Source organism: Oncorhynchus clarkii, chromosome 18, assembly GCF_045791955.1.
Source record: "Oncorhynchus clarkii lewisi isolate Uvic-CL-2024 chromosome 18, UVic_Ocla_1.0, whole genome shotgun sequence".
NCBI lineage: Eukaryota > Metazoa > Chordata > Actinopteri > Salmoniformes > Salmonidae > Oncorhynchus > Oncorhynchus clarkii.
The window spans coordinates 15,551,612-15,657,135 of record NC_092164.1 but is presented as its reverse complement, the minus strand read 5'-3'; the positions used below and the strand labels follow the sequence as shown (position 1 = coordinate 15,657,135).

At 44.1% G+C, this 105,524-nt stretch overlaps 6 protein-coding genes across 11 annotated transcripts; 3 read left to right on the top strand and 3 right to left on the bottom strand.

Annotated features, from left to right (window-relative positions):
* Positions 1–2,332: 2,332 nt before the first annotated feature.
* LOC139373076 (protein unc-50 homolog) lies at positions 2,333–6,917 on the bottom strand. Of its 2 annotated transcripts, none has more exons than XM_071113162.1 (6): positions 6,799–6,917; positions 5,879–6,147; positions 3,983–4,103; positions 3,656–3,795; positions 3,462–3,569; positions 2,333–2,772 (listed from the first exon to the last, which is right to left on the bottom strand). In XM_071113162.1, the coding sequence occupies exons 1-6, from the start codon at positions 6,915–6,917 to the stop codon at positions 2,636–2,638; spliced, it is 894 nt and encodes a 297-aa protein (XP_070969263.1). In that variant the 3' UTR covers positions 2,333–2,635. The 2 variants fall into 2 exon arrangements, with proteins under 2 accessions (XP_070969263.1, XP_070969264.1); XM_071113163.1 differs by having other exon boundaries at positions 2,449–2,772; positions 6,803–6,854.
* A 3,191-nt stretch (positions 6,918–10,108) lies between these two features.
* Positions 10,109–21,987, bottom strand: LOC139372467 (CRACD-like protein). Of its 2 annotated transcripts, XM_071112190.1 has the most exons (11): positions 21,907–21,987; positions 17,738–17,815; positions 17,370–17,526; positions 17,098–17,233; positions 16,839–17,000; positions 16,518–16,586; positions 16,196–16,390; positions 14,647–16,054; positions 14,316–14,360; positions 10,836–11,446; positions 10,490–10,672 (listed from the first exon to the last, which is right to left on the bottom strand). In XM_071112190.1, the coding sequence occupies exons 2-11, from the start codon at positions 17,784–17,786 to the stop codon at positions 10,514–10,516; spliced, it is 2,991 nt and encodes a 996-aa protein (XP_070968291.1). In that variant the 5' UTR covers positions 17,787–17,815; positions 21,907–21,987; the 3' UTR covers positions 10,490–10,513. The 2 variants fall into 2 exon arrangements, with proteins under 2 accessions (XP_070968292.1, XP_070968291.1); XM_071112191.1 differs by lacking the exon at positions 14,316–14,360 and having other exon boundaries at positions 10,109–10,672.
* Positions 21,988–27,682: 5,695 nt separating this feature from the next.
* Positions 27,683–36,388, bottom strand: LOC139372465 (testis-specific gene 10 protein-like). Of its 2 annotated transcripts, XM_071112189.1 has the most exons (20): positions 36,285–36,388; positions 36,110–36,175; positions 35,839–35,995; positions 35,540–35,748; positions 34,246–34,401; positions 33,940–34,125; positions 33,729–33,806; positions 33,448–33,599; positions 33,170–33,285; positions 32,909–33,063; positions 32,663–32,718; positions 32,337–32,505; positions 31,814–31,924; positions 31,494–31,523; positions 31,142–31,327; positions 30,753–30,920; positions 28,565–28,746; positions 28,245–28,349; positions 28,003–28,155; positions 27,683–27,892 (listed from the first exon to the last, which is right to left on the bottom strand). In XM_071112189.1, the coding sequence occupies exons 4-20, from the start codon at positions 35,618–35,620 to the stop codon at positions 27,862–27,864; spliced, it is 2,115 nt and encodes a 704-aa protein (XP_070968290.1). In that variant the 5' UTR covers positions 35,621–35,748; positions 35,839–35,995; positions 36,110–36,175; positions 36,285–36,388; the 3' UTR covers positions 27,683–27,861. The 2 variants fall into 2 exon arrangements, with proteins under 2 accessions (XP_070968290.1, XP_070968289.1); XM_071112188.1 differs by lacking the exon at positions 31,494–31,523 and having other exon boundaries at positions 35,839–36,388.
* A 1,416-nt stretch (positions 36,389–37,804) lies between these two features.
* LOC139373074 (lipoyl amidotransferase LIPT1, mitochondrial-like) lies at positions 37,805–39,097 on the top strand. Its single transcript, XM_071113147.1, has one exon. It carries the CDS (start codon positions 37,950–37,952, stop codon positions 39,087–39,089), a length of 1,140 nt encoding a protein of 379 aa, XP_070969248.1. The 5' UTR covers positions 37,805–37,949; the 3' UTR covers positions 39,090–39,097.
* A 1,184-nt stretch (positions 39,098–40,281) lies between these two features.
* On the top strand, positions 40,282–63,322 carry LOC139373073 (eukaryotic translation initiation factor 5B-like). 2 transcript variants are annotated; one of them, XM_071113145.1, is made up of 23 exons: positions 40,282–40,405; positions 44,044–44,166; positions 44,322–44,388; positions 48,305–49,052; positions 49,184–49,213; positions 49,552–49,772; positions 49,873–50,122; positions 50,224–50,310; positions 50,448–50,519; positions 50,617–50,918; positions 51,005–51,223; positions 51,872–51,939; positions 52,027–52,168; positions 52,412–52,543; positions 55,111–55,293; positions 55,479–55,640; positions 57,095–57,226; positions 57,891–58,022; positions 58,122–58,198; positions 58,328–58,492; positions 60,270–60,408; positions 60,523–60,684; positions 60,919–63,322. In XM_071113145.1, the coding sequence occupies exons 1-23, from the start codon at positions 40,371–40,373 to the stop codon at positions 61,024–61,026; spliced, it is 3,756 nt and encodes a 1,251-aa protein (XP_070969246.1). In that variant the 5' UTR covers positions 40,282–40,370; the 3' UTR covers positions 61,027–63,322. The 2 variants fall into 2 exon arrangements, with proteins under 2 accessions (XP_070969246.1, XP_070969247.1); XM_071113146.1 differs by lacking the exon at positions 49,184–49,213.
* A 1,249-nt stretch (positions 63,323–64,571) lies between these two features.
* LOC139373072 (rho guanine nucleotide exchange factor 7-like) lies at positions 64,572–93,240 on the top strand. 2 transcript variants are annotated; one of them, XM_071113143.1, is made up of 21 exons: positions 64,579–64,996; positions 67,315–67,398; positions 70,503–70,587; positions 71,116–71,249; positions 71,486–71,687; positions 73,265–73,353; positions 74,549–74,643; positions 74,793–74,888; positions 75,230–75,352; positions 76,230–76,368; positions 79,951–80,010; positions 81,140–81,286; positions 81,351–81,437; positions 84,758–84,836; positions 85,078–85,232; positions 87,353–87,574; positions 87,726–87,909; positions 88,446–88,631; positions 91,221–91,320; positions 91,474–91,528; positions 91,732–92,000. In XM_071113143.1, exons 1-21 carry the CDS (start codon positions 64,832–64,834, stop codon positions 91,852–91,854), a joined length of 2,610 nt encoding a protein of 869 aa, XP_070969244.1. In that variant the 5' UTR covers positions 64,579–64,831; the 3' UTR covers positions 91,855–92,000. The 2 variants fall into 2 exon arrangements, with proteins under 2 accessions (XP_070969245.1, XP_070969244.1); XM_071113144.1 differs by lacking the exon at positions 88,446–88,631 and having other exon boundaries at positions 64,572–64,996; positions 91,732–93,240.
* Positions 93,241–105,524: the final 12,284 nt, after the last annotated feature.

The window sequence follows — 105,524 nt, the reverse complement described above, 5'->3', positions numbered from 1 at the left end:
CTATGGAGATCAGCGTCTCGTTTCCAGAGGTGGAGGTAATTGGGTTTATTTTTCACTTCTCTTTTTACAAAGGAGTGCAGGGTCGAATTTCTTGGAGAACTGTGTCAGGCCCGTAGTGACGCACAGTGAATGCAAATCTACTCAGCCTTTAGCCCCATTTGTAACCCTGTATTATTTTTATTTAATCATTAATATTGGACGCACTTTATTTTGACTAAAACATCTCTGGAATATATACATATTTACCTCCACTGTTCAGGATATGTCCAAAGATTTGGTGTTTTAATACGTTTGACTGAGTTTGGAAAATGTTTTGGAGAACTACACAGTCTTCTACGAATACAGCCTTGGCATTCATGTGGTCTATTTCTCTCGATCACACTCCAGTCCAGACGGTGGCAGTAATGCACTCAACATCTGGTTTGCACACTGAAGAACGAACAAAAAGGGGGGAATAAGAAGAACTCTTATAGTAGTGGCTGCGGTTACGTGAACGGACGTCTTTATTTCGCGCAGAGCAATGGCTTCTCTTAATGTTGGGTCGACATACTCAAATTATACAGACTTTAATAATGCGCTCACCGCATTCGAAAATGAGAATTTTGTCCAGTTTTACCGCCGCGACGCAAGAACAATTGAAAAAGTCAAACGGCTGGACAATAATTAAGACTAGACAACTAGAGCCTGCAGAAATTGCATTTTGGAGTGGTGTCAAAAAAGCAGAGCATCTTTGTATTGCGGCTAGACCTCTCCCCATCTTTATAACTATTGAATCTATATTTTTGACCATGACAGTGTACAATCTAAGGTAACTCCAAGTAATTTAGTCTCAACTTGTTCAACAGCCACACCATTCATTACCAGATTCAGCTGAGGTCTAGCACTTAATGAATGGTTTGTACCAAATACAGTGCTCTTAGTTTGAGATATTCAGGACCAGTTTATAACGAGGTCTAGTGCTTTGTTGCCAAGGTGTTAAGGGCATTTTTGTCCCTTCATAGTAGATGTCTGGATTGACTCAGTGTTGTTTCTCTGTCTAGGTGTGCCTGGTAGCTATGGCCCGTTGACCAACCTGGCCCTTGCAGTGAAGATTGACCCCACCCTCCCTCAGAAACTCAAAGGTCTCTTCATCATGGGAGGCAACACTGACTGTAAGGGCTTTGTCTATAATGCAATTTACATAGGCCTAGGGACTTGTTATCAACATACTTTGTCATACAGTCAATTGACCTGGTAGGATGTTACGTTATTATTTATATAATTTCATATGTTTCTTGGATATTGTTATTTGTGTGTGCAAAGTTCAACTTTGCTGCCGACCCGGAGGCTGCTTACATCGTCCTGAACCGCTTCTTCTGTCCAACCTACATCGCTACCTGGGAGTTCTGCTGTGAGAACAAGCTACCATGGGTAAGACCACAGGTTCTGGTCATCTACCTTTTCAGACTAAGCATTGGTCCAGCTCTCACATCAGAGCAGATGGGAGGAAATGAGACAAGGAGAGGTGGCCACTTTTAATTATTGAGATGCAGCCACTGGCTTACTTAGACAATTCATTACTATCGAAATATCTCTTGCAGCCTTTTTACAAAGATATTACATTTTGTTTGAGCAAATTGATTAGTCTTTTCTCCAAACCCAATTATCCAATCCGTCTCTAATCTGCACCCTGCAGTCATTCTGTGACAACTGGCTGGCCCGGGACCCAGACAAGGCCCGGGACCCAGACAAGGCCCGCTTCGTGAAGAGCATCTTCAAACACACCGTGGCCACTTGTGCTCGCTACCAACGGGAGATGACTGCTGGCCCGGGTTTTGTGTCGTGCGACTCGTACGCCATGGCGGCAGCCATCAATGACGGTTTCGTGTGGGTGTCTGAGCCGGTGGAGCTTCAGGGGACCTACACCCGGGGCATGATGGTCCTGGACAAGCTGGGAGTCCTGGAGAAGGAGCACCAAGTTGTCATTATGAGGACAGTGGACCTGGAGAGCTTCAAGGAGATGTTGATGGACTCCCTGAAGTAATAAGGGAACTACACCTATACCGCTGTCCCATATTGCTTTCAATTGTTTATTTTTACAAAATTATAGGGGAGGGCTCAAATTCCACTCTTCGTAATGAGTTTTGTACAGATCTTGATAAGAGGGAGACAGTTTGAGGTGGTGGATGTGTCTGTTTTGACTTACCATTATGTTCTGAATCACCATTTTACTTTATCAGGAAATAAATATTCTACAGTTGTCTTATGATATATAGTGAGGTCAACAGCAAATGTCCATGAGTGATATCAGTTGTTTTAGATTGCATTTCTTTCCTGTTAATGAAAAGGGGGATGAAGTAAAGCCTCTTTATTGAAAGTGCCCAGGAATGTACTCAGAGAAACGCCCCTTAGTCCAATTGAAATACAAATTCACCACTTTTCATTATTTCTTTCTCTTCAATAAACAAGCTTTTCAGTATGTCATGTTTAAAATAAAAAATAAAAACAAACCACAATTTGTATCTTACAGCCAAAGTATTATTTACAAAGTATACAAAACTGCATCACCCCATCCAATCACATTCCAGAATGAAAACATTGTCCATGAGTCCTCAGAGCCACCTGACTGTCTGTGGGCTCTGGTCCTGACTAGTGTCTACTGGACGCGGTACTTGTAGAACCAGCAGAGGCCCTTGGTGAAGTTCCATCCCAGGGAGAGAGAGAGGATGTAGAGGAGAACTAGCAGGGCGAAGGGGTAGAGCAGAACCACTGTGTTCTGCAGTTGGGGCAATGCTGAGGAGGGACAGCGAGAGAGGAACTGGGGTAAATATACAGTTGGTAGACGTAACCATTGTTAGAGAGTCTGATGGTTTCACCCCCTTAAAGGTGAATAAAACCACAGAACAAATAAATGTGTAGCATCCGCTTGTCATTTCCACTCACTACCAAATATGGCAGTGAGAGGAAGCGGCAGGTAGCCTAGTGGTTAAGAGCATTGGGACAGTAACCGAAAGGGCCCTGGTTTGAATCCCTGAGCCGATTAGGTGGGGGAAATCTGTCTATGCCCTTGAGCAAGGCACTTAACCCTAATTGCCCCTGTAATAGCATCTGCTAAATGACTGGAATGTAAACTAAAGCCCAGTGGCCAGCAGAGGAAGGATGACTGACATTCTGCAAGTTTTTAAACATTTGATCTCAATACAGTTCTGTTCCCAAAACTAGAATCTTATGAACAGAGTGGACTAAGTCTTGTAGACTTTACCCTTTGCCAAAGGCGAATTGAGTTATAGCACATGGACACTTAAAAGTAGGTTTGCAAGAATGGGCCAATAGGATCTCGCTAGCTCGTGCTTGGCTATGCCCACCTCCTTGCTTGTTCTGCCCACTATGACTCATTTGTTCCCATTGGAAACGACAGGCTGTGGTCTATCTTGGTTAAGTTATAAAAACATCTCTGATAAAACTGTTATAGGGGGCCTCACCGTTGTATCCCAGGAATGTAATGTATAGATAGTAGCCGATTGCTGTCAACCACAGACTGTTCCCTACAAAGTACCCCAGGAACCAGTCTGAGTTTATCACTACGATATCTGAAACAAACAGCAGAGATCAGACACCGTTACAACAAATAACACCGTAACATGTTAGAAATGTGTAATAACAAGTCTGCACTCACGGTTTATAAAGAAGAGCTGTAGGAAGTGCAGGATGACAAGCAGGGGGTAGAAGGCATTGAGATGCACATCGAATGCGTAGCCCCACTCTACATCATAGTCCTTACTGGGCGGCTTCAGCAGGTACTTATTGGTGATGAACCTGGGGATACAGCACGGACAGGAAAGGGCCTTTAGAAGAGCATGGGGAAGGACCAACATTTAAACATTTGCACAGCCCGAAGACAACCTCTACCCTGTATCTGAAGGGACCAGATAGACATACACACAATATGATGCCTCAAGCTTCCAGCCATTCCATCTAGCTCTTTCTGTAAATCTCTACTCACCACATGAGTGTGGAGATGAGCAGGCCCACGCCGATGCAGTCTATGAACACCACCCACAGCAGCAGCTTCAGAGTCTCCACAAAGCCCATGTCCAGCACCAGCCCAAAGCCCACTGTGGACACTACACACAGAGGACGAGAGACCGGTGTCAACCACAGCCACAGGACAAAAGCAGAAAGATGATAATATTGTAATTTGTAATATATGTTATTTATTAGGATCCCAATTAGCTGCTGGAAAAGCATGAGCTCCTCTTCCTGGGGTCCACATAAAACATGGCATAATGCATAGTTAAGGACTGAAATACATGCATTTAAAATGACACAGCATACATATCAGTACATACAATATCTAGGTCTAATACATAGTACATTGCAAGTTGCAATACAAGATATATAAAATGGCTGTCTCTCTTCGCAGTAAGGTGTGCTATTATTATTTTAAACTGGTTTTATTTCTAGCTTGAGTTACATGGGGTGGCAGAGAGTTCCATGTCGTCATGGCTCTATTTAATACTGTGTGTTTCCCAGCCTCTGTTCTGGACCTGGGGACTGTGAAGAGACCTCTGTTTGCATGTCTTGTGTTGTACCGGTTAGTGTCCGAACTGTGTAACAACTGCTTGAACAGACAGTTTGGTACCTTCAACACATCAATATCTCACACAAAGACCAATAGTGATGCAGTCAATCTCTCCTCAACTTTGAGAAAGGAGAGACTGACATGCATGTTACTGACACTTTCCCTCCAAGTGAGATACGGGCTGCTTTGTTCTGGGCCAACTGCAATTTACCCATGTCCTTCTTTGCCACAACTGGGCAGTAGTCCAGGTGCTCCAAAACTAGAGCCTGTAGGACCAGTCTGGATGACAGATGTCAAAAGGCTGAGCAACGCCCTATCACGGACAGACCTCTTCCCATTTAAGCAACCATCTAGTCTATATGTTTTGACCATGACAGCTTGCTATCTAGGGTTACACCCGGCAGTTTCATATCCTCAACTTGCTCGATAGCCACATCATTCAATAATAGATCTAAACGAGGTTTAGCATTGAGCGAGTGATTTGTCCCAAAAATGATGCTCTTCGTTTGAGATATTTAGCATCAGCCTATTGCTAGTTACCCGTTGTAAAACTGTCTGGAGCTCTGTGTTAAGTGTCTGTTATTTATTTTACTGTATAAGTCTAACAAAAACAGCTCCCAATCTTCTTACTATCAATTTCTTTCAGTCATTCATCATTTAAAAAAATTTATTTTACCTTTATTTAACTAGGCAAGTCAGTTTAGAACAAATTCTTATTTTCAATGACGGACTAGGAACAGTGGGTTAACTGCCTTGTTCAGGGGCAGAACGACAGATTTTTACCTCGTCAGCTCGGGGATTCGATCTTGCAACCTTCCGGTTACTAGTCCAACCCTCTAACCACTAGGCTACCTGCCGAGCATTTGGAGTAACTGATCATCAAAACATTTCCTTGAGACTACACAGTCTCATCACAAACTCTTTATGTCTCTGATCTGTTTTAATCACATGTGAGATGAGACCAATGGAAAGAGGGTCCCATAACCAGGCATTAATACTCCAAATGATACATTCATTCCTGTCTGATTGGTGGTTACATCCTATACAAGAAAGCCTTATTGCATCCTATTTTGAGTTTGTTAATGATTTCCGTTGCTGCTTCATTTCTAGTCAAAGCTTTAATATGATGCTTTAAAGGTGCTTTGCTTTTTGTTGGGTTGTGCATATTTATACTTTCTCTAAATTGCAAAAAGTTATTTTAGTGGTCAAACTATTGCTACACAGTTCCCACTCCTTGTTTTTATAAAGCACACTTGTTCAGAAAGGGCAGGTGATTGTTAAAGATCGACTGCTGTGAAAAACACCCAAGATACTGACCACAGAGCCAGATGCTGAGTAACACCAGGAAGGCAGGGTCGTCTCTGGCCCACTGGTCCTTGGTCTGCTTCCTGTAGTGGAAGTTACGATAGACTCTCTGTGGGGAGGTGAACAGGTAGAGCATCTGCCACACGGCAAACTCAAAGTCCATGGCTTTGAAGTGCAGCAGCCTCCTCAGGTATTTGTAGCGCTTGGCGCCCGCTGTGTGGCGTGCCGCATCGCGGGCGCTCAGGCTTCCGTTCTGCGGCGAGGTGGTCGGTAACATAGTGCTGGGAAACACAGGAAGCATCACGATGACCAAATCAGAGCCATAGATATACAGAATTTGATTTACAGTGGAGGTGCAGTCTTCCCTTTCTCCCTGCATAGGCCTCACCTGGTGACACAGTACTGTCAGCTTATGTCAACATCCAAGAACCTGTACAATAATGACTTTTACCATGCAATTACATTAAGTCATTGCAACAGTCACATTGATTATTTCCTAAATGACCTTGTCCATCCTGTCAGTCTGTCTGCGGTAGTTTAGTTTGGACATCTTACTAGCTATCTGATATGTCTGTAACACACTCCAGCAGTCACGACAGATAGTGTGATATACTGTGCTCAGATTTTTTGTTGGCATGCCAGGCTAACAGACTAGTAGTAGCTAGCTAGATGGCTCTTGAAAGCTAACGTCAGCTGGCAAACTGTGGTTTTCCCTGCCAACAATATTGTTTAAACTAAAGTCAGTTGTGCCAGCGAGTATCAAAACGTAAGACTAAACAAAGTAGCTAGCTATGGCTAGCTGACGTTAGGTCGGTGGCATAGACCCTTTGATGGACATGGAATTGGCTGGCCTTAGTAGCACCTTAGACAAGACTACAACAGAATGTATGGTTTAGTTGCAAACAGAGATAAGATTGTTGGAATAAACGTACCTACTAAACCTCCTATTTTTAGAAGAAAGTTCCTTTTCCTCAGTAAAAAATAGCTCTTCCGGACAACTGAACACGTAGAAACTTCCGGTAAGTGACCAAGAGGCGCTTAGACATTGCATCTTGGGAATTGTAGTCAAAACGAAATTAAACAAGCTTTGTGGTAGTACAATCTATCATAACATATCACCACTCCCTCTGACATAGCCAAAATAAAATAATAGATATGGATTTTTGCATGTGTTTTTAAATTAAACGGACAGTATAATGAATATGCGTGTGAAAGCAGTATAGCATAGGTGATTCAGAGTGTTTATTAGTCACATGTACAGGGTTGCAGGTGTGAGTGAAAATCTTTGGCTTTGAGCTCCAACATGCAAGAAATGTCGATGGGTGGAGTACTGGGGGGCGGGGCGAATGTCCATAGATGGAGTAGCAGGGGGGAGCGGGGAGCGGGGTGCAGGTAGCTGACTAGTGGTGGCTATTCAGCAGTCTGATGGTCTGAGGGTAGAAACTATTGGCCAGTCTTTCAGTTTTTGCCATGATGCTCCTGTACTGCCCACTTCTGAGTGATTGAAGCAGGGAGAACAGGGCATGGCTTGGGTGGCTGGGCTCCCTGATGATCTTCTTGGCATTCCTGCGACACCTGGTCTTGTAAACTCAGCAAAAAAAGAAACGTCCCTTTTTCAGGACCCTGTCTTTCAAAGATAATTTGTATATAACTAACTTCACAGATCTTCATTGTAAAGGGTTTAAACACTGTTTGTCATGCTTGTTCAATGAACCATAAACAATTAATGAACATGCCCCTGTGGAACGGTCGTTAAGACACTAACAGCTTACAGACGGTAGGCAATTAAGGTCACAGTTATGAAAACTTAGGACGCTAAAGAGGCCTTTCTACTGACTCTGAAAAACACCAAAAGAAAGATGCCCAGGGTCCCTGCTCATCTGCGTGAACGTGCCTTAGGCATGCTGCAAGGAGGCATGAGGACTGCAAATGTGGCCAGGGCAATAAATTGCTATGTCCGTACTGTGAGACACCTAAGACAGCACTACAGGGAGACAGGACGGACAGCAGATCGTCCTCGCAGAGGCAGACCACGTGTAAGAACACCTGCACAGGATCGGTACATCTGAACATCACACCTGCGGGACAGGTACAGGATGGCAAAAACAGCTGCCCGAGGAACACACAGGAACACACAATCCTTCCATCAGTGCTCAGACTGTCCGCAATAGGCTGAGAGAGGCTGGACTGAGGGCTTGTAGGCCTGTTGTAAGGCAGATCCTCACAAGACATCACGGGCAACAACATCGCCTATGGGCAATAACCCACCATCGCCTATGGGCAATAACCCACCATCGCTGGACCAGACAGGACTGGCAAAAAGTGCTCTTCACTGATGAGTCGCAGTTTTGGCTCACCAGGGGTGATGATCGGATTTGCGTTTATCGTTGAAGGAATGAGCGTTACTCCGAGGCCTGTACTCTGGAGCGGGATCAATTTGGAGTTGGAGGGTCCGTCATCCGTTTTGTCACCAAAGCCGCATATACTACTCACCACTGCAACCTGTACGCTCTCGTTGGCTGGCCCTCGCTTCATACTCGTCGCCAAACCCACTGGCTCCAGGTCATCTACAAGACCCTGCTAGGTAAAGTCCCCCCTTATCTCAGCTCGCTGGTCACCATAGCAGCACCCACCTGTAGCACGCGCTCCAGCAGGTATATCTCTCTGGTCACCCCCAAAACCAATTCTTCCTTTGGCCGCCTCTCCTTCCAGTTCTCTGCTGCCAATGACTGGAACGAACTACAAAAATCTCTGAAACTGGAAACACTTATCTCCCTCACTAGCTTTAAGCACCAGCTGTCATCGCAGCTCACAGATTACTGCACCTGTACATAGCCCATCTATAATTTAGCCCAAACAACTACCTCTTTCCCTACTGTATTTATTTATTTATTTTGCTCCTTTGCACCCCATTATTTCTATCTCTACTTTGCACATTCTTCCACTGCAAATCAACCATTCCAGTGTTTTACTTGCTATATTGTATTTACTTTGCCACCATGGCCTTTTTTGCCTTTACCTCCTTTATCTCACCTCACTTGCTCACATTGTATATAGACTTATTTTTCTACTGTATTATTGACTGTATGTTTGTTTTACTCCATGTGTAACTCTGTGTTGTTGAATGTGTCGAACTGCTTTGCTTTATCTTGGCCAGGTCGCAATTGTAAAAGGAGAACTTGCCTACCTGGTTAAATAAAGGTGAAAAAAGTGGTCTGGGGGGAGTGTATCATAGCATCATCAGACTGAGCTTGTTGTCATTGCAGGCAATCTCAACGCTGTGCATTACGGGGAAGACATCCTCCTCCCTCATGTGGTACACTTCCTGCAGGCTCATCCTGACATGACCCTCCAGCATGACAATGCCACCACCAGAGTGTGATTTCCTGCAAGACAGGAATGTCAGTGTTCTGCCATGCCCAGCAAAGAGCGCGGATCTCAATCCCATTGAGCACGTCTGGGACCTGTTGGATCGGAGTGTGAGGGCTAGGGCCATTCCCCCCAGAAATGTCAGTCAACTTGCAGGTGCCTTGGTGGAAGAGTGGGGTAACATCTCACAGCAAGAACTGGCAAATCTGGTGCAGTCCATGAGGAGGAGATGCGCTGCAGCACTTAATGCAGCTGGTGGCCACACCAGGTACTGACTGTTACTTTTGATTTTGACCACCCCTTTGTTCAGGAACACATTATTCAATTTCTGTTAGTCACATGTCTGTGGAACTTGTTCAGTTTATGTCTCAGTTGTTGAATCTTGTTATGTTCATACAAATATTTGCACATGTTAAGTTTGCTGAAAATAAACGCAGTTGGCAGTGAGATGATGTTTATTTTTTGCTGAGTTTAGGTGCTCTGTAGAGCATACAGTGTGCACCCAATGGTGCGTTCGGCTGCACGTATCAACCTATGAAGAGTCTTGCGGTCCGCGGCGGTGGAGTTGCCGTACCAGGCTGTGATGCAGCCTGACAGTATGCTCTCGATGGTGCTCCTGTAGAACACTGTGAGGGCCCTCGAGGACAGGGCGAATTTCTTCAGCATACTGAAGTTGAAGAATCTCTGTCGTGCCTTCTTCACTATGGTGTTCGTGTGGTTAGACCATTTCAGATTCTCTGAGATATGTACGTCAAGGAATTTGCAGTTATTGACCATTTCCACGGTGGCCCCATTGATGAGGCAGCCCCATTGTGGTTGATAATAGCTTATTGATGGTTGATTGAGCCCACACAATTCAAACTAGTCAGAATACAATTTACAGTATATTTATTCCAGACAACAGGGATCAAGCATGGAGTGATATGTCAAAAGCAGTGAAAAAACTGAATCAGAGTTTGAACCAGCAACAAACAAGAGTATGCCCTCTTGCCATAAAATTCCAGACCTCTTGGTTTAGTGTTGTTATACGCAGTAGTTTAGCATCAGTCTGGCCGATGTGAAATATAAGTAATTTAAAAAATGTAATGGTTAGAAGAGTAAGGCATAGTAAAGGGAAAGAGGTTTTAAACTCTGAATCCAGTAGGTTCAAATAATACAGTCAGCAACAAATCATTATTTTATTTCAGTCTTCTTCTTACTCTCTTTAGGAACCTCTTTACCTCCCTCAAACACACACACACACACACACACACACACACACGCACGCGCGCATTTCTCTTAGTCCATAGTCTTGTCACTCCAGGCCAGAGATTTCCTCTTGGCAAGTTCCATCCAGGTTGGCTGACCCCGGTGTGACAATGAGGATGATGATGATGAAGAAGAAGGTATCTCAGGATTTGCGATGTGAATCTCAATTTGACCATTGCTAGATTCCTCCTAAGATAAAATACAGAGATGACATATTACTTACTAAACTGGCCACATTACATCTTAGTTACAAAATGAAGACTTACTCTGGTTGAGTCAGTTGTTTTTCCTCACCACTTGAACTGACCAGGAAAAATGTCTGACCCTAGTGGGGGCACAGTCAAATATTTACCATAGTCCCAGTCGGGAGCACTCTTTCTGTCCATTTCTCCACAGGCATCTTCTCAGCTCTCTTCAGAGACGTGGAGGATCTCTCAGATGCTCCTCGTAGAGTTGGTCTGGTTGGCGTGTGAGGTTGGGAGGACGGTTGTGTCAGCTGTTGAGCTGTTCCTTGTGGTGTCGGTTGTGATGCTGTTTGTGTGTTAGGCTGATCTGAAGGCAATGTTTTGAGTTTAGCTGTCAGATGCATTCCACGTAGGATTGGTCTACCGCTTGGTATTGGTTGAGATGGGGGTTGTACCACTGGGGGTGATGTTTGTTTTTGCGAGGCTGTTTTTGTGCTTGGCTGTGATTGTGATGGAGGTTGTGTTGATGGCTGAGCTGTTGGTTGTAATCTCGGCTGTGGGGCTGGGGTTGGAGCTGGCAGTGGTGATGGGGTGTACTGGGGCGTTGTTGTCCCCCCTGTCCCAGGCACTGTCTCTGGACTGAGATGCTGTTGGAGACTCCTGGTCTTTTCCCGGGCCATGGACATCCAGACAGGCTCCGATCCAGCTGACCCATTAGACCCAGGGGTCTCAGCCCATCTTGGGAGCCCCAGAGCAGGTCTGGAGGATGGGCCTTTGTCTGAGGAACAATGGGTGACATTGTTGAAATCAAGTCAAACTTTATTTAAAGTGTATTTAAAAGATACTGTGGTGTTTGATGACTGGAGTTGTGAATCCAATATTTAATCAGATCATCTTCATTTATTCTGTGGTTCATTTGGTTTGGTCGATATTGGCAATATTATGATTGAGGTGAAATAGAGATCGTATTACAAACAGTGCCCCTGTAATTATTTGGACAGTGAAGCATGTTTTCTTCTTTTGGCTCTATACTCCAAATTTTGGATTTGAAATTAAACAATGACTCTGAGGTTAAAGTACAGACTGTCAGCTTTAATTTGAGGGTATTTTCATTCATATCAGGTGAACCGTTTAGAAATTACAGCAGTTTTTGTTCATAGTCCCCCCATTTTAGGTGAGCGAAAGTATTGGGACAAATTCACTTATGCGTATTAAAGTAGTAAAAAGTTAAGTATTTGGTCCCATATTAATAGCACGCAATGACTACATCAAGCTTGTGACTGCACTTTTGTACATTTTCTGTTTGTTTTGGTTGTGTTTCAGATTATTTTGTGCCCAATAGAAATGAATGATAAAAAATGTATTGAGTCACGTTTATTGAAAATAAGAATAGAATATGTTTCTAAACACTTCTACGTGAATGTGGATGCTACCATGATATATGGATAATGCTGAATGAATCATCAATAGTGATGAGTGAGAAAGTTACAGATGCACAAATATTATACCCCCAAAAAATGTAATGGTGAGAGGTTAGCATGTCTTGGGGGTAGGATATTTGTGCATCTGGAACTTTCTTACTTATTCAAGATTCATTCAGGATTATCAGTAATCATGGAAGCATCCACTTTAATATAGAAGTGTTTAGAAACATATTATATTCTTATATACAATAAAAGTGACTCAAGAATGACACAATACATTATTTACCATTCAATTCTATTGGGCACAAAATTATCTGAAACACAAATGTAAGCATCCAGTAAATTTGTAGAGTCACAAGATGTATGTAGTCATTGAATGCTAGGAATATGGGACCAAATATATAGAGTATAGAGTCAAAGGAAGAAAAAATGCTTCACTGTCCCAATAATTACAGAGGGCACATATAGTATACATTATTGTACTGGATCCAGTTTTGACTGGAGGGGAAATTGCCCACTGATTCAGAAGTGCTCATTATACTGTAACTACTATTGTATGATTATTAGAGAAGTGTTCAGTGGTTCAGTGGATACAGTGCCTTGCGAAAGTATTCGGCCCACTTGAACTTTGCGACCTTTTGCCACATTTCAGGCTTCAAACATAAAGATATAAAACTGTATTTTTTTGTGAAGAATCAACAACAAGTGGGACACAATCATGAAGTGGAACGACATTTACTGGATATTTCAAACTTTTTTAACAAATCAAAAACTGAAAAATTGGGCGTGCAAAATTATTCAGCCCCCTTTAATTTCAGTGCAGCAAACTCTCTCCAGAAGTTCAGTGAGGATCTCTGAATGATCCAATGTTGACCTAAATGACTAATGATGATAAATACAATCCACCTGTGTGTAATCAAGTCTCCGTATAAATGCACCTGCACTGTGATAGTCTCAGAGGTCCGTTAAAAGCGCAGAGAGCATCATGAAGAACAAGGAACACACCAGGCAGGTCCGAGATACTGTTGTGAAGAAGTTTAAAGCCGGATTTGGATACAAAAAGATTTCCCAAGCTTTAAACATCCCAAGGAGCACTGTGCAAGCGATAATATTGAAATGGAAGGAGTATCAGACCACTGCAAATCTACCAAGACCTGGCCGTCCCTCTAAACTTTCAGCTCATACAAGGAGAAGACTGATCAGAGATGCAGCCAAGAGGCCCATGATCACTCTGGATGAACTGCAGAGATCTACAGCTGAGGTGGGAGACTCTGTCCATAGGACAACAATCAGTTGTATATTGCACAAATCTGGCCTTTATGGAAGAGTGGCAAGAAGAAAGCCATTTCTTAAAGATATCCATAAAAAGTGTCTTAAAGTTTGCCACAAGCCACCTGGGAGACACACCAAACATGTGGAAGAAGGTGCTCTGGTCAGATGAAACCAAAATTGAACTTTTTGGCAACAATGCAAAACGTTATGTTTGGCGTAAAAGCAACACAGCTGAACACACCATCCCCACTGTCAAACATGGTGGTGGCAGCATCATGGTTTGGGCCTGCTTTTCTTCAGCAGGGACAGGGAAGATGGTTAAAATTGATGGGAAGATGGATGGAGCCAAATACAGGACCATTCTGGAAGAAACCCTGATGGAGTCTGCAAAAGACCTGAGACTGGGACAGAGATTTGTCTTCCAACAAGACAATGATCCAAAACATAAAGCAAAATCTACAATGGAATGGTTCAAAAATAAACATATCCAGGTGTTAGAATGGCCAAGTCAAAGTCCAGACCTGAATCCAATCGAGAATCTGTGGAAAGAACTGAAAACTGCTGTTCACAAATGCTCTCCATCCAACCTCACTGAGCTCGAGCTGTTTTGCAAGGAGGAATGGGAAAAAATGTCAGTCTCTCGATGTGCAAAACTGATAGAGACATACCCCAACCGACTTACAGCTGTAATCGCAGCAAAAGGTGGCGCTACAAAGTATTAACTTAAGGGGGCTGAATAATTTTGCACGCCCAATTTTTCAGTTTTTGATTTGTTAAAAAAGTTTGAAATATCCAATAAATGTCGTTCCACTTCATGATTGTGTCCCACTTGTTGTTGATTCTTCACAAAATAATCCAGTTTTATATCTTTATGTTTGAAGCCTGAAATGTGGCAAAAGGTCGCAAAGTTCAAGGGGGCCGAATACTTTCGCAAGGCACTGTATATGTTACCTGGGTCTGAAAAGGCATCTACTACCAGGTCAGTATCATCATCATCTAAGGATAGAACCAAGACAGTGCCTAGAGGTGAGTACATGCTATTGAAACAGGGCCCTGAGTAGACTGACATAGCTGCAACCGTGTGAGCTAGAACACCTTGTTAGCGCAAAGTCAGCTAGTGCATAGTCCAAGTTAATAGTTATTCAATATAGATTCAGCGATATGACGCAGATTCAGAAAGTAAACAGCGTAGTGGGTCAATTTCCGCAACAACTCAGAGCGTTGAACGCGAGGCTCAATTTCTCTGCTGAACTATCGACGACGTTCTAGAGGACATACGTACCTTGGTTCTCGTTGAGTCTGTTTCTGTCAGGGGTGTATGGGGGGAGGCAGTCAGACACTTGTGACGGGCCCTTCCTCGAAGCCTTATTTGCCAAGTCATCCCTGGCCTTTGAACTTGTGCCAATTTCGCCTTTGACTGGTTCTGCAGTTGTTGAGACAATAGGACACTTAACCCTGAATTCTTGGTCCCTTTGCAAGCGATACTTCAGAGACTGAGAAGTGGTGCGCAGCTTCACTCCGAAGGCACTCCTCCTCTCCTGCTCCTGCTCCTTCTCCTCGTTTCCCTCACTCTGCCCATCCCTTTTCTCTCCTCCCTTCAGTCCTGTCTCCTCCACTACTTCTACCTCTGTTTGTACGTTTCTCTCCTGAGGTGAGGGTTGTGGTTGGTTTTCCTTCAGACCTTTAAATGTGACTTGCTCTGGTTTTACCTCTTGCCTTCTGACAGACTCCTGATGAGGGTTCTTGGCCACCAAACCCTCCCCTCCTTTTCCTTCTGCATTCATCTCCTCATTTCTTGTCCCTGTTTGGACTCTGCCAGTGGCGCTCTTGGAACGTTGTCTCAAGGAGGAGGTGGAGAAACTGTTTGCTCTAGGCAGTGTGTCTTCATGGCCAGTAGGTGGCGCTGTTGTCCTCTGCACCAGGTCCAATTTGGAGGTTTCTTCATTAACGCCCGACAGTGGGACTGCTGTAGTCTCTCTGACAGACTCTCTCTCAAAAGCAGGTCTCTGTGTTTGTCTTATAACGCGAGAGGCAGGGGTAGGTAGAGCAGAGTGGTGTGTAGAGCTGCTGGTGTCTGCTAGGCTCACACCCTGTGTGTTTCTGCTCAACCTGTCTCCCTTGTTAGAGGTGGCTGGGGTCATATTCTCCTCTGGCTTCTCTTTTGAGGGCAGTTGATTTGTGATGGAAGTGACATTATCTGATCCATAGACAGGACTGAGAGGCCTGGAGAGGGTCTTTTCCGATGTAGACCCAGGCCGACTTCCCCGGTCTGAATTATCCTGGATGAGAGTTCTTGGGCGTTTGACCCGGATAGGTTCCGGGGGCTTCTGTGGCTCCTCCACTGCTGCTGAAGGGGGAGTGGGCAGGCTCGGGGTCTCCAGGATGGAGGTCTTGGTCATGGGTTCTGGTAGAGGAGAGGTCATAGCCTGGAGGTAGAGAGGGTTGGTGGTGACGCGTCCCTCTGTCTCGGAGGACTCTTGTCTCTTTAATACCTCTTTCTGACCACCAGGGGGTACCGACTGCCAGGGCTTCTCCTCAGAGTCTTTTGGAGATGAAGAGAACAGTCGCTCCCTCTCCTCCTCTTCCTCTCTGTCCTCGTCCTCTGTTCCATCCTGCTCTTCCTCCCTCTCAGACAGGGGCTGGTCTGGGTCCAGGTCACTCAGGCTCTCTGAGCCAAGTCTGCTTGCTCTCTAGTAATGACACAGACAAGAAAAACAGCCCGTTAAACCATGGTCTTATATTTTCACTGTAATGAAGGTATTCGAGATTGAAATGCTGCCCAGTACCCACTATGTGGTGTTTTGATGTTACACTACACAGTGAGATCTTACCAGGGGACCTTTCCTTCCCTTGGCGCTGGCCCTCTGGTTCCTGGGTTTAACAGACATGCGGTGACGGGCGGCAGAGCTGTCCAGGCTAGGAGTGTACTGGGCTGGGCTGGTAAAGTCCACTGCAGGGGAGGGCTCTGGATCACAGGGGGAAGCAGGATTCGGGGAGAGAGGACGGGAGGAGGGCTGGGAGAGGCACTGAGAAAGTAGAAAAGCACATTAACAACTGAAATGGACCCAACAAACATGTTTTCGGTGAATGTTGTTAGGATGATCAGTATGTGAATGTGGGATGTGGTGTAACGCAGACAGGAAGTTGCATCACCTGCTCCTCCTCCTCACTTCCTGTCCCTGCTAAACTCAGAGAGCTATGGTGCCTGTGAGTGTCAGGGAACTGGGGATGGAATGGAGGAAGAGGTGTCAATCAGTCAGTCCCACAAGGTGGTGGAAGAGTAATGAGGAATGATGATGATAATGGTGATGATTACATTGTGTTTTGTTTGCAAGTTTACCAACAAACTCTACTGACTACAGCAAGGTTTGTTCTCTAAAAATAGATGTTATCTCAATGAGACTATCCTGGATAAATATAAGTTAGATCAATTGTATCTATGTGTGTGCAGTAAATGTGATCAGCCCCATTCACCTTGTAGGAAGGCCCCTGTGCTGTTCGGTCATGGAACAAGATCTCTGGAGGGCTCTGGGGTAAACCATCATCCTCAGAGGTAGCTCCGGAATCTTCCATTCTCTTTCCAGGGATCAGCAAGGGGGGAGGGCCCAGACACATGTTCTGCCGCTGCAGTTTCAGCTGCCCAATCAGAAACAGTGCATGTGTGATGAGCACACTCTGAGACCAATCACAACAGTAGATTAGACTATAAGGACCCTCCCACCTACGGATTCACCTGCAGTTCTCGTATCCTGCTGTGTACATTCTCCTGAGACAGAACCCTCGTCGGCTCAGAGGAGCTCTGTGATTGGTCAGCCAGGAAGATGCTGTCATGTGACAGAGCTCTGGACCCCAGTTTATTTGGACCGCCCCTGTAAGTGACACAGTTCAAAAATATGTTTACTACATACATACAGTATGTCCCAGTCGACGTGCTACTTAAACTTGATAACTTGATCAACTTGACATGCTACTATTTCCAGTGAGTGAAAGAGGTCAGATGCTTACAAACAGTCATCCTCTGAGTCGTCGTCCCTCTGAGCTATGACATCAGCAGTGACATCACTGGCGGACTGGCTCTGCTTCATCAGTCCTTCAGTCTCCTTCCTCTTCAGACGGCCAAACAGACGACTCTTCAGCAGCTTGAACCGAGACTTCTTCCTCCCTGAAACCACCACGAAGTTACTGTCCTACATTTGGTTTTGTTTGCAGAGTCAGACATGAGACTTTGCTGTGAAGTTCATTCCTGTTTGTATTGCATAATGCACTGTATATGAATGGTGCATTGGGAGTGAATGATTTGCCAGCTACGTATGTCTGTTTACATAGGTTTAGGCATGTCAATCATTTAAAGAGAAAGTAGACATGTGTTCTACCTGTAAGCTCTTCTCCTGAGTCCTCCACTTCCCCAGCGTTGGTATCCATGACAGGAGACTGGAGTTAGCTGCTCTTACCTAGGAAGAGAGACAGGGCAAGACAAAAACCAGTATTTAGCAACGCCTGAGGGTTCTGTTTGAACAATGGCTCTTCCTGTGAGCCATTCAGGAGCCAGTAGACTGCAGGTTACAGCTCACCTCTATCACACCACTCCCTCCCTGGACAAAGTGTGCTTTCAGGACTGTCCTCAGACTTACTGCCTGAGTATTGGTACTGTGCACACACTGCCAAATATACCTCTCTATACCCCCTTGGCGATGTGGGTTGGAGCCCTGTCTCAGCCACCCTCTGTCTATGCTCTTACTAGCTGTCTCCCTTTACATTTCCTGCACTACTGTCAAAAATACTAAAAACCATTAAAAAATATATCTACATATATTTTAATACATTGTCTCAACAGATTTTGGAGTTGTCGTATTTTAATAACATGTATTTATTTATTTAATAATTAATAATAGCACATTTGATTATCCAGCCGACATACCAGTACATCACTTCATTGATAATAAGTAGTTTCACACACTCTTTTCCTTGAACGAGCTGATAACACCTCAGAACTCAGCCAACGTTTATGAAACCTAACAAACCTGATAAATGGTCTACTTTTTGTCAGGCGTTAGATATTAGCTTTGCTATTGTCATTGTTCTAGCTATTTATAGTTAATAAATAAGCGCTTTTCATTTGATGTAACATTTTCTCAAGTCAAGTTTGTCAGTTCAGTGATTATTGTGTCAGCAGTTCCAATTAGTTTCAACAGTATTTCTCTTTCAGCAGATATCATGGAGCGTTTGATTAGAGCAAGCGGACCAGACAAGAGGCTTTCAGCTCCTGTGTTGACTTTGTGCCTGGTCCTGAATAGGAGTTGCCTAGCAGTCCACTGGTGACGTGATGTGACATTAAATAACAAGGAGACAAATTAAACACGACCTGAGTTCAACCTTTCCCAGACTCATAATGCTTACACACACGCACACGCACACACATGCACAGACACACACACGGACAGCTCTTTCACACAATGTCTGAAAGAAGACAACAAAAACCAGAGGTTCATCAGAGTTCTAAGCACCCCCAAACTCCCCCAATCCATCTTTCTCCAAGACGTATCCAAGCAGGGAGAACTCAGGGAGAAGACTGGGTTAGTGCACTGAACCCAGCCAGCAAACCACATGCAGCAACCCAGTCTAATACAGCAACCCTGTTTAATACAGCAACCCTGTCTAATACAGCAACCCAGTCTAATACAGCAACCCTGTTTAATACAGCAACCCTGTCTAATACAACAACCCTGTCTAATACAGCAACCCAATCTAATACAACAACTCAGTCTAATACAACAACCCAGTCTAATACAGCAACCCAATCTAATACAACAACTCAGTCTAATACAACAACCCTATCTAATACAGCAACCCAGTCTAATACAACAACCCTGTTTAATATAGCAACCCTGCTCTGCAACTAGCTGTCAACTGGAACATAATCTCCCAGCAGAGTAGAATACTTAAGGTCGGTGCAGCTCACTGAGCAACCCAACTACTGAACCACACACAGCAACCAGGCCTTGAACCCTGGTACCCAGCAGAATGGATATCTGCAGAGAACAAGCCCAACAATAGGGAACAGCAGGGGTACTGTCTCTGGTGAAATCCTATCCTGCAGCTACAGGATATTACTGAAGTTGGCTGGCCAGTCCTGATCCAGCTGGCTACAAACAGCACAGTACAGATGCCATATCTTAATTTGATCATCCTGTTGTTGAAGGAATTGTAATTTCCACTTTAAAATGTCAGACTCGATTTGCCCTAATGATAAATGTATCAACCCCTACAAAACATGTTCATTAATTATAATCCACATAACAATTCACATTTCCTGTTGCTGCAGGATTATATTCATGCTGTTTTAACTGGCTCAAATTAAGATACGGCATCTGTATACTACGTATGCACTCTGTGGTAGAAGAGCCTTTAAGCTAACTATCCTCCTTGTTGGCACCAAACGTTCCATGATTAAAACATTCTAATTTGCATTGTAACTAGAAGTGTCAATGTCTCAGGTGTAACTTTTAGTGTCAACATGGTGTCTATTGAGATTCTAAATCAAGCCAAGAGACTGTATATGATGGCTGGCTATCCATGGCTCTGTCTATCTGTGGATCTGGCGAGGATAAGCCTGTATATTACTGTTTAATGAGATGATGAACTTGTGTAACCTTTTAGACCTCACACACACACACCTGCGGCTGCGACACCTCAGGTCCTCGAGTGCCTGTAGTGACGTCCGCATAGCCGGTTGTTCCCCCAAGGCTATAATGGAACCCCACAGCTGAGCTACTGTATAGATAAGAGGAAACCATCTACTTTTTACAGCGCCATGCATACAATAAAATAATCAGATGAAATGTTTCCGGAGTGTAAATTAATCCATTTGAATAGAAATAGATTTATTAGACTGGAAATGGCTGTGAACAATAAACAAAGAATAAACAAAGAAATACATTGCTCAAAGTATAGAAGGTCTATTTTATTTATTTTTTTACACCCCTTTTTCGTGGTATCCAATTGTTAGTAGCTACTATCTTGTCTCATCTCTACAACTCCCGTACGGGCCCGGGAGAGACAAAGGTTGAAAGTCATGCGTCCTCCGATACACAACCCAACCAAGCAAACTGCTTCTTAACACAGTGCGCATCCAACCCGGAAGCCAGCCGCACCAATGTGTCGGAGGAAACACAGTGTACCTGGCCACCTTGGTTAGCGCGCACTGCACCCGGCCCGCCACAGGAGTCGCTGGTGCGCGATGAGTCAAGGATATATTGTGCGTCGCCCCACGGACCTCCCGGTCGCACCCGGTTGCGACAGAGCCTGGGCGCGAACACAATGAGTCTCTGGTGGTACAGCTGGCGCTGCAGTACAGCACCCTTAACCACTGCGCCACCCGGGAGGCCCAAAAGTATAGAAGATCTTAACATCGTTTGACCTGCTTACCACAGGAGGTTGGTGGCACCTTACCTGGGGAGGACAAGATTGTGGTAATGGCTGGAGTGGAATCGGTGGAATGGTATCAAATACACCAAACACATGGTTTCTATGTGTTTGATACCATTCCATTCGCTCTGTTCCAGCCATTATTATGAGCCATCCTCCCCTCAGCAGCCCCCACTGCTGCTTACTTACCATGGAAGTAAATAGAAACCAGGTCCCTCCCTGGAAAAAGCCTCTAAAAAGGAAGTGTGACTGATAAGTCCTACGTAACAGCACTGCACAATGAGAGCCAAGGGACTCCTCAGCGAGCCAAACAACACAAGCCCAGGGGACCTGACACTTTCAGTAAGTCTCCACACATCACAGCAGTGCAGTGAACATATGGGATAATACCTGTTGATAATGGAGGGACCAAGGTAGAGAGCTACCCCCTATGATCTATCCCTGGGTACTAGACTAAAGAAATATGAACCGGAACTCAATGGTTTTGTGCTCTCCCTTTAATTAAGGTATTTTAACCAAACAGCCATTATGAAATCTGATTGTCCAGTGAATGATCAGCGATTACTCTGGTCCTGTTCACAACCAGCATTATGCTTTATATACAGAGCAGTGTTGTTTACCAAAGGCAGTTTTATTAGATGACAATGAAGGATAACTTAGGAAAGACAAACACTGTAATGGCAGTCATCCTTCTTGCTGGATGAGTGCATAGTGTTGTTTTTACAGAAACAGGTTGAAGCCTATCTGTAGGCTTTTGTTTTGGCAGTGGAATAATCACACAGAATCTGGAGTTTTCAAAACCCTAGCACGTCCTCTTTTACCTGGAAAAAAACTCCAGAGATCATAACAGTTGTTATTGTTTAGGTCATCAGACACGATTTGATTCTTATCAGTTAATCCCATTTAGGAATGCAGAACTCGTGCTCAACACACTGTAGTTAGAAGTTCAAAGGTTATGGAACAAGAAACAGTTGAAATACTGTACAACACCCTGGAAGATCATATGTTGCAAATGATCTTATCAATTATCATTTTTATCAACAGATACAACTGTTTGTGGGTGGTTTCTAGTTCATTTACAGTAAGAGTCAAGTTCAGTCGGGTGGAATTGTCTTACCCTGTTACTGGAGAGCAGCTGCTTCTTCTTCCTCTCACTCTTTCTCTGTTTCTCTTTCTCTCCAAGGGGAGGATGTGTCCTTCCACGCACTCACACACATACTGGTCCTCAGCCACCTCACCACACTGCCATCTGCAAATGAAGGGAACGAGAGAAGGAGAAGTGATAGGAGAGAGGTGATAGGACAGAAAGGGAGAGAGGGAGTGGAGAGAGGGAGAGAGGGAGAGAGAGAGAGAGAGAGAGAGAGAGAGAGAGGCGCTGCAAGGGTAGTGTTCATCAGTGACAGGAGTGGAAAGCTGTCTTAAATGAACTGTGTACAGAGAACAAATGTGTTGTGTTGTCCTGCATCATTTATCCCCTCCATACCTTTTAGGGTCTTCGGCAAATGTCTACATTTAAAGACATTTCCTAAGTTCTCCCATTCAAAAGTATTTAAATGTCTGAATGCAGTTATGCATCTCAGTATGTGTTCATAAATAGTTAATAATTAGAGTGAATAAGTCACTTTTCTCACAAGTTGTAATTAGTGACCCGTTGTAGACATTGGGTTCTACCTGACAGCCTCCTGGGCCTACCTGACAGCCTCCTGGGCTTACCAGGTTTCTACAGGCTTGAAAGACAAGACCCTACAAACATGGATGTTTTCCCCTCTCTGTGTACTTCACTGTTTAATCCTGTGTCCTGTGTGTTATCTAACATTATTCTGACTACTCCAATTCAAGTACACTGTTACCTGAGTGAAACATTAGCCCCGGTCCTTACAAAAGCAGCCCAGGCAGTCCCACCCACCCAATCAACGGTTAGGCGTCAGACAGCTCACCTTTCTGACACCACTCCCTCCCAGGACAAAGTGTGCTTTCAGGACTGGCCTTCTGAAAATCATTGTGAAATACAAACATGTAATAATACTACCTCTATGAGAGTGGCCTTATGTTGCCTGTACAGGCAAAGGAGGAACCTGCACACCTCAGCCCAGAAAACATTGACTACCAGAGTTAGAAATGTCCAATGTCTTGTGTGTTGCTCCCCAACAAAGAAGGCTTGTGTAAACATTAACCTCGCTGTCATGGTTTCCAGAGGAATGGTGTGGCAAGGGAGAGGCGAGCATCTGTTCGATTATTAACTATCCTTTCTGAGACCCACTTCTTTCTTTCATATTTATGAAGAACATGGGGTGAATTCCAAATGAAGGTATTGCAAGGTACAATATCTTCCCATTTCAAAGCTTTTCACATTCATCTCTGAGTTCAGTGCATTTCTCAGTGTTCTTCACATACAGTGCCTTGCGAAAGTATTCGGCCCCCTTGAACTTTGCGACCTTTTGCCACATTTCAGGCTTCAAACATAAAGATATAAAACTGTATTTTTTTGTGAAGAATCAACAACAAGTGGGACACAATCATGAAGTGGAATGACATTTATTGGATATTTCAAACTTTTTTAACAAATCAAAAACTGAAAAATTGGGCGTGCAAAATTATTCAGTCCCTTTACTTTCAGTGCAGCAAACTCTCTGCAGAAGTTCAGTGAGGATCTCTGAATGATCCAATGTTGACCTAAATGACTAATGATGATAAATACAATCCACCTGTGTGTAATCAGGTCTCCGTATAAATGCACCTGCACTGTGATAGTCTCAGAGGTTCGTTAAAAGCGCAGAGAGCATCATGAAGAACAAGGAACACACCAGGCAGGTCCGAGATACTGTTGTGAAGAAGTTTAAAGCCGGATTTGGATACAAAAAGATTTCCCAAGCTTTAAACATTCCAAGGAGCACTGTGCAAGCGATAATATTGAAATGGAAGGAGTATCAGACCACTGCAAATCTACCAAGACCTGGCCGTCCCTCTAAACTTTCAGCTCATACAAGGAGAAGACTGATCAGAGATGCAGCCAAGAGGCCCATGATCACTCTGGATGAACTGCAGAGATCTACAGCTGAGGTGGGAGACTCTGTCCATAGGACAACAATCAGTCGTATATTGCACAAATCTGGCCTTTATGGAAGAGTGGCAAGAAGAAAGCCATTTCTTAAAGATATCCATAAAAAGTGTTGTTTAAAGTTTGCCACAAGCCACCTGGGAGACACACCAAACATGTGGAAGAAGGTGCTCTGTTCAGATGAAACCAAAATTGAACTTTTTGGCAAAAATTGAAAACGTTATGTTTGGCGTAAAGCAACACAGCTGAACACACCATCCCCACTGTCAAACATGGTGGTGGCAGCATCATGGTTTGGGCCTGCTTTTCTTCAGCAGGGACAGGGAAGATGGTTAAAATTGATGGGAAGATGGATGGAGCCAAATACAGGACCATTCTGGAAGAAAACCTGATGGAGTCTGCAAAAGACCTGAGACTGGGATGGAGATTTGTCTTCCAACAAGACAATGATCCAAAACATAAAGCAAAATCTACAATGGAATGGTTCAAAAATAAACATATCCAGGTGTTAGAATGGCCAAGTCAAAGTCCAGACCTGAATCCAATCGAGAATCTGTGGAAAGAACTGAAAACTGCTGTTCACAAATGCTCTCCATCCAACCTCACTGAGCTCGAGCTGTTTTGCAAGGAGGAATGGGAAAAAATGTTGGTCTCTCGATGTGCAAAACTGATAGAGACATACCCCAAGCGACTTACAGCTGTAATCGCAGCAAAAGGTGGCGCTACAAAGTATTAACTTAAGGGGGCTGAATAATTTTGCACGCCCAATTTTTCAGTTTTTGATTTGTTAAAAAAGTTTGAAATATCCAATAAATGTCGTTCCACTTCATGATTGTGTCCCACTTGTTGTTGATTCTTCACAAAAAAATACAGTTTTATATCTTTATGTTTGAAGCCTGAAATGTGGCAAAAGGTCGCAAAGTTCAAGGGGGCCGAATACTTTCGCAAGGCACTGTACATTGAACAAGACCCTACAAACATTGATGTTTTCACCCCTCTGTGTACTTGACTGTTTAAAGTAAATGGCAACTTCTGTTGATCCACTATAATGGGAACACCACTGTCATTTTTACATGTTACACTTGAATCATTTAGCAGACTCTCTTATCCAGAGCGACTTACAGTTAGTGCATTCATCTTAAGATAGCTAGGTGGGACAACCACACATCACAGTCATAGTATGTACATTTTCCCTCAATAAAGTAGCTATCAGCAAAGTCAGAGCTAGTAAGGGGGAAAAAGTAAAGTGTGAGTGTTAGTTCACGATGGGGTGTGATTATTTAAGATACTCCTTGAAGAGGTGTTTCGGCAGGGACTCTGCTGCCTTGGCTTCAGGGGGAAGCTGGTTCCACCATTGCTGTGCCAGGACAGAGAAGAGCATGGACTGGGCTGAGCGGGAGCTGCCCTCCTGTAGGTCTGGCAGAACGGAGTGCTTAGGTTGTGGTGTAGGGTGTTGAGCATAGCCTGACGGTAGAGAGGGGCATTTCCTCTTACTGCTCGGTAGGCCAGTACCATGGTCTTGTAGTGGAAAAAAAAATCCCATTGATATCCATTCTACTCTTTCTATTTCTATGTAGATGATTTCTGCCATTCTAGAGAACCGCTAGAACAGACATCATCAACCAGATTCGGCCTCGGGACGATTGTTTCTTGAGCGGATGGTCAGGGGGCCAGAACATAATTACAAATCATTTGTAGACTGTAGATTGACCGCAAGAAGCCCAAACATATCTAATATTTGACTAAAACATAATAATTTCAACCCTTGTTTACATTTCTAAAGGATCACATACAATGTGTATCTCTATCATGCATAGGATTTTTTTGTAACAGATTTCCAAATTAACAATAAAATGAAATACAGAAAACTTGGGGGGACTAGAAATTCTGCTCTCCTGCATCCTGTAGTCAGGCAGCAGCCTGGCAGCAACCTGGCAGCAACCTTTGGATAGTCATTACCTTGGGCAGGACGCAGACATTCAGCCTACCCAATCTACTTCTGAGACAGAACAGGAGTGTTATGACACACCTGGCACACTGCTAGTCACACCATGAAACTACACCCCTCCTCCCCCCCAATACTAATTTCTACAGAACGCCCTCCACGGGTAGGTGGTACCCCCCACTGTGTCTTCACTACTCTCTCTCTCTTTCCGTTCTCCTTCCCTCTTCAGGGCTTTCCTATTTTAGTGCTGAAGGTGACCTTGTTCTCACGTCTTTCCTGGTTATTAGTCTTATTATTGGTCTTATTTCATCTCTCCGAAGCACATCTTTCCACGCCCAATGAACCATATTATTACACAATGTCATAAAATAATGCTGGATAGAAACAGTGCAAGCTTCTTTTTTTATTGTTGATTGATGTGTGATGTGAGAGTATCGGTTTATGCCATAGAAACGGTATATTCAAATAGATTGCCGCTTGTGTTTCACAAACCCCTGTGACATTATCTTTCCTAATGATTGTAAATGCTGTTTCTCATGTTGGGTGTACTGTGCCTGTCCAATCTGTTTAGTTTATTGCAGGATTATCATGTGTCTGTCTAGTCATACAGTAAACATGGTGATTGGTCATAGCACGTATAACCTACTGTACCTGCCTTCTGTTGAGTTAGAGTAGGGAAGGGCGACTTTGATTGGGGTGGGTGCCGGGAAAAAACTGAACTCATCATGTAGCTAGCAGGTCTGCATACCGAACACATGCAGTCAGAGTCGGCCATAGCACTTTGGGGGCCCTTGTGAGCAAAACATTCTAGTGGCAGCAGAGAGAAAACATGTATGTTTCAGTTCATTTCCTGCAGTTTTCCACATTTTGCCTTTGGGCGTAGAGAAAATGTTGCAGTTTTAAAGCAAGATTGAGGCAATTATAAACATTTTTCCATTGGGCTGAGAGAATACTTAGAAATTGTATATTTTATGTACAAAAAATTTATTTAACCTTTATTTAACTAGGCAAGTCAGTTAAGAACAAATTCTTATTTACAATGAAGGCCTACTGGGAAACAGTGGGTTAACTGCCGTGTTTACCTCGTCAGCTCGGGGATTCGATCCAGCAACCTTTCGGTTACTGGCCCAACGCTCTAACCACTAGGCTAATTTCATGCAATTCTGCTCATTATGCAATGGCGCAGAGAAAAATGAGCAGTGTTACAGCTGATTTCCTGCAATTCTATTAATTTTGCCATAGGTTGGAGAGAAATAATTGCAGTTTTTAATATGATATCTGAGAGTGAATAACATTATCAATGGGGGCCCCCAGTCGGTAATTTCACCAAGATTACTATAAGTTAAGATGGCTCAACTAACTTACCAATCATAACTCAAATTTGCTGACGGGCTAATTGAGTGACCGGCAGTGACTGACATTACAAGAGAATAACTACTGATGCACAATTGCACCGTCTACTATTCTAACTCTCAACAGTAAGTTGAGACCCCAGCAACAATAAATCAAAATAACACATTTTGTAAATTGATCCGCGGGCCTACAAGAGGGGGGCTGTGCAGACCACCAGTTTCCCATCTATGACTTAGAGAACAAAGCATCCCAGGGGGAGAGACAGAGACTGAGTGGCCAGTTGAACATGTAGCCTACAGTACCATTCTGCAAGGTTCAACTGACTTATGAGTGAAAAGTAAACCAGAACAAAAAATATTATTTTTATTAAAGCCCTTCTCTCAGAAGTTTTACAACAAATAGAATACATTAATGAAAGACCCTCATTTCCCTCTTTTAGCTGTAGTTCATTTGAATCAAATCTTCATCAAAAATATACTGAATGGTCACTCATTTTACAGATCAATACACAACCAAACACAGTGATGTCAGTTTGTACAATGTAATAAAACATACATTTGAGATAATACTTGTTGAAACTATTTCCGGTCTAGGAGGGTTGTTCTGAACCTGAGGTCCTGATCATGACATCACAGGTTTGAGTTGAAGAATGACATCATAGCACAGTGAGGACTAGAGAGAAGGTTGGGGTATCTTTCCTCCAGAGAGAGATCTGTTCAGTCGTAGAGGTCCTTGAACCCCAGGCTCCTGTCACCACACACACACACACACACACACACACACACACACACACACAGTGAGATGTAGAAATATATGTGTGCTGTATTCAGTGTGAGGTGTTCAGGGAGGGGGCCCACCTCTCTGGGGATCTCTCTCTGGCCAGGTGGTCTGGGGTGGACCACAGGGGCCTGCTGGGGCTGAGGGAGCGACGCAGGTGAGGGGAGGAGGGATGCAGGCCAGAGGACGATGACGACAGACCCTGACGACGCAGCTCCTGTACTGCCCTCTCCCTACGAGAGAGAGAGAGAGAGAGAGAGAGTAAATCACAAGCCAAGCCTTTACAACAAGCAAGGAGAGACAGACAGACTGACAGACGGACCTCTCAAACCGCTCAGTAGATAGCTGTCTTTTGGTCATGTCCAGGTCAGCCTCTAGCTGTGCCGAACGAGTACTCAATGTAGCCACCTCTCTACGCTGAGAGCTCCTGAGAGAGAGAGTAGGAGAGAGAGAGAGAGGGAGAGAGAGAGAGAGAGAGAGATAGACCGAAATGTAGAGAGAGAGACAGAGAGAGAATTGAGTTGGAGGTGGATAGATGAAAAAAAGAGAGAGAAAGAGGGAGAGAAACAAAGAGGGAAGCTGTCAAAACAGGCAACCGAACAAATCAGAAACCCTTCCAACAGCGACCAAGTGTCTGCTCACGCCTTGCTGTCGGCCGCGGTGAGTTTGTCCCTGAGCAGCTGGATCTCGGTGTGTCTCTCCTGGGAGCTGAGCTGTCGGTGTAGCTCCTTCTCCCTGGTGGACACCAGCATGGATTCCAGGCTCTTCATGCTCAGACGCTCACTGGACAGCTGCTTCCTGAGCAGCTCCAGCTCACACTGCACCTACAAGCACACACACCGTGTACTGTTAACACACACACACACACACACACACGAACATGTTGACATACACTACCGATTAAAAGTTTTAGAACACCTACTCATTCAAAGGTTTTTCTTTATTTGTACTATTTTCTACATTGTAGAGTAATAGTGAAGACATCAAAACTATGAAATAACACATATGGAATAATGTAGTGACAAAAACAGTGTTAAACAAATCCAAATATATTTTAGATTCTTCAAATAGCCACCCATTGCCTTGATGACAGCTTTGCACACTCTTGGCATTCTATCAACCAGCTTCACCTGAAATGCTTTTCCAACAGTCTTGAAGGAGTTCCCTACATATGCTGAGCACTTGTTGGCTGCTTTTCCTTCAATCTGCGGTTCGACTCAGTCCAAACCATCTCAATTTGGTTGAGGTCGGTGGATTGTGGAGGTCAGCTCTCCTTCTTGGAAAAATAGCCCGTACACAGCCTGGAGGTGTGTTGGGTCATTGTCCTGTTGAAAAACAAATGATAGTCCCACTAAGCTCAAACCAGATGGGATGGCGTATCGCTGTAGAATGCTGTGGTAGCCATGCTGGTTAAGTGTGCCTTGAATTCTAAATAAATCACAGACAGTGTTACCAGAAAAGCACCCCCACACCATAACACCTCCTCCTCCATGCTTTATGGTGGGAAATACACATCCGGAGATCATCCGTTCACCCACACTGTGTCTCACAAAGACACTGCGGTTGGAACCAAAAATCTCCAATTTGGAATCATCATACCAAAGGACAGATTTCCACCGGTCTAATGTCCATTGCTCATGTTTCTGGGTCCAACCAAGTCTCTTCTTCTTAATGGTGTCCTTTAGTCATGGTTTCTTGGCAGAAATTTGACCATGAAGGTCTGATACTGTGTCTGGGAAGCATTTACTTGGGCTGCAATTTCTAAGGCTGGTATCTCTAATGAACTTATCCTCTGCAGCAGAGGTAACTCAGGGTCTTCCTTTCCTGTGGCGGTCCTCATGAGAGCCAGTTTCATCATAGGGCTTGATGGTTGATGGTTTTTGCGACTGCACTTGAAGTAACTTTCAACGTTCTTGACATTTTCCGGATTGACTGACCTTCATGTCTTAAAGTAATGATGGACTGTCGTTTCTCTTTGCTTATTTGAGCTGTTCTTGCCATAATATGGACTTGGTCTTTTACCAAATAGGGCTATTTTCTGTATACCACCCCTACCTTGTCACAACATAACTGATTGTCTCATATGCATTAAGGAGGTAATAAATTCCACAAATGAACTTTTAAGAAGGCACACCTGTTAAGTGAAATGCATTCCAGGTACCTCATGAAGCTGGTTGAGAGAATGCCAAGAGTGTGCAAAGCTGTCATCAAGGCAAAGGGTGGCTATTTGAAGAATCTCAAATATATGTCACGTTCTGACCTCAGTTCCTTTATTATGTCTTTGTGTTCATTTGGTCAGGGCGTGAGTTGGGGTGGGTAGTCTATGTTCCTTTTTCTATGTTGTTATATTTCTATGTGTTTGGCCTAGTATGGTTCTCAATCAGAGGCAGGTGTCGTTCGTTGTCTCTGATTGAGAATCATACTTAGGTAGCCTGTTTTCCCCATTTTGTTGTGGGTGGTTGTTTTCTGTCTAGTGTATGTCACCTTACAGAACTGTTTCATTCTCCCATTTCACTTTGTTCTTTTGTTTTGTGCGTTCAGTCAAATGAATGATGATGAACACTTACCACGCTGCATATTGGTCCGATCCTTCTTACTCCTCCTCAGACGAGGAGGAGATTCGTTACAATATAAAATATATTTAGATTTGTTTAACACTGTTTTGGTTACAACATGATTCCATATTATTCTACAATGTAGAAAATAGTGAAAATAAAGAAACCCTTGAATGAGTAGGTGTTCTAAAAATTTGACCGGTACTGTATGTGCGCGCACACACACACACACACGCACACACGCACACACACACACCATCCCCTCCATGACTCACAGCCTCCTTGCTGGAGTCCAGTTTGACACAGAGCTCCCTGGTCTTCTCCAGGTCAGTCTGAGTGGCGGTGTGTTCCCCCTGGGTCTGTCTCAACTGCTCCTCAGTGTGCAGCAGACTCCTGTTGAGCTGAGACACCTGGCTGCTGCAGCTCCGCTCTGCAGACAACGCCTAGGATACACACAACTATAGGAGTCCAGGGTCATCTTCATTATGCACAACATGGTAAAACGTCGCAAAACCTTTTATAATAGAAAACTAAAATGAGCTTTTGTTATTGGACAACTTCAGGTAGTCCCACCCTGTTTCAGTCCGTTTGGTGTCTAATGAATACGACCCAGTGTGTAACCAGTGATAATCCCTCATGATAGAGACAGTGAGGTTAGACAGACCTCCTGCAGACTGGCCTCCAGAGCCTCCACCTTCTCCTTGAGTCTGCGTCTCTCCATGTCTGAGGACATCAGCTCCAGCCTCAGCTCGCTGATGCTCCCCTCCACCTGCCGCGCCTGCCCCTCCCAGCTCTCGGCCTGGGCCGACGCACGCCGCCGAGCATCCTGGTGCTCCCTGCACTCCCGCTCCTGGTGAACACACACACACACACACACACACACACACACACACACACACACACACACACACACACACACACACACACACACACACACACACACACACATTTGGATTATTTGTTAAGTTCCCCAATGAATCAGTGCAAGTGAAAAGGTCTTGGCTATCAATCCCTACCCAACTCCAGTCTGAAAACGTTGATTGCCGCTTATAGTAAGCACAAGGAGGAAAGGAAAAAAACACATTTTCAAAAAGGAATTGATCTGGAACTCAAAGGCTGCGTTTACACAGAACCCCAATTCTGATCATTGTTCCACTAATAGGTATTTTGACCAATCAGATCAGCTCTTTTGACAATGTTTGGGCTAAATATCAGAACTGGGCTGCCTGTGTAATCGCAGCCATAGCTACTCTGGATGAGTGATAATTTGTTCGACAAGACATAACTAACAGATCACAGATTGAAATATCATCCATTCAGTTACAGCAGAGGGTACCTTGGTGGACAGCAGGTTCTCGATGCGGGAGATGTCAGCCACATAGTCCTGTACCTTCCTCTGCAGCTCATTCACCTCCTGGGCAGAGTCCTCCGAATTCAGCACCAGGGCCTGGACAGCAAAACAAACTAGACCTTACAAAGTGTTCGTGAGATTCTAAAGAGATGATGGCCATGAGGTTTGGTATATCATGAATAATATGGCATCCTAGTGTTTTCTACTACTGTTTGCCCTAACCAATCACCTGGGATGAAAAACTATTCTGGACCATGAGCCCATTGCATCTAGTCAAGTTCCAGTCTTTTTAGCTAACATTCCAATCCTTGCCACTCCTGTCACTTGGCAAATGACACATAGTACAATAGCTGAACAGATACAATAGCTGAGTACAATAGCTGAACAGAGACAAATACCAGGCTACATACCATCCTCCCTAAATAATATAAACCCTAAAAGGTTGATCATTTCAAAGTTAAAAAATAATAATTGTGCTCTGGTTTGGTCAGAACGTGCTGTATCTGACCTGGTTGTTGAGGCGGCTCATGTCCAGTTCCTCTTGGAGTTGAGCATTCTCCCTCAGGGTGGAATCCTTCACCTTGGCCAAAGCCCCCAGCTCCTCCTCCGCATCCCCCAGCCTCCTCCTCAAAGCCTCCAGCTCCCTCTCCCGCCCTGCCAGCTCCTCACGAACACTCCTGGGGAACAGAAAGGTCACAGCCAGGGGTCAGAGTTTCGAGGTTAACTTACACAGGTGGTGCAATCCGTATGCGTTTCTGAGTGAGCCTTAGTATGGTGACCTGGCATCTGATGCTGCTGTGTGAAGCTTTGTGGTACTGGACAACTCAGACTCACTCTGATGATGTCTCCAGATCCTCAATGGACAACCTGAGATTCCTGATGGTCTTCTCCTGAAGAAAAACACATAGAAACCAAAGAGACCATCACTCAATCACTGATACTAGACCAATGTGTCACATCTCATGAGGTGATATCCAAGTGGGCATTTCAACTTCCTAAAGTGGCTGGCAGGTAGGCTGGCAGGTAGGTAGGCTGGCAGGTACAATTGGCTGTGTGTGTAGTTAGTGTTCAGTTGATTACTTTGTCATCCAGCTGGTTGTGGGCTGAGTTAAGGAGGTCAGTCTTGTTCTCCAGCTGCTCCTGCAGGGAGTCTCTCCTCTGGTCCAGGTCAGTGATGGTGGACTGTAGACTGCTCACCTCCTCTCTTAGACCAGACATCTGCCTCAGTAGAGAGTCTGACACAACAGATAAGGCTCAGTTTGGTAAGGTTATCTGAAATAGTGTTATTACACACACACACACACACACACAGACACACAGAGGCAGACCTCGTCTCCTCACCGTTCTTCTCGTCCAGCAGTTTGTTCCTCTCCTGGGAGTTCTGTAGTTCTCCGATGCGGGAGGTCAGTCTGCGCTGGCTGTCACTCAGGGCGTTCTGTATCTCACTGTTGGACAGTCTGAACACACACGTGCGAGCACACACTTAAAAGGTTGATATTAAAGGGATTAAATGGACGCTATAGAAGTAACAGCTCCCACACATGTCCAGTATGTGGCTGATGCAGGAAGGGAATCCCCAACCACATGACTTCATACATCAGTGCTGGTTCCTTACTTACCTCAGCATGACACACTCGTTCCTGGTCCTGCTGTGTTCGTCCTCAGCAGCGGTCAGCTTCCTGCCCAGGGTGTGGACCTCCTCCTCCAGCCCCATCATGGACTCCCTCATCAGGGCAAGACGGCTCTTCTGGTCCCCCCGCTCATGCTCCAGCTACAGCAAAGAGAATCACCATGAAATACAATTAGCAGAACGAACATTCCATTCCAAACTTAGGACATTTAAAGAGTGTGTCTGTTCTAATCATTGTGTTTCTATGGAGGTTTTCACCTCCTCACTCACAGTGAGAATGGCTGTCTGCAGGTCCTCCACCCTCTGCTCCAGATGAGCCCTCTCACTGATGGCTGTCTCCTGAGAGATCTGACAACACGCAACACACACATAGACACTTTCTCTCAGCAGGATACACACACACACACATTCATTGGTAGTCAATAGATGGCCATGCTGGAACACTCAGAAGTAGATTGTCCAATCTGGTTAATATATTGACCTTGAGTCTCTCCCTCAGACTGTCCCTCTCTGTGCTCATACGGTGGAGGTCGACCTTGGCCTCGTCTCTCTCCGCCTCCACGCGCTTCAGGATGCTCTGAGCCGACACAGTGACACTGCTCTTAGCTGCGCGCGACGACTTGGATTTCAGTACCTCGCGACGCAGCGACGCTATCTCCTGCTGGGCCTGATGAAGAAAGGGATTGTTACCAGCAAAATGATTTCCCATTCATTTGGTCCTGAGCGAAGAAAAAGTCGGACAAAACGTGTTGTTGGAGTAAACTATTCCTTTAAGAATGGTACTGGCCTGCTGGTAGTGCATGCTGGTCTTGTCTCTGTCGGCAGTCAGAACTTTCACGTTGGCCTGGATCTCTGACAGGTGGCGCTCATACTTATCCAGCATGTTCTGCATCTCGTCCCGCTCTCTCAAGACCCTGATCAGCTCAGAATCATAGCTGCCCCCCTGCCAAAAACAGGGGAACAAGACATGATGTCAGATTTCAAAAGAGTACATCAGCTGTTACATTAGTATTATGACAAAGTGCTCACAGTCCAGGAGACATTGGTCAGAAATTAGATGTTTTTCTGATTCATATGGAAAAAGTCATATTTGAAGAGTTTATTTACAAAATGCTATGTCCACCAATTTTTCACATTTGTATTTTTTCATCAGAAATGATTGCTTATGGGTACCTTCATGTGTGTGTAAAATATTACTGTTCTCAGATGTTTAATTAATAGATGAAATGAAAATGTGTTTCTTTTGCTAAACGCTATATTGTTTCGCTGGAATGTGTCACGCCCTGGCCTTAGTTACCTTTGTTTTCTTTATTATTTTGGTTAGGTCAGGGTGTGACATGGGGGATTTATGTGTTTTGTCTAGTCTAGGGGTTTTGTATGTTTATGGGGTGTTCTCTAGTCTAGGTGATTATGTAAGTCTATGGTTGCCTAGATTGGTTCTCAATCAGAGGCAGGTGTTTATCGTTGTCTCTGATTGGGAACCATATTTAGGCAGCCATGTTCTTTGGGTATTTTGTGGGTGGTTGTCTTCTGTCTATGCACCAGATAGGACTGGTGTGTTGTTTAGTTTTTTTTCTCCCCCCACCCCACACATTTGTTGTTTTGTATTTTGTAGTGTTCACGTTTATTGTCCTTATTAAACATGTTGAACACTAACCACGCTGCATTTTGGTCCTCCTCTCCTTCAACGGAAGAAAACCGTTACAGAATGCAATGTTGGTATCCTGTATATTTGACTGTGAAATGTGGTTGTCGCACCTAGCTACCTTAAGATGAATGCACTTACTCTAAGTCGCTCTGGATGAGAGCATCTGCTAAATGACTAGAATGTCAAATGTAAATGTTTCACAGGTCTTATATTACTCAATTAATTTTTATTTAATTGTTTTATTTAATTGATGTCAAAAATGTATAATTTCTGACGCCTCCCGGGTGGCACAGTGGTCTAAGGCAGTGCTAGCTAATTTACCAACATTTCTGAAAATTGATATATAGCCTCATTTATACATTTATAACACTGAAGATGGTGTAACAAATCCATATTTACATTTCTAGTTAATATTAGACAGACATTCCTTTACCTTGACAGGGGACTGGCGGGTGGGGCTGTGGCTCTGGAGGTGCCCCCGACAGGGGCTACAGGAGCACCTGCCCCTCAGCATCCTCCTCAGGCTGTCTGCTTCCTGTCTGTAGTAGTCCCTCTCCTCCTCCACGCTCCGCAAGAAGCTGTCCAGACGAGAGCCACGTTTCCCCCTGCTGCCTGGCTCTGTGAACAGGACCTGCTCTCTCTCTGTAGGATAGCCAACAATGTTACATCACATTCTGGCATCTCGTTCTCCACTACCCCCTCTCCTCTCAGTCCAGCCCCAGAGTAACTCACCTGTGAGGCTGAGCTTCTGCACCAGTCTATTCAGACTGTCTCTCTCCTGGTGCAACTGGTCCAGTAAGGCCTGCAGGTCCTGCTCCTGATTCTGCTCTACTGTGGGGTTCAGCTGGGTCTCAAGTTCTATTGGTTCAGTGTCTGCCGACTCGCTATCCTGAGACATAGCCCAGAAGCCAGGGTGGATGGTAAATGTAGGCTATTGATTATACTATTTTATTTATGCCTGTTGAATTAGAATGCAATATAGTGGTATCAGTCGTGGTCTTACAGGTGTCACTTTGGTGATAGCGCCCTCTAGTGACGTGATCTTCCTCTGCAGGTTTTTGATGATGCTCTACAAAACCAGACCCCAAGAAATCTTGCATTGATTCAATCAGACATTCACTCATCCATTGTGTTCAGTATTCACATCGCATTCCCTCTTTGGCACACAGTAAGTCTACCTCTGCATGCTGTGTGTGGTCCTCTGTTGTCTCCAGTGTGGGGCCCTGCTGGTCCTGCTCTTCCTGCAGCTGAGCTGGTGTACTGATATGGCCTGGCTCCTGGTGGTTCTCCAAAGATAGCTCCTCCACCTCCTCCTCCCCCTCCCCTCACCCCCTGCTGAAGCTGCACCTCCTCAGCCTGCACACGAGCCACACTAACCTCTGCAGCCTGACACAGGAAGGGCAATGGGGATTAGGTGAAAATAATTCACATAAGAAAATGTCTGTATCAAGCTGATAGATAAAAACTAACAAGAAGTGCCTGATTTATGACACAGTTCTAAACAATTTACGTTGTCATGGTAACCAAGCATATTCAAATTTGACCTTGCAAACCAAAACATTGCATTAAAGTTCCTTATTTGGCGAACAGGTTATTTTAATCGAGCTATTGATTATGAATGTATTATAAACCGCACAGTATTGGTGTTCAAAAGGTTGCTAGTTTGCAAAGTAGTGTCTTCCAAATCACAGCAATCTTGCTAACGACGCTAGCCTTGAAATGTCGAAAGCGCTACTGATTTGATTATGGCAAGATTGCTCGCTAAACACTTAAATATAATTAGGCTAAATCTACTCTGCTTGTCTAAGTAAAACAGATGTAAACAAAAACGAATCATGGTTGAGAGAGAGATCTTCAACTTACTTTATGGAAGAAATAGTTATAGCTGTAGCTAGCAAATAGTTACGTGAGGTTATCTGGATAAATCACTGGGGTTTGCTGTTGTAAACCCTGAATGGCTCCTAAACCGCTTTTCATACGGATAAACGATCTGACCAATCAGATGTCAGGATTCGATCGGAATTCGCGATTTCGCAAGCTTGCAAGCCAATCAGCAAAGGCCCTTTCTTCACAGTGTGCGTCCATTACCTTGACAACGCAGTGACCCGGTACTCCACCACACACTGACAGCACGTGCTGATAATGTTAGCAGAAGATAATGTTAGCCTAGTGAAATTCCAAGTCTAAATGCAAAGTATTATTCATCAGAATGACTGATTTGACTGCATTGCAGTGTTCTATGCAATTTATGCTACCATTTTAAAATGAAAGGAATGCACCCCAGGCTTCAAATAAATCAAAGTTATTTTGCCTTCGTCAGGATTAAAAAGTAGGCTACTATAATAAATTGCACTGTCAATCTGTTTTGTGCGAGCCTAGCTGTTGTCCCTCTGTAGTACATGATACTTCCATATAGTGAGCCTTTTGTGGCTGCTTTTGCAGAGGGGCAAGTGTTACCCTGTTACTTTGTTGATTTTGAAAAATAAGCCAAAAATAATATTTTAAATCCAACCCAGCCAGCCCCTCAGGAACGAGTCATCCTTTTTGACTCAATATACGATTTATGCCACTGGGTGGCGTGGAAAAAGCAGCATCGAAAATCATTTGAGCAACATGGAGTCGATATCGCTCCAGCACAGCAGATGGCAGTGTTACAACAAGGGTAAATAAAGTGCCTTTAAGAAAATAAGAGGAAGAACAGCGGAAGTATCTGTGTAAAAACTAATTGGATCTGAAAACATATTCACTCTGAATGTTTCCATTCATGTATTTTGAAAAGTTTCTTTCCACAAAAGTGATAAACTATTTTCAGATGCACAGAAGAAACGACAGATAGAGGCGCGATGATTTTAAGAGCATTCTCGAATTTGTGCGCACAATCCCAAGCCTGTTTTCGATCGGCTCGAGCCAAGAGCACATTGTCAGCTGTCATTGACGAGACTGGTAAGTCAGGACTTATCCTCAAATCTTTGTCAACAGACATATTTGAAAACTTAGCATTGGAGGACTGGATACACAATCATGTTGACCTCCAAAACCGTAATATGCTCTTCTTATGGAGTAATGCTCCAGCGGTGGTGATAGGGAGACATCAGAACCCGTGGCAAGAGTGCAACCTTCAGGTCATGAGACAGAAAGGGATACCGCTCGCCAGGCGACGCAGTGGGGGCGGGACTGTATTCCACGATTTAGGAAATGTCAATTTGACTTTCTTCACCTCCAAGAAAAACTATGACCGTCACAGGAATCTCCAAGTTGTGACATGTGCTCTGAAAGGACTCAGGCCAGACATGGATGTACGTGCAACAGAGAGGTTTGACATCTTGCTGAATGGCCAACACAAGATTTCAGGAACCGCTGCTAAATTGGGAAGGACAGCAGCTTACCATCACTGCACTCTGCTGTGTTCGGCTGACAGGGCACTGCTGTCCACGGTGCTGAAACCCACCTGCCAGGGTATTAAGAGCAATGCAACTCAAAGCGTGCCATCCCCTGTGAAAAACCTGCTGGATGAGGACCCGACGTTGGACTGTGACACTATCATGGATTCAGTGGCATCCCAGTACAACACAGAGTTTGGTTTCAGCAGCCCTGTAACACTTGTGGACCCAAGTGATGAGCTGTCCTTGCCTGGTATCCAAAGAATGGCCCGTGAACTGTTGGCATGGGAGTGGACATTTGGAAGGACTCCTAAGTTCAGTATCTGTACGACTTTTGAGTTGAAAAATGACACATCTATCTGCAATGCAACTCTAAACATGGACATCAAAAATGGCATTATAGAAACTTGTGACATTGAGGTTCCCTCGGACTGGTTACCTGTGGAGTTGTCTCGAGAGTTCTCCTTACACCTGATAGGTGGGAAATTATGTCCCTATGAGACATCAGTAATCGCAGCAGAATTTCTGAGGGCAATCCCACAAAATAAAGAACTTAAAAGAAAGATGTATAATCTGTGCCGAAGAGTTGTCTTCATGATGTGAATAAAGCACTGCTGCATGACATACTGAGTTGTCCAGGGTTTTGTTATTGGGATGGTTTAATCACCGCTTCTCTGGACCAAGGGAAGGGGTACTCTCTGTATAGCCGTTCTAGAAAGTTATCTGTAGACCCTGGCTTTATATGCACACAAAGTATTTCCATAGCATTCTGCATAAACATCTAATTACGCTGGTAACCAGTTTAGAATAGCAATAAGGCACCTCGGGGGTTTGTGATATATGGCCAATATACCATGACTAAGGACTGTATCTAGGCACTCAGCATTGCCTTGTGCATAAGAACAGCCCTTAGCCGTGGTATATTGGCCATATGCCATACCCCCTCTGGCCTTATTTCTTAAATATACCCTTTAGAAAATAGGTTACATCCTTTTCCAGAGTGCAATAAATGCTGACTCTGTAATGGGGGTCAGTGTGCTGCTAACAACTTAGCTTCCCCCACATCCTTCAACTATCCTCTGCTTTGAAAAACAAGTGATGAGAAGAAGCCCAGTGGCGGGCAGTGGGGGAAGATGGAGCGATATGGATTTTGGCTGACATTCTGCAAATTTTTGTCATCGATGAAACATTAGATCCCAATACAGTTTTCTGTTCCCAAAACTAAAATCTGTTACGAACAGAGTGGACTAAGTTTAATAGATTTTACCCTTTGTCAAAGTTGTAAAAAATAGCTTTGTTTAGAAGGAGTGTAAGGGCGAAATGCCAATTGACTTATTTCACACGCACACTTCACAGAGTGGCGTTCCCTAACTGAAATATGCAAATACATGCTAGAAGGTGCCAATAGGATCTCGCTAGCTCGAACACAGTGCCCACTATGATTAATTTGCTCTCATTGAAAATGACATGCTGCTGTTTATCTTGAGTTGATTATAAAACTATTTGGCCTAGCGGTTAGTGTTGGACCAGTAACTGAAAGGTTATTAGTTTGAATACCTGAGCCGATAAGGTGAAAAATCTGTCGATGTACCCTTGAGCAAGGTACTTGTCCCTAATTTGCCCCTGGGATGCCGTACTACTGGCTGACCCTGTAAAACAACACATTTCTTTGCACCTGTCACAATAACAATACTATTAATAATGTGTTACTCCATTATACCTGCGCAATTTGCGCAGTGAAGATGCCCTTCACTTCAGTACAGGCAATAGAAAACGCTCTGCAACTGCGCAGGATGTGTGACCAACCCCCATTGGACCAACCATATGTGCTGTATCGGCGAACAACGAGGCTGAACATTGTGGATAAAATTAAAAACAAGGAGAATGGGGAAGAAACAGAAAAAGTCAGGCGATGACAGGTACACGATAGTGTGGCCCGTGTGTCATACGATTTGAAAAAGTTGTGATGTATGCAACAGACTTCTATGACTATAACGGTTAGCTAGCTAACGCTAGTCGTACAGGCTGAGCTGGCTAGCATTAGCATGATACTGAAGCCATGAGTTTCATGTGGCGGCAGATTGCCTTGGCTAGGCCTCCGTCTCGGGCTTATTCATAAGCTAACGTTATCCTCGCGCACTTGTTTTCTACCTTTCATATTGACAATGAATTAACCAATTTATATCTCGTATAAACATACTTGATGCTGAACAACAGAGACACGAAACCTATTATTCTCGCTATTAGCTAGCATATGTTATGCAGCTACATTGGCATCCTACTACCAGCTAGCTAGCCAGGCTCCATGCAGTCACATAATGAAGTTAATTTCCATTAGCTCGTGAGCTATCTAACTTAGCTACCTTGCTCGCCCACTAATAGGGAAACGCAGATAACTAGCTATATATGTTGCAATTCTAGGAGGACATTGTCAGCGAACTATTGCTGAATCTTTGAGTCACTGACAACACAAGTGAGGACCTCCAGCCTGGCTATGCCCCATGCCTGCAACATCATCCCTTTTCATTGTGCTGTCAGAAAGGGCCCTAATTCATTGTCCCAACTGTCGCCTCTATGGCTTGAGTATCCATTCAATGGCTGTGACCCCGTGTGAGTAAACATGGTCATTTGCGATTGATACCCCAGAGATTTGTTGTTGTCCTCAGTTTGGTGGGGCTTCAGAATAAAGCAGTATACTGATCTCTGGTTAAAATATATATACTATTTCCATTGCCAAGTATGATGCTTTACGACCAAAAGTCTTAACCAATGTTGTTGTTCATAAATTGATACATTCCTGAATAGAGATGTCAATTGACACTGACTCACGTCTCATTACGACATAGCCCTACAATGGCTGCTTGTCTGCCAAGTGCACAAATCTACACTAGCTCCTTGTAGTAGGCACTCTTATCCACCCTTTGTAAGTCATGACCAGGTGTCTGCTTTTGACTGTGGGAATGAGCCTTGACAGATAATAGACAGAGCGACAGTAGGCTAAGTGTCGTGCTGGCTTGGTGGCGGCGGCTGCCATTTAAGTTGAAAATGGAGGGATATATATTGACTGACCTGCCGTGATGGTGAGCTCTCACCCCTTGTACTGTATACTGCTGATCTGTAGCCTGTTCCAGTCAACTCTGTTGTGAGGTCAAGATGATACCAGGCCAGGGCTACAGATGGCGCTGAACAGCAATGGGGGAAGGATATTAAAGCTTGATTAACTATGGTCCTCTCTGTTCCCCATAACCAACAACTATTATAGGTCTGGTCCAGAAACAACCACTAGCCCCTAACCCTAAAGGCACTTGTATTTAAGCAATATTCATAGTAGTTATTACAGGTAAATAAGTGAAAGGAATAACATTGATAGACAGGATGTTGATGGAATTATCCTGTTCTATCAGCTGCTTCTTCATGATTTTATTACCCAGAGGCAAGAGTGTCTGCACTGTGCACCCTGTGTGTTTCACCCGGGGTTGGGCCCTTTTCATTCTAACTAAGAGGTATTTTCCACTGCTGATGCAACAGGCATGCAAGGAGGCTAGCCTCACCCTCTGTATAAAGTCTGAGGCTGAGCAGACGTAGGGCTTTTAGTCTCAAAGATCCATGTGCTGCTTCAGGTAAGGTTATTGTGGTTGGATTGTGGATGGTTAGTAGTTGAGATGATCATAATGGTCATTACAGGTTAGGGACTGAAGTTGTTTGTCTTTCATGTTTGGTTTTCATCTTCACCCGTCTGACATAAGACTGAAGGTCTAGAATTAGTTATTGCATTTTTTGGACTGAAAGCGTAACAGTGTCAAGTGTGCAGCTGCCATTCAGGTGGTGGTGTTGTTCTTGTTGGATGCACACTTCCCACTGTCAGGGTTGATTTGTGGCCACCAGCAAGTAATTTTAGGACCGCAGTAAAGCCTTCAAATCTGTCAACATTTTCTGTTGACAAGACTTTTTAGTGTCCTGTGACTGACTGGGTCTGACTGACTGACTGGGTCTGTCTTTGTCTGACTGACTGACTGGGTCTGTCTTTGTCTGACTGACTGACTGGGTCTGTCTTTGTCTGACTGACTGACTGGGTCTGTCTTTGTCTGACTGACTGACTGGGTCTGTCTTTGTCTGACTGACTGACTGGGTCTGTCTTTTGTCGGAATGACTGACTGGGTCTGTCTTTTGTCGGAATGACTGACTGGGTCTGTCTTTGTTGGACAGACTGACTGGGTCTGACTGACTGGGTCTGTCTTTTGTCGGACTGACTGACTGGGTCTGTCTTGTCGGACTGATTGACTGACTGGGTCTGTCTTTGTCGGACTGACTGACTGGGTCTGTCTTTGTCTGACTGACTGACTGGGTCTGTCTTTGTTGGACTGACTGACTGGGTCTGTCTTTTGTCGGAATGACTGACTGGGTCTGTCTTTGTTGGACAGACTGACTGGGTCTGACTGACTGGGTCTGTCTTTTGTCGGACTGACTGACTGGGTCTGTCTTGTCGGACTGATTGACTGACTGGGTCTGTCTTTTGTCGGACTGATTGACTGACTGGGTCTGTCTTTTGTCGGACTGATTGACTGACTGGGTCTGTCTTTTGTCGGACTGATTGACTGACTGGGTCTGTCTTTTGTCGGACTGACTGACTGACTGGGTCTGTCTTTTTGTCGGACTGACTGACTGGGTCTGTATTTTTGTTGGACTGGATATGAAAATCATATTTGCGTGAAATGTGCTAATTTGATCAAGGCTGCAAATATTTGAAATCCCACACATTCGTTGCTAGTTTGTATCATTTTGCTGCTAACACGGATCCCAAACCGACTACGCGCGTGCATAAATTTATTTTGTCCCCCCACACCAAATGCGATCACGACACAAAGGTTAAAATATCAAAACAAACTCTCAACCAATTATATTAATTTGGGGACAGGTCGAAAGCGTAAACATTTATGGCAATTTAGCTAGCTAGCTTGCACTTGCTATCTAATTTGTTCTTTTTAGCTAGCTTGCTGTTGCTAGCTAATTTTTCCTGGGATGAAAACATTGAGTTGTTATTTTACCTGAAATGCACAAGGTTCTCTACTCCGCCAAATAATCCACACATAAAACGGTCAACCAAATCGTTTCTAGTAATCTCTCCTCCTTCCAGGACTTTTCTTCTCTTGACTTTATATTGCGATTGGCAACTTTCATAAATTAGGTGCATTACCGCCACTGACCTCGTTCGTCTTTCAGTCACCCACGTGGGTATAACCAATGAGGAGATGGGAGAGGCAGGAGTTGCAGAGCGATCTGCGTCACAAATAGAACTTACTTATATTTTATCCCTTGACATCGCAGATGCTTGTTGGGGCCGTGTGAGCAGTGTTGGTGCAATAATTGAATAACATAGATTTCTACATTTATTTTGCATGCTCGCTCACGCGACGCAAGCGGTGTAGTCAGCCTGTAAGCCTGCATTTTTTGTAACATAGCATATGGCAGAAATCTGCATGGAGAAGATATGCTTGGTAATGCTGTCTTTTACCATGTGTAATGTTCATCATATGTGATTTGCATAACTTTGTTTCAGTGCCAAAGACGGTGGCATCGACCTTGACGCCCTAGCAGCAGAAATCGAAGGAGCGGGAGCCTCCAAGGAGCAAGGTAAAGGAAAGGCCAAGAAGAAGAAAGACAAAAAGAAAGACGATTTTGAGTAAGTCTTTATTTCTCTCTCTTCGACAGTAATGAACGCTCCATTTTAAAATAACTAAGGAAATAAGAACCAACTGCTGGACATAAATATTTCTACACTTGCCTTGGACTTTGCAGCCTACTGTGTATTGATCATAATGATTTGATCTTTAACAGTGAAGACGACATCCTGAAGGAGCTGGAGGAACTGTCTCTTGAAACCACAGGAGCTAAAGGCAGCAAGGTGAAGTGTAGCCATATGCTAATCTTCAAATGTAATGACCCTATACCAGGCTATAGCCCAATGCTAATCTGCATATGTAATGATCCTATACCAGGTTATTGCCCAGTGCTAATCTGCATATATAATGACCCTATAGTAGGCTATAACAGGGTTTCCGTTAGCCAGTAATAGCCGGCTTAAAAAAATTAATTAGAAAAGCTGATAATGCGTTTTAGCCTATTGACGGAAATACCAATTGATGTAGATATATTTGACCGTTCATGCTTATTCTTTCTATGAGTTAATTAGCATAATTTAGTGTAATTAAATTGCCGCTTGTGTATATTTGTTATGCATCTTTTTAATCACATGTGCACAGCATACAGATACTGAGCCATAAACCAGGAAAATCTGTCAGACAGAGCTTTTATAAGCCCAATCATTGCACAACAATTGTAAATGCAATCGTGGGTTGAAAACATTTTTGTGGCCACGATTAAAAATACCTGATATTTTTTTTATTTCTCTACTGGTAATTGAAGAATGCTTCCCATTCGTCATTCAAATACACAGGCAACGGAAGGCAGGCTTCATCAGGCTTCACACACCACTTTGCAATGAGCTGGAGGCAGTAAGCCTCTTGAAAACGTATAGCTACTCAGTTGTTTGAAACCTCAACGTTTTACTACATATTATGGGGCGTGTTTTACTACATATTATGAGGCGTGTTTTACTACATATTATGAGGCGTGTTTTACTACATATTATGAGGCGTGTTTTACTACATATTATGAGGCGTGTTTTACTACATATTATGAGGCGTGTTTTACTACATATTATGAGGCGTGTTTTACTACATATTATGAGGCGTGTTTTACTACATATTATGGGGCGTGTTTTACTACATAATATGAGGCGTGTTTTACTACATATTATGGGGCGTGTTTTACTACATATTATGGGGCGTGTTTTACTACATATTATGGGGCGTGTTTTACTACATATTATGGGGCGTGTTTTACTACATATTATGGGCCGTGTTTTACTACATATTATGGGGCGTGTTTTACTACATATTATGAGGCGTGTTTTACTACATATTATGGGGCGTGTTTTACTACATATTATGGGGCGTGTTTTACTACATATTATGGGGCGTGTTTTACTACATATTATGAGGCGTGTTTTACTACATATTATGGGGAGTGTTTTACTACATATTATGAGGCGTGTTTTACTACATATTATGAGGCGTGTTTTACTACATATTATGGGGCGTGTTTTACTACATATTATGGGGCGTGTTTTACTACATATTATGGGGCGTGTTTTACTACATATTATGGGGCGTGTTTTACTACATATTATGGGGAGTGTTTTACTACATATTATGAGGTGTGTTTTACTACATATTATGAGGCGTGTTTTACTACATATTATGGGGCGTGTTTTACTACATATTATGGGGCGTGTTTTACTACATATTATGAGGCGTGTTTTACTACATATTATGGGGCGTGTTTTACTACATATTATGAGGCGTGTTTTACTACATATTATGAGGCGTGTTTTACTACATATTATGGGGCGTGTTTTACTACATATTATGGGGCGTGTTTTACTACATATTATGGGGCGTGTTTTACTACATATTATGGGGCGTGTTTTACTACATATTATGAGGCGTGTTTTACTACATATTATGGGGCGTGTTTTACTACATATTATGGGGCGTGTTTTACTACATATTATGGGCCGTGTTTTACTACATATTATGGGGCGTGTTTTACTACATATTATGGGGCGTGTTTTACTACATATTATGGGGCGTGTTTTACTACATATTATGGGGCGTGTTTTACTACATATTATGGGGCGTGTTTTACTACATATTATGGGGCGTGTTTTACTACATATTATGGGGCGTGTTTTACTACATATTATGGGGCGTGTTTTACTACATATTATGGGGCGTGTTTTACTACATATTATGGGGCGTGTTTTACTACATATTATGGGGCGTGTTTTACTACATATTATGGGGCGTGTTTTACTACATATTATGGGGCGTGTTTTACTACATATTATGGGGCGTGTTTTACTACATATTATGAGGCGTGTTTTACTACATATTATGGGGCGTGTTTTACCTGGCTTCAAAGTAGACTAGGCAGAATCCCACCATATCCGTGGAGGAAAATATTTTATACGGACTATTTCTCTTCTTTTCTATTGGTTATCAACTTTCTTTCATTGTCCGGTAGCCAAATGCACATTCCCACCTAGCCTACTGCCTTGTGCACATTGCTGACTTAATAATCTTAAAAAATAATATTTTTTAAACATTTAAGCGAAATGTTCTGATCTGTTGCGCCCGACTCGTTGCTTTTTAAAATATGTTTTCTGTATCCGAGGCCTACTGGTTGTATGAATTTGGGATCTATCGTCCTACAACTGTCTCAGAGTCTGTTTGGGCTCTTTCCATCTCAACAAACGGACCTATAGAATAGGTCAACTTTTCTACTATGGGGGATAGTAGATTGACAGGCTCATGCACAGTGATAAGGCTAGGGAATGCCAAGGTTTCCCTAAGTAAATGTTATTAAATTGCCAAAATGATATAGCCTGATTAGCCTACTCCTGTCTATACAGAAAGAAAGAAAATCATTTAAAATAGGCTGTTAAGCATGATTTGGCCACAGAGGATCGTTAGCCTCCTCTAGCCTTAAAAATGTTTAATAAGTTGTGGATTGTTTTAAATCCCGTTGCCTACAGTTGGAAGGAAAGGCAGCATGCAGAATTTGGGCAGCACACGTGGAAAATGCCAAATAGATTATTGTTGAGTTATGACTGTCAATGAAAAGAGGCCCAGCCAGGCATATTGGAATATTTCAAAATTCAAGATGGGAAAACATAGTTTGGAAAGAAGCATGGCTATTGCTGTAAAGAGAAGACAATGAAAACACTCTAATCTGTAAATTCTCAACTCAATTGAGCGAACAACAGTAGGCCTATAGCCTATCTTATTGGCACCAGCAGAGACATCGGCCATATCCCCGTTGAGTGAGCTTTGCTCAAATTCACTCTTTATCATTGTCGTGTCAGTGTCACTTAAAAGTTTGTTTTTGGACTATAATCTTCCTCCTCCAGTTTAGATGGACGTCATATTCTGTCACCCTTTCCGGGAGACCTATTATATTGTGAGTGTCAGCACAGTAGGCTACCCTGTAATTTGTCATTTAAAAAAATATTCTGCTAATGTCTGCAGTCATATAAAGTGTAGTAGAATTGCATGAAATGTGTTTTTATAAAAGGCCATATTTGTTTTATGTGCACAGAAAGAAAAAGCGTATCTGATATAGCCGAGGCCTCTACTCTATACGAGCTCCGCATTGAACAGTCTTTTTTGCGAACAGTGATTGAGTTATATTATTAATCAAAATGTTGACTGTCCGATTTACTCCTTAAGAATAGTAGGTTATCTTACATAAGTCTGCTAATGCGATGATTCATGGAATGCTTTATTATAAAGGGGCATTTTTCCTGGGAAAAATAGCTTCCCCAAACTTGAAACTCGCTGCCTATTTTTGCTGTTCGTCACTCGTCTTGTTGGCTGAGGAAAAGTTCATGTTGACAGATATTCTAACATCTTCAATGTGCGCGGTAAGAAGGACACAGGTCACTGCATCCTTGACTTGCATGTTCTGTTAAAATGAATTACCATAATCTAAATGTGATGACTGTTATTCTGGGCACGTGGATGGACGCCTAGTCAGGGTATGCACCCAATGCATAGTATGGGTCCAGTCATGTCTGGCGCCACATTTTCTAACCGGAAACCCTGGGCTAATAGCCCAATGCTAATCTGCTTATGTAATGACCCTGTCTGGCAAAGCACATGCTTCTATGGAGCACTCATCACTTCCGCAATCCACAGAAACCAGACGCCACAGACGAGCCGGAGAGTGCCGCCGAGCCCCCGCCGCCCACCAAAGCAGAGAAGAAGAAGACACGGAAGGGCAAGCGAGCCAGCCTGGAGGATGACGACGGGGACGACGAAGAGGTTTCGGGTACGGGTGACGTGGAAGACGAAGACAAGCAGAAGGACAAGAAGACGTCTGCTGCCCCCGCTGCTGCTGCTGCTGCTGGCTCAGACTCGGAGGACGACGCCTCACGGACCCGGAGGAAACCCAAGGCAGGGAAGAAAGGAGGCCGCAAGGAGGCCTCGGACGAGGAAGAGGAGGACGACGATGGAGGTGCGAGGAAAGGAGAGGGGGGAGGGGAGGATGATTCAGATGATGACGACTCGGTGGACGCGTCACAGGCCGGAAAGAAAGGCAAGAAGAAGAAGGGCAAAGCCAAGGCAGACAGTGAAGAAGAGGAAGAGGAGGAGGGAACCTTCAAGATGAAGACGGCAGCTCAGAAGAAGGCAGAGAAGAAGGAGAGAGACCGCAAGAAGAAAGAGGAGGACAGGGCTAAGCTGAAGAAGCAGAAGGAGAAGGAGGAGGAGAAAGAGGGGAGTATTGATGTTGCAGCAGTGCCTAAGAAAGAGAAAGAGGTAGGGAAGAAGAGTGAGCCAGCGGTGGCCCCAGCAGCAGCCCCAACCCCAGCAGCAGCCCCAGCAGCAGAGACGGAGGCAGCAGCAGAGATTGAAGATCAGGAAGGGGCTGATCCTCAAGGAGAGGGTGAGATTTACAATTGGTTTATATTGTATCCATTCCACAGCCTAAGCGGCAACACTTTACAATGAGTTGCCCATATGCCATGTAGGAACTACTTTCGTTTTAATGTGTAAATGCTTATCTGTACCCATTAGCTGCCGATGAGGTGCTTGAAGCAATTAATGGTAAGAGAATGGAAACAAACAGATTTCTGCTTCAAGGTAGCTTGTTAGATGCCTTAATTTTGCTGGACCCCAGGATGAGCAGCATAATACATACAAATACACGTGTTAATGTGTAGTTGCATACAGTTACAATAGTAGAAGTCTACTGATCTTAATTCTGTACCCATTAGCTGCCGATGCGGTGGTGGAAACAATGAATGAACCCAATGGTGATGTTTTCAAAGTAGTTAAAAGTGGCGTTACTGTGTAGTTACATGCAATTAGTCCAACATGTAGAAATGGCTTGCATAGTTACTGTGCTGTGACTGATTTCTGTCCGGGGTTTTGTGCTACTTCAGAAGAGGAAGGGGGAGACAAGAAGGGCAAGAAAGACAAGAAGAAGAAGAAGGGGGACAAGGAGAAGGAGAAAGAGGAGAAGAAGAAGGGACCCAGCAAGGCCACAGTGAAGGCCATGCAGGAGGCTCTGGCTCACATGAAGGAGGAAGAGGAACGTGCCAAGAAGGAGGAAGAGGAGAACCTGCGTCGCCTGGAAGAGCAGGAGGCTCAGAGACTGGAGCAGGTTAAGCACACACATACACACACACACACACACACACACACACACACACACACACACACTGACCTCTTACCAACTGACCTCTTCAATGTAACACCTACAGGAGCGTCTGGAACAGGAGCGCAAGGAGAAGAAGAAACAGAAGGAGAAAGAGAGGAAGGAGAGGCTGAAGAAGGAGGGCAAACTGCTGACCAAAGCCCAGAAAGAGGCCCGGGCCAGGGCAGAGGCCACACTTGAACTCCTGAAGGCCCAGGGTATTGAAGTGCCATCCAAAGACGGCTCAGTGCCAAAGAAGAAGCCAGTGTACGGAGACAAGAGGAAAAAGAAGCCCCAACAAGCACAGACCCCTGAAGGTAACAGCCTCTTCCAATCCACATCAAATACATGCCCAACTGCAAAGTCATCTATCTATTTGTTTGTGCCTTGTCCCTCATTCCTCCTCTTCCCCGGTCAGAGATCTCAGAGGTCATGTCACCCACGTCGGAGACGGCAGAGCCAATCATCTCACAGATGGCAGTGGAAACTCCCGAAGTAGCAGCAGGTAAAATGGACCATAGATCTTGGAGACGGAGCCTGCCTTAATGTCCTCCGCTTGTTGTCCAGATCTGGGTGTAACGCCAGACAACTTTCATTGCCTCAGTCACATTTTGTGTCATGTCTTCCTGTCCCTCCCCCCAGAGGTAGAGCAGAAAGCTGAGTCTGCAGTTGATGACTGGGAGGCTATCGCTGAGACCATCGATCAGGACAAAGGTAAGACAGGACAGACTTTAGGTTTTTAGCAATATGGCAATATCTCCCAAAGGCTTGGTGGCTTACACCTCACATAACGTCTCTTCTCCCTCTACAGAGCTGAAGACGGTCCACATTGAGGTGAAGCCAGAGACGCCAAAGCAGCCCCAACAGAAACCCTCGTCACAGCCGGAGGAAGAGGACGACGACGACGAGGAAGAGGACGAGGAGGAAGAGGATGACGAAGAGGAGGAGAGTGAGGAGGAAGAGAAGGAGAGTCAGCCTCACACAACGCAGCAGGCCCCAGCCACTAAGAGGAAGGGAGGGAAGGAGAGCTCAGAGTCCAGTAGTGACAGCGACTCAGATGACGATCGCACTAAAGAAGAGCGGATCTACGACAAGGCCAAGAAGCGTATTGAGGTAGTCTTTCACAAACACACATCCTATCAACATTGTTAAACGGTAGGGAAGTGTAATGTTGTTGTCTCTGTGCTCCTCCTCTGTAGAAACGGCGAGCAGAGAACATAAAGAACATAAACCTGGACAAGCTCCGCTCCCCCGTCGTCTGTGTACTGGGCCACGTAGACACAGGCAAGACCAAGATCCTGGACAAGCTGAGGCATACACACGTACAGGACGGAGAGGCAGGAGGGATCACCCAACAGATCGGAGCCACTAACGTACCGCTGGAGGCCATCGTAGAGCAGACCAAGATGGTGAAGAACGTGAGTACTGCTGCTCCTCTCCCTTCAGCTCAGACCCAGTCATACACGGAACAGTGACCGTACACTGAGTGTACAAAACATTAGGAACACCTTCTGTTTTGCCCTCAGAACTGTCTCAATTCGTCGTGGCATGGACTCTACAAGGTGTCAAAAGCGTTCCACAGGGATGCTGGCCCATGTTGACTCCTATGCTTTACAGTTGTCAAGTTGGCTGTATGGCCTTTTAGTGGTGGACCCTTCTTGATACACATGGGAAACTGTTGAATGTGAAAAACACAGCAGCGTTGCAGTTCTTGACACACTCAAACCGATATGCCTGACACCTACTACCTTACCCCGTTCAAAGGCACTTCAGTGTTTTGTCTCGCCCATCCACCCTCTCTGTATGGCACACATACACAATCCATGTTCCAATGCTTAAAAATCCTTCTTTAACCTGTCTCCTCCCCTTCATCTACACGGATTGAAGTGGATTTAACAAGTGATCAATAAGGGATCATAGCTGTCACCTGGATTCATCTGGTCTGTCTGTCATGGAAAGAGCTGGTGTTTCTAATGTTTTGTACACCCAGTGTGTGTATGGCATTGGATTTGAATAGATAGTTGGTGTTTAATGGCTCTTTAATCATTTAATTGTTTCCTCTTCAGTTCAACAACGAGGCCATTAAAATCCCAGGAATGCTGATCATCGACACCCCAGGCCACGAGTCTTTCAGGTAAACCCTCATTCAGAAAAATGTGTGTCCAGTGCCCTAAATGTGTTTGTCCTGACTGCGTCTCGCTCCGTCTGTCTGTGTGTCCAGTAACCTGAGGAACCGGGGCAGCTCTCTGTGTGACATAGCCATCCTGGTGGTGGACATCATGCACGGCCTGGAGCCTCAGACCCTGGAGTCCATCAACCTGCTCAAGGAGAAGAAGTGTCCCTTCATTGTAGCACTTAACAAGGTCAGTCTGTCTGGTCAGACATGCTCATAGCTTACCTCTGGGATGGATAGTTAGATGGCTAGTAGAGGACTTGCATGTATTAAAGGCACTCAGTAGCCCACAATTCACTGGGAATAAAGCTACCAGGATACAATAGCTTGCGGAATGTTTTTGTTTGTTGCACAAATAGTTAATTGGTTGCCCATCCATGTGACATGTGTATTTTTGTCCCTTCTATTTGTTCCATTTCTATGTCTACTCCAGATTGACCGTCTGTACGACTGGAAGAAGAGTCCGGACACAGACGTGGTGGCCACACTGAAGAAGCAGAAGAAGAACACCAAGGATGAGTTTGACGAGAGGGCCAAAGCTGTCATCGTTGAGTTCGCCCAGCAGGTCACTAACTATATGAACAACGGAGGGGGAAAGAGTTTTGGCGTTGACAGCACTTTTCACTATTGCAATGCACCTATTGTGTGAACCCTGAGTGACCCTGCACCTGAGAGAGTGTTGCCTTATGTACATAGACATGGAACACTAGTCACTTTAATGATGTTTACCTACTGTTTTACACACTTCATATGTATATACTGTATTCTAGTCGAGATTCATCCATTTAAAAGGTGTGTACAGCAGTAGTTTTAGTGGGGCAAAAAAGTATTTAGTCAGCCACCAATTGTGCATGTTCTCCCACTTAAAAAGATGAGAGAGGGTTCGCGCCCAGGCTCTGTCGTAACCGGCCGCGACCGGGAGGTCCGTGGGGCGACGCACAATTGGCCTAGCGTCGCCCGGGTTAGGGAGGGCATGGTCGGTAGGGGTGTCCTTGTCTCATCGCGCACCAGCGACTCCTGTGGCGGGCTGGGCGCAGTGTGCGCTAGCCAAGGTGGCCAGGTGCACGATGTTTCCTCCGGCGCATTGGTGCGGCTGGCTTCCGGGTTGGATGCGTGCTGTGTTAAGAAGCAGTGCGGCTTGGTTGGGTTGTGTATCGGAGGACGCATGACTTTCAACCTTCGTCTCTCCCGAGCCCGTACGGGAGTTGTAGCGATGAGACAAGATAGTAGCTACTAAAACAATTGGATACCACGAAATTGGGGAGAAAAAGGGGTAAAAAAAAATTTTTTTTTAAATGAGAGAGGGCTGTAATATTCATCATAGGTACACTTCAACTATGACAGACAAAATTAGAAAAAAAATCCAGAAAATCACATTGTAGTATTTTTAATGAATTTATTTTCAAATTATGGTGGAAAATAAGTATTTGGTCAATAACAAAAGTTTATCTCAATACTTTGTTATATACCCTTTGTTGGCAATGACAGAGGTCAAACGTTTTCTGTAAGTCTTCACAAGGTTTTCACACACTGTTCCAGGTATTTTGGCCCATTCCTCCATGCAGATCTCCTCTAGAGCAGTGATGTTTTGGGGCTGTTGCTGGGCAACACGGACTTTCAACTCCCTCCAAAGATTTTCTATGGGGTTGAGATCTGGAGACTGGCTAGGTCACTCCAGGACCTTGAAATGCTTATTACGAAGCCACTCCTTCGTTGCCCGGGCGGTGTGTTTAGGATCATTGTCATGCTGAAAGACCCAGCCACGTTTCATCTTCAATGCCCTTGCTGATGGAAGGAGGTTTTCACTCAAAATCTCACGATACATGGCCCCATTCAATCTTTCCTTTACACGGATCAGTCACCCCGGTCCCTTTGCAGAAAAACAGCCCCAAAGCATGATGTTTCCACCCCCGTGCTTCACAGTAGGTATGGTATTCTTTGGATGCAACTCAGCATTCTTTGTCCTCCAAATAAGACGAGTTGAGTTTTTACCAAAAAGTTATATTTTGGTTTCATCTGACCATATGACATTCTCCCATCTTCTTCTGGATCATCCAAATGCTCTCTAGCAAACTTCAGACGGGCCTGGACATGTACTGGCTTAAGCAGGGGGACACGTCTGGCACTGCAGGATTTGAGTCCCTGGCGGCGTAGTGTGTTACTGATGGTAGGCTTTGTTACTTTGGGCCCAGCTTTCTGCAGGTCATTCACTAGGTCCCCCCGTGTGGTTCTGGGATTTCTGCTCACCGTTCTTGTGATCATTTTGACCCCAAGGGGTGAGATCTTGCGTGGAGATCCCAGATCGAGGGAGATTATCAGTGGTCTTGTTTGTCTTCCATTTCCTAATAATTGTTCCCACAGTTGAATTCTTCAAACCAAGCTGCATATCTTTTGCTGTTTCAGTTTTCCCAGCCTGGTGCAGGTCTACAATTTTGTTTCTGGTGTCCTTTGACAGCTCTTTGTTCTTGGCCATAGTGGAGTTTGGAGTGTGACTGTTTGAGGTTGTGGACAGGTGTCTTTTATACTGATAACAAGTTCAAACAGGTGCCATTAATACAGGTAACGAGTGGAGGACAGAGGAGCCTCTTAAAGAAGAAGTTACAGTTCTGTGAGAGCCAGCCATCTTGCTTGTTTGTAGGTGACCAAATACATATTTTCCACTATAATTTGCAAATAAATTCATTAAAAATCCTACAATGTGATTTTCTGGATTTTTTTTCTCATTTTGTCTGTCATAGTTGAAGTGTACCTATGATGAAAATTACAGGCCTCTCTCACCTTTTTAAGTTGGAGAACTTGCACAATTGGTGGCTGACTAAATACTTTTTTGCCCCACTGTATCTACCAGCAGAGCAATCAGGTTGTAGTTATCTACTGCTGTACACAACTTCTCTATTGATATACTGTCTGTCCATACTGTCTATACACACTATTATATGTGTATATATATATTTATATTCTGGTCTCTGACATTGCTCGTTCTGATATTTCTGCATTTCATTCGTATGTTGTTATTGTGTTAGACAGGACTTCACTGGTAGAGCTAGAAACATAAGCATTTCACTGCATCTTAACATCTACAGATCTGCGTATGCGACCAATGAACTTTGATTTGATTGTGTATTCGTACAGGGTCTGAACGCAGCCCTCTTCCATGAGAACAAGGACCCGAGGACCTTTGTGTCTCTGGTGCCCACCTCGGCCCACTCCGGGGACGGCATGGGCAACCTGATCGCTCTGCTGGTGGAGCTCACCCAGACCATGCTGGCACGACGCCTGGCACACTGCGACGAGCTCAGGGCTCAGGTCATGGAGGTGAGGGACAATTACTACATTACTGTTACAGTTTATGGGGACGAGGAAGAATGATCTGTTGTTGTCACGGTTAGATTGCTGTTATTTTAGGATCGTTTCCGTTACACCAGTCGCACTACCGTTACGCCAGTGTCATTACACTTAATGTTGTATTAAACTCAACATGTGTCCCTGTCCATCGTCAGGTGAAAGCCCTGCCTGGTATGGGCACCACTATAGACGTGATCCTGATCAACGGCGTTCTCCGGGAGGGCATGACCGTCATCGTCCCGGGGGTGGAGGGACCCATCGTCACCCAGATCAGGGGGCTGCTGCTGCCTCCACCCATGAAGGAGCTCAGGGTCAAGGTATGGAGGAAATGTTTATGTTTATTTTAAAGAGCACTTGTAGGAGCAGCAGACAGTTCTGACCTGATTTCAACAGGAATGTCATGCTGTCCATGACTTGGCTAGGGGTTAATCCTAACTTCCACGTCTCATTTTCACTAAATAATTCACTGATGTCAATGGCAGACTAAGCGATAATTTGACGGTGGAAGATAGAATTAGCAGCAGGTAGCCTAGCGGTTAGAGCATTGGGCCAGTAACCAAAAAGTTGCTGGTTCAAATACCCGAACCGACAACGTGTAAAATCTGTCTGTGCCTTTGAGCAAGGGGCACCGTACTACTATGGCTGACTCTGTAAAACAACACATTTCACTGCACCTATCTGGTGTATGTGACAATAAAACCTTTAAAAAAAACTATTGGCCCCATAATGATGATCTGTGTGTAGTATTAATGAATGATCTGACCCCCTGTCCTCTTCAGAACCAGTAGGTATAATGAATGATCTGACCCCTGTCCTCTTTAGAACCAGTAGGTAGTATTAATGAATGATCTGACCCCTGTCCTCTTTAGAACCAGTAGGTATAATGAATGATCTGACCCCCTGTCCTCTTTAGAACCAGTAGGTAGTATTAATGAATGATCTGACCCCCTGTCCTCTTTAGAACCAGTAGGTAGTATTAATGAATGATCTGACCCCTGTCCTCTTTAGAACCAGTAGGTAGTATTAATGAATGATCTGACCCCCTGTCCTCTTTAGAACCAGTAGGTAGTATTAATGAATGATCTGACCCCTGTCCTCTTTAGAACCAGTAGGTAGTATTAATGAATGATCTGACCCCCTGTCCTCTTTAGAACCAGTAGGTAGTATTAATGAATGATCTGACCCCCTGTCCTCTTTATAACCAGTAGGTAGTATTAATGAATGATCTGACCCCCTGTCCTATTTAGAACCAGTAGGTAGCATTAATGAATGATCTGACCCCCTGTCCTCTTTAGAACCAGTAGGTAGTATTAATGAATGATCTGACCCCCTGTCCTCTTTAGAACCAGTAGGTAGTATTAATGAATGATCTGACCCCATGTCCTCTTTAGAACCAGTAGGTAGTATTAATAAATGATCTGACCCCCTGTCCTCTTTAGAACCAGTAGGTAGTATTAATGAATGATCTGACCCCTGTCCTCTTTAGAACCAGTAGGTAGTATTAATGAATGATCTGACCCCCTGTCCTCTTTAGAACCAGTAGGTAGTATTAATGAATGATCTGACCCCTGTCCTCTTTAGAACCAGTAGGTAGTATTAATGAATGATCTGACCCCTGTCCTCTTTAGAACCAGTAGGTAGTATTAATGAATGATCTGACCCCCTGTCCTCTTTAGAACCAGTAGGCAGTATTAATGAATGATCTGACCCCTGTCCTCTTTAGAACCAGTAGGTAGTATTAATGAATGATCTGACCCCCTGTCCTCTTTAGAACCAGTATGAGAAGCATAAGGAGGTGTGTACGGCCCAGGGAGTGAAGATTCTGGGGAAAGATCTGGAGAAGACGCTGGCAGGGCTCCCCCTGCTGGTGGCCCACAAGGAGGACGAGGTGGCCGTGCTCAGGGTGAGACTGGCACATTTAAGCGATATGGCCCGGGGGGGGGTGTGGTATATGGCCAATATACCACGGCTAAGGGCTGTTCTTATGCACGACGCAACGCAGAGTGCCTGGATATAGCCCTTAGCTGTGGTATATTGGCAATATACTAAAAACCCTTCAGGTGCCTTATTGCTATTATAAACTGGTTACCAACGTAATTAGAACAGTAAAAATAAATGTTTTGTCATACCCTGGGTATATGGTCTGATATATCACAGTTTTCGGCCAATCAGCGTTCAGGGCTCGAACCACCCAGTTTATGTACTGTGTATCAGAGGTTCTTAAAAATGTTCAGCTCGAGACCCAAATGAGAAATTGACCCTGTGACCCAAATCATCCTCCAACCACCCAAATTAAGAAGAAATAGTGTGGGATTATAGATGTATTCTCATTATTTGCAACCCACTTGGAACCCGACCCATAGTTGAAGAAACCCTTCTGTGTATGAAAACAGGGCTGTGTCTCAATAGTGCTAGACTGGATCCCTCTGCCACCTATGGCTACATGTCAATAGTTATGAATGGCTCCCTGCTTCCTCTTCTTGTCTTATTTTTCCATCTCTTGAGTTAGTTACTAGTACACACACACACAGTGTATTGAGATCTTCTGCATTATGATCCCCCAACAGGATGAGCTGGTGCGGGAGCTGAAACAGACTCTGAACTCCATCAAGCTGGAGGAGAAGGGTGTGTACGTCCAGGCCTCCACTCTCGGATCCCTGGAAGCCTTGCTGGAGTTCCTACGAGTGTCCAAAGTGCCTGTGAGTATCACCCACATACACACACACACCGTATCAAACTACAATATAGTATTGAGAAACTGTGCTGTAATGTTCATGTTTTTCCGTCTCCTCCAACAGTACGCTGGCATCAACATCGGTCCAGTCCACAAGAAAGACGTGATGAAAGCTTCCACTATGCTGGAGCATGACCCACAGTGTGTGACCTCTTCTGTCTTCTCTCCTTTCTATACCCTGTCATACATTTGTTTGATAGGTTAATTACGCTGAGACAATAACCAATCGGTGAAAACTGGACAATAAAAATCCACGCTGTCCTGTTCTAGGTATGCAACGATCCTGGCGTTTGATGTGAAGGTGGAGAGGGACTCTCAGGAGATGGCTGATAGTCTGGGGGTCAGGGTGTTCAGCGCTGAGATCATCTACCACCTGTTTGATGCCTTCACCAAGTACAGAGAGGACTACAAGAAGGCCAAGCAGGACGAGTTCAAGTATGTGAACACACACACACACTACATGATACCAACCATAACTTTGTTTTGCTGTCATAGGCCTTAGCACAAGTGATCCACACTCAGCCCATTGGAAGGCTAAACCTGTCCTGCCTAGGCTAGGTTTCCAGACAGGACAGTAGGTGTGGGGTATGCCTGGGCTAGGTTTCCAGACAGGACAGTAGGTGTGGGGTATGCCTGGGCTAGGTTTCCAGACAGGACAGTAGGTGTGGGGTATGCCTGGGCTAGGTTTCCAGACAGGACAGTAGGTGTGGGGTATGCCTGGGCTAGGTTTCCAGACAGGACAGTAGGTGTGGGGTATGCCTGGGCTAGGTTTTCAGACAGGACAGTAGGCGTGGGGTATGCCTGGCCTAGGTTTCCAGACAGGACAGTAGGTGTGGGGTATGCCTGGGCTAGGTTTCCAGACAGGACAGTAGGTGTGGGGTATGCCTGGGCTAGGTTTCCAGACAGGACAGTAGGTGTGGGGTATGCCTGGTCTAGGTTTCCAGACAGGACAGTAGGTGTGGGGTATGCCTGGGCTAGGTTTCCAGACAGGACAGTAGGTGTGGGGTATGCCTGGGCTAGGTTTCCATACAGGACAGTAGGTGTGGGGTATGCCTGGTCTAGGTTTCCAGACAGGACAGTAGGTGTGGGGTATGCCTGGGCTAGGTTTCCAGACAGGACAGTAGGTGTGGGGTATGCCTGGGCTAGGTTTCCAGACAGGACAGTAGGCGTGGGGTATGCCTGGGCTAGGTTTCCAGACAGGACAGTAGGCGTGGGGTATGCCTGGGCTAGGTTTCCAGACAGGACAGTAGGCGTGGGGTATGCCTGGGCTAGGTTTCCAGACAGGACAGTAGGCGTGGGGTATGCCTGGGCTAGGTTTCCAGACAGGACGGTAGGCGTAGGGTATGCCTGGGCTAGGTTTCCAGACAGGACGGTAGGCGTGGGGTATGCCTGGGCTAGGTTTCCAGACAGGACGGTAGGTGTGGGGGTATGCCTGGGCTAGGTTTCCAGACAGGACGGTAGATGTGGGGGTATGCCTGGGCTAGGTTTCCAGACAGGACGGTAGGTGTGGGGGTATGCCTGGGCTAGGTTTCCAGACAGGACGGTAGGTGTGGGGGTATGCCTGGGCTAGGTTTCCAGACAGGACGGTAGGTGTGGGGGTATGCCTTGGCTAGGTTTCCAGACAGGACGGTAGGTTTGGGGGTATGCCTGGGCTAGGTTTCCAGACAGGACGATAGGTGTGGGGGTATGCCTGGGCTAGGTTTCCAGACAGGACAGTGGGCGTGGGGTATGCCTGGGCTAGGTTTCCAGACAGGACAGTAGGTGTGGGGTATGCCTGGGCTAGGTTTCCAGACAGGACGGTAGGTGTGGGGTATGCCTGGGCTAGGTTTCCAGACAGGACGGTAGGCGTGGGGTATGCCTGGGCTAGGTTTCCAGACAGGACGGTAGGTGTGGGGTATGCCTGGGCTAGGTTTCCAGACAGGACGGTAGGTGTGGGGTATGCCTAGGCTAGGTTTCCAGACAGGACAGTAGGTGTGGGGTATGCCTGGGCTAGGTTTCCAGACAGGACAGTAGGCATGCCTGGGCTAGGTTTCCAGACAGGACAGTAGGCATGGGGTATGCCTGGGCTAGGTTTTCCAGACAGGACAGTAGGCATGCCTGTGCTGGGTTTCCAGACAAGACAGTAGGCATGGGGTATGCCTGGGCTAGGTTTCTAGACAGGATAGTAGGTTTGTGGTGTACTAACAGTCGTTTTCTCTGTCATTCTCCACAGACACATTGCTGTGTTCCCCACTAAGCTGAAGATCCTGCCTCAGTTCATCTTCAACTCTAGAGACCCCATAGTCATGGGAGTCAACGTGGAGGCTGGGGTCCTCAGACAGGGAACCCCACTCTGTGTGCCCAGCAAGGGGGTGAGTGTGTGTGTATATGTAGAGTGCAGCGTGTGTTTGTGGGACCTGTTTCTATCTTTGTAGGACATAGGAACAGGTGTAATAATATTATCTGACTGACTTCCTCCCTGTCAGTTTGTGGACATTGGCATCGTGACCAGCATTGAGATCAACCACAAGATGGTGGACAGTGCCAAGAAGGGCCAGGAGATCTGTATAAAGATCGAACCGATCCCCGGGGAGGCACCCAAGATGTTCGGCCGACACTTTGAGGCCACCGACATCCTCGTCAGCAAGGTACAGTCACAGAGAGGAGAAAGGCAACACTGTTCTTTTCAATGTTCAAATTACCGTGTGGTGGGTTTTCAGGTCAAATCAGTGTATCAGATGTTGTAAGTACTCACTGTTACATTGTACTGACAGCAGGTACCCAAACTCTAACAACACTGGGTTCTGTACTAGAAGTAGTGGACCATAATGAGAATGGGGAGACTTCGGAGTTCTGAATGTGGTCTTTTGTTTGTTCTCCAGATCACCAGAGCGTCCATCGATGCCCTGAAGAACTGGTTCAGAGACGAGATGGGCAAATCTGACTGGCAGCTCATCATGGAGCTCAAGAAGACTTTTGAAATCATCTGAACGGAAGAACGGGCACACACCTTCATGTCTTCAGGCGGCCGCAGCACACCTACACACAAACACACACACCACTGATCATGTGACACCTGATCAAAAACACACACACACACATTGTTCATCACAGCCACGTATGCATACATCCATAAATGGTGGGAGCAGTGCAGTGTCCCCCTCTCCCCCATCCCCTCCCCTCTGGTGGGTGGGGGAGTGTATTTTTAGAAGGGAAACAGTGTTTTTCTGTGAGAAACCAAACTATTTCCTGCTGTTGTTAACAGTGACAGTTTAGACAGCATCGACACACACACTATTCCAACGTGCCTGTTGTTTGGAATCATCTTGAGTTTTGTTTTTCATTTTGCCGCTCTCTCTCTCACTCACCCTCCACATCCGTCTGCTGCTAGAGTCCTGCCCTCTGTAATCACTCTGGTGTTCAGGCTGGGGTGAGACTGGAGAGGGGGCGAGTGGGAGTGAAGAAAGCTGGGTCAGGCGTCACTGGAACCACAGATCTACAGAATTCAGCAAACTGGGTTTGACAAGTTTCCGTGGGTGCCATGTTGGCACCGGAAGTCGCAAGGAGAATGACGTTCCACTGAGAATGCAAATGAGAACCTTATTGTTATGACACGTTGGTTGCCAACATGGAGGCTAGTTTGCTGAACTCTTTATATCTATCACGGATCAAGGGGAGCTGTGCGCCAAAGGCCTGAATTAGAAGAGGGGAGAGGGGAGGCATTCTTACCAGAAGTTTTAGACGTCTGAATAATACGACCTTGTCAGTGTTTTCTCTTTTCTTGAATGCAGTTATTTTATGGTCCTTTTAAAAAGCCCCTCCCTCTCTGACATCACCACCACCCATCACCAGCCCCCCTGTCAGCGCAGTTCGACTGGTGCCTACGGACCTTTTTCTACCATGAATGAACTAGGTGACAAAATAGGTGGTCCCTCTCCTCTCTACTTGAGTTCAAAATGTAAGAGATAATAAAAAAATCTACATCAATAAAGACATATTTATAGAAGTTGCATACTCTGCCCCCTCTGCCTTGTTGTATATTTTGGATAATGGTATGAATGGAATATGCATTGAATTCAATTCTATAAAAAATAAATATGAAGTGCTACTTTCCCTGGTTTCATATGCTGTTATTAGTGAGGTCGAGTTCCCCTGGTTTCATATGCTGTTATTAGTGAGGTCGAGTTCCCCTGGTTTCATATGCTGTTATTAGTGAGGTCGAGTTTCCCTGGTTTCATATGCTGTTATTAGTGAGGTCGAGTTCCCCTGCTTTCATATGCTGTTATTAGTGAGGTCGAGTTCCCCTGGTTTCATATGCTGTTATTAGTGAGGTCGAGTTTCCCTGGTTTCATATGCTGTTATTAGTGAGGTCGAGTTCCCCTGGTTTCATATGCTGTTATTAGTGAGGTGGAGTTCCCCTGGTTTCATATGCTGTTATTAGTGAGGTGGAGTTCCCCTGGTTTCATATGCTGTTATTAGTGAGGTCGAGTTTCCCTGGTTTCATATGCTGTTATTAGTGAGGTGGAGTTCCCCTGGTTTCATATGCTGTTATTAGTGAGGTGGAGTTCCCTTGGTTTCATATGCTGTTATTAGTGAGGTGGAGTTCCCCTGGTTTCATATGCTGTTATTAGTGAGGTGGAGTTCCCCTGGTTTCATATGCTGTTATTAGTGAGGTCGAGTTTCCCTGGTTTCATATGCTGTTATTAGTGAGGTGGAGTTCCCCTGGTTTCATATGCTGTTATTAGTGAGGTGGAGTTCCCCTGGTTTCATATGCTGTTATTAGTGAGGTGGAGTTCCCCTGGTTTCATATGCTGTTATTAGTGAGGTGGAGTTCCCCTGGTTTCATATGCTGTTATTAGTGAGGTCGAGTTCCCCTGGTTTCATATGCTGTTATTAGTGAGGTGGAGTTCCCCTGGTTTCATATGCTGTTATTAGTGAGGTGGAGTTCCCCTGGTTTCATATGCTGTTATTAGTGAGGTGGAGTTCCCCTGGTTTCATATGCTGTTATTAGTGAGGTCGAGTTCCCCTGGTTTCATAAGCTGTTATTAGTGAGGTCGAGTTCCCCTGGTTTCATATGCTGTTATTAGTGAGGTCGAGTTCCCCTGGTTTCATATGCAGTTATTAGTGAGGTCGAGTTCCCCTGGTTTCATATGCTGTTATTAGTGAGGTCGAGTTCCCCTGGTTTCATATGCTGTTATTAGTGAGGTCGAGTTCCCCTGGTTTCATATGCTGTTATTAGTGAGGTCGAGTTCCCCTGGTTTCATATGCTGTTATTAGTGAGGTCGAGTTCCCCTGGTTTCATATGCTGTTATTAGTGAGGTCGAGTTCCCCTGGTTTCAAATGCTGTTATTAGTGAGGTCGAGTTCCCCTGGTTTCATATGCTGTTATTAGTGAGGTGGAGTTCCCCTGGTTTCATATGCTGTTATTAGTGAGGTCGAGTTCCCCTGGTTTCATATGCTGTTATTAGTGAGGTCGAGTTCCCCTGGTTTCATATGCTGTTATTAGTGAGGTGGAGTTCCCCTGGTTTCATATGCTGTTATTAGTGAGGTCGAGTTCCCCTGGTTCCATATGCTGTTATTAGTGAGGTCGAGTTCCCCTGGTTTCACATGCTGTTATTAGTGAGGTCGAGTTCCCCTGGTTTCATATGCTGTTATTAGTGAGGTCGAGTTCCCCTGGTTTCATATGCTGTTATTAGTGAGGTCGAGTTTCCCTGGTTTCATATGCTGTTATTAGTGAGGTCGAGTTCCCCTGGTTTCATATGCTGTTATTAGTGAGGTGGAGTTCCCCTGGTTTCATATGCTGTTATTAGTGAGGTCGAGTTCCCCTGGTTTCATATGCTGTTATTAGTGAGGTCGAGTTCCCCTGGTTTCATATGCTGTTATTAGTGAGGTCGAGTTCCCCTGTTCCCAGATTTATTTTTTCAATATTTGTTAAATCGTGAAATTTCATAAATTTCTGAAGAATGGGTGGATGGCTGTTTTTTGTTACCCTGTTAAGTAGTTTTTCTTTCATGCAAATCTATACAGTTATCGTGCACAGAAAATGTAGGTTGTGTTGTACAAATGGCAATAATAGCTATTTGAATAGAAAAAATAATTGAATCACCCTCAAGGTAGTGGAGATGTTACATTTCTGCAGGCAGGGGGCGCTACAGTTCATTCTAACGTGGGATTCGGGAGTCCTATAAATTAAATATTGTAGTCCTTGTAATAAACGGTGTATTATGCAAAGCTTTATATTTATACACATTAACACACAGTTTAATACCGATTGAATAAGTAAATACAATAATTTGAGGGTTAAAATGCAGGAGCCCAATCTGAAATCTAATATCATGGATTGTATTATAAGGAGCTATTATTACAGCAACCTTTAATAGTTGATGTAGACCCAGCTACCTCATGCAAACTTATGCAAATAATTACGAGTAAAATATTAAACCGTCAACAGGGGGACAGTCTCTAAAAGCAGTTATAGTTTTACATCTTTGTGATGTCATTCTCTGTTGGAGCATTTCGCGGCAGCAGCAGGCGACACAGGTTGGGGGAATAACGAGAGAGGGGGGCAGTTGACAGTTTACCAGGCGTAAAAGACAGGGAAACGAAGCCGATAGACTAACTACAATTTATAGGAAGAAAGGAGCTGTCCGTCAACCTCTCCAAAACGCAGTCATGTTATCTTTATCCATTAGGATATGTTTTTATTCTGAATAGGCTATTATTCTCCAATCACACCGTTCTCTTCTCCCAAAACATCCCAGGATAGGATAGAGTGGATGTTATTATAATAATAGCAATGAATTCGGCGGAACAGACGGTAACGTGGCTGATAACGTTGGGGGTCTTGGAGTCACCGAAAAAGACAATTTCTGACCCTGAAGGATTCCTGCAGTCTTCTCTCAAAGATGGGGTTGTCCTGTGCAAGCTGGTGGAGCGATTGCGCCCTGGTTCTGTTGAGAAAGTAAGGTCATATCTTATTGGCTGGATGTCCCACCTCTGCCTTAGACAACTATTATGTGGAACTTGAAGAATTAAACATTGTATTAGTATGTCTTTGTTGTTGTAGATCTCGAACTGATCCTAGTTTAGATCATTAACAGAGGGGTTATTGTACGGAGTAGAGTGGAATTTCCGGACAGATGTCCGTGTGTCTCACTTCAGCACTAGTTTGCATTGACAATGAGATAGATACATATTCCCAATATAACCTATTCTTAAGTGAGTAATAACGTAATTGTATTCACATTGACTACAGATGGCATTGAAGTCACATTATTTTTTTCTAGATTGAAAACAGACGCTTTTTAAAAAAAAGAACATGTTTGATTTTCGGATTAAGTATGCACATTTTTATTTTTGTTCCACCCAAAAATGTTGCTATAATAAACGGGTGTTTTTGGTTCGGATCAACTGCTATAATGGGGTACACTACAAATAGATTAACATGAGTGGGCCGCCATTGACTGCAATTTCAATTTCACTCAGAGGAAGACCCCTCCCCCCTCACCCTCTCTTTTAAAGGAACAGTGCGTTTAAACATATTTATCCATCAGAGTAGACCACTCACATAGGCTTACATTGTAACATTGGGAAACGCATTAGCCTAGTGATGGAACTCTCCCAATTATTCAGTGAAACTCTCTCATTTAAGGGTTATGGAAACACCATTGTATTAGGGATACTTTTTATTTTTTTTATTTAATTAGGCAAGTCAGTTAAATAAATTCTTATGTACAATGACTGCCTACCCCGGCCAAACCGTAACCCGGACGACGGCTGGGCCAATTGTACGACGCTAGGCCAATTGTACGACGCTAGGCCAACTGTACGACGCTAGGCCAATTGTGCGCCGCCTTATGGGACTCCTAATCACGGCCGGATGTGATACAGCCAGGGTCTGGAGTGACGCCTCTAGCACTGAGATGCAGTGCTTTAGACCGCTGCGCCACTCGGGAGACCTTATGGGCTTGACTTTTTTGTATTTTTGTTGTAAAGCAATTCAAAATATACAATATAGAAAAACAGAGTATATAACGGAGTATACAAACATTACAAACAATTCAGGGGGATACAGACAATACATTAAAAAAGACTGGTGGGAAATGTACCCAATTTTCATACTTGAGTAAAAGTAAAGTTACATTAATAGAAAATTACTCAAAAGTGAAAGTCACCCAGTAAAATACAACTTGAGTAAAAGTTTTTAAAAAGTATTTGATTTTAAATATACTTAATTATCAAAAGTATTTGATTTTAAATATACTTAATTATCAAAAGTCAATGTAAGATTATAAATGATTTAAAATTCCTTACATTAAGCAAACGACAGCACGATTTTTATTTTTATTTCATTTTTACAGATAGCCAGGGGCACACTCCAACACTCATACATAATTTACAAACGAAGCATTTGTGTTCCGATGCAGTAGGGATGACCAGGGATTTTCTCTTGATGAGTGTGTGAATTGAACGAGTTTCCTGTCCTGCTAAGCATTCCAAATGTAACGAGTACTTTTGGGTGTTAGGGAACATGTATGGAGTAAAAAGTACATTATTTTCTTTAGGAATATAGAGTGGTAAAAGTTGTCCAAAATATAAATAGTAAAGTACAGATACCCCTCAAAATTACTAAGTAGTACATTAAAGTTTTTTACTTAAGTACTTTACACCACTGTATAAAGACTAATTAATTACAAACAAACGTTTTGATAGCTTTTTTTTGTCATGAGAAGAAGAAATCGTGTTTATTTGTTGCCTTGACATTTTAACTGAGGGGGAAAAACGTAATTTCTGTCACACACCGACAGAGCAAGAATGTACCTGCCCTTGTGCACTTGCAATTTATGCACAATTGGGAAAAGTTAACAGCATAACTACAACAACAACAGGTCGGGGATTTCTAAATAACAGCCAATGACGATAGGCCTAATAAGGAGAGCAATGGTTAGGTTATGAAGCATGTGATTGCCACTACTGATATAGTCGCGGAGGGTTCTGTTTGCACAGGTAGGCACCAAAAGGTGTAGCCGCAGGGTTCTGGTTTTCACCGTGGAATATACATACCACGTCATTTCCTCTCCTACTAATCCAATTTCACGATGGGAGACTGAGGGGTCTTTCAGAAACACCGATTGGAGATTTTAGTTTCACACTGAAATCGTGGATCTGTACCGTCTTTTGCAAAACCGAGAACGAAACAGGTTACCTACGGACGGCCGTATGCGTGCACGTATGGCTCGGGGATTTACTTCAAAAAACGTCTAACTCCCTTTCACACAGATCTTCCAAGAACCAAGGAATGATAGTGAGTTCCAGAGCAATATAAAGGAGTTTCTGAAAGGCTGCGGGTCCTTCCGAGTGGAGGTGAGTAATTTAACCTGCCTGCTGCTCTGTAACTTTGTTGTAAATATCGACAATACAACGCGCTCTAAACATGACTGAAAACACTGTATCAACATTTAATTTGATCAACACGTGAGCCTGCCCCATGGGGCGTTAGCACAGCCCAGTTGTACAAGCATACAAGCAGAAATACTACAGTTGCAGCCCGTCTCCCTTTGGATACTAAGTCTGGGTTTTCATTTGTATTTCTAACGTAGTGTAACAACATTCCAAACGAATACTACCCTACTCAATGTGTAGGGTTAGGGTAGAATGATTTGGTCACCATGATTTGGCCGTTTAACTGAGAAGTTCACCATTTTACAACTTTTATGTTAGATGGTTCCTCATCCTGAAAATAATCTATGGGCCCGGAGAAACTGCAATCCATGCTTCAGTTCTTTACACATTCATTACAAACTTCAACTGACATTAGCCACCGTTAGCTAAAAAGCAATGGAAGCGATGGGGGCAAACCAACTCCATATTTGGTTTAATGTTACTTAAAGGCGATTTGGCCATAACAATCTAATAAAAACATGCTCACAAATTAGCTGAAGTTTGTAATGAGCGTGTAAAGAACTGAACCATGGATTCTAGTTTCTCCTGGCCTGTAGACTATTTTCAGGGTGAGGAACCATCTAACATCAAGTTGTAAATTATTGATCTTGTCCTTTAATTTAACAACAAATTGTTATTCTGCATATTGAGCTGTTCTGGTCAATATGCAGAACAAGGGAATTTAACTGTGGGCACATCTACTGTCATGAGTAGCCAAGGCCAAGAGTCATATTTCAGTCAGTCAATACCATGAACCCTATTTCAACATTACAAAACACTTTCAAATTCTACTGTGTGAAACCTGAGTTGTTGGAGTTCTGTTTTAAAGCACAAATAGCTGCACAGTATTCCAAGAGATGCCATCACACTTTTCTATTTGTCATGGAAACAAGATTTGCCTCAAACTTCTGAGAGATTGTGTGATATGGCAGGTGCCAGGTAAACATGTAAACAAAGGTGTGATCTGAACAGCCTCTTGATTTTAAAATCCGTCTGGGAACGTAGACAGTCCACTTCTCCCGAAAAATATACATTTGTACACCTTGTAGTAAACTACTTGCCTTACCGTGGCCTAGTTCTTGTGAATGCCTTGTCTCATCTCGACCCTGTTACTGACTGCTTCAAGACCAGGGCTTATGGAAAGACTGTGACCGCTCTGTTCCAGTGTTCACACGACACCACTGAGAATGAAGCAGTGTATTGGCATGCATCCAAGTGCTATGCTAGTGTGGATATTGGCCTGTGACTCATACCTACCAGGAGTGAGAGCTGCTGGACAGTTATATCTCATGGCTGCTCACTGCAATGTTGAGGCTGGGCTGCAGCAATAGTAACTAGCATGGCCTTTAGCACCCGACTCAGGTCTGTCTGTCTCTGTCTGGTCCTGTTGTCAGTCATGCCTAACTGAATCAATACAGTTTATGCAAGAGGTGGTGCTGGGCGGGTTCATGATAATGTCAACCCAACCAATGGATTTTCCAACGAGGTCGATTAGGTCGCAAGGCTAAGTTCCAAAATGACCAGACATGGACATACACTGTAGTGTGAATGAGCAATAAGCTGTCATGATGGCCATGGTAGATTATTGTCCCAAAACAACCCCTTCCTTATAGACATTCATTCCGAATAGATCTCTTCACTCTAGAGACCACATTGAGTCCATCCACCATATTGATTAATACATCCATGTAGTTCTCTGTCAGATCAAGAAGAGGTCATACAGAAGTGTGTGTTTAGGATTAGGTAGTAAGGGGTGGTTAGGAAGGGGTGTGTGTGTGTGTGTTGGTTAGAGAACATGATGAGGCAGAGATTAGAGAGACGGCTCAGACTGCTGCTAATCCCCCAGACTGGCCCTGGATGGTTAAAAGGTAGGAGTGAGGGTGTGTGTGTGTCCAGACTAAGGGGGCAGGGGTGGGTAGAGGGTGGGACTGTGTGGGTGCTTAGCCATAAGTGTGCCACAGTGAGTGCTGGACCAGACTGGGTGAAAACTGCCCTCAGAGCAGAAGCAGCATGTAGGGCTGAGGAAACCAATGACACTGCTGAATTACCACTCGGCTATGAAAATGACCTAATACTCTGACCGGGAAGTAGACCTCGTAGAGCTACTACACTTACTGCCATGCCAAATGGTGCTGAACACAATAGAATAGCAGTAAGTAAGTAAACTGGGGTGTTGGTCTGGTTGTGCAACAGAGTTAGTACATCTCCTGCTGTGGCCCAGTCACCTGGTACACTTAGTCACCTTAGGAAGCCTGATGAAATCCTGTATTTGTACTACAGAATTAGGTAGTAATCTGATAAATACAGTCACACTATATCCTGCCAGGCCAGGGCACTCATAGCATTTCATGTTGGCTGTGTATCTAACAGTCATTTTAATGAACTCTGACAACATATAGTTGAAAGAGACACCCATGCCAAATGAGACTCCTGTCCTAAAGGTCAAAGTTCAAATATTAAACGCCCAACATTGCAGGTAGCAATTATTTTGAGAATAATACAGCATGAAGTGTCCTGAGTGTATTAGTGGTTGATCCCCAGTTAGACAGAGGGTGGATCTCAACATGACACTCACATTCCTGACCTGTCTGGACTGAGAACAAAGAGAAGGAGAGCAGGATGTCCTTAGCCCTGGGGCTTCCTTCCTGTGGTTGTCTGTGTGTCTGTGGTACATTATCCCAGCGTCTGTACACAGTCTCGGTAATGCTTGGGTAGATTATGGCTGAGTTCTGCTGCCCGTGTCAATCAGTAGTTGTTTTAACTCTGATATTCTCCAGGCCTCAAACCTAGGCCTTACTGTGAGAAATATCTTTACCGACATTACACAAATTACTGTACTATGGGAATGTCTGGAAGTTCCGGTGTCAGGTTTTCATCACCAGAACCAGAGGAAATATGACAAGACCTTTAAGCCGTTGCAATGTTATGAAACAGTTTTGTTTGTTTTCAGTCAGTTATATAGATATTTTATTTTAAACAAGTATTGAAAAGCTAAAGGATATCTCTCCTCTCCCTCCTCTTCTCAGCCATTTGAGGTCAATGACCTTCTCCAGGGACTGAACTTCACCAAGGTGCTCAACTCTCTGGTGGCACTGGCCAAAGCCACCGAGGGTAAGTGGACTAAGACAGAAGTGTGTCTGGGGTGATTCATGAAAGGTTTCCTGTTTTCTATGCAAATCCATACCTGTGAAGTCCCAGATGTAACCTCTAGTCTCTATCAGAGTGGGCGTTGTGTGTTATTAGGCCTGTGTCTGTGTAGAATGATGGGTGCACGTTGCAGCATGTTGTGTTCTTCACTCACATTAATGTGTGTTGAACCTAAAGTAGCAGGCCTAAAATAAACTCCTGAAACTAGACCCCCCCACATTCTGTCAGGGGCGGGGGGTTCTCTTCTGCTCTCTTCAACCAATCCAGTAAATGTGGGGGAGGAGTTAAGATGGAGTGACGCCTTGTTAACGTCCGAAAGCGGAAGTCGCGTCACAGGCTCTCTTCCATTTCCCCTGATAACCGGATCATCTGGTTGTTGACGGCCCCGCCGAGGCTAATGTGTGTGTCCTCATCCCTCTCTCTCTCCTCCACAGACATAGGAGTGGGCAGTGACTCTGTGTGTGTCCTCATCCCTCTCTCTCTCCTCCACAGACATAGGAGTGGGCAGTGACTCTGTGTGTGCGCGTCACTCGTCCTCGTTACGGATCAAGTCGTTTGACTCTCTGAACACTCAGTCTCCCCGCGTGCGCTCCTCCAAGCTCCTCCACAACCAGTACCGCAGCCTGGTGAGTCACACAACCACATAGAACCCAACAGAACCACAGCAACCAACAGAACTAGACGGAACCATTTGAGGTGGTTCTCACCTGCAGCTTGGGGTTGTTTTCGGTCTCCATTTGTTTTTGCTCCATCCTTACTTTCTCAATCTCTTCTTTTTTTCTCTCCCTCTTAATTTCTCCCCTTCTCTCCTGCTCCTCTGTTCTTTCCCCTCCTCCGTCACTCCCTCTTTCCTCCCCACTAGGACATGTCGGAGAGCGGTGGGCAGCGGGTACTGGTGAGGGCCAAGTTCACCTTCCAGCAGACCAATGAAGACGAGCTGTCCTTCAACAAGGGTGACATGATCAGTGTGTCGCGCCAGGAAGACGGCGGCTGGTGGGAGGGCTCGTTCAACGGCAACAAGGGCTGGTTTCCTAGCAACTATGTCAAGGAGGTCAAAGGCAGCGGTGGGTGTCAGTGATTGGGCGGCTTGGATTGAATATTAAGTAGGAATCATAGTTTGTATTGGCGAGTTTAAACGTTAGGCTTATGCATCTCTATAACAACTTTATAATCATCTATAGCAGCTCTATTACAACTGTATAACTCTCAGAGAAATATCTCCTGTGTTGATGATATCTGATAGTGGTCCCCCCTATAGCTGACTGTACCTCTGAATCACGCAGCTAAACCAGGCTGTTGATAGCTGGTGTGATTTACGCACCGTATTTAATGTGGGTCTCTAGGGAATATCCTCTGCTGTTTTTAATGGCAAAACATCAAATACCCATTTCATGCAGTCAGCATTTCCCCCGGCTGCTAGAGCTGTAATAACATGATTTATTTATTTTACCAGGTAAGCTGACTGAGAACACCTACGCATTCACAGCAATATAGGGTGGTATGCTGCTGGCCAAAGAGAATGATCATGAAGAGAATCATTTAAAATGGCAATATCTAACTTTTTGGGTGTCCGTAGATCAGTTATTTGCACTGAAGTGGTAGATATGTTCTATGTGCGCTATTTCTATGCTTCTTGTTCTTAAGTTTAGTTTTTGCGTCTTCTACTTTCGTTTTTGTACACCAGCTTCAAAGAGCCGAAAATACAATATTGATTCTCTACACTATACGTGCTTGTTTTGTCGCATAAACTGAAATGAGGAGAACTACTAGAATTTGAGAAACCAGGAAATAGCGGAGCAATTTCTGCATAGTGCGTCTTTTAAAAGAGGAATTACAGAGTGAAGGAACGTGTTGCCAATACTAAGCTCACCAAGACATGGCTCTACTCCAGCTTATTCAATGGACTGCAATGTGCAAAGCATTACAGATAGAAATGTAATGCAGAGTAGAGCTCTGAGTTTGTTCTATACACTATATTTCTATCTGCAACACCAAGTGTTCTATCAGATCATACACAGAAATGTATAGTAGATGTATAAACTGTCTTTGTGCACAGCTGTTGTGCACTATTAATGTAGCTATTGTGCATTATAACGGAGAGGAAGGAAACTGCGTGGTTAAACAAAGACAGGACATTCCTTATCTGAGCCTGTGGGTGGGACTTCCCCAAACACACCAAACAGCTCCCAGTGCTTCCCTCTGTTGGCCTACTACCTACCTACACATGATGAACTATGTATCAAACTAATTGCCATTTCTCTATAAGCTCACAGTGGTAACCCACTCCCTTTCTGTATCCAATCAGTCACACATGAACATGCCCTCTGTCTCTGGCTGCAGAGAGCGAGCCACAATTTTTGTTCCTTTGCTGTGTGTCATGCTGTTCTCTCTCCATTCTTTATGCTATCTCTGCCCCAAGGGTTAGCTACTAAAACACAGCAACATGAATGTGTCCCCATTTCTCTGTAGTGCATAGAAAGCCTCTGGTCTTGTCTTTAGCTAAATGAAGCCAGCATCTTTCCCTGCCGGATAACATTGCTTTAAACTCTATTATAAAATGAACAACTTCATGTTTCTGTCCTACTTCTACTCTACACTTTCTTCTCCTCTCTCTCTCTTCTTCTCTCTCTCTACCACACAGACAAACCAGTGTCTCCTAAGTCTGGCACCCTCAAAAACCCTGTGAAAGGCTTTGACACACCAGCTGTCAGCAAGACCTACTATAACCTGGTGAGAACCTACACGACCTACTGCACTGAGATCTGAAATACCACAAGGGTTTTAGAATTGAGGCTTTTGCCTGCCGTGTGTTCGTGTGCAGTAATGTAGGTTGTTTCTTCCGTCTGACTGGCTGCTGGGCCAGCTGTGCCTCAAGGCCTTGTGACTGGCTGCTCCGTTTCTATCTAGTGGTAGCACACTGTCACTATGGTGTGTGTTTTGGTGTCTGGGTCAGAGATAGTTCACAGGGACTGTGTGTCCTGCTGCCGTGATGGTGATGGGAGCACATCGCAAAGCATCCTGGGAGGCCCTCTGTTTTATTCTGGTGCTGAGAGAAGAGAAGCTGAAGCCGGGAGATATCAACTATTCAGGACAAGAAACTTTCAGGAGAGGAGAGGATATCTGAGGAGAGGATATCTGAGGAGAGGATATCTGAGGAGAGGAGAGGATATCTGAGGAGAGGAGAGGATATCTGAGGAGAGGAGAGGATATCTGAGGAGAGGAGAGGATATCTGAGGAGAGGAGAGGATATCTGAGGAGAGGAGAGGATCTGTTGTCCCAGTGGTCAAGAATGCGTGAAGATCCACATGGAGCAATCTGATAGAAATCAATACATTATGATATGGGGAAAGAAGTGAATAGTTCAGTACTAGTCTTTATGAAGACTTGAAAGTAACCTCATCACAGTGTTAAGTTATCCTGTGTTACAAGATCCAAATGAGTTTGAGAGTTGAAATATGAGCCCCACAACATCGGGAGTTAAAAGCTACCTGGCTGTCCGCCATTAGTGGATGTTAGATGGGTTAAAGCCAACTTAAACCCTCCCCCTTTATCCATCCATCTCTGCATCCTTCATAAAGCCTGCTCTGAACCTAGCCAGTAATGACATGGACTGAAGAGGTCAGTATTTGATGAGAAAAGGATAGCAGTTTATTTCTGTCCTCTGGTTTCTCTGTCTAATGGGTTCCTCATATGAAACATAAAAAAATAAGAAAATAATTCAAAAAATGAAGTGAAGAGGACAGGCTTCAGGAAGCAGAATGGATGGTCTCCCTGGCCCCATTCTGTCAACGAGGGGGAGGTTAGGAGCAGAGAGGGTGGGTCTCCTCCGTGGGGGTGTCTGAGTTCAGTGTCTGTCTGTCCGCCTGCCTGTCTGTCTATCCGTCATCATCCTCTCCTAACCCCCCTGTTCTGTCTCTCCATCCAGGTGCTCCAGAACATTCTAGAGACCGAGACCGAGTATTCCAAGGAGCTCCAAAGCCTACTGACCTCATACTTGCACTCACTGCAACCCACAGACAAGTGAGTGTGTTTGTGTTCACATGGATGTGTGTGTATTTGTCAGGGGTGTTTGTGTGTGTGTGAGGGTCTGATTTGAGCGTACTATGAACCTTACTGTACCCCAACCATATCGCTCCAGCTTTCCCCACACCGTCTCCCTCTGTCTCCAGGTTGAGCAGTGCAGACGTCAGTCACATCCTGGGGAATCTGGAGGACATCTCTACCTTCCAGCTGATGTTGGTTCAGTCCTACGAGGAATGTACCAGGTGTGTCCCCGAACACACACACACACACATACACACACACACACACACACAATATGATCAGTCCAGCATTGACCAAATGTATCTCATCAATACATGGATGTACCAAATGGGTGCCCGCAATCTTCATGCAAACTTAAAATATGAATCAGCCCTGAAATAGACCACATCCTGTCTGCCAATAGGATCTAAAGCCACACCTTAAAACCCGCTGTGTGGGAGGGAGCACTATTCCTCATATATAATAGTACATCAACATGCTGTTTATACAGGTCACACTGACACCTACTGGTAGACTCTGGTAGTGCTGTGGTGATGAGCACATTGTGTGTGTGTGTGTGTAGGCTTCCAGAGAGCCAGCAGAGAGTAGGGGGCTTCTTCCTCAACCTGCTGCCCGAGATGAAGGCTCTCTACATGGCCTACTGCTCCAACCACCCCTCGGCTGTCAACGTCCTCACAGAACACAGGTAAGTGTGCGTGCACGTCAGGTAAAAGTGTGTGTGCACGTGTGTGTGTGTGTGTGTGTAACCAAATCCATCGTGTGATTTTATGTCACCGGGTTGACTGTCAAAATGATAGCGGACTATTTTCAGTTACAATATCTGCAAAGTATTTTGAGTGTTTCAGTGAGGGACTGGGGGAGTTTAGTATGTCGCTGTGTGTTTCAGTGAGGGACTGGGGGAGTTTAGTATGTCGCTGTGTGTTTCAGTGAGGGACTGGGGGAGTTTAGTATGTCGCTGTGTGTTTCAGTGAGGCACTGGGGGAGTTTAGTATGTCGCTGTGTGTTTCAGTGAGGAACTGGGGGAGTTTAGTATGTCGCTGTGTGTTTCAGTGAGGAACTGGGGGAGTTTAGTATGTCGCTGTGTGTTTCAGTGAGGCACTGGGGGAGTTTAGTATGTCGCTGTGTGTTTCAGTGAGGCACTGGGGGAGTTTAGTATGTCGCTGTGTGTTTCAGTGAGGAACTGGGGGAGTTTAGTATGTCGCTGTGTGTTTCAGTGAGGAACTGGGGGAGTTTAGTATGTCGCTGTCTGTTTCAGTGAGGAACTGGGAGAGTTTAGTATGTCGCTGTGTGTTTCAGTGAGGAACTGGGGGAGTTTAGTATGTCGCTGTGTGTTTCAGTGAGGAGCTGTGTGTTTCAGTGAGGGACTGGGGGAGTTTAGTATGTCGCTGTGTGTTTCAGTGAGGAGCTGGGGGAGTTTAGTATGTCGCTGTGTGTTTCAGTGAGGAACTGGGGGAGTTTAGTATGTCGCTGTGTGTTTCAGCGAGGAACTGGGGGAGTTTAGTATGTCGCTGTGTGTTTCAGTGAGGCACTGGGGGAGTTTAGTATGTCGCTGTGTGTTACAGTGAGGAGCTGGGGGAGTTTATGGAGGGGAAGGGAGCCAGTAGTCCAGGTATCCTGACCCTCACCACTGGTCTCAGTAAACCCTTCATGAGGCTGGACAAATACCCTACACTGTTGAAGGAACTGGAGAGACACATGGAGGTGAGAGGGAGACCGTCTGGTTATTTTGTATTTATTTTTTAAGGGGTAGAGCAGCTTTAATATTACAGACAGATTGTAGCTTCCGTCAATGGAATTGTCTGCATCATTTCCAATCTCCCATATATATTGTTTTGTAAATATACAGTACAAGTCAAACGTTTGGAAACACTCATTCCAGGGTTTTTATTTTTTACTATTTTCTACAATGTAGAATAATAGTGAGGACATCAAAAACTATAAATAACCCGTATGGAATCCTGTAGTAACAAAAAAAAAAATTGTTAAACAAATGTAAATATATTTGAGATTCTTCAAAGTAGCCACCCTTTGCCATAATGACCGCTTTGCACACTGTTGGCATTCTCTCAACCAGCTTCATGAAAGTCACCTGGAATGCTTTTCCCACAGACTTGAAAAAGTTGCCACATATGCTAAGCGTTTGTTGGCTGCTTTTCCTTCACTCAGCGGTCCAACTCATCCCAAACAGTCCCAATTGTGTTGAGGTTAGGTGATTGTGGAGGCCAGGTAATCTGATGCAGCACTACATCACTCTCCTTCTTGGTCAAATAGCCCTTACACAGAGTGGAGGTGTTTCGGGTTATTGTTGAAACACAATTGAGAGTCCCACTAAGCGAAAGACCAGATGGGATGGCGTATCGCTGCAGAATCCTGTGGTAGCCATGCTGGTTAAGTGTGCCTTGAATTCTAAATAAATCACAGACAGTGTCACCAGCAAAGCACCATCACACCACCACCTCCATGCTTCACGGTGGGAACCACACGTGCAGAGATCAACCGCTCAACCTACTCTGCATCTCACAAAGACACGGCAGTTGCAACCAGAATTTGGACTCATCAGACCAAAGCACAGATTTCCACCGGTCTAATGTCCATTGCTCGTGTTTCTTGTCCCAAGCAAGTCTCCTTTTTATTGGTGTCCTTTAGTAGTGGTTTCTTTGCAGCAATTTGACCATGAAGGCCTGATTTAACGCAGTGTCCTCGTAACTGTTGATGTGTCTGTTACTTGAACTCTGAAGCATTTATTTAGGCTGCAATTTCTGAGGCTGGTAACTAATGAACTTATCCTCTGCAGCAGACGTAACTCAGGGTCTTCCATTCCTGTGGCAGTCCTCATGAGATCCAGTTTCATCATAGCGCTTGATGATTTTTGTGACTGCACTTGAAGAAACTTTCAAAGTTCTTGAAATGTTCCGGATTGACTGACCTTCATGTCTGCAAGTAATGATGGATTGTCGTTTCTCTTTTCTTATTTAAGCTGTTCTTGCCATAATATGGACTTGGTCTTTTACCAAATAGGGCTATCTTCTGTATACCACCCTTACCTTGTCACAACACAACTGATTGGCTCAAACGCATTAAGAAGGAAGGAAATTCCACAAATTAACCTTTAACAAGGCACACCTGTTAATTGAAATGCATTCCAGGTGACTACCTCATGAAGCTGGTTGAGAGAATACCAATAGCGCAAAGCTGTCATCAAGGCACTAGGTGGCTACTTTGAAGAATCTCAAATATAAAATATATTTAAATGTAACACTTTTTTTGTTGTTGTTACTACAGGATTCCATATGTGTTATTTCATACTTTTGAGGTCTTCACTATTATTCTACATTGTCGAAAATAGTCAAAATAAAGAATTCCTGGAATAAGTTGGTGTCCAAACTTTTGACTGGTACTGTGTATATATACTGCTCAAAAAAAATTAAGGGAACACTAAAATAACACATCCTAGATCTGAATGAATTAAATATTATTATTAATACTTTTTTCTTTTCATAGTTGAATGTGCTGACAACAAAATCACACAAATTATCAATGGAAATCAAATTTATCAACCCATGGAGGTCTGGATTTGGAGTCACACTCAAAATTTAAAGTGGAAAACCACACTACAGGCTGATCCAACTTTGATGTAATGTCCTTAAAACAAGTCAAAATGAGGCTCAGTAGTGTGTGTGGCCTCTACGTGCCTGTATGACCTCCCTACAACGCCTGGGCATGCTCCTGATGAGGTGGCGGATGGTCTCCTGAGGGATCTCCTACCAGACCTGGACTAAAGCATCCGCCGACTCCTGGACAGTCTGTGGTGCAACGTGGCGTTGGTGGATGGAGCGAGACATGATGTCCCAGATGTGCTCAATTGGATTCAGGTCTGGGGAACGGGCGGGCCAGTCCATAGCATCAATGCCTTCCTCTTGCAGGAACTGCTGACACACTCCAGCCACATAAGGTCTAGCATTGTCTTGCATTAGGAGGAACCCAGGGCTAACTGCACCAGCATATGGTCTCACAAGGGGTCTGAGGATCTCATCTCGGTACCTAATGGCAGTCAGGCTACCTCTGGCGAGCACATGGAGGGCTGTGCAGCCCCCCAAAGAAATGCCACCCCACACCATGACTGACCCACCGCCAAACCGGTCATGCTGGAGGATTTTGCAGGCAGCAGAACGTTCTCCACGGCGTCTCCAGACTCTGTCACGTCTGTCACGTGCTCAGTGTGATCCTGATTTCATCTGTGAAGAGCACAGGGCGCCAGTGGCGAATTTGCCAATCTTGGTCTTCTCTGGCAAATGGAAAAACGTCCTGCACGGTGTTGGGCTGTAAGCACAACCCCCATACAACCCTCATGGAGTCTATTTCTGACCGTTTGAGCAGACGCATGCATATTTGTGGCCTGCTGGAGGTCATTTTACAGGGCTCTGGCAGTGCTCCTCCTGCTCCTCCTTGCACAAAGGCGGAGGTAGCGGTCCTGCTGCTGGGTTGTTGCCCTCCTACGGCCTCCTCCACGTCTCCTAATGTACTAGCCTGTCTCCTGGTAGCGCCTCCATGCTCTGGACACTACGCTGACAGACACAGCAAACCTTCTTACCACAGCTCGCATTGATGTGCCATCCTGGATGAGCTGCACTACCTGAGCCACTTGTGTGGGTTGTAGACTCCGTCTCATGCTACCACTAGAGTGAAAGCACCGCCAGCATTCAAAAGTGACCAAAACATCAACCAGGAAGCATAGGAACTGAGAAGTGGTCTGGTCCCCACCTGCAGAACCACTCCTTTATTGGGGGTGTCTTGCTAATTGCCTATAATTTCCACCTGTTGTCTATTCCATTTCCACAACAGCATGTGAAATTTATTGTCAATCAGTGTTGCTTCCTAAGTGGACAGTTTGATTTCACAGAAGTGTGATTGACTTGGAGTTACATTGTGTTGTTTAAGTGTTTCCTTTATTTTTTTGAGCAGTGTATATATTTTTACATATTCCTATATTATTTTAAACTAACCCTACCACCCCTCCCCCAATTGGAGTAAACTAATGAACAACAACACTTAGGCGTCTACTTCCAACTTATACATACTACAAACATTTCACGAACAGTGTATTTTACGTTAGTTATCTTTTTGTTTGTTTTTAGTCCCATCGATCTGTGTTTTTTGTCTATGTACTATAGATAAAGGTAATTTGCCCGTGAATGGCTGTTTTTTGTTGTGTAGGTGTAGACTATATTGACTGTTAGACCTGTGATCTTCTGATGAATCAAACATCCCCATCTTCTTCATCAGGAGCATCATGCCGATCGACCAGACATCCAGAAGTGTTTGACCTCCTTCAAAGGCCTCTCTGTAAGTCGGACCTTTACCGTCCCTGTCTCGGTTTAATGACTTATGCGGTGTTGAAGGGTTACATTTACATGTCTCTTGTTGATGATGTACACTACCGTTCAAAAGTTTGGGGTCACTTATTTTTTCCATTTTAAAATGACATCAAATTGATCAGAAATGCAGTGTAGACATTGTTAATGTTGTAAATGACTATTGTAGCTGGAATCTTTTTAAAAAAAATGTATCGATACATACATTTTGCCCATCTTAATCTTTTGTTTTTATTAGCTAGTCTGAGATATGGATTTTTCTTTGGAACTCTGCCTAGAAGACCAACATCCCGGAGTCGCTTCTTCACCGTTGACGCAGAGACTAGTGTTTTGTGGGTAGTATTTAATGAAGCTGCCAGAATAGACTGACAAGTTTCAGAAGAAAGTAATTTGTTTCTGGCCATTTTGAGCCTGTAATCGAACCCACAAATGCTGATGCTTCAGATACTCGACTAGTCTAAAGAAGGCCAGTTTTATTGCTTCTTTAATCAAAACAGTTCTCAGCTGTGCTATCATAATTGCAAAAGGGTTTTCTAATGATCAATTAGCCTTTTTAAAATGATAAACTTGGATTAGCTAACACAACGTGCCATTGGAACACAGGAGTGATGGTTGCTGATAATGGGCCTCTGTACTCTTAAAATCAGCTGTTTCCAGCTACAATAGTCATTTACAACATTAACAATGTCTACACTTAATGATCAATTTTGTTTTTTTCGTGGACAATTTTTTTTGCTTTTCTTTCAAAAACAAGGACATTTCTAAGTGACACCAAACTTTTGAGCACTAGTGTATATGGAATCCAGTAGTATTCAGGGTTAAATTGACATATATTAAATACTCTCTGTCTTGTTGTGTTTACTGTTGCTAATCCTGGGCTGGGGGAAAAGCTTTAGCCTGCCTCTGGGCTCAACGGTTTGGCTCGGCTGTTCTGTGGCTTGGTGCCCTGACTTGGGCTTCTATGCAGCCTGGATCTTTCGTGTGTGTGTGTGCACATGCATACATTTGTCTGTCTCGCTGTCTCTCACATTGACTGGGATTCCATACTTTAAAACAGCTTCCTTTTCTATTTGTGTGTGTTTGTGTCTCCATGGCTTCAGGCTCAGTGTCAGGAGGTGAGGAAACGTAAGGAGCTGGAGCTGCAGATTCTAACTGAGACGATCAGACGCTGGGAGGGAGATGACATCAGAACCCTGGGCCCTGTCCTGTACATGTCACACACACTCTGCCACACACACGGATCAGAGGTAAGACGCACATCTAAAATCTACACCCAGGAACGTCTTAACAGTGTGTGTTTGTCTTCTTTAGGAGAAGAGTGAACGCTACCTCCTGCTGTTCCCAAATGTTCTCCTACTGCTGTCTGCCAGCTCCAGAATGAGTGGATTCATCTACCAGGTCAGGATCTCGCTCTCGCTCTGTCCTTTGTTAGTATTTAGGGCCCTATAGAATCCGCTTTGTGGAGAACATGACGGAATCCTGGAATCTCGACATTAAAACGTAATTCAACAATATTCAAAAATGTATTGAACTTAGTAGAAATTTACTAAATGGTTTGAACTTATTAGAAAAGTCATTAATTCGCCCAAAATTATCATGACATAAATAAAATGCATCAGTGACTCATATTTTAGGCAACGGCACAGGAATGCCTGTGTGTTTGTCTACCACTTCTTGTAGTCGTTAGCGATTATTCTAATGTGTTGCCAACTGTCTTCTGGTATAGATGGTAAAGCTTTCCCAAAAACCTTCTCAATTAAATGTTAAAGCTGCAATATGTGACTTTTTGCGTGACCCAACCAAATTCACATAGAAATGTGAGTTATAGATCTGTCCATCTCATTGATCCCTGCCTACAGACAGAAACTAAAACAAGAAGCTCCCGCGCTGAGGTCTGTTCAACGCTGGTCCGACCAATCTGATTCCACACTCCAAGACTGCTTCCATCACGTGGACTGGGATATGTTTCGTATTGCGTCAGACAACAACATTGGCGAATACGCTGATTCGGTGAGCGAGTTCATTAGAACGTGCGTTGAAGATGTCGTTCCCATAGCAACGATTAAAACATTCCCAAACCAGAAACCGTGGATTGATGGCAGCATTCGCGTGAAACTGAAAGCCCGAACCACTGCTTTTAATCAGGGCAAGGTGACCGGAAACATGACCGAATACAAACAGTGTAACTATTCCCTCAATCAAACAAGCTAAGCGTCAGTATAGAGACAAAGTAGAATCTCAATTCAACGGCTCAGACACAAGAGGTATGTGGCAGGGTCTACAGTCAATCACGGATTACAAAAAGAAAACCAGCCCCGTCACGGACCAGGATGTCTTGCTCCCAGGCAGACTAAATAACTTTTTTGCCCGCTTTGAGGACAATACAGTGCCACTGACACGGCCCGCAACTAAAACATGCGGACTCTCCTTCACTGCAGCCGACGTGAGTAAAACATTTAAACGTGTTAACCCTCGCAAGGCTGCAGGCCCAGACGGCATCCCCAGCCGCGCCCTCAGAGCATGCGCAGACCAGCTGGCTGGTGTGTTTACGGACATGTTCAATCAATCCTTATCCCAGTCTGCTGTTCCCACATGATTCAAGAGTGCCACCATTGTTCCTGTTCCCAAGAAAGCTCAGGTAACTGAGCTAAACGACTACCGCCCCGTAGCACTCACTTCCGTCATCATGAAGTGCTTTGAGAGACTAGTCAAGGACCATATCACCTCCACCCCACCCCACCCGACCCTGGGTCTCGACCCCGCCCTGTGCAACTGGGTACTGGACTTCCTGACGGGCCGCCCCCAGGTGGTGAGGGTAGGCAACAACATTTCCACCCCGCTGATCCTCAACACTGGGGCCCCACAATGGTGCGTTCTGAGCCCTCTCCTGTACTCCCTGTTCACCCATGACTGCGTGGCCACGCACGCCTCCAACTCAATCATCAAGTTTGCGGACGACACAACAGTGGTAGGCTTGATTACCAACAACGACGAGACGGCCTACAGGGAGGAGGTGAGGGCCCTCGGAGTGTGGTGTCAGGAAAATAACCTCACACTCAACGTCAACAAAACTAAGGAGATGATTGTGGACTTCAGGAAACAGCAGAGGGAACACCCCCCTATCCACATCGATGGAACAGTAGTGGAGAGGGTAGTAAGTTTTAAGTTCCTCGTCGTACACATCACAGACAAACTGAATTGGTCCACCCACACAGACAGCATCGTGAAGAAGGCGCAGCAGCGCCTCTTCAACCTCAGGAGGCTGAAGAAATTCGGCTTGTCACCAAAAGCACTCACAAACTTCTACAGATGCACAATCGAGAGCATCCTGTCGGGCTGTATCACCGCCTGGTACGGCAACTGCTCCGCCCTCAACCGTAAGGCTCTCCAGAGGGTAGTGAGGTCTGCACAACGCATCACCGGGGGCAAACTACCTGCCCTCCAGGACACCTACACCACCTGATGTCACAGGAAGGCCATAAAGATCATCAAGGACATCAACCACCCGAGCCACTGCCTGTTCACCCCGCTATCATCCAGAAGGCGAGGTCAGTACAGGTGCATCAAAGCTGGGACCGAGAGACTGAAAAACAGCTTCTATCTCAAGGCCATCAGACTGTTAAACAGCCACCACTAACATTGAGTGGCTGCTGCCAACACACTGACTCAACTCCAGCCACTTTAATAATGGGAATTGATGGGAAATGATGTAAAATATATCACTAGCCACTTTTAACAATGCTACCTAATATAATGTTTACATACCCTACATTATTCATCTCATATGTATATACTGTACTCTATATCATCTACTGCATCTTTATGTAATACATGTATCACTAGCCACTTTAACTATGCCACTTTGTTTACATACTCATCTCATATGTATATACTGTACTCGATACCATCTACTGTATCTTGCCTATGCCGCTCTGTACCATCACTCATTCATATATCTTTATGTACATATTCTTTATCCCCTTACACTTGTGTGTATACGGTAGTAGTTTTGGAATTGTTAGCTAGATTACTTGTTGGTTATTACTGCATTGTCGGAACTAGAAGCACAAGCATTTCGCTACACTCGCATTAACATCTGCTAACCATGTGTAAATAAAATTTGATTTTGATTTGAGGTTGTCTAAGAAGCGGTGTGTCTGTTCTGTGTGCGCTATTTCTATTCTTCCAGTTAAGTTTAGTTTTGTCTTTTACTTTCAGTTTGGTCCACCAGCTTCAAACAGCTGAAAATACAATATTGTTGGTTATAGAAAATATATTTCACAGCGGTTTAGGTGGTACAATGATTCTCTACACATTGCTTGTTTTGTCACACAAACTGAAATTTAAGCGAACTATTGGAATTTTAGCAACCAGATGAAATAGTGGAGGGATTTTTGCCTATTGTACCTTTTAACTACAAAGTAGCATACTGGCAGAACGATATCATGACTATTTGCATCAATCCATTGGCCATTTGTTTTGCAAACTTTGCAATCACATGAGTGCTACAGAAACATCCTAACCAAACAACTGTCTCTGGCTAGTGAGCAGTTAAAGGGTAATTACACCCAAAAATCTACATTTCTTAGATTTTTTTTTCAATAAAGTGGGAAAAACTGAAGAAATGGAATCAGGCAAAAATCAAATGGATTTTATAGTGCCCTTAAGTGTGTAAACACTAAAGGTTTGTGTAACTCTGTTGTTGATTTGCTTTAAAGGGTAAGCTGCCATTGACAGGAATGCTTATCTCAAGGATAGAAGATTGTGAGTTGGTCAAAAACGCTTTTGAAATATCAGGTACGTTAACTTTTTTTTTTTTTTTTTTACTAGTGGAGTTTAAACAGCTCAAAATAAGGGTAATTACGTGTGCGTGTGTGTGTGTGTATGGACATGTTTAGCTATACTTGTGGGGACCCGAAGGAAAAATGCTAGGAGGTTAAGGTTGATGTTAGGTGTTAGGCAAAATACAATTTTGAATGGGAATAAATTGTGTCCCCACAAGGTTAGTTAAACAAGACTTTGTGTGTGTGTGTTACAGGCAGTACGTGTGAGCGGATGCAGGTGGTGTGTAACAACCAGCAGGATTTGCAGGAGTGGGTGGAGCATCTGTCGAGACACACTCAGATCAGAAACGCCCCCTCCGTGATCATGACCACACCAACCGCCAAGCCCCAGTCTGTCCCCTGCCACACGGTAACACCCCCAACCTCTCCAGTCTGACTGTCAGTTAAAGGGAAGGGTATCGACGTTTGTCTGACATTTTTCTTGTGTAGATCCAGGTACATGGATTAGGATATTTGTAGGTTTAAATCCCAAATAAATGGGAAAGCTAATGCTGCGTTCATAACATCTTGTAAATTCGTAAATATGACCATACCACTGGGAAAGATCCATTTGAATGCCCCTCCAACTGGTATTACTAGTGGGAAACTCGTCTACCATCAGACTTCTCCCACATGTTGAACTTAGTTGTCACATACTGAGGAAATACCTCTATAACAGCATTTTCGGCAGTTAAATGCAACAATAAAACATCATTTATAAAAAGCAATCTATTAATATAGTTTTTGAACACTATCATCTGTTAACAAGCTAGCTAGCTGTTCTTTTAATTTATGGTTGAAGCAGATTGTTTGCCCGTTAGCCAGGCAGCGATTCTCAACGAGTTCAAAGCACTTGAATGCATCCAACTCGTATTTACAACTGGTTATTACTAGAGGTTGGTTTTTCAACGCTGATACCGATTTATTGGAGGACCAAAAAAGCAGGGAACGATTTTTTTATTTTTTTTATATATATTTTTATTTATATATATATATATATATATATATATATATATATATATGACAATTACAACAATACTGAACACTTATTGTAACTTAATATAATACAACATCTATTTAGTCTCAAAATAAATAATGAAACATGTTCAATTTGGTTTAAATAATGCAAAAACTGTGTTGGAATAGAAAGTAAAAGTGCAATATGTGCCATGTAAAAAAGCTAACTTTTTTTTTTTTAAAGTTCCTTGCTCAGAACATGAGAACATATGAAAGCTGGTGGTTTAATATTCCCAGTTCTTTAATATTCCCAGTTCTTCAATATTCCCAGTTAAGAAGTTTTAGGTTGTAGTTATAGTAATTATGGCGCGTCGACTATTTCTCTCTATCATTTGTATTTCATATACCTCTGACTATTGGATGTTCTAATAGGTATTTTAGTATTGCCAGCTTAATCTTGGGAGTTGATAGGCTTGAAGTCATGAACAGGGCTGTGCTTCAAACATTGTGAAGAGCTGCTGGCAAAACACAAAAGTGCTGTTTGAATGAATGCTTACGAGCCTGCTGCTGCCTACCACCACTCAGTCAGACTGCTCTATGAAATCATAGACTTAATTATAATAAACACACAGAAATACGAGCCTTAGACATTAATAATGGTCAAATCCGGAAACTATCATTTCGAAAACAAAATGTTTAATCTTGCAGTGAAATACGGAACCATTCCTTATTTTATCGAATGGGTGGCAACCCTAAGTCTAAATATTGCTGTTACATTGCACAAACCTCAATGTTATGTTATAATTATGTAAAATTCTGGCAAATTAATTACGGTCTTTGTTAGGAAGAAACACAGTTCCCTACGACCCTGACTCTGCTTGCACTGAACGCAAATGAAGTGACACAATTTCCCTAGTTAATATTGCCTGCTAACATGCATTTATTTTAACTAAATATGCAGGTTTAAAAAAAAATATATACTTCTGTGTATTGATTTTAAGAAAGGCATTGATGTTTATGGTTCGGTACATTTGTGCAACGATTGTGCTTTTTTCGCAAATGCGCTTTGTTAAATCATCTGTTTGGCGAAGTTGAAGTAGGCTGTGATTCGATAAATTAACAGGCACCGCATTGATTATATGAAACGGAGGACAAGCTAGTTAACCTAGTAATATCATCAACCATGTGTAGTTAACTAGTGATTATGTGAAGATTGTTTTTTTGTGAGTTAAGTTTAATGCTAGCTAACAACTTACCTTGGCTCCTTTTGCCGCTGCACTTGTGTAACAGGTGGTCACCCTGCCACGGCGTCCAAAAAGGCCGATAACCGATTTTTGAAATTGGCCCTAATTAATCTGCCATTACGATTTAACCGGTTGACCTCCTTCCCACTAGTTAGTAGTTATTACCACCTTCCCACTTGGTTATGAACTCAGCAAGCACCATTAATTCCAAGAGATGCTACTGTATATATGATATACTCTCTTTTTTGGACCAGACTTAAACTTCTCCCCTCTGTTCTCTCTCCCCCAGCTCCCGTCCCATCCCCTGACCCCCACCAGACACTCAGAGAGTAGGGGTGTATCTGGGGGCCCTGCCTACCACACCCTACCTCACCCCTCCTCCCACGGGGCCCCTCAACCCCCCCCCATGTGGGGTCCCCTGGAGCCCCCCAGCACCCCCAAACCCTGGAGCCTCAGCTGCCTCCGCCCCGCGCCCCCACTCAAGCCCTCGGCAGCACTCTGCTATAAAGAGGTATGGTCCTGGGCCTTTCGTGTAAGAGGGAATAGGTTCCAAACAGTAATAGTCAGCACAGTTTCTAGAGATGATCCCTTTATCAATAAAATAGCCCACCTCTAGGGTTCTAAGAGAGCCTCTCTCTTCCTGTTTGTATCTCCCTCTCTAGGATCTGAGTAAAAGTCCTAAGAGTATGAAGAAGCTGCTGCCTAAGCGTAAGCCTGAGAGGAAAGCTTCAGATGAGGACTTTGCTACCAGGAAGAGTACTGCAGCTCTGGAGGAGGATGCCCAGATCCTGAAAGTGATCGAGGCCTACTGCACCAGCGCCAAAACACGACAGACACTCAACTCAAGTAAGACTACGCCGCAAACACACAACCTGTCAGAGACCCAATACTTCAACCAATACCAACTAGTCTTTGGTGTCTTTTATTTCTGTACTAACATGAACCGTGTCCAGATTAGTTCTAAGACTTCACAGGTTCTGGATAAATGCTCTTTAGAGTACAGCTGTTTAGATTCAACTGTCAGTGTCTAGTCTATTGCTACTCATAGTTCAGTCTTGTCTCCTCTCTCTCTAACTATGTTCTCTCCTGTTTCTTTTCTCTCCACTCATCCCCTTTGCATTCTGTTATTCTCTGCTCTGTTCCTCCTCCTTTTGGTTTGTCTATTTTGTGTCCTCTCCCTTTAAAAAAAAATATATATATTATTTTTGTCCTCATTCATAACCCCACCATCCCTCCTTGTTTTAAATATACCTGTATATAATTTATCCTATTATTATGGATCCCTCCACAACCTACCTCAAAAATTATTTGCCCCCCCACACTGCTTTATTATGGTTTGATCCACTCCCCTTCGTTCCGTATGGTTTGATCCACTCCCCCAGCATGGCAGGGTACTGATTTGATGCATAACCACGTGCTGGCCGAGCCAGTTGACCGGTCCAGTGTGGACACTATAGGTTGCCGTAGCAGCCTGTCCAGAGGGACCGAGCCCTGGTCTGACCTATCAGAGGACTCGGATTATGACAGTATTTGGACCGCCAGTAGTTACAGGACCTCCTCCGTTTCTCGTAAGAGCTACAGTCGCTCCTCCCATATATCCCGCTCCCTCACACCTTTTTTAATAAACTATTTTATTTTGAAAGAAATATGATTTTCTTTCATCGTAGTTTTGGAATCCCATTTCTGGCTAGGCCACATTCAGTAAATGTTGCAGATAGAGATGCAGTGAATAGAGCTGACATAAACAAACATGTAGAATAAGGAATTAACATAATACATTTCTATCTGAATGTCGGCCAACGTTGTGTCCTGCTGAATGCGGCCCTTCAGCCACCGTTTGTAGTTTCTCCCCTCCCTTAGTCTTGGTTGGTTGTGTGTGGTTTACAGTAGCTGTGTCTGGTGTTTCTGTGAAATGTCTGTCATGCCAGAAACTGAAGATGGTGAAGAACCTAACATGACCTCTCTCCCTTATGTATGTATGCACAGTGCCTTGCAAAAGTATTCACCCCCCTTGGCGTTTGTCCTATTTTGTTTCATTACAACCTGTAATTTAAATGGATTTGTATTTGGATTCCGTGTAATGGACATACACAAAATAGTCAAAATTAGTGAAGTGAAATGAAAAAAAATAGCTTGTTTAAAAAACGAATTGGTGTGCATATGTATACACCCCCTTTTTGCTATGAAGCCCCTAAATAAGATCTGGTGCCACCAATTTACTTTCAATCTAAGGGTCACATGATCTGTCACATGATCTCCGTATATATACACCTGTTCTGAAAGGTCCCAGAGTCTGCAACACCACTAAGCAAGGGGCACCACCAAACAAGTGGAACTATGAAGACCAAGGAGCTCTCCAAACAGGTCAGGGACAAAGTTGTGGAGAAGTACAGATCAGGGATGGGTTTTGAACATCCCACGGAGCACCATTTAAATCCATTATTAAAAAATGGAAAGAATATGGCACCACAACCAACCTGCCAAGAGGGGGCCGCCCACCAAAACTCACAGACCAGGCAAGGAGGGCATTAATCAGAGAGGCAACAAAGAGACCAAAGATAACCCTGAAGGAGCTGCAAAGCTCCACAGTGGAGATTGGAGTATCTGTCCATAGGACCACTTTAAGCCGTACACGCCACAGAGTTGGGCTTTACGGAAGAGTGGCCAGAAAAAAGCCATTGCTTAAAGAAAAATATAATATGTTCACCAAAAGGCATGTGGGAGACTCTCCAAACATATGGAAGAAGGTACTCTGGTCAGTTCACACTAAAATTGAGCTTTTTGGCTATCAAGGAATATGCTATGTCTGGCACAAACCCAGCACCTCTCAACACCTTGAACACCATCACCACAGTGAAGCATGGTGGCGGCAGCATCATGCTGTGGGGATGTTTTTCATCGGCAGGGACTGGGAAACAAAAATCAGTTTAATTCCAGGTTGTAAGGCAACAAAATACTTTCGCAAGCCACTATGTATTCATGCATGCACTACTGGTTAGAGCCAGTTTGCACTGTTCTGTGAAGGGAGTAGTACACAGCGCTGTACGAGATCTTCAGTTTCTTGGCAATTTCTCATATGGAATAGCCTTCATTTCTCAGAACAAGAATAGACTGACGAAGAAAGTAATTTGTTTCTGGCTATTTGAGCCTGTAATCAAACCCAAATGCTGATGCTCCAGATACTCAACTAGTCTAAAGAAGACAAGTTTTTATTGCTTCTTTAATCAGAATAACTGATTAAATTATTTTCAGCTGTGCTAACATAATTGCAAAATGGTTTTCTAATGATCAGTTAGCCTTTTTAAAATGATAAACTTGGATTAGCTAACACAACATGCCATTGGAACACAGGAGTGATTGCTGATAATGGGCCTCTGTAGATATTCCTGATATTCCTGCTACAGTAGTCATTTACAACATTAACAATGTCTACACTGTATTTCTGATCAATTTGATGTTATTTTAATTGGCAAAAAGTTGCTTTTCTTTCAAAAACAAGGACATTTCTAAGTGACCCCAAATTTTTGAACAGTAGTATACACACACATATACACACACACACACACACACCCTTCTCCCCCTCAAAAGACCTCGGTGGACAAAGGGAATAACTGCTCCTCAGCCTCCCTTCTGTTCTCAACTATTAACGGCTTCAAAGGACCTGGTGTCATGTTACAATCATTAAAATGATGAGTTAATATGCTGCTGTCATAGCTTAGATCTCCCTTGGAGAACAGACATATTGAATCTCAATGGAATCTCCTGTATGGATAAAGGATAAATGGTAGATGAGAGGGAGACTTGATTTGCCAGGTCAAGTTCTCCTCCTCTACCCACACCTGTCCTGATCCTTCCACAGGACCCCTTTGTCAGGCCGCTTATCTGAATCTGGTTTGGGCTGTATCCTAATACTCTAAAATGGCCCCCTTGTCTTCTTTCCTTCATTGCCGCTGATAAATGAAAGGGCTCCTATAAAGGACTGTGATCAGGGGGGACAGGACACAAGGAGAAGAGGCTAGTTTGAACTATTGAGCTACAGCCTTAGTGTGTCAAACTTCTACAGAATGGTCACCCTCCCCTCAGTCAGCCAATCAGTCAATGAGTCATTCCGTCCATCGACCAATGTGCTCTGCTGACGGTCTTGTTTTACCATTCAGGATCCAGGGAGAAGTCAGGTCTGCACATGCTCTTCCCTGAGGAGGAGAAGATCATCGTGGAGGAGACCAAGAGCAACGGACAGACTGTCATCGAGGAGAAGTAAGCACTACATTCCTCCCTGAACTACCAGTGCGTTAGATTGGGAGAACACTTCACTTCACACGTTCAGAAGTTTATATGTTCCCTAATGGGGTTTATTGATAATGGTGAGCTGTGGTTGGGTTGGTTATCTAACGTGTCTGTCTGCCTTAGGACTCTAGTAGACACGGTGTATGGGCTGAAGGATGAAGTGCAGGAGCTGAAACAGGTGAGCATTCAGGAGAGTTCGCCAAACCGTCACATCAAATAGCATGTCAGTCGTTCAGCATCATAATGAATCAATTAGAGGCTCTCTATGACAAAACTCTAAGCATATACATCCCAGAACCAGAGCTCTGTTCATTCCAGGCATGTGCAATTTAGAGCCTTTTCTAAGATCCAGCGGCCGTCTTTGTCCCCTCCCCCCAACAGGACAACAAGAAGATGAGGAGAACCCTGGATGAAGAGCAGAAAGCCAGGAAGGAGCTGGAGAAGATCCTGAGGAGAGTTCTGAAGAACATGAACGACCCCACCTGGGACGAGACCAACCTGTGAGTGCTCAGGTGACATCGCATCAACATGGTTGAGTTCGGGTTCCACCGTGACTGGACCAAAATAGTTAACCACAAAGCCATCTGACGTAACACTGTGGAACACTGATCTGTCACTGTTGTAAGAGACTGGGTGTGGTCCAAAGTCAAAACAGCCAAATAGCGTCCCTGAATAACTCTGGAAGACTATTGGCTGCGACATAGACCTCCGACCTCTGTGTTGATCTGGGATTGGAAAGAGGCTGGAACAATCACACCAGTGGAGATACATCTGACGTCACTGACTAAGTCTCCTTCCGGGTGCTTCTCAAAGGGTGATTCCTCTCTACCTCTCCCCTTCTGCACTGATCTGAAAGCAAGTGAAAACAACATGGGAATTTGCTGTCACTTGTACAGTACTTTAACATCCGTGATGAGGAAAGGAAGTAAGTTCAGACTATTGAGATCCATCCCCTGCATGTAGAGGAATAGTCTCAGGGAATCATTTCTAGAGACAGTGGCTGCATCTCAATAGTGGTTTGCTCTTCTCATCTTTGCTGATCTGCACTGGTATGTGCAGTAGATCCCTAGTGCCTACAAAGGGATTTCCTTCCACCTGTCCAGTTTTATGCAGATGAAAGACGAGGAAAGGTAGCAACGGTAGACTATTGAGATGCAACCCAGACAATTATGACAGATGATGATTTTGTCACTGCCTCCATTACCCTGCTGCCAAGCTCCTCAACACCCCCACCCTCTTACCCCACTCTGGAGCATCTCCCTGCCCATTCCTCTGAGCCTTGTAGGAAGCTATGGCCAACACACAGAACAGCATAACCTCTAGCTCATTCTGCATGTTTCCATGGAAACCTTAGCAATCCGATACTGGAACGTTTTCAGGTGATTTTTGTGGCTTTCTGATGATGATGATTTGAAGTATTCTGGACGACCTATTTCTTGTTTGTTTCTGTTACTTTACCGGATAATGGACTTTCTATTTTAATGCTTTCCTGAAAACACTGTATTTCTACTTTTGCTTTTCTACTTCTTTGTCACCTATGATTTGTACAGAAACTAACCGTAGCGTCTCAAATTAATATCATGAAATGTGCCTTGGGGAAACTATTCCATGATATTAGCTTACATTTCTGGCAGGCTCTTCAGTTTAAAATACGTCAAATATTCCAATGCAATATTGATTCCAATGATGAACACTAATGTAAACTACTTATTCTAACTATTTCAGATTCTACATTATGTCTAATTTATGTATTTAAATGAAATTGACTGAGGAATGTGTTATGTACTCCTCAAGTCTATTGTTCAGTGAAAACCTCCCATATCCTCTATTTATTACCTCTTCGTCTCTCACTCTTCTCCACTTGTCTCTGAATTAAACCAGTAAACTGAATCTCGTGTGTCTGAATACTTGCGATGACTGACGTGTTTTACCCGTCTTAGTTGAAAGCACGTTGCCTCTGAATAACAGCGTCTGCTTTAATGACCTAAATGTGATGGAGCCTTTGTCCTGCAAAGTGCTGTCACTTTTAACTTCAAATGTATCAGACAGTTATCATTGGATACCTGTCAGTGGTAGATTCAGGTGGAAATATACCATAAACAGTCCAGGAATGGTGACAGTGACCACATTTCCATGCGCACAGTAGCTCAAATAAGGTCTTATTTGGGATGAGCTGTTTACATGCACCTTTTGGTATCTCGCTCACGAGTATCCCTGTACCCATGAATTAGCAGAATAGTTAAAATGTAAGTTATATGGGTAAAATGGAATAGTAACTGGACTCTGGACACTGACTGTAGGCCCTCTGACCTGTACAGTAATATAATAACTCTGGAATTATACATTTCTTGCTGTGAAATACAACAGTTTTGTCTCTGGAACAGAATTGGAGAAATATGATTTCTTTCTTTCAGCATCTCTTGAGAAAATGTGAATGTGAGTGTAACATGTTATCTTTGACACTGTTATGCCAGCAGACAGTATTTCAACCACAAAATATGCACCCAAGATCAACTGAAGTCTTATCAGAAACGTGTTTCATTGTTTTCTCAGCTTTTCATTTTCTTAAAACCGGTCACACTGATGACATTTGGACATTTCGTACGGGAACAAAACTTCTGATATTTTGGAGTTATTGTGCATTTTTCTCCCGATCCCTAAACAGATCAGACAACTTTACCGACGTTAACTAGATTACTAATGCATTCATTCTAAGACATTATTCTGGTGAGCACTACTTTATTTAGTCTTCTGGGGAAACAAGTTAGGACAGAAGAGGAGCTGTGCCTTTGGAAAGTATTCAGACCCCTTTTTGTTACATTATAGCCTTATTTAAAAAGTATTAAATTGTTTTTATTCCCCTCATCAATCTACACACACAATACCCCAATGACAAGCCAAAAACAGTTTTTTGTTATTGTTACTAATATATTGAAAATTTAAAAAACAATCACATTTAGTATTCAGACCCTTTACTCAGTACTTTGTTGAAGCACCGTTGGCAGTGATTACAGCCTCAGGTCTTCTTGGGTATGATGCTACAAGCCTGGCACACCTGTATTTGGGGAGTTTCTCCCATTATTCTCTGCAGATCCTCTCAAGCTCTGTCAGGTAGGTTGGGGAGCAATGCTGCACATCTATTTTCACGTCTCTCCAAAGATGTTCGATCGGGTTCAAGTCCGGGCTCTGGCTGGGCCACTCAAGCCAAGCCACTCCTACGTTGTCTTGGCTGTGTGCTTAGGGCCGTTGTCCTGCTGGAAGGTGAACCTTCGCCCCCGTCTGAGGTCCTGAAAGCTCTGGAGCAGGTTTTTGACAATGATCTCTGTACTTTGCTCCGTTCGTCTTTGCCTTGATCCTGCCGCTGAAAAACATCCCCACAGCAAGATGCTGCCAAGCTTGTAGAGTCATACCCAAGAAGACTCGAGGCTGTAATTGCTGCCAAAGGTGCTTTGACAAAGTACTGACAAAAGAGTCTGAATACCTAAGTAAATGTGTATTTAAGGTTATTGTGTGTGTAGATATAAAAATAGAATAAAGCTGTAATGTAATATGTGGAAAAAGTCAAGAGGTCTGAGTACTATCCAAATGCACTGTATATGAAAATAACCATTGGCATTATTTGGGTCTGTGCCATTCACTTTGAACTGGACTGTGTTTACATCATGAGCAGTCACCAGTAGATGCATTTATTTATTTTTAGATCAAAGCGAGAGCTGCATGTATCCACCTGTGCACATCAACACATTTTCAGTCACCTTGTCTGAAGGACAAATGAATAAACAATGTCAAGCCCTGCATGTTTTTTTTTTTCTTCAAAAGTCTCATGGAATGTAGGTCTACATTGAACACCACACATTGGCTGCTTACTGTAGGTTGAATAATATAATGGCTATTTCCATGTTAAAATGTTATGGGATGCATTTCTCTTTTTGTTTTTGATGGTAGGCCACTCTGGTAGGCCTATAGTTGTGGCCAAAAGTTGAGAATAACACAAATATTAATTTTCACAAAGTCTGCTGCCTCAGTTTGTATGATGGCAATTTGTATATACTCCAGAATGTTATGAAGAGTGATCAGATGAATTGCAATTAATTGCAAAATCCCTCTTTGCCATGCAAATGAACTGAATCCCCCAAAAACATTTCCACTGCATTTCAGCCCTGCCACAAAAGGACCAGCTGAAATCATGTCAGTGATTCTCTCGTTAACACAGGTGTGAGTGTTAACGGGGACAAGGCTGGAGATCGCTCTGTCATGCTGATTGAGTTCGAATAACAGACTGGAAGCTTCAAAAGAAGGGTGGTGCTTAGAATCATTGTTCTTCCTTTTGTGCTTTGCACAAAAAGGGCTTCACAGGCAAGGATATTGCTGCTAGTAAGATTGCACCTAAATCAACCATTTATCGGATCATCAAGAACTTCAAGGAGAGCGGTTCAATTGCTGTGAAGAAGGCTTCAGGGCACCCAAGAAAGTCCAGCAAGCGCCAGGACAGTCTCCTAAAGTTGATTCAGCTGCGGGATCGGGGCACCACCAGTACAGAGCTTGCTCAGGAATGGCGGCAGGTGTGAGTACATCTGCACACACAGTGAGGTGAAGACTTTTGGAGGATGGCCTGGTGTCAAGAAGGGCAGCAAAGAAGCCACTTCTCTCCACGAAAAACATCAGGGACAGACTGATATTCTGCAAAAGGTACAGGGATTGGACTGCTGAGGACTGGGGTAAAGTAATTTTCTCTGATGAACCCCCTTTCCGATTGTTTGGGGCATCCGAAAAAAAGCTTTTCTGGAGAAGACGAGGTGAGCGCTATCATCAGTCCTGTGTCATGCCAACAGTAACACATCCTGAGACCATGTGTGGGGTTGCTTCTCAGCCAAGGGAGTGGACTCGCACACAATTGCCTAAGAACACAGCCATGAATAAAGAATGATACCAACACATTCTCAGAGAGCAACTTCTCCCAACCATCCAGGAACAGTTTGGTGACGAACAATGCCTTTTCCAGCATGATGGAGCACCTTGCCATAAGGCAAAGTGATAACCTAAGTGGCTCGGAACAAAATATTGATATTTTGGGTCCATGGCCAGGAAACTCCCCAGACCTTAATCTCATTGAGAATTTGTGGTCAATCCTCAAGAGGCTGGTGGACAAACAAAAACCCACAAATTCTGACAAACTCCAAGCATTGATTATGCAAGAATGGGCTGCCAGTCAGGATGTGGCCCAGAAGTTAATTGACAGCATGCCAGGGCGGATTGTAGATGTCTTGAAAAAGAAGGGTCAACACTGCAAATATTGACTCTTTGCATCAACTTCATGTAATTGTCAATAAAAGCCTTTGACACTTATGAAATACTTGTAATTATACTTCAGTATTCCATAGTAACATCTGACAAAAATATATAAAGACACTGAAGCAGCAAACTGTGGAAATTAATATTTGTCATTCTTAACTTTTGGTCATGATTGTACATTATGATCGAATAGTCACAGTAGCCTACTTGACAACTGTTAAAAGTGTAACTTAAAGTGTGTATTGCTTCAGTGTTCACAGTAAACGCGCCGGAAGTTGCACAGAATTTTCACAACGTTCAAGTTTGCGCTCAGCAGACCTTAAATTTGCTTAGTGCCGAAATGTCTTTGAAGGAACATTGCCTACAGTATAACCCCTCAGTCATTGCACCTCTCAACACAGCTACCAACTGTAGGTACAACTGGCCCTGTTGTTCCACAGGTTTCAGCACTGTACCATCAGGTGAGGTTGCGTCCCAGTGTTGCGTGACTTCTGTTGGCAATGTGGCGTATCTGGCCTGAGCGAAGCCCATTCTATTGTGGAGGGTCCATGTGACAAAGCTTCCTTTATGTGGAGAGAGGGATGGGATGGGGGGGTATTCAAACGGCTGGAAACCTTTGACGGTTGTGCCCACCTTTTGTCTTGGCATAAGCCGGCGGTAAGTCCCCCCCCACGTTAATTCCACCATTGTGACTGTCCTCCTGCCCACAGCCTCATTGTTTCACAGTAATCCAGGTTTGGGCTGAAGGGAGAGAGTGAAGAGAGAAGAAAGGTTTTGGCTGTGATTGAAGCCATCGTGGAGGAGTACAGTATGTGTCGATGACGAATGGGAGCGTCATTTAACCCTTTGATGGTTTGATTCTCAGTTGGGATAGTTTTGTTCCAACCCTGCACTGACTGGCACACTTGATTTCAAATCTATCATCTCCTCATGGTTGCCAGTTTAGACCAGGTTTGGTCAGGTGCATTAGAGCTGGGCTGGAATAAAAACCTGCACACACTACGTCCATCCAAGACTGGAGTTGCCTGTCCCTGGAAGTGAAATCTATTCCATCATCTTTCTGTATCATAGAGTAAAGAGAAGATGCCATTTTAAGAGCAGTGAAAACAGTAAAACGGATACAACTCGGGTGTAACTATGAATCTATTCAGCTCACAGAGGCTAGTTCTACTGTTTCCCCAACAACACACCACCACAGCAGCCTCCACTCAAAACAGCATTATAACAAACAAAGCGGTCTGAATCATAAAGCCTCACAGGTCCACAGAGACAACGGAATTGTGGGAGATTTAATCGCCGGGCGGACACCCAGTCGGAGCAGAGCGCGGGGATGTGTAGTCGGACGGATGGGGCTGAACGCTTCCTCCTTCCTTCCTTTTGTTTGTGCAGAAGCGAGGGATGACATTTGGAGAGAGAATGACATCTCGTAGACATTTACATGAGGACAAAGCTCGGGAGCAGCCAGTGGTGGTGGCCTGCCCACTAGACAGAGACAGCAGAGGCTAAATGTTACCTGTCTGCCCCTGATTAGAATAGCCCTGGATCTCCAGACTGTCTGTGGTGCTGTTCTGTTCTGCATAAAGAACTGATGAGGATCTTAACTAGTAGTCTGTCTCTATGGTTTCACTAAAGCAGAGACTGTGGCCGGGGTTCAATGGTGGTTGTTTCTGCATGACAGTTTCTCACAGTGCTGTTCTCCTGGCTGGTGCTCAATCCAGACAGGCTCTGTTTTCAATGTATGGGAGGTGAATAATACCCCACGTCTTGAACTGACAGATTATGCTGATTTCCAGACATGTTTTCACCTCCGCAAGAAGTGATAGCAGAGTTGTCTGGGAATTAGACTAAGTTTCAGTTCTTCAGGAAGTAGCCGAATGAAACTCCCAATGTTGGCTTCCATATCTAGACTACTTCCTGGTTCCTCTGTCTAGTCCTTATTTCTATCATTCTAAAAGACATGCATATTCAGTCCCTTCATAGCAGCAGGCAGTGGAGAGAGTGAAGGTTGTATAAAGATGGCCTTATTAAAGTGACAAGGCAATTTACTGCCTTTTATGGGGGCGATGACTCTACTTCATTGACTTACAATGGAAAGGATATAATTTTGCAGATGTTGGTGGAAAGTCTGAAATGTCAGCTCCTTTCAGAATGCCAGCCTGGGCCTTGATGGTGAATGAATAATTGATAAGTCACCTTTTGTCTACCGTTAAATATTCTTACACAAACACAAAAGCGCTGCAGAAAAATGGAAAAGAGCATCTAATGTATCTTTTTAGAGTGCAGATCAAACGCGGTGATCGCTTGGATGTGCCAGGAGGGGTTCATAATGAGTATGGGAACAAGGGGTTTGAGTGTGGACCAGCCTACTGTACCTGGTACCTTTAGAGTTAGGAAACAACTGGATGATCTTAAGTAGGCTGAAGCCTGTTTTTGTTTAAGCCTTGGGCGAAGATTATGACAAAGATCACAGAGAGCCAAGATCTCTGACCTAAGGTGTCCAATAGTCTAAAGTGGCTGCCTCTCCTGGTCTCCTTTCATATTTTATGTGAAAACAAAGAATAGCTGAAAGCACTATCCTGGAAGATTACCAGGAAGTAGCTTTCACCTGTCATCCAGTTTGTTTCAGTGCAGATGGAGAGGATGAGGCATTAGGGAGCTTTTATAGACTATTGGATTTGGGACACACTCCTACACTCGACTGAACGGCAGGGGGTGAAGCAGGTGAGGTAGCTGGCAAAAAATGGAAAGTGTATCTCTCACATGCATTCAACACTCATATGGCAAAGATCAGTAATTGTTCCTGCTGCGATCTGTCCCTTTCTGCCCTGTCTGAGTTCTGCCCACCACAGAGCTGATGTAACGTCCAACACGTGTGAAAAATGAAGATAGTCAATTAACTTTTATTATACAGGCATTATGGAAACTGCTAGGTGAGGTATGTTCTACACATCTGTTATATCATCCTCATGAAAGCTTAGGCCTTTGGGTCAAGTCAAGTGTTCAAGTCTTACAGTATGCCCATAGTGTAATGGTAGTCTTGCCAGCTCCCTCCATCCACCTACACAGCCCTATAGTCCTAAGGCAATAGGGGGTATTGTCTAGGTTGAGAGCAGCAGATTGTCTGCCATCAATAGTTCTGTACAGAATGAAAGTGACAGCAAGTCACTGTAGCCATCTTACAATGGGCCTCAGCCAATTGGGCAGCTCTGAAACCATCAAGGTGTCTTTATTTTTAGAGGCCTGAATCAATCAGCTGGGTACACCCTCCATGTGCATATATATACACACACACACACACACACTCCTCGACTTGTTCCTGGCTTCTTTACACTGGCTCTGTTCAATGACTAGTGATCATTTAGATTTGACATGTATTGTAGAAGCCAGAGCTAGTCCCCCCCCCCCCCCTCTGTCTCTCTATCTCTCTCTCTCTCCACAGCCCTGTCATTAATTTTCAGCCTTTGCAATTTTCAACAAAAAAGAGAAAAGGAGGAAAAAAGGACAAAGGACGGGCGAAGACTGGATGCTCTTCTCTTAGACTCTGTTATTGTACAAAATAGCAGAGCAATAATTTTTAGTCAATGGTTTACTCTAAAAGCTTTCCACGTCAGCTCTGTAAAGAAAAGCAATAAAGCCCAATTCAATGGGCATGAATAAAAAAGAAAAATCCTTTGGGGGTTCGACCAAAGGGCTCCTTTTCTTTCACTGGTAATCAAATTGGAGCTGAAATGAAATGGAGTTTTCTTATGAAAATAGCCTTTGTTGCCCAGGAAGGCTGGTAATTCATAAACAATAAGCAGGCCTTTGTGTTGATAATAATATATTCATGCTGGTGCTCCCGGGGAAGGGTAAAAGCCAGAGCGTCAGGACTAGACTGTATGAGGAACAGGATATAAAAGGCAACAGAGGCTTGAGGTGACACACCAGTCCTGCTGCCACAACTCTCAGAGATGGCTGCTGCTGCTGCTACTGGGCTCGCTCTCTCACTCTCTTTCGATCTCTGTGATCTCTGATCTGCTCTCTCTTTTTCTCTACCTCCCCTCACTCAGCATCTCTCTTTTCTGCTCTCTCTCCACTCTCCTGTCTGTCGCTCTTAACTCTCCTGTCTCTCTCTCTCTTGCCACTCTCCTGTCTCTCTCTCTCGCCACTCTCCTGTCTCTCTCTCTCTCCACTCTCCTGTCTCTCTCTCTCCTCTCTCACGTCTCTCTCTCTCTCCACTCTTGTCTGTCTGTCTCTCTCTCCACTCTCTTGTCTGCCTGTCTCTCTCTCCACTCTCTTGTCTGTCTCTCTCTCCACTCTCTTGTCTGTCTCTCTCTCCACTCTCTTGTCTGTCTCTCTCCACTCTCTTGTCTGTCTCTCTCTCCACTCTCTTGTCTGTCTCTCTCTCCACTCTCTTGTCTGTCTCTCTCCACTCTCATTGTCTGTCTCTCTCTCTCCACTCTCTTGTCTGTCTCTCTCTCTCCACTCTCTTGTCTGTCTCTCTCTCTTCACTCTCTTGTCTGTCTCTCTCTCTCCACTCTGTCTCTCACTCTCCACTCTGTCTCTCACTCTCCACTCTCCTGTCTCTCTCTCACAACTCTCCTGTCTCTCTCTCACAACTCTCCTGTCTCTCTCTCCACTCTCCTGTCTCTATCTCTCCACTCTCTTATCTGTGTCTCTCTCTCCACTCTCCTGTCTGTCTCTCTCGCAACTCTCCTGTCTGTCTCTCGCAACTCTCCTGTCTCTCTCTCCACTCTCCTGTCTGTCTCTCTCGCAACTCTCCTGTCTGTCTCTCTCGCAACTCTCCTGTCTGTCTCTCTCGCAACTCTCCTGTCTGTCTCTCTCGCAACTCTCCTGTCTGTCTCTCTCGCAACTCTCCTGTCTCTCTCTCCACTCTCCTGTCTGTCTCTCTCGCAACTCTCCTGTTTGTATCTCTTATTCACTCTCCTGTCTGTATTTCTTATTCACTCTCCTGTCTGTATCTCTTATTCACTCTCCTGTATGTATCTCTTATTCACTCTCTTGTCTGTCTCTCTCTCTCTCCACTCTCTTGTCTCTCTCTCTCTCTCCTCTCTCTCTCTCTCTCTCCACTCTCTTGTCTCTCTCTCTCTCCACTCTCTTGTCTCTCTCTCTCTCTCCTCTCTTCTCTCTCTCCACTCTCTTGTCTCTCACTCTCTCCACTCTCTTGTCTCTCTCTCTCTCTCCACTCTCTTGTCTGTCTCTCTCTCTCTCCACTCTCCTGTCTGTCTCTTTCTTTGTCCTCTCCTCTCCCCTAGCACTTGTCTATCTTCTTCCTTCTTCACCAGCTGCAGCAGAAGAAGAGATTTACTCCAACAGAACTTCACTTCTGCTCAGAAGCTTGGACCTGTTCAGAGAGAGGTGTGTGTGTGTGTGTGTGTGGAGGGGGGGGTTATAACAACAGGTGTGTCTGGATTACCTGTGGAGCGACCGAACAGACGTGGAACACTTGTGTGGATGGTGGGAGGGGCCCCACCAGAGTGTGTGTGTTTGTTCCTGGAAGCTGCAGGTATATGTTACTGGAAGACTGAGAAGCACCTGCTGACAATTCTTGGAATTGTGGACATTTGCTGCGTACACACGTCTGGACACACACATTCACTGCTGACAGGTCTGTGGCTGCCAGAGTAAAGACGAGATGGTCTGGGTTGGAAGGGACATGCTGTTACAGCATCAGGACCAGGAGGAGTCTAGAAGACGTGGTGGAGGGACTAGTGGATTTAAACACACCTTCCTGGGAGAAAGGAGATAGGACTGACAGGATGTGAGTGTTCATTTTAACCTTTGCTTCATCGTGTTGCTGGTTTGACATATTTGTTATCCGAAAGTTTTCTTGTGGTGGTCCTACGAGGGTTAGGGCGATTTGTAACCTAATTTTCCAGATTCCAGGATGAATGTGTGTGTGGAGTGTGTGTTGAGGGATGCTGTTGAGTTCAGGTGCGTTCAAAGTTCCGCACCTTTTTGGATTCATCATTTGTGATGCATTGAATATAATCACTTCAGGATGGACGAAGCTACACAATGATTTGAAAGTTTCTAAACTGCTTACGCTTTCTACGTGGACTTGAGTCTTATGATCTAGAGCAGTGATTCTCAACTGGGGGGTCAAATTTGGGTCGCGGAAGGATTCCATTTAAAACATACTCCAGTCTGAACCTAAACTACTAGCTTCAGACAGGTAGAAAGGGTGTAGAAATAATAATGAACCTACGTTTTTTTATAATTTAGTGTTGGAAAAAAAGAAATATTAAATTAGTATTTTGAATATAGAGCTATTAGCAGCACTATTTAGCAGATTGGGTTGATTCTGTGGTCTCAAACCAGTGCGCTTACTAACATTCTTCATCAACATAGCATTAAAAATATCTTTCCGGATGGTATTTTGAAGATTATTGAAACTGCGAAAAACATTGGCTCGTGAATGATACAACCTGGTCCAAATTGGGTCCAGAGGCAAAACCAGTTGAGAACCACCGATCTAGAGGACATGTCATATAGACGGTAGTGATGACAGTATAGGATCAAATAGCAGAGGAGGACAGGGACAATCTGTTCATTTGGAGATTGCTTCTGATCAAATCAGACACTTTTAATGATTGTTGTCTTGACAACCAAACAGCCTTTCAGGAAGTTGATGTGATGCTCTAGGATACAGTACTTTAGTCCTGTATATTATACTATTGATGTGAAAAGGTGAAGCTTCCATCATACAGTAGTTTAGTTCAGTATATTATACTATTGTTTACAATATCATAAAGGACTGGCAACCAGGAAGTATTTTACATCAACATCAATGACAGTTTCCTAAACCTCAGTGTGTTGTTAATGGCAAATTATACACCTTGTCTTGGTTGTGTAACTCTACGAGATGTCTTTAACTCACTCTAGGGTGTCCGTGTGTGACTAAACTAAGTTGAGCAGTTCGGAAATCTCTTGCTGCTAAGTTGTCAAACAGCACAATAAATAAAAACGGACATCAGTACTGCAGTAGCTACAGTTAGTAGCTAATTAGAAACACAAATATATTTTCACAGATATACGCTAACAGACTTGCACGTGAATTGACAGTTTGTGTGTTCCCTTCCATAAAAGTCTACTAACCTGTACCCAGGTGTTTTCCCTTTACTAAAGCGTTTCTGATATCCTGCAGGACTGTCTCAAAGTGAATCATGGAGTTCTTGTGACCAAAAGCTCTTGGTTGCCATCAGCTGGCGAGACAGAGTACTGCCTGCCTGTCAGTACTGGGAAGCCTACTGTCAACTCATGCAATGGCTTCAGAAATTCCCAGTGGATGTCCACCATATTGTTTTAACACCCTGATCCATTAGCCGACATCTTCCTAATCAACTAGGCTCTTTGATTTGTCTCACTTGGTATTTTTTCGAAATCTGAGTTGATAATGATGTCACACAGCTTCTCGTCAGTAGATGGCAGTGTTGCCTAAAGAATTTCAGCTTCCTTCGCATCCTGCTGAATGCTACACATCCAGCAGTTTTTAAATCCAAAGATTCCAGGATTGTCAAATGAAAAGGTGCACCTGTGACTAGTGGCCTCTAGATGTCACCTGAGCTCTATGAGAAAACAGCACACATCATCCTTCCATTGGTGGGCATACATAGGCTTCACCGTTGTTCACAGATGAAGGCCCAATGTTGACGCAAATACACTGTTAGTAGCCTAGACAGTAGCTCAGTGTATTTTAAAAGAGGTATATTTGATGGAAAATCGTAAAATTATGGCTACCCCATAATGAACTATTTGAATATATGTTATTACAAAGGATTTGTAAACAAATGATCTATTTGAAATGTAGCAAACAGGCCAGAGTTGGGTTCAATTCCAATTCAATTCCAGCCAATTCAGAAAGTAAATCAAAGTCCAATTCCAAATGTTCATCATTGAATAGCATTGAAGAGAATTGGAATTGGACTTTCTGAATTGACTGGAATTTAAATGGAATTGACCCCAACTCTGAAACAAGCCTTAAATCAAATTGTATTTGTCACATGCACCGAATTCAACAGGTGTAGGTAGACCTTACTGTGAAATTCTTACTTAGAAGCCCTAAACTCTTTGTTGAACTGCATTGTTGGTTAAGAAAATATTTACTAAATAAACTAACGTAAAAAAGTAACACAAATAACAATTACGAAGCTATATACAAGGGGTGCCGGTATATTAGCAAAATAGGGACAAATACCTTTGTAAAAAAGGAACTACATGTTTTAAATTCTTAGGGCTACTTCCTTTTAGCCTTGCCAATATCTTCAGAAATACTGTTCCTTCTCTCTCTGGAATGAATAAGATGGCTATTAAATGATTACCCTTCCCTCTCTGTCTCTAATGATTTAACTGATTGGACCATTAAAGAACTTCAGCGCTTGTTCTAAATACAGAGAAACAATGTTTCCTTGTCAGATATGGCAGGGTCAACGTCTCAGCCATACAGCATCCTACAATGTTTTACATTCTATCATTAAATTCCCTTCAATGGCCTGAGTATTAAGCTCAGAGTAGGTTTGGGTTTTTCTTCAGAATTAAATACACTGATTTTCAAGTCATTCAATATCAGCAGCAACTTAAAAAACACAAGCAATATGGTGCCTTTAGTATCGAAGTGCTTCTCATGCTAACAGTGTGAACAAAAATCTCTTCTCACAATTCACCCAGAATTGCGTGCTGTCAATGCAGGTTAGCGATGTTTGTGGCCATCGAGTTCGACATTCATTCATTGTGCATAATTGTATGACCGGGCTTGGTGATTACAGGCAACAAGGTTCACAGCAGGTTTTGGGTGCTTTTTGCAGCCACAAGCTGTACACAAAGATCCAGCATTTTTCTCCACTTCCATTTAACCTGGACCCCAAGACACGCGGGGTGCTCGG

What these genes read in the sequence shown, in the direction of transcription:
- LOC139373076 (XM_071113162.1), bottom strand. Translation starts at nt 6,917, where the DNA reads ATGCAATGTCTAAGCGCCTCTTGGTCACTTACCGGAAGTTTCTACGTG. An exon ending in AAAAATAGGAGGTTTAGTAG is followed by an intron (nt 6,148 to 6,798) that starts GTACGTTTATTC and finishes TGTGTTTCCCAG; the next exon opens with CACTATGTTACCGACCACCT. An exon ending in ACAGCTCTTCTTTATAAACC is followed by an intron (nt 3,570 to 3,655) that starts GTGAGTGCAGAC and finishes TGTTTGTTTCAG; the next exon opens with ATATCGTAGTGATAAACTCA.
- LOC139373072 (XM_071113143.1), top strand. Translation starts at nt 64,832, where the DNA reads ATGAATTCGGCGGAACAGACGGTAACGTGGCTGATAACGTTGGGGGTC. An exon ending in CAAGGAGGTCAAAGGCAGCG is followed by an intron (nt 71,688 to 73,264) that starts GTGGGTGTCAGT and finishes TCTACCACACAG; the next exon opens with ACAAACCAGTGTCTCCTAAG. An exon ending in AGTCTGTCCCCTGCCACACG is followed by an intron (nt 85,233 to 87,352) that starts GTAACACCCCCA and finishes TCTCTCCCCCAG; the next exon opens with CTCCCGTCCCATCCCCTGAC.
- LOC139373074 (XM_071113147.1), top strand. Translation starts at nt 37,950, where the DNA reads ATGATTTTAAGAGCATTCTCGAATTTGTGCGCACAATCCCAAGCCTGT.
- LOC139373073 (XM_071113145.1), top strand. Translation starts at nt 40,371, where the DNA reads ATGGGGAAGAAACAGAAAAAGTCAGGCGATGACAG. An exon ending in AACTCCCGAAGTAGCAGCAG is followed by an intron (nt 50,311 to 50,447) that starts GTAAAATGGACC and finishes CCCTCCCCCCAG; the next exon opens with AGGTAGAGCAGAAAGCTGAG. An exon ending in TCGTTGAGTTCGCCCAGCAG is followed by an intron (nt 52,544 to 55,110) that starts GTCACTAACTAT and finishes GTATTCGTACAG; the next exon opens with GGTCTGAACGCAGCCCTCTT.
- LOC139372465 (XM_071112188.1), bottom strand. Translation starts at nt 36,004, where the DNA reads ATGTCTCAGGATAGCGAGTCGGCAGACACTGAACCAATAGAACTTGAG. An exon ending in GTCTGAGGGAGAGACTCAAG is followed by an intron (nt 33,807 to 33,939) that starts GTCAATATATTA and finishes GCGTGTTGTCAG; the next exon opens with ATCTCTCAGGAGACAGCCAT. An exon ending in TCTACTGAGCGGTTTGAGAG is followed by an intron (nt 28,156 to 28,244) that starts GTCCGTCTGTCA and finishes TCTCTCTCGTAG; the next exon opens with GGAGAGGGCAGTACAGGAGC.
- LOC139372467 (XM_071112190.1), bottom strand. Translation starts at nt 17,786, where the DNA reads ATGGATACCAACGCTGGGGAAGTGGAGGACTCAGGAGAAGAGCTTACA. An exon ending in GCAGGATACGAGAACTGCAG is followed by an intron (nt 17,001 to 17,097) that starts GTGAATCCGTAG and finishes CTGATTGGGCAG; the next exon opens with CTGAAACTGCAGCGGCAGAA. An exon ending in AGGGAAGGAAAGGTCCCCTG is followed by an intron (nt 16,055 to 16,195) that starts GTAAGATCTCAC and finishes TGTCATTACTAG; the next exon opens with AGAGCAAGCAGACTTGGCTC.